This window comes from Gymnogyps californianus, chromosome 5 (assembly GCF_018139145.2).
Source record: "Gymnogyps californianus isolate 813 chromosome 5, ASM1813914v2, whole genome shotgun sequence".
NCBI classification, from domain to species: domain Eukaryota; kingdom Metazoa; phylum Chordata; class Aves; order Accipitriformes; family Cathartidae; genus Gymnogyps; species Gymnogyps californianus.
In genome coordinates this window covers 34,913,706-35,034,018 of record NC_059475.1, presented here as the reverse complement: position 1 = coordinate 35,034,018, position 120,313 = coordinate 34,913,706, and the positions used below count along the sequence as shown (strand labels likewise).

General features: G+C 40.4%; 3 protein-coding genes across 3 annotated transcripts; 1 reads left to right on the top strand and 2 right to left on the bottom strand.

The window, feature by feature from the left end:
• Window positions 1-5,474: 5,474 nt before the first annotated feature.
• On the bottom strand, window positions 5,475-51,132 carry GPR176 (G protein-coupled receptor 176). The gene is given in 4 exon segments (XM_050897779.1): window positions 5,475-7,047; window positions 8,701-8,953; window positions 50,347-50,511; window positions 50,514-51,132. Coding segments are annotated over 4 exon segments (1,587 nt in total). The 5' UTR covers window positions 50,575-51,132; the 3' UTR covers window positions 5,475-5,939.
• A 4,703-nt stretch (window positions 51,133-55,835) lies between these two features.
• On the top strand, window positions 55,836-99,882 carry EIF2AK4 (eukaryotic translation initiation factor 2 alpha kinase 4). Its single transcript, XM_050898347.1, has 39 exons — window positions 55,836-55,988; window positions 57,871-57,986; window positions 59,133-59,235; window positions 62,963-63,136; window positions 63,943-64,023; window positions 64,456-64,604; window positions 67,486-67,605; window positions 68,617-68,773; window positions 69,211-69,746; window positions 70,126-70,235; window positions 71,754-71,911; window positions 72,258-72,670; window positions 73,432-73,501; window positions 74,625-74,708; window positions 75,932-76,054; window positions 76,528-76,632; window positions 76,868-76,925; window positions 77,629-77,708; window positions 78,387-78,488; window positions 79,120-79,170; window positions 80,152-80,388; window positions 81,042-81,117; window positions 82,781-82,902; window positions 84,484-84,533; window positions 84,627-84,795; window positions 85,270-85,386; window positions 86,092-86,157; window positions 86,703-86,873; window positions 87,517-87,651; window positions 87,773-87,880; window positions 88,640-88,768; window positions 90,366-90,452; window positions 91,822-91,934; window positions 93,517-93,575; window positions 94,750-94,847; window positions 96,164-96,232; window positions 96,849-96,893; window positions 98,011-98,135; window positions 99,364-99,882. Exons 1-39 carry the CDS (start codon window positions 55,836-55,838, stop codon window positions 99,416-99,418), a joined length of 4,974 nt encoding a protein of 1,657 aa, XP_050754304.1. The 3' UTR covers window positions 99,419-99,882.
• A 783-nt stretch (window positions 99,883-100,665) lies between these two features.
• On the bottom strand, window positions 100,666-104,489 carry SRP14 (signal recognition particle 14). The gene is made up of 5 exons (XM_050898348.1): window positions 104,437-104,489; window positions 103,807-103,879; window positions 103,074-103,186; window positions 101,904-101,936; window positions 100,666-101,550 (listed from the first exon to the last, which is right to left on the bottom strand). Exons 1-5 carry the CDS (start codon window positions 104,458-104,460, stop codon window positions 101,461-101,463), a joined length of 333 nt encoding a protein of 110 aa, XP_050754305.1. The 5' UTR covers window positions 104,461-104,489; the 3' UTR covers window positions 100,666-101,460.
• Between the last annotated feature and the right edge of the window lie 15,824 nt (window positions 104,490-120,313).

Here is a 120,313-nt window from a genome sequence, read left to right as displayed (position 1 = left end):
AACTAGAAAAGCAGAACAAAGGGTGTGATTTCCTTTTTTGCCTTTCTGGGAATAGGTCAGTTTTGTTCCATGATAAACTAGATACTTCTCTGAAGTATGATGATTAAAAAAAAAAGGGTTGAATTGGAGAAAACTCTTGTGTCTAGGACAGGCACAGCAAGAAAAGCACTCCAAGATGTGCTTTTCATCCTAAAAGATAGCTTACAACATGATGAAGACACATTTAGACAAGCTGTCTCGATACTCAGAACACAGTCACCATAGTAACATAATTCATTCATGCTTTTCTCCCTAATCCAATCAAGAAGAAACACAAATGAGGGGGGGAAATGTAGCGAACTTGTTCCCATTACTACAGCGTTATCTTCATACTCCTCTGCTGAACAGTATTTTAATACACAAATAGGTAGCCAAAACACTTTCATTGTCTCATGCAGGTTGGAGTGCAAATTATCAAGACTTTGTTTAATGCTTATTCGTTGTCTTTGATATTTTTAATATTCCTTTGTGTACTCACCTGAAGTAGCTTTTCTTCACCACAGGCAATATTTTTAACGTAGACTGTTAACAGTTCTAGTACTCAGATCAGGACAAGCACAGCTAATTTTCATTATATTAATTCCCCTAAATGTTAGGGGAATAAACAGACCCTTTTCTTGCAAAGGACAAATAGATTATGTATTAATATCTTTTGACTGGCATGTGCCAAGTCAAGGGCAAAAACCCAGGAATTTTGGGCCATATTCCAACTTTTCCAGAAACCCTTGGTGAGGATGAGTAGAGTTCTGCAGTGTGCTCCATCAGCAATAGTGATACCGCAGAGTAACCTGTCAGCTGAGGAGGAAAGGCTAAACTAAAGTGCTAAGTCCAGAGTCAATGGTAAAACTTCCATTGTGTTTAATAAAGCCAGGTTTTCATTCTTTGACTTGCATTGGGAAAGGTCCTGCCTTGGCAAGACTGTCTTCCATGCTGCCACACCTTCTTCTGCTGGAAAACAGCAGAGTTTAGGAAGCAGGAGCTCAAAACGGATTGTGTTGTGCTGAAACATCTCAGCGCTGTGGGGTGCAGTGTGTTGGAGTTTGCTACTGGACAGGTGCAAGGGGACCAGAAGAATGAGATCCTACAAGTGTCTAAGGACCTTCTTCCATGGCTTAGGATATGATCCAGGGAAAAAGTAGAGGGTTTAGTTTTACAGAAAATGGAGGCAAAGAAGACAGAATACTGCTTACCTAAGTACTGTGCACAAAGGAGGTTTTGGAGTAAATCACCATCTCCATGCATTATGTTTAGCCATAGGAAACCTCAGGATGCAGAACAGCTGTGTAGAGAAAACCTGGTTTGTGTTGCCAAAGGTGTATTCAGGAATTGGATTTGATTTGATACTTCTTATGCTTTCTTAAAAAAATAGTCCACTTTCTCCTCACAGAGAAGAAACAAGAGAACTGCTCCTATGCACACGCAGAGGGGCTTTCACTGAGATGAAGAATGCTTCTGCATCCCACTCTTGTATTGTTGTCCCTGAAGAAAGCAATCAGAAACATCAGCCTCTACGTACTCTTCACCACCTTTGGCTGGTTTAGCAGCTAAAACCAGACCTGGAACAAAGATCACTCTGGGCTGGTTCCTGCTGTTCCCGCTCTGTGTCCTCCAGGGGAGGGGAGGAAACAACTTGCTCATGAGTGCAAGTATCTGGAGTCCTGCAATTTTCTACAAGATGTGTTTTGGTTTGTTCTCCTAAACTGTCCTTGAATTACAAATCACTGCAGATTGCAGTGACTAACCTTGTGGTCCAAGTTTGATGATAGAGACATCATTATAAGTCATTTAGAAATCCTGCTAATATCCCTACTTTGGCACAGAGTAAGTCACTTCAACTAAAATAAGCAGTCTTTTGAAGAGGTAAGAATGTTTTAAGTTTGAAAGCAATTACTTCATATCTTTTGCGGGGGGGAGTCCTTTATCGTCAAAAAAAAGACAAAAACCCTAAAACTGTTAATTATCTCATACTGACTCCTATGTAGGTTAAAGCACAATCACACAGTAACTTATATCAAACAAGATTAGAAGGCAGGGATTTTGCTGTTTTTTATGTTTACATTCTTTATCAAATTAGGCAGTGCAAGGTAAGGTGACATGAATGAGAGGAACTACCTGAGTTCCGTGGGACATGTAATCACCTCCAGAGCTGGTCACCTTCACAGCAGCCTATGGGACAACTCCTGTTTAGCAGGAACCAGCTGCTAAGTCCCAGTCCTACTGATCTGGAACCACAGCCTGACTTTCCTCTCCGTTCTTCAAGATACAGCCCACCGATACAGGAATATTTTCCCAGGAAACAGGGAGCAGAATAGAAGAAAACTCACTACAGAAAGCCAGCCAGCCTCTTCTGCAAAACATTATCTATAGGTGTATTTTTAAAACCAGAACAAATGCATTCATTAAATTACTGCAGCTTAATAACAATTAGATCTGTTATAGAGTAGAATACTTGGGGAGTTTCCAGAAAACAACTGCTTTTCTGTGGAAGTTTATCCCATTGTGCAAAATACATTGTTGCCAAGTAGCCAACCAATATAGCATTATTTGGTGCTGAAGGACTGTGTGGGTTTTTTCTTTTTTTAAATTTTTACATGATGTTTGTTTGAATTTAACAATATTTCTTGAGGATATCTAGGAACAGTAAATTGACATTGTCCCCACAGTCTTTTCATCCTTTTTAAAGGATTTCTTCCTTTGTTTAATATGAGCTCCATTTTCTGTTTTTCTCCCCTTAGTGCTAGAATAATGAGTTTTAACTTTCCTTCCTCCAAGTTTATTCTCCAGGAGTAAGATTTAGCCTTTAAATCTATTTGCACAGGCCAAATTACCCCAGGCTTTCACTTCTTCAATTCCCACAGCTTTGCTTTGTACTTCACTTTCTTTCATCAATAATCTGGAGAGAAAAATTTATCTTACCAACACCTGTAGTGGTTAAAAACAACTATCATAACAAAAAAACCACCACTTTTGCTTATCTTTAATGTGATGATAAAGAAGAAAACAAGTCTTGATTTTTTTTTTCATATTGGATGCTGGAGATCATTTTGCCCAGTTGAAATCATTTGAACAACAAGCTAACAACAGACAGCAGTAATGAATCAAACTTACCACTGCCTTAGATGAAGTTAAAAATCGAACTATAAGTCAAATATTCCATCTTGCATACAGAGTCTCCTGAATTACTGTTTTCTGATGACAATTCTAGCACAGAGGCTGTATTATGAATTTTACAGATTATTTTTTCTATGCAAAGATGTGCTTTTGTGTATTTTTTCCACTTCCCTTAAACATTCACGTGGATAAACTGTTGAAAGAGGGACTAAAATAAAACATTCCCAAATAATTCTTCAGGTATGGAAAACCACCTTAGTTAATTTCTTGGTGAAAGGTTTCAATGTCTTCAGATACAATCTGCTAAAAAAAAATACAAGCAAGTTTTTACATGTGTCCTCTTCGAAAGAAAAAGATATTTTTGTCTCAACAGTCAAAAACCACCACGAACCCCTTGCTTTCCAGATACGATAAAACTAAATTCTATGCAATTTGGCTCTTTGAATTTATCATTGGCATTTCATTCAACATGAGAGTTGAAAAGGACAAAACTAAGACTAAGTTTGCTTTCCTCAAAGGAGTTCAGATCTGAGTAACCATTTATCCACATTCATTAATCACAGAGACTTTGACCAGTATCTATATGTAAGTGGGCCATAAATATTAAATTTAACCAAAATTCATAAGGAAACTGTAACTCTTGCTTTTGAGGTTTTCATGATTTTTTGAATGGCATCCGTTCTTTCACTAACTTTGGAAAAACAAACACTCCATTTTTATCAACACTTAGAAAAACCGTCTGCTATGCTTCTCTACCTCTGCCACAGAAGGAACACCTTTTCCTGGAATATTTCTTCTGTCTGATTTCAGGCAAGCTATGTCTGCCTTCTCATCTCTGTATCTAAGAAGCAGGGCAGCTGGGGTTCCCACTACCCATCTGGACCCATTGAAGACTGCTCCTCACTCCCAAGCTGAGAAGTTCTTGAACTAGCAAGAAGTGAAGAGCACTGAAACCAAAGAGGAAATGGAGAAAAACATCATTTACACAGTAATTCATAAACTTTTTTTAAATACATTTTTATTAAAACATTTGCTTTTAATGCTTTGTAGAAATCCACCACCTTGCAGCCATCGGAAGTCACTGACTTTCTTCAAACACGTCAAAGGAAGAACAGGTACATCTCCAAATTCTGCTTCAAGAGAATTTTTTCTCACTTTTAACATTAAGCGGTTGGATTTAGTAAGTTACTGTGAACTTGGCAAGATTCTTCACCTTGTCCTTTAAAGTAAGCTTTAAAGAAAACTACTTTCGTAAACAGGCAGTAACTACAGATAAAGGTTCAGCATGCACCGAAGGGCTAAAGTACAGGAGAACCACAAGGAGCACACAGATGTTACTAGATTGTGCTTTTAAGAAACTACCCACAGAGACAACAGTGAATGCAGATAAGGAAGAAGGAAAGACTACTTGCAACTGAACAAGGATTAAAATGCCAGGGTTACAATAGTTTCAGGTCATCTAACAGACTGATATAGTTTAAAATTCACACTCAGTATAAACGAGACAATATGCCTGTGATGATGCAGGGGAGCAAGCTGCAGTACAATGCCTGAACTCTCATAGAAAGGCTGGTGTGCAGATACCAGTGATAGCATGACTCTGATTCACTCAGGAATTAGGCACCAGATTTGAAAGTCTCATGTTCATACACTGGGTGGTGTACTCTGTGAGACGAGTGGAGTAGGATGGTTGGTATTTATATCTGTGAAGGTAGAAGGAAAACCTCCCTACCTCTGACGGTAGGGTGAGAGCAACGGCATTAATAAACCTTGCCTTTTGTGGTCTGTTACCAGCTTCCTCACTCAGCAGTTCAGTACAAGGCTACTAGCATTTCTGACCCATTTCTTTCATTTGCTAGCTTTCCCATAAGAAAACAGCAGAGTGCACCAGCAGATGAGTCTATTTTAAGGTTGACCCCTTGGCTACTTACACAATACATACATTACACTGTTGGGACATTTGTATATGCCCTTTATCACAAAATCAAAGTGTTCTATTTATGCCCTTGGCACATACATACTTGTTTACTGGAGTCAGGATTTGTCCTGCACCGTCTCCAATCCAGTTTTTACGTAAAACTACAAGAATGTATGCTTTTTAAAAAAAAGGTCTTTCTCAGTTTTGACACACATGACGATTTGGGTATCCTTGGCTTTGCTGAAGTTTTAAGCCAAAAAATAGTGGTTTAGTTTTTAAAAAAGTTTATATGTTTGGCAGATACTTGGTAACTAATCTGTGCAAAAAGTGCAGCAAGTTTTATTTTTAACACTGATTTAAGAAATGGGCTTAACAGAAAATAGATGTACTTAATAGTCCAACTTACTTCATTAATGAAACGTGCAGAACCTTGCTGTGTCTATTTACAGGAGGTTAGGACTTACCCATTTTGCATCTGTCTTCTGCTCCCTACAGCCCTTCCTATTAAGTTGATACCCAGTCCATTTTAAGACAACATGAGGTTTCCGAGCAAACTGACTGCCGTATTTCCATACTTCAGCCATACAAAGTGTTCCCAAAGCCATATGTACTTTTTGAAAGTTAATCAGGCAGGCATCATTGTAGGGATTTCACAGATAAAACTAAGAACCACCATCTTTTGATATATTATTTTCATGAAAACATATTAATAAGGAACACTTGTATATACATTTCCCTTTTTTTTGTTCATTTAAATTATATTTGGCACAAAAAAATCAGCCTGTAACAAATTTCAGCATAACAAAGATCCATGGGATCACACATATAATAGAAGGTGACCTTCCTCTGTCACTTAAAGCTCCTGCTCTTACTAAGAATCCACCTTCGGGAAGATACTGACTTTATTGTTTCTGCTGATTTTTCTTTCTGCTTTACACTTAGGCTGTTTCGTCTGGATTAGCTCTTCAGGGGTATTCCCCAAAGGAGGCAGGAGTCGCTTCTTACTGTTTCGGTTTTCTGAGAGCCACTGTGGAGGCAGCTCAAAGGGTCCAAAACCAAACTGCATGGAATACTTGTCATTTACCATATCAGCTTCTGTGGGCACAGCTGGTGCCACCTGAACTGCAGAGTCTGCAATCGTCTGTGGTATAAATTTGTGAACCAAAGTCTCTCCTACCTCTAAACTGGTGGTAGGAATTTCTTTCTGTTGAAAGTCACCAGAGCCAATGGATTTGGTCTCATTCTCCTCATCTTCTGTTGGCTTGAAGATTTGTTGTTGCCCAATATGAAACATCTCCAGAAGCTGACTCCCCGAACGGACATTGGGCTCCAGATTAGCATCTGCAACACCACCTGAGCTGACAATGTTTCTCCTGCTATACCTTCGGTGCAGCTGTACTATTGTTCCCACTAAGCACTTCCGTACTGATTTGTTAACAGTTAAAAATAACAAAGGATTGGCCAGCAAAGAGACCTTGGGCAACCAAATGGCAGTGAGGAGCAAGAAGACTGAAATATCTGAAATATTGAGTATGGTGCGGTAAATCACCAAAGTCACATAGGGAACACTGCAGAAAATAAATATCATAACCATGGAAAGCAGCATGGCATGAAGCTCAGCTTCTCGCTGGGAGGCATAAGGGATAGAAATTGTATTCTGAGGGGTCCTTAAGGCAGCTATGATGACTTTTTTCTTCTGGCTGGCACTCAGTGCCCTGCGAATAAGAATCATAAAGAGAAATACCACAGCCACTGGTACAATCACAGTGGTGATGTTATAGATGATGACGTATATCAGGTGGCCAAGGGAGTAACTCCAAGATTCAGAACAGGTGGACATGGCATAAATATCAGACACATTGGTCACAGCAAATACTGGAATGCTGGCCACTATTGCATGGGCCCAGATATAGATAACCAGGTCTCGGGATTTTGCATCAGATATTTTTCTTTCCAGAGGGTATAAAACAGAGTAGTACCTGTCAAAAAAAAAATATTAAAAAATTACAACTGATACAATGCAAAGGGTGAAGTCTATAATGAGCATAGTGCTTATGAGAAGCCTCTCAGGAGCTGTCTGAGCATAGTGCCCCAAATCCCTAACTGGGTTGCCAACTGACTACCTGCTTATGAGAGAAAAAAATAACCCAAGGGTCTGCCTTTGCAGATCTGTCTGTAGAACAAAATTGAATATGCAAACTTCAGGATCACATTATTGGTGAACAATTCTTTCAATAATTGGGACTGTATCACTTTGGCTAATGTATATGAACATTATTTTGAAGATTTCATCATTTACTTACTTGTAAACTGGACAGTATATTGCACACAGCACAACATTTCAGAAAACACAATGGAGGCATAGATATGTCGCATTGAAAGGCCAGACTCATAGTTAATTTGAAAAGCTGCTTTATGAGAGATTTTTTCTCTGGATATTTGGAAAAAGCTGTTGGTCACAAATTACATGTACCCATCTACTGGAAGTACAATGGCGTTTTGTTTTGCACGAGCTCTGGTTGGCAAGGCCCTGAGCAAAAGAGTAGTCAAACACTGAACATTCTGTGTGCATTAAAAAAAAAAGTGCATCTCTGACATGCACTTCACATTTCAGCACTGATTCATTGCTTGCTTGCTACTGTGGACTTTTAAGCTCACAGAATTTTCATGAGAGACCTATCCTTTTACACTTATCATTGTAAGCAGTAGCAGTTTGCTTTTTGTGAGGAAGATCACAAGTTTGACTGGTGAAGGGCAAATGATATGCTGTTCCACTGGCAACACTGGTGTGCATTACAGATAGTGATACTGCATTTATCAAGACATTAACATTAGAGACATATCACTTTATTAGGTATACAGTTTGGTTTTGCAGAGCTAACGTATTCTGTGGTGAGACACGATAACAGACTAACAATAATTTTACCTAACATGTATAAATCCAGTTTTAGTAATGTAAACTGTATTAAACCAGCATCTACCCTTCCTTAAAAATATCTAATTTACAGTCACTGTCAAGATGATACAGTTGTGCATTTAGGTGGGATCAGTGACTGCTAATAATAATAAGCAAAATGAATGGAATCCAAAAACTTAGACAGTCCAAAGGGCCACTTTTGTTTTAGACTGATCTTCTACATACAAAACCTCTCTGAATTAATTCTAGTTGCATTAATATTGTTTGGGATTTTTTAAAACAAATCTGCATTTGAAATTTGAAATTGATGGACAATCTACCTCAGGGATTGGTAAATTCTTCTAACAGGCAATGGCTTTCATCTTCCACAGTTAAAAATGTGCACCTTGTCTATAGTCTGAAGTTGTCTGCTTTCAAGTTCCATTACTGAACAAGGATTATTAGCAGGAAGAAAGAAAGGATAAAAACTTCTCTAAAGACAAATCTATAGACTCAATGTCCTTTATAAATGTCCAGAGATATCAGAGTAAGCTGAAAAATAAAGGTTTTCAATGTTACAGAGAAGAATATTTATCCCAATACATTCTAGAAAGAAGCTGTACACTGTGAGCAAAGCACTGGAACAAGAGCAAGACCAATATGAAAGGGAGAAAAGGGTTTCAAAGGGAGAAAGACGACAGAAAAATCAAGGATCCTGGCAAATTTGCTCTCTTACCTGTCAAGAGCAATGGCTGGAAAACTAAGGATGGTCACTGAGCAGAAGACTTTGTGCAGAAACTTGGCAATTCTGCAGAAGAGCATCGTATAGATCCACCAGCAGCAGTGTGGACTGGCACTAAGAGCAATGTCAAAAGGCACACAGACTAGGCTGGCACAGATCCCCGAGCAGGCCAAATTCTTAATGAATCGGTTTGTTACAGATTTAAGTACTGATGTTCTGCAAGTTGACCACAGCACCATGATGTTACCTGTGAGTAAAGACAGGAAGGATAAACAAAGCAAAAAAACACAAACAAACAAACACCCCCAAAACCCCACAACAATAATTTTAACAGATTTGAATGTTCCCTAGTACTGCAAATAAAAATACTTGTTTAGAGGTTGCCAGGAGTCACTGATTGATCACACTGCTCAAACTAAAAAGTCTGTAATGGCTAGTGGCTTTATAAATCAGATGACTGAAAACAATTACTCCCCAGCTATCTCCTCCCAGCTTCTAGTAATGAATGAATCAGGGAATTTCAGAGGCAAATGCCTAAGTAGGATATCCGAACCATGTTTTTAGATGCTTATATTGACTCCTGCATTAAATGAGCCATCCTGAGTATTCAAATATAGCAATTTGCTAAAGTGCTCATATTTTAATAACTAGTGCATAATTCTTTTTTAAAGATAAAAATACAGTGTAAGTAAATATAAATATAATATAAATATAAATATAAATATAAATATAAATATAAATGTATGGTTTTAATCCATTTGTGTCTCTGTGTAAGTGGATCACAGCAGCTTGCTTTTCTTTCCACTGGCCACTTCAATTGTACACAGGCCTGTGTGAAGCCACATCCAGAAGAAATTTGTCTTTTCTTTTTGCAAGAGATTCTATGTATACATAGTAACATGTAATTAAACAAATGGGACAGGCAAAAAAAAAAAAAGACTTGATGCACATAACTTCACAAAAGTACACACAGAATGCAACCCACTGTTTTGGATATTCAAGACCTATACATTTGTTTCAAATAGAGTGAATGGATGGCAGTGAAGCAGACGTACAGAGAGAAACCAGCATTAGCTAAGACAGTATTTTTCCCTTATCATTGTATCTTATTCTATCCAGATCTCAGAAAGAAATACCATATCATAGAAACAAATTTTCCATCACAAATTTCCCTATGATTCTAACTCACACAGCAACAGCACAAGAGTAAATGAAGCAATCTGTTCTTACTGCATGCAGCTCTGGGCCCCTTCTAATGCATACCAAGGTGCCAGAAAACTCACACTCATAATATAGGATTTTCTCTCTCCTTTAAAAACCTGTATTTAGCAAGATGTTTGCTTTTTTTTAAATTAAAAAAAGAGTGCTACCAGGGAAAAAAAGGCTTAACAGAACTATGCAAAAATGAAGACGAATTTAATATTAAAGTCTTATCTTGAATGTCATAAAATACCCACAATTCTCAAAGGTTTTGCCACTTCCAATTAATACAAGTTAAAGACAATACTATAGGTGAAGGAAATGCAGACACCCACTATATGACCACAGAAATGCTTGCTTACCCAAAGTGTATTTTATGCACACAGGACTCCCAAAGACAGGTCAGCCCATGATAGCTGGCAGTGAAAATCACACATCTGTACTTAACCACTTGCTGCAAACTGCCTGGAGTGCACTCAGCTCCACGGACCCGACGTAAATGGAACTACACCACACATTGTCTCAGCAATAGCTCTTTCTTGTTCTGCCTTGGTCTGCTCAGACTGAGAAGTCCCTTTCCCCTGTGTCTACATGGGCAGAGGGGAGTGATCTTAAGGAGGGAGAGGGCACTGAGAAGCAGACAGCCCATTCAGGCTTCCCCGCTCCCTGTCTTCTTGGCTCTGCCTTTACCCTCCCAGGGCAGGTGACACACAAGAGGCAGCAAACTCTTACACTGATCAAACACTGTGGCAGACACTTTCTGTGGTACCCAAGCAGATGGAGTTGTACTAGTGCAGAGCTAAGGAGGCAGGAGAATCTCTGCTAGCACAGCTGAGCAGGGCACACACATTCTACATCATGTAACCTGGTCCCGGCTTTCCACCCATCCCTCCACAGACACTGTTTTGGCTCAGGCTCCAGCACCTAACACTTGAACATTTTAGTGCCATCTTCACACAGAGCATTTGAAGATTCACTGACAGCAATAGGAAATACAAACTTTGAAAGTGTGTTAAAACTGGAAGGCAGCAGATGAATGTGCAAGGTGACCAGAGCAAGTTAGAAGCACACATTTTTAAAGATACATGCAGATCATATATTTGTAAGCAAATTGTGCAACTGAAACTAAAAGATGCCTAATGTTTCAGCTAAATGTTTGTCACATAAACATCATAAAACCAGCACAAAACCATGCAGTTTTCTCAAGGGTTTCACAAGCATTCTTTGTAAACTTACAAGGCATCAGAGTTTTTTTCAGAAAACATTCACCCTTTTATGAAATGATCTGACAAAGAAATGAAAGCAAACATACTTTATACAACTCCCTCTAGTAATTCTTCACAGCGGTTGTAATGGAGAAAAATTTCTAGTGGAGCACATAGCTCTTGATGATACTATCTGCTAGCTAATGAATTCTAATGTAGTTTATTAAATACCTCTCTTTCTGTAAGACAGTAAGCAATAGACAGTCATTAAATCATCTTACTAGACAGCAAATCCAAGACAAAAATAAAATGTAATAGCTCAGACTAATTAAACTGTATTCAAATTTTCATACTGAAGAAATACTGCAATCAGTCTTTGTTACCCAGTTCACTGTGCATCAGGCAAAAATTGTCCTGAATGACAGGTATTAGTGAATTAGTAAAATTCTCAGCATTGGCCAAATTACGCAGCTGTGCTCAGTGCATAGCTCGTGTGTGAGCTAGTTGCACTGCTAGTTTGCACTAGCAGTAACTACATGGTAAAGGCCAGTATCATCTTAATAAAATGTGATTCTCCTTTATTTTATTCCTCCTGGAGACATACTGTGCAGTACCACCAGATTAATCAAAGCATAGCTACCAACATAAAAATACTGCTTGACAAGACAACTCCATTTACTCTGCTGCAGCTGGACAGCATGCAAAGTAGAGTTTAGCTTCCTACCTCCAAGAAAAGTTAAGTTGTTCTTACTGCAGACTATATCAACAACTGCATGTTGTTGATACTATATATCGTTGACACTTACTAGAAGCTCTTTTGAGTTGAAGTGTAATTGATTTATGAGGCAGTCGTATTTGTTAGTGTTTTTGTAGGGTACCTACAAATACACACAATGAGAGAAAACAGCATCTTAAGCTGCTGATTGAGATCTGAAAAAGCAGCTGCAGTCCCCCACACTTCTCTCCGTTGACACTACCATTCTTTGGCTTGATTTTTCCTCTAACCAATAAAAAAACCCCAAGCTTTTATTTGCCAAGTAGAGTTTTCCTATGGTTGCCCATATAAAATGCCAGCAACATCACATTCTTGTTCACATGGCCAATGTGTATACCAAGTGGCAAGTACCAAGAAATACCAGAAAGTCAAGTTTAGCTTCTTGATAAAACAGTGTACCGTTTCAATAGAAGCTTGCAGTATTAACTTTAAAATCTACCTCACAGACATACTATTTAGGTCTGCAGTACTTGAATGTAATTTGGAATTCAATTTTCTATATATTGTGTCATGTGTCTTATGCAAATTTCTTTTTGGTAGCTGACAAAATATTCAGTTACATATTTACTATCTGATGTGTTTTAAAGAATGGAATCATCATCTGGTTTTGGCAGGTGCTTTGGGCTTGACAATATATTCCACAGGCAGTATTCAATCAGTTTTATTTAAAGCTTCCTAAGTTGCTAGGAGATATTCAGTCAATCAAACCACTTCCTTTCAAAAACATCTCTAACTCTCCAGTTATTAAAGAAGTACTTCTCACATAGTAATAATATATTATTACAATGCTCTGGAGTAGCGGAGAAGCTTGGGGGTTTGCTGGTTTTTTTTTTTTTAATTTAAATCTTCCATCTAGTTTGAATTGCATTGATTTTATAACCTTACTTCCAAAGCAAGTTTGACCTCCATTAGAATGAATATAAATGAAGAATGGAAAAATAAAAGAAACCAGAGGATTTTTCATTAATACTTCAGAAGCTGCCAGAGAACTCCTGAGCTATTCTTCAGGGTCCTACAGAGGAGCTTTATTCAAGACTCCAGATTCTCAGCTGTTGCATTACTTCTACAAATTATGTCATATTGTCATTTATACATCAGAGAGTCACAAGGAAATGAAATTAGCTCTGGCGCTGACTGATCCTAAATGGAAGTGGAAAGAATAAAGCATAAAAAAAAATATTGGTTCTAAGATGAGGAAGAGCTCTTTAGACAGACAAAATAAAGTCAGAGCCTGAAAGTGGATAAAAGGATGAGCAGACAGAAGTGTCCATTTGGGACACTGGAAAATTAGTGAGTGAATAGCCCTCAGGGAAACATTCTTTTTCCACTTGCAACTATGAGTAACTTGTATATTAATAAGCTGCTCTGATGAACCAGATCAGCTTTAGTATAGACCGGTAAATCTTTCTGCTGATGCCTTCAAATCAAGTATTTCCCTTCATGCATCTCAAAGCCACCCACTCAGACAAAAAATTACACCAGAAACTTTGCACGGCATTAAATATTAGAAGCTTCAGAACAAAACTGCATGCATTTCGCATTTCATTGCTCCTCACCTTTCCCCAGTAACTCCTTCCCATGGAAGAGGATAACAACATTCCAGGCAACAAGGTAATTCAACAAGCATTATAGCAATTGCGCTCTGGATCTTTTCACAATGTCTAGAGGCACTTTTCTGTTCTGTATGTATTAGTCATTCACTGTTGAACCCATGAAAGACACTAGTCTAACACCAGTATGCTCCTTGGCTTACAACTGTACTAGGCTGTTGCACATCCTCACACTGGACAAAGCTGTCATTTTCTACCATGGGTTAGTTTCTGAGGCGTTTCTGCTGGATAACTGGTCTAGGGCTACATAACCTTGGATTCAAACTTCGTAACGGGATTGTATTGGTTAGCTGGAAGGCATCCAGGGAAAGTTGGAGTGAACAAGCAGCTGGAAAACATAGCATCTTGCTCTTTCCTGTAAGTCAATATTGCCTGGGACATGAGTGTCACTTATAAACAACTACATGTGACAAAGCATATCCCATACTCGTTGCACAGAATTCCACCACTAAAGAAAAAGATGAAGTGTTTTTCATTTAAAAAGGAAAAGTGTATCTTTGGTCTTCTCAGAGAATGAGCTATGTCTACATAAAACCCCTACTACACCTGACGTTAGTTGACAACCTTGTCAGTACACAGACTGAATGAGCAGGAGGTAAGTATCCAGCTTGTCTGTGCCTTTGAAAATTTCTCCAAGTAAAAAAGAGGAATAGGAAATATTGAAAGTAACCACTGCATGAGAAGCAGCTCTTTTCACATTAGAAACAAACACATGTTTAAAGCCTGCCAAACAAGGTCAAACAGAGTTCGTTTTATCCTCGTTATATTATCATAACTATCAACATTCAATAAAATCTCCATGTACTATATACCAATTCCACTGTATTCAGATTGAAAGGATGGTTTTTTCCAGTCATCCCCTACATTTTTTTAAATTGAGAAATATCACAGATAAGCAGCCACACAGTACATGAAGTTGCACAGAAGTACACTGAGAAAGTAAATACAACGGTCCAACACAGCACGCTGCCCAGACATCCTTCTAGCCTTTATAGTGTTTCAAGTTCACTGTATCTGCAAGGAGTAACATTCTCTGAGCATGAAATGTTATCACAGTGCATTAATCTGATTCAAAGCAGCAAAAAATATTTTTGCTCCTCTTCCAAGTTGTACCGTCCTCGGATTTCACTGACAGACACAAAGTGTTGATGCAGGCATCAACAGCTGAGATAGTTTTGAAATACTAGCTCTTAGCAATAATTCAAATAATGTGAAAGATTCTTAATAATACCTTTAACAAGCAGAAGGACGATCCCCATAGAAACCAGAGATTGTTATCTAAAACAAATGCACTTGCCATGCAGTCACCCCAAAAAAAAGAAGAAATATCGCTCTTTGTTGATTAACTCATGGAACCCAATCCATTAGCTGGGTATAACATTCATCTTACATTTTTGTTAACATTAATCAGCGCATAATTGAATCAAAACAAAGTCCACACTCTAGCAAAATCCTCCTCCTCACAGCTCGCCTTCCTCTGCTTGCTGATTTCCCTCCCATCCAGAGCAGGGTTCTTGGGATCCAGCCGTCCTATCCAGCAGAGAGCCTCTGCATACCCCACCCATGCTCCGTGCAGTGTTACAGTGAAGGAGCTGGCAGCTCTCTTTATAAAAAAACAAAGCAGGAAGCAATGAAATAGGTTAGAAACTGGGCTTTAGCCATTAAAACCTTCCATTAAAAACAATTAACTGAAAAAGTCGCAGGTTCTGTCAACATGATGAACGGGAAAAACTTCTCCTGTTGAAACACCAGGATTATTACATTCCCAACCCTCAACCTCTCTTTTTTATTATTTTCTGAGGTATTTTGAGGAAGGTGTTTTCCGCAGAACTTAATCTGTTAAAAGACAAACCTCGCTCAAAAAGCAGTTCACTGGAAACGTTTTTGGCAATCCATGATAGATAGCTATCAAATGCCCTTCTTATGTTAAAAAGTATGTTGTTTACTTATTCATCTCCAGAAGGAACAGGGATGTATCAGGATACATGTTGGCTTACATAGCTTGAAGAAATGCGTAACTTTATCACAGAATCACAGAATGGCTGATGCTGGAAGGGACCTCTGAAGATCATCTGGACCAAACTCCTGCTCAAGCAGGGCCAAATTCTTGTAATTCTTTATAATTCTTGTATATTTTAGTTTAAAAAAGTAGTAATCAGACTGACAGAATTGCCTTTATAGATTAAAAAAACCCATAAAACAAAAAGTAAGCTTCCTGAAACCAAACCCAACCTTTTTAACATTCTAGCTACCAACTTCAAAATTCAGTGATAAAGTAACAATTGCACTCCAGTTAAAAAGAGTGGGAAATAACTTAATTTGTTGTTTTAATGTATTTTCTTCATTTTCAGTTTGTGCACATGTACAACCAAATGTTTTCCAAACGTATGCAAGATGAAGTGTCTGCTGCAAGAGAACTACCTTGGAACAAGGTTTGCTATATACTAAACCTTTTTTTTCCTTCATAAAACAAGTGATCTCCTTAATTTTAAGATAATGTTTCTCACACCTATCCTTAGAATTCTCATTCACATGTCCCTACTTACATCATAAGTATTGATTTAGAAGTATAATTATGTAACAGATTTATCAGTGTGGAGTTCTGGTCATCAAACTCAGCTCAGCTGAACTACATCAAGCACGAATTTGCCCAGTACAGAGTAGTTACCTGCAGAGCGTTTCAGCATAGATGTAAATTATATTGGAAGACCTTTCATTTAGAGTGTGATATTTTTCTACATGGTTTCTGTCCCCAAGAAAGTGTATAGTTACAAGGTAGAAAAGATTCTAGGGAAGGAGGTAGATCATAGCAGCTTAGTCCCAGAAAGTGAATGTAAGATTTCCTTGCAGGAACAGGTAAGTCATTGACTTTTGGTGTGGTATTGTCTAGGACTAGTCCAAGACCAACACCTGCCTACACAATCCACTGGCAGCAGCTATGGTGACTTGTTGTGAAGTAAAGATGGAGTAAAGTTATAAAACATATATGAAGAAATTTAAAATTGTTCTTACAGCAAGGATAACTTGTGTGATATGATGGTATTTGTAATGCCAAAATCGCTACGGGAAATGATCATTACTGTAATTCCATTTGTGACTTTTTTTACTGTTGTCCTGAGTATTTTATAAATTTATTGTCTGTAGGCCGATTCTAAAGTAACTGCATCATGCTAAAAGTCTTGGATATCCACTTGTATTTCTTTCAGATATACCTATCTGAAGGGAGATAAGAAAGTGTTGCACTGATAATTCTCCAGTTCTTCATACCCACTGCCACTTCTTCCCACCTCACTCTTTGTACTTACTGTCCCGTTAAATGGACATAATTTCTGGGCAGACACAATCATTTTCTCCCTTTCAATAAACTAGTTTTTCAACAGCTGCCACGATCATTTCAGCCAATCAAGGAAATAACCAAACCTGCTTATTTTGCTGAAGTACACTTGACTTGTCTGAATTCTTTGCCTCTATTTTAAAACCAATCTCCTCAAAGAATCTGAAACTCTTCAAGCTCCTTGGAAGGAAAAAAGTTTAAAGAATATTGTGTCTGCAACTTCAGGACCTTGGATTGTTCCCACATCAGGAAAATATGACAAATGTATAGCATTGCCTTTGAAACCTAAGCTAGGAAATTAAAAACCTGAAAAAAGAATGTCCAGATTTACTGCCTTAACCATAACAGGAATATAAATCTTTTCAAAGTTATTAACTCTTTGAATCACAGTGCCTAAGGGACCACCTTGTTTTACTCACTGCAAAAATACAACCAAGAATTTTTAAACCCAAGGACTTTACATGACCCCCATGAGAGTCTTCCATGACATAGGGACCAATGTTTTTATCTCTTCTATAGAGGAGGGAAATAAAGGAAATAGATATAGAAGAGGTAAAAATATTGGATGTCCACGTCATCAACGTACAAGAAATCATTAGCAGAAGTACTGGATCCTACATCTCCTTTGCCAACCAAGTATCATATCTAGCGAACCATCTGTAGGAGACCAACTGGAAGAACAAACAATCTAACACCAAGGTTAACTTGTAACCCCCTGGAACAGAGAGATGTTTGCTCAGAAGGATATGGACAATGGCAGGAGACGAAACTCGACAAGGGAAGAGGGGGTGGAGACCCCCTGAGCCTGACCGAGGAATGTCTCGAACACTCGCGAATGCAAACGAGCCTTGAAGAGGAGCTAAAGACGGGTAAGAGGGATTAGCCTGACAAAGGCTGGATGATTGCCCAAGAAGCGGCGAAGCCAGAACTAGGGGAAAGGTAAATGCGGCAGGGGGAGATCACCCACCGACCCAATTCGAGACCAAAAAGACTTGCCCCCCGCCCCACGGCTGCAAGGAGCATGCGTGCTCATTTACATAGCAAGGGAGGCTAATTCAAATAAGAGGCGGTCCACATTGAAGGGGAAGAATATAAGGAGAAGGCAAGTGCCAAAAAAGAGAGAGAAAGAAGAGGGAAAGAAGAAAAGAAAGGAGGAACTTCTGGACGAGTGCTCCTACAGACCAGATACCCCCGTTGGCTGGACCAACGCTGGAACCCGGACCAGTGATCATTCTTTCTCCTTCTCTCTCCCTCCCCCCCCCCCCTTTTATTCTTCCACTTTTCTCCTCTAATAAGTAACGCAAAGTACAAACCCCACACGCGTGACGAGCAATAAGGAATTTGCTATCTGATTATTTGCCAACTGTCTTGAACTATTGAATAAAAGTCTTTGATTGGTTACAGACCTAGTGTTTCGTACACTCTATTCCACACCAAGGGGATCGGCGAATCTGAGTCACCTCTCCCTCCCTTTTGGCGGGACGTGACACCATCTGGCCTTTCTTACACCAGGCTTTGTGCCAGTCGCCCTTAGAGAGCAAATCTGATGTTGTTACTGAAACACTACAAGGCCTGGGATGCAAGTGAAGCAGGTAATTTTTCTGAACAGCCAATCTGTCTGTTCTTCATCATCCTTGGTACAAGAGGAATAGCTTTTGTCCCTTTGTTTTACAAAAAACTCAGAGAAGGGCCATTTTGAACCTGTATGTCATGAAACAACTGAGGGGATGCAATAGTAGCACTTCTTATGCAAGGTGACGTCAAGCAACACAGCGATTTACTTGAGCTCCCTGACCGCTATGCTGAATCTAATTGTAAATAGCAGTCTTAATACAGGGAGCAAGTATGTTTAAGATTTGTTTTTAAATACCAATGCTATCTGCCAGTACCTCTCTGTAGAGAGCCTGCAGCCACTTCTGTTGGTAGCCTTGCTAGGTACATCCTGACATGTCTCTTCTGGTGCTCCTTTTTTGTCTGACTTCACCCACATGCACCTGCAATTCATATGCAGGCATGTTGGTGCTGTTAAGGAGATGTGGTCATCAAGATGTGACTTTTCACATCGCAGATGTGGCTCAACTTTGCTTCATTTACAGAGCCAGCCCCAGTCCCTACTAGGTTATTCCAGGAGAAACCTGCAGGACCCCTGTCCTCTCTGCACAACATGCCAAGGTCAGATCCAGGAGGAGACTGACAGTTTTGCACTTGTGAAGCTGTGGAAAAACTTATGTCTCTTAAAGCAACTCCAGCATTTGGCCTGGGCTGTAAGCTGCTCCAGCATCCACAGCAGACAGGAACAACCTTCCACCTTCCACTCTGGACCTGACGACCTCCTGTGCTGTTCAGAGTCTTACTCCCTCCTGCCTTCACCCTCATATCTGTACAGAACGCAACGCGGACATGATCCAACAACATCGTGCTTATGCAAAATTATTTTTTCTGTATCTAATACTTTTCCAGTTGTTCACTCAACATATTAAGACAAAACTTATAAAAGAAATTAGTTGCTGTGCCATATTGTAGTATAGTGGATATGTGAGATCTATACTGTCTAGTAGTATACAACCAGCTGGACAATTTGACTAAATTACTGGTTAGCTGATTTTCTCTGACTTATTTACTGACGAAAAAAGCAGAAATACACACAATTTAAAATGAATGATACTTAACAGAGGAGCACAATTTAAAAAGCCTGTGGTAATTACTAGTAGTTGGAAGACAGACTTTATATTTTCCTTGCTAATTGAGGCTATCTTGCACTCTTGATTAGAAAAAATAATTCCTACCCATTAGCATCAATTTTCATCCTCCATTGCAGCTGAAATTAGGAGTTTGTAGCTGAAAGACACCATAGTAACAGCTACTTCATAGAGCAGAAATTATTTTCTGGCCTACCCCACAGTCTTGTGAGTCTTTTTTTTTTTGCTTTATACAACTAAGAAAGAACTGATGTCATTTCTGCATCAGTTTGACTGTGCTTACCTTTCTCCAAAGTGCCAGGTTATGAGAAACAAAATTTTACTCTTTATATAGTTTTGCCATGCAGCCATTCACCAGGTCACCAGCTGGGCACATTTGTTCTTGATTCTTTATACATAGATGTCTTCAGACAGAAATTACATATGCTTAATACATCCTGTGCAGTGGGATTAATTTACGTTATATTTAGAAACAAGCTTTTTTTCCTCCCTCCACAGCTGACTCTGTAATGAATGGTTCTCTCCGCTCCTCCCAGCCTTGTGAATGGACTCAAACAATACTCGCTAGGAAGGCAGAGCTGGGGACTCTGACACACGTCTGAAACACCATGAGTTACAAACTGAAAAAATCAGTATGACCCTAAATCAAATACGATTAAAAAAAAAAAAATCACATGGAAAAATATTCTGTCTAGTTACCAGAGTAAGGCATTTCACTGAAGAAATATGAATTTACAGAGCCAAATCAGATTTATTCCAACTTGCCAAAGGGAAGAGATGTGTTCCCATGGGATACCTCGGGGCAGGCAAGGTGCTTCCCTGTCAAGATCACAGTGACATTTCTCACCTGACTGAACGCAAGAGGTGGGGTTTTGGTTTGGGTTTTTCTTCCTTAAAACATATAGAGCCCTGAAGTAAAATTTGAGATTTTGTTGACCAAGCATTACCCTTACAAAAACTATTCTTGATTGAGACTCTCCCCAAATTTCCTCTCTCATTTTTCTGCAGTCCCCCATCTATAACAGAACTCCACTATAGGACTTCCATGCCCACTCTCCAGTCTGCTTTCTTTTACTCTTTTAATAACTGAGTTCCCTTTTCTTTGCTGAAAATCCTCCAGCAAGAGACACTGCTGTTCCCAGGTCCACTCTCTGCAAGACAGCACTGTTAAACCCAGAATAGCATTGGTCTTAGTGAAATGGGCCACAATCATTCAAACTTCAAATGCCTTCACAGAAAACACTATGAAAAATTCACATTATTCCTTACCGCTTCCCTTTTATTTAAAAAAGCCAGAAATTCAGCTTGATCCACATTTTTTATCTCAGCAAGGCCAATGGGTAGTAGATCATCTAATCAGGACTGATGACTCAAAATCCAGAGACATGCAAATGCCCAGGATTGACTGAAGTAAAGGGAACCAGATTCAGTTACACAAACTGAAGAAATACCGAAATTTTTCTTGACCTTAAGAATAAGAAAATTTTAAAAAATTCTAGGTCTGGACACCCTCTAGCAACAAAATAGTTCTGAGGTTAAGACAAGCTGTAAAACTGCGTAACATTCACCCCAAATACACCCCTGATGCGTGGAAAGAATTTTTAAGTTTTCTTTTAACCTTCCAAGAATCCAGATGACTGCCCGACTGGAAAAGGAAGGTAACATGGTAATTTTTACCGTAAGTCTCCTTTTCTTCCCTAGTGTTAGAAATACAATTAGCCATCCATATTCGGACTTCATAAGTTGCTGGGCACAGCAGAAGATACTCTACACTGAAACCTGCCATAACACTGCCAAAACTTTGCCATATGTTTCCTTGCACTAGCGTGGGCTTATGACGTAGCATGGGCTGATGACACAAACTCCCACATCAATCATCCATATGCAGTATAAAATTTTAAACTTGTGTTTTGCTCATAGATGCAGCTGAAGAGAAACTTTTTGCTGATATATGGAATTTTTAGGTCTATTAGTGTACTAAAATCAAACTGATTTCAAGATGGATTTTCAATATGAAAAAAACTGATACAAAGCTGGAACAACATAACCTAAAATTAGTTTCTAGTTTTATTCTCTGAAACTAAAAAATTATTTCATTCTCTTGCTACATATATATAACATGATAAGGTCTACCATGTATTAGCCATATGCATGTAAAAATTAAATGAATGTAAGACACATGTAGCATACAACTATCCCTATGAAAGACAGCAGCCGCCATCAGAAACGAGAGAGAAGAACCACATATGTATATCCTACCTCTTCCACCAAAGAGGTCTGCACACAGGCAGTGACTTGTTTGATTGGGGCGAATCAGCAAGTCGATGTATCAAATCACTTACAGCTTGCTGTGTTTTCCTATACACATATACAAATACATATTCATTAGCAAAGCTTTCCAGGGTTCTTGCATCTGTTCTCTGCAGTCATCTGTAAAACAACATTTCCTGTTGTGATGCAGGCAGTAAATCCACAAATAACCAAGATGTTAATTGCTGTATTGTTGACCTCTGCTTATTAAACATTCAACCCACCTATCGCTACAAACCAAGGCATGTATTATTTATATTTCAGCAGTTGTCTTTCGTTTTTCTACATTTCTCACCCACTTCTTCCCTTTTGCTTTCCTACAAAAATTACCATGTCACAATGGTTGGGAATGCTTGCATGATACATTTGTGTAATTGCTCCTCTCTCATACTGAATCATCCACTGTCAGCAGGTGAAAATGTTTCAGATCTCTCTACACTATATGGAAACAAACAAACAGAAAATAAAAACAATCCAGCAATTTCTCTTGGCTTCCACAGACAAAGTAGCAACAAAAATGTATGCCAAAAATCTATAGCGATTTCAGCTCTTCCATGAACGAACTAAAAGGTGTCCATTTACAGATGAAACCTCTTCAGCTTTGTAACTCCTTTGCCTGGATGCAAAATTTTCAATTTTAAGTATCAGCTATATAATTAGTATTGTTACTGTAAGAAGAGACAGACACATTTTGCACTTTTCAGGGTGAATACGAAGAGCAAGATTAAGTTTGCATATTTTACTAGTCCCTGGAAAATTGCTATTGCAAATCCAAAAGGTCTTCCAAGATAGCAGAACCAAAGAAAAAGCTCTTGTTAATTTATCTACAGGTGTTTGGCATACTTCAACCAGCAACCTAAATACATGAAAAATGTGTGGATCCTTTCCTGAGGCATTTAGAGATTTGCCTGTAGAGATTTGCAACAGAAATACTAAGATCAGCCTGAATGAAACATGAATGGAACCGAATGTGTGTGAAAGCATCAGAAGAAACAAGAAAGCAAGGGTTAAAAGAATGCCATGTATTGATAAAACAAGGACACCACTGACAGCAATAAAACCGGTAAACAGGGAGGAACATGCTGTTTACATCAAGACCTGCTGTAATACAGGAGGATGGCAAGGAGGCTGTAGTACAGCAGTAGAGTCACTACTCTCCTCCCTGTTCCAGTAGGAAGACAGACTGCAACTATGATTCCCAAAACAACAGAACAAAGACAAGGGGCAGCAACCTTGCCAAGGAATTACAGAGGGTAATTAAGAATCACAGTTAGCGGGATTCTGAGGCAGAAGATCCTCCCATAGTAACTGTTGACTCCTAACAAGTTTAAAAGACGTGTTCAAAAACCATTTCATTGTCATCCTCCGCATTCCACACAAGTAATCCAGACTGCTTGAACATACACGTTGGTGCTTGTGAGCATGTGCAAGAGAATAAGGGCTGAAATCAGTGTTGTTTAAAAAATAAAATCATATTTCCCTTTCATAAGGTTTCACATTGATTTTTGTTACACTAAGTTCTTGTAGAGTTTAAGATACCAGTTTAAATTTAGTTTTGCTTTTTTATTTTCTTAAACAGGAACCTCCTTCTAAGTAATACTGGTATTATCCAACACCAATCCCAAAACATGTCAATGCCTTGCAATTTGGACATAATTCCCACTGATGGAGTCTGAATGAAGAAAAAAGGCTTAAATGATATTGAACTTCTACTCACAAGGTCTCAGTTACATAGTCTCAGCAATTGTTTGCAGCTACACATGCCCAGAGCCCAGCACAGCCAGCAGGCATTAATCAGGGAGCAGAATCCAGGTTACAATTGAAGCATTCTAAAAGAAAAACTGGTCTTCACTCCAAGGGCACCACACGATTATGTTACTAGGGTTTTTAAATTTCACAGTAGCCGATTTTACAATTCTTTTGTCTGCTTCTCACCTCATGTAGCTGCTCTTTTCCAGCTACACCACTCAGTAGGATAAAATATATTATTCCTCCAGAAACCTTACCTTGCTTATATCCTCAGACCATAGTAACAATACTGCATCAGATAGAGGCAGTCCAAACCAGTTCTGCATCTTTTCCTGGTCTTAGTCAGTTTGAGCTCTTGCACATGCAAAATGAAATTGTTCCTTACTGAAGTGTTTTTGCTAACTTTCAGAAGAAACCTTTAAGAAGCTATCAGAAGATTTAGCTTTTTTTAACCACACATTATTATTTTGATAAGGACAAAATTTTAATTGCTTCAAAACATATCTTCTTGATTCATTTATGAGGAAGATTATTTGAATTTTTAGATAGCTTTTATTTCACTGATTATACTCATTTGTATCAGCAATGACTGCAAAAACAACTTAATACATACATTCACAAATACAAACATAAAATCAGTCCACAACTAAAGAACCCACAGTTGTCTTGTTTGGATTTGGAACGTATTTGGGTTGTTTTATTAAAATAAGTAACTAGACATAAAACTAGTGTTGGAAACAAGCAAATCTCATCAAAAATATATGATAAATGAATTGCAGAAGAAAAAAAACACAGGATTGTTTAAAAAAAAAACCCAAACAACAGTATTGTACATGGTGCACAATGTCATGTAACAGAAAAACTACTCAGAAGTATGTTACCAAACTGTCATTAAAGTTCCAAAAGCAAACCATCAGTGTGCTTACACTATGAATAACCTATAAAAGAATGTCAAATACAAACTGATTAATATGTATATGACTTGTTTTTCTCATGTCAATTCAATCTGGGTAGGGCATTTCATTAAAAAACAAATTAAGAAAAAGGCGTTACAGAAATTCTCTTTTTCTAAGAGACATTGTAATAAGCCGTTCAGGTGTTAAAGTGCCAATGCAAGCATAAGTAATGCTTAATGAGAAGGCACTCAAATAACAGCACAATCTACTGTCAGAGGTTACCTCAACTCTTTCTGATTTTCCAGTGGGAGACAACTCATCAGCAGTGAAGTAAAAAGCATAGCAGAGGAAGAATTCATCAGTAAACTAACAAACTTGGAATTAAAACAGTAGATGTTCTAGATTGAAAGTAAAGAAAAAAACCAAAAAGCCCACAGCATTTTACTAAAAGTCTACAATCGCCTCTGGAGCCTACACAATAAAAACTTAACTTCAAAAATTAGCACTATAATGGTGCAAAAAAAAAAAATCATTACATAGGAACTCAAAGACATGTTGTTAAACCCTGACTCATTCTACCATCGCTTGTGTGAGTAGCTCAACAGACCACAGCAGAACCTGCACACTGAAGAGAGCGTGTCCCACCTGTATCCTAAAGCAGAATTTACATGACATAGCACTTCCCTGATTCCTATAAAATTATTTTTAGTGGAGATTATTAATTTTTTTGTTCATGCCTCAGTGTTCCAACAGCCAATAAACCAAAACCTGGTATTTCAAGGATGGAAAAGTTAATTTACCATTTCAAGCTTTATTGGTAAAATATGCTCACAGAGAGATGTAACTGACAACTACGATGGTTAGATAAATATTTCATAAAGCATCTAGTGTATACATAAATGCAAAAAACATTAATGCAATATTAATGTTTGAGTTGTATATACATTCATAATACTGTTATTGAATTGCCGTTTAATAACCTACTTCTAAGTCTTAATCTGGCAGTACAGAGCAGCAAATACTGCCAGTATGTCACTAGCCTTTTCCGAGTTTAAATGGTTAACCTAAACAATGCATGAATGATTTTGTATCTAATTTTCAACATGTCTGGGTTTGGTTTTTTTTAAAAAGAAAAGCAACTCTCTTCCAGGCCAAATACTTGGCCAGTGATTTCTGCCACATGGCTCATTACAATATTAATAGCAGTCACGTAGCTTTATCTTCTGCCATGTTTTGAAACCATATACCACAGATGTGCCTGCTAGTGTACAGAGAGCTCCCTTATAGAGGTCAGTGGAAGGCACTACTCTCTCTGGGCTGTATGTTTTTAATGTGACCTGATAATGATACTCTGCAAAGAAAATGGAAATTAAAAATAAATTTTATAATGCCATCCACTAAGAGAATTGTGGAATGACCCAAAGGACTATTTCCATTCCTTGGAAATGAGCAGACTTAACTGGGAAACATTTTTATATATCTTTTTTTTTTTTGTCATTCCACTGATCCCAGGCTGCCTGATCTATGCATTAGTTGTAAAATATTTCATAACTAGCTTTCCTTTGCTGAGATGATAGATTCTCTGTAGGACACGCAAGGAGATTTACATTATAAATAAACCTACTTAGAAAAGCTAAAACCAAAACAAAATGCAAAACTGAGACCTGAAGCCACTTTTCATCCATCAAGCAGGCCACTGTCAATGAATTTGGCTGTCCCAATACTTATTTAGATGAACAGGATCATAAAGCTACCTTACTGCCTTCTCAACCCTGCTAAGAATGTGACACAAGCAGTGATGGGAAAGCAGGACTTGAAGGTCATCTCTAATTCTCCCTGCTATGGACAACTGAATGAAGAGGAGAAGATGGACAGTTTTCCTCTACTCTTTCAACCCTTTCATCAGGTTAATAAGTAAGAGTAATGCCACCCATAAAAGAGGGCAGCAGGTTTTTTTCTCTGAAATACAAAGAGAGAGAAAAAGGAAGAGAGGAAGAGACTACCCCCCATATGCATATCACACATGCCAAGTTCATAGAATCATAGAATTGTTTGGGTTGGAAGGGACCTTAAAGGTCATCTAGTTCCAACCCCCCTGCCATGGGCAGGGACACCTTCCACTAGACCAGGTTGCTCAAAGCCCCATCCAGCCTGGCCTTGAACAGTTCCAGGGAGGGGACATCCACAACTTCTCTGGGCAACCTGTTCCAGTGTCTCACCACCTCACAGTGAAGAACTTCTTCCTAATATCTAATCTACATCTACCGTCTTTCAGCTTAAAGCCATTAGCCCTCATCCTATCACTACACTCCCGGATAAAGAGTCCCTCCTCATCTTTCCTATAGGCCGCCTTTAAGTACTGGAAGGCTGCTATAAGGTCTCCCCGGAGCCTTCTCTTCTCCAGGCTAAACCACCCCAACTCTCTCAGCCTGTCCTCATAGGAGAGGTGCTCCAGCCCCCGATCATCTTCGTGGCCCTCCTCTGGACTCGATCCAACAGGTCCATGTCCTTCTTATGTTGGGGACCCCAGAGCTGGACGCAGTACTCCAGGTGGGGCCTCACGAGAGCGGAGTAGAGGGGGAGAATCACCTGCCTCGACCTGCTAGCCACACTTCTTTTGATGTAGCCCAGGATGCGATTGGCTTTCTGGGCTGCAAGCGCACATTGCTGGCTCATGTTCAGTTGTACATCCACTAATACCCCCCAGTCCTTCTCTGCAGGGCTGCTCTCAATCCACTCATCGCCCAGCCTGTATTTGTGCTTGGGATTGCCCTGACCCATGTGCAGGACCTTGCACTTGGCCTTGTTGAAATTCATGAGGTTGGCACGGGCCCACCTCTCAAGCCTGTCAAGGTCCCTCTGGATGGCATCCCTTCCCTCCAGCGTGTCGACCGCACCACACAGCTTGGTGTCGTCAGCAAACTTGCTGAGGGTTCACTCAATCCCACTGTCCATGTCACCAACAAAGATGTGAAACAACACGTCGCTGACAAAGATGTTTTGTTGAACAAAAGTTCAAATTCTACTGGGAGTATAAAAGTATAGCTTTAGCCTCCCCGAGGCATAAACTCAGAGACTGATCTGTATTGATGTGATCACCATTTTTAATTCTCTCTGCAACAAAGGACCTAGCCCAAGCTGCCAGCAGACCCTTCTTGTGTCGACAGTTCATTCCCACATCACCTAACGTCACCTTGGTGTGATCAGCGTAACATACCCCAGTGTTCCTCTCCACAGCCTACCAGAGAAACCAGAAGGCATTATCTGGTTAAACTCCTATTTCCTTCAAACATCACATTTAGATGAACACTGATAACACAATTACTGGATTCACACTGCTCTGAAAATACATAAAAACTATAATTCAATGCAACTGGCACTAAAATTATTCCCTTTTCTCCATTCTAACTTTTGTTTTGTTAACTTATTAATTCTTTTACCAATTTCATGTTGCTGGGAAACAGAACAAATGTTGAAGAAGAAATGCATACCTCCTCCTCTTTGTCCACATATATACTATTAGGGTAATTTTTTGTTTCTAAGAATTCTTTATCACATTTAAGAAGATGAAGATTTACAAAGACTGTTTTCATGCTGTGTTTGTTGGCTACAATAGATATTAGTGGGTAATTTTTTTTCTCTGAATGTATCCTCTTTCTGCCAAGTGTTATGTTTGTGAACATTATTAATTCAATTTACTTATTAATTTTCCATTTTTACCCTATTTTAATTGTTCACGGTTGGGGTTTTTTTTAAAATACATTTTCAATACCTATTACTAAAGCTATGTTGGAGTAGTCATGTACATTTCATGGAATTGCTCTGCAGGTGAGAACTTTGCATCTTTTCAGAGGATGAAGCAGAAAAAAAGTCTAGTCTCAAGTTACCATTTCAGTACAAGAAACACCCACAAGAACCACAGCTCTGCAACGTAATGAGAGGCAAACATGGTAAGGGAGGCAACAGCTTTTATTAAACCAGCTACAAAAGTTGGGGGGGAAGAGAAAGAGAAGCTTTCAGGCTAAAGACAGACCTCTCTTGGACATGAGAGTTGTTCAGTACTCTTTGATCTGTATTATTATAAGAGCTCTTTTTTATCTGGTTTAGCACAAACCTGGTAGGATATTTCTTACGTTTACTGAAATGGAAGTAAACAAAATGCAAAATAAAGCGGAGTTTATGACAAATGTGAATACTAAGTAATCTTCAAAGCTAAGTTTTGTGACTCTAATGATGGTGTCATTGAGACAAATACTGCATTCACACTATAGTGTGTACACAGCTCACCTGTTCATTTGGATGGAATAATAGTACTTAGCTATTTTCATAGGCACTTTCTAGCGTATTTACCTAAAAACCTTTACTCATGTGCCTTTAAACTTAATTTTACCTATTTGGATTATCATTGCACTTGCTCCACACAGTATTACACAGCCTGCAATCAGAGCAGGTGGAGGTAAAACTCCAGCGTAATTGCATTTTTGTTGTTGTTGTTTGGTACCAGTGGCAGGATCATCTGGAGTCCTCTATTTTGCTTTTTGTGGACAAAACTGATTTACACTTGTGATCTTTAGCAAAAAATACATTTAAAAAACACAGGGGAACATATAACAATCAAATATATTAGGGAAATCTCTCATATTCTTCACTCTGCACCTTTCAAAATAAAATCTTGCCATATTTACTGGGCCAAGAGAGGCTTAGTTCTAATCATGCTAACTCAACTGAATTAAGTATAAGACACTGAAAATAAACTAACTTGATTAAAGACAACCTCTTTTTTACCCTGGGAAGTTGAAAATTTACAAATTTACAGCTTTAACAATGTTTTCTAAAGAACAAAATTTCCTTTATCATGAAAAACCTATATAAATGCAGAAAAATGTTTTAACAACACTAGAAAGGCAGGCCAACATTTCTTTTTTTAGAAACTTTAGGCCATCCCAAACTTCATTAATCTGCTGGAACAAAAGAACCTTACAAAATGAGCCCTCTCAGTACTGCAACATGCCACAAAGATTTTATTGAGCAAGAAACAGCCATGAGGAGTCTGAATGCTTGCTTCTTAAGCACAAATCACATCCGTGACTTCATGCCTTTGGATGCAAAGGATGATAAACACTTCAGCATACTTCCACTCTACCTTGAGTCCACACAGATGGGACAGAGCAGTCCCATTGCTCCAGGCATGACACTGAGTTTCCTGACACTTACTCATCTGTGGAAGGAAAACCAAAGCAAACTCCCATACTTTGCTTGTTACAGTTCTGAGGTCCAAGTTGGACACATAAAGGAAAACTCAGATCTGCCAACCGTTCCTGAACTCACGTTACAAAAAATATAGGCTGCTGTCCTTGTCAGCAGCAGTAGACAAAAGGTTAGCCAGTTATAAAGTCACATTTATAACCTTTGAGCACCTTTTCTATTCTATTTTGAAAATACTTTCCTCTGGTGACTGACTTCCCTATAAATTTTCCTATGAAAACATTAATGAAAAGTAACCAAGGCCTTTAGCATGAACTAGATCAACCTATGCAAGAGCATACGACCTAGTATAACATCCCATAAAATAGGGAGGCCAGCAGCTTTATTTACCTAAGACAGTGATTCGTGGTAATAGGTGAGAGTAAAATTAGCAAGATGTTTCTTTTCCAGACAGAACAAAGTACAGGAATCTCCCTCTTTCCTGCTGAAACATCACCAGTACATCGGGGCTCTGAGTAAGAACCCCATCTGCTTTTCTCGTACACATACTTCTATGCAGAAGGAGCCTCTTCCACTCCAACACCCTTTCTCTCTGCACCTCGCTGTAACACCGCTCTTTCTGTGTCACTTGTTACCTGGTGTAAGACTTTGCTTCTTACGTAACAGAGCACAGAAATCTCTCTCAGCCCTCACCATGATAAATACTGAGAAAGCAAGCCAGGCGGCAGGCACTGGTTTCCTCACCCAGGCACAGGGGATTCAGCGCGCACATCACCTCTCCAGCCATGCCAGCCCCGGGCCCAGTGGCGCAGCTTGCGCTAACAGCCACACCGAGATTTCAGTCGCTTTCTCTTACCAGCTACCAGAGGGTGAGAGATGCTGCAGAGAGCAGAGTGTACATTTTTCCCTTATTGTGCCTCAGTGAGCAGAGCAGGGAGAGGGAAGCATACTACAGATCTGGTTGCACTGCCTGACAGGTTTTCAGCAAGCTACCGCACCTATCACTTTTCTTAGCTTTTTAAGTGGGGACGTAGATTGGGCAAGATGGGGCAGGAAAGGCAGAAAGCAGGCCATCCTCTATCTGCCAGAAAGGTGTTCAGAGAAGCACTAGCCACTGCCACTAACACTCAAAGTAAGGTTACAGACATACCTTCACACAGACATAATGTCATGTATTAACATTAATCTTGCATGTGTGCTTTTTACAATTATGTGCAAAACCAAATTTCACACAGGCTGACTATGAGGGCCTGAGTGGCCCCAACTGGCCTCACCTGGGACCCCCTGCCCCTGCCCATGACTCTGGCAGCTGCATTCAAGCTCTGACCTGGGCACAGTCCTGGCATCAGCTACGCTACAGGTGTGCCTGCCTCCTGTCTCTTGCGTGGATCTCAGACCTATGTCACTTTATTTTCCAGTTAAAGAGATTAAACATTGTGTGCTGCCACTTTCCTCCTCCTTGAGAGAGAGAATGTTAAAAAGATGGCAAATATCTCACACAGGATCTACTCTTAACCTGTACATAGCTTCTTTTTTTATTTTGACCAGAGAAGCTCCCTCTCTATTCCAGCTGTGGTAGCTATCTCTATGGCTGGTTTCCTAACATGAAAGAAAGTTAGATACAACAAATCAAAAGCTCTCATTTATACTTAAGATCAAACCAAGGTTCCCCACTGCTTCACTGAAATATATGGCACTTTCTAGCGTCTGTTTCTTGGGTAAGTATTGCTGCAGTACAGGTCTATAATTTAATACTCCCTGCTGACTACTAACACACTACTAGTATCTGTGACTGCTATTACATGCTGCTGTTGCAGTAGTTACCATGTCAAAAAGACAATTCTCAAAAAAATCTCTGATTGCACTCAGGAGGTTTAGCAACAAAACAGAGTCAAAAGGTTACAGGAAAAAGGAGATGTGACGAAACTCTTCAGTCTGACTGCTGTCTTCTCCATAGACCAAAGTAATTTTCTGTAACTCACCTCCATATCTACAGTCAGATCTCAGTCTTTATTCCAGTTCTTTACAGGCTTTGCAACTGTCAGAGCTAAAAAAGCACAGAATGATTTTTTTTATTGCATGCTCCTGTGATGGTCTTAGTTTATAATCAATCTTTTGGGAACCCCTGAGCAGCAGCAAATTGTTCAAAAGACTCCCCAAGTTGTGGCAGAATTATTCCACCCAGTGGTAGTATCTGATTAATCAGAATAACTGAAAGCACTCAACAGCCAGCAGGGATTTTCTAATTAAGACTCTTCCAATGTAGTGAATCATTTTGCAAATCAAAATTTATTTTAAAAATAACTTAGCTGAAGCAAAATAGAAGGGGGGGGGGGGTTGTGCATGGTTTGTTTTTTTTAAATAAAAAATATATGAAAATTTGATTTCTAGAGCTTCCAAAGGTACAGCCTGGCCACTGCCTAGAATGAGAGACCAGAAATAGGAGTATTGAGATAAGATCACAGGGTTCCCTAAGTAGCCACGTTACCTTTGGAAGTTGCTTATGGCCCAATTCTGCAAGAGCAGATAAAAATTCTGCTGGGTGATACCCTAAGCCTGATATTCAGGAAATGGTGAACATCCATCTGTACAGCTTCTCAGGACAGACAGCCAAAACTCACTCATAATTTCTGGCAACTTCAGCTGTATGGACATATATGCACATCACAACCATTGCTCCTTCTGCTATTACCTTCACAAACTCTAGCTTCTTTTACTGTTTCCTTTGCTCTTTGGACTTTAGAAATCTAAATTATAAGCTCTTCAGACAACTTCAGGCAAAATGAAGAGTAACTTATACAGACATATTGAAGGCTTCCAAATGCTCAGGAAGCACAATTCCAAATATTGATCCATAATGCACAAGACAAGATCATCTCGACTTTAAATCTTAACTAAAATTATTAAGTCAGGGAAGAAGAAAAGAACAGTAAATGAGTTCAAGACATAGCTAAGGAAACCACTCTAGAAAGTAGAAGCATTATAGACATGAAGTAAATTGTTATGGCAAAACCCAAAGTTACATAATCCTGACTAGTCTGAGCCTGGCCGCTGTCTAGAATGAGAGACCAGAAATAGGTTCAGAAACTTTGTGGTGTCTGAGCACTTTCCATTCATTGCCCAAAGGATGTTGATACTGGCTTAAATGCACAAATATTTATTCATGGGGTCCATAGCTGATGGCATACATGGACTTCAAAGTTAATTTAGAGATTAAAAAAACAAAGGAGAGAAAGTGAGAGAGAAGGGAAATAGGAAAAACTCTGCCCCATGGTGACAGGGAGGGGAAGGAATGGGGTCTCAAGACAAATGTCCTCCCTTTGGTGTCCTTGCCAATGCAGCAGGTGGTGACGGTGAAGATGATGAGGCTGATGATGACTTTCACTATGCTTTTCCTTAGTAAGAACAGTACTTTTCATCTGGACCCACTCAAATGCCCCAATTCCCACAGACGCTTAGGACACTCAGCACTATCCGGAGCACACCTCATCAAGTGTAAGAGCTGCACATCAGTCACTGCTAAGCTTTGGGAGATGCTTATCAGATACTTAAATACCTATTACCTACTTTGATATTCACGAAGTCTTGTTCTTCCCCCAGTGTTAAACTAAAGGTTACAAAACAAGAGGTTGAAGAAGGCAGGGGAAAGAAGCGGAGACTTTTTCCGCTGGTGGCAATCACTTGTGTGTGTGAAATTAAAGATGTTAGACAAGTTTAATGATAAAAGTATCAAAGGTCAAGAGAAATTATTGTGCTATCAGATTAAACTAAGTGGTTAAAGCACCTGTCACATAATAAGGCCAGGCACCAAAAAACCTCAGCACACTATGCCAATATGCTTGTCGCCAGGGTGTGGGAGTTCAAGTGTCACCCCGGCACAGTATGGCTGGTACTCCGTTACTAGGTGCAGAAGACCATTTGAACATTAATTTCATTTTAATCTGAATAGAGGTGCTGACACTGAATAAGAGTGATCATTTAAAGCAGGTTTATGTAAATGAATGCAAGTTTGTGTGTAAACACAGCTTACAAATGATAACATATAAATTTGCTAGTATATTGCCTGAATAAGAAGAGACACCAGATAAAAGCTTTGCTCTTAGATATGAGATATAATGTATTAGGTAAATAATCTCAACTATTACTTAGCAAAGCAAAAATGTGTACAAAGATGGATGCTACTTTTTTTTTTTTTTTTAAACAGGAAGGCTGGCCTGTTGGGATAATTTGCTCTCTCTCCCAGAAAAGCCATCTTTAAAAGATGACTAGATAAACGGATTTCATTTGTTGCACAGCAAAAGTAGGTTCTTCTTTAGCGTGCCTGGATAAGTCAGTGGTAAAGCCAAACACATCAAGTCCATGTCTAAAATAAAATAAAGATATTTGAGAAATTCTATTCCTTAAAAGCAATCAATTAAAGAAAAAATACTTTATTTAAAGAGCTGCTGCTACCTTATATTGATCATGCTGTACTTTATGCTAGCAACTGAGAATATATGGAAATGCAATAGCGTTTTTGCCACCTGAGGCTCCAACACAGACTGCACAGAGCCATTTACTTGCAGTATGATATGTGTAGAATCAGTTTACTTTCAGTCTATACTTATTGCTTAAGTTTACACATTCTTTCTACCTTGCAGCAACATAAGACAGCCATCTCACCCCAAGCTGCCACACCAGTCTCCGAGATAATCTGCTTTTGCACTAGAGCTGGATATATAGCACAGAAAGCCTATAGAGTCAGTTTTCAACAATTTAAAAAAGGAGTGGTCTCATTCTTCCAGACTAGTATTATTGGATAGATATGACCATACAATATATGAAGATGGCCTTGACCAAAGACTGAAGCAGACTCAAAGCCTGCCTGTCTCCCAGTCCACAGGGAAGCCTTGCAGACAGCCTGCAAGCAGCCTAACTCACCCCAATTCACCTAGGGACAGACCTGAACCAGGTCTCCCTCCACCCCTCCAAACAAAAATCAACGACATTCTTTTTCAGATATCAGATTCTCAGGACGGCGAAGTTACCTGCTCTCTGAAAACAGCAGAATGTATGGACAGAGATTGTTAACAACACTTCATCAATGATGCTAAGATACGTGTAATTGTAACATTATTAACAGACTACTATGCGAATAGCTACCACCTTTGTTAGCTCTCTACATGATATTATATGAAGAAAAGACCACTTACTAGCAGTGTATATAAGATACCAGAGGCTCTAGGGCTCTGTTTGCCCCTCTGTCCTGGTATCTATTTGCCCAGTATATAAACAGGGGGGAGTTGGCCAGGAGGCGCGGATCGCAGCTCTGGCATGGGTCAGCGGGTGGTAAGCAACTGCATTGTGCATCACTGGGTTTTTTCCTTTCCCCCCTCCCTCCTTTTTTTGTTATATTCCTTTTCATTACTATTATTATTATTATATTTCATTATTACTATTGTTAGTATTATATTTTACTTTAGTTATTAAACTGTTCTTAACTCAACCTATGGGTTTTACTTTTTTTCCCTTTCCTCCTCCTCACCCCACTGGGAGGAGGGAGGGGGAAGTGGCTGCGTGGTGCTTAGTTGCTGACTGGGCTTAAACCACGACACCCTCCTAGACATTTCCACATATAATTTCTTTGTTTTAGACCCTATCACATAGAAATGTCTTTGACCATGTAACCTGCGTTTTCGGCCACAAAGCAATCACCTCTGACCATTGGATTAGCCCCAGCAAACATAAGCTATTCTGAGACAGCTACTTATTCGGATCTGTCCACATTATGCTCTAAGAAATTACTGGAGAAAAAGAATCCAAAGAGTAGTTCAGTGCTTTTCAGCTCCTTTGGAACCTGAAGTGCAATATTACTTTCTTAAATGCTCAAAATAATCAAAATAAGTCTCCAGAGGCTGGTACCACATCATGCAGTATCAGCCTTTGCCAACTGCATGGGTGTTTTAGTATTTCCTTTAACCAGATTCTTTTCTTCTGCTGACCGTGTTTTAAAAACTGAATAAAACAAAAGGATGTCTTTGCTGTCCTATTACAGAGGCTTGTTACAGTCAGAAAATTTTTTAGTGTGGTGACAATTTATTTCTTTTTTCAAATGAAATTGCAGACATAGAATACTGAACTTAGCCAAATCTAGCATGAACACTAGAGAACTGTACTGGATGAAAATAAGGATAATAGATAAAAATTTTTATAAGTGAAGTAAAAGAACATTCTGTAATACACTACTGAGCTCTGCAGCTTTTTCTGTATGTATTATAGTAATTCTGCTGACCTGTACATGATGTTCCTTGCAATGTTCCCTTTTTCTATTAATGCATCAATGTTTGGGTGAAGACGGCAAAATAAGAACTGTTTCTTTTAGAACATATGCTCCAAAAAAATATGGACATTAAAGAGCAGTGTACGTGGCAACATCCCACTATAATTTCCTGATGAGTTGTAGTCATATACACTGTGTTACTATACACACATCTGTAGTTTCCCAGACTTAACCCACACAAAATGGAGACACAATGTATCTGCAAAAAACAGATGGATGCTACATCCAGCCATCACAGCGTATTTGTGCACTGCAAACAAAATAGGATGAATGCTTATCTCTCTGTGGTGGGAGTACATGTAGCAAACAAAGGGCAATCAAACAGGGCAGGTGGCACAGCTGTTTTGCCCAGGAAAGACAGGAACAGTGGGAAGCCAAGCAAGATTGGCGAGTTTGGGGCTGGCCTGCTTCCTTTGGTGGCCACGTGCTTTCGGTAAGCGGGAGTTTGCTGAGGCTGCTCTGAGTGTTTGCCAAGCAATTGCTGTGGAGGATGTGAGAGGGTAGTATGCGAAGAGGTCTGCAAGGTGGTCCCTTGATCCTGACAAGGGGGCTGAGCGTACCCGGGGTGGAGGCGACAACAGGACAAAAGGCAGAAGCTAAATAACCAGAGGAGCATAGTGAACAGGGGCAGCCAAGATGGAAGAGCGCACTGGGAGCCTGCACTGGCAAAGGTACAGATGAGCTTGCTTCTCCATACATGCTCCCTCAATGTGCATGCACTCACTCCTCAGTTTATCTCATATAGGCTACATCTTGCTTTACTGCTAAGCATCTTACAATGGGTACAGTACAGTGGGAGAACAGCAATCTTAATCACTGAAGCAAGAGACAAGCTAAACTAGTAAAAAACTTTTAAAAAACTGACATGTTAAGCTCAATGTGCCAGTCAAAGTCCAGGAACAGATAGTGCTACTGGCCAGAGTGCAGCATGTGTGATTACCTACTCAGGGGCAGGTTTTTCTTTTTTTTTTTTTTTTTGGAGGGGGGGGGGGTACAGGGAGTTCCTGGCCCTCATCCTCTTCAGGTGGGAATGGCTAAACTGGAACAGCTAGGAGAAATAAAAAGGTCCCAGATGAGGCCTACAGGGACACTGCTGCATAGTCTCACCTCCACTACAGCAGCTCTTGTGCTGGGGACGCAAGACTCAGGGAAGGACAGTACCCATCTGGTCAAGAGTGTCCTCTTGCGTACTGGAAGCGCCTGCAGTAGAAAGGACTCCAAGGACAGGAAGCAGCAGTGGCAGGAGGTTGCTTTACTAGGCACAGAGCTAGCTGGCTTTGAGACACCGGAGAGGAAGAACAGCACGGTAACTTACCTGTCAGGTGCCAAAGGAGCGGAGCTCCTGGGATCTCCCAATAGCTCACAAGAAAGAACCGGGTCAATGGTCAGTCTGTATCAGTAACGACGACACAGGGAAGTGTCGGAGGTATGTTTTGGAGACTCAATTCAGGTGATCAAGCAGGATACTGAAGCCCAGGACCTTCACAACCACTGTCATTAAGAGACTTATTAAGAGCTCTATATGCTAAGGGTAGGCAGAGATCTGGACTTTCAATGCATGAATGAGATGGTGATGCTGAGAAGGGGGTTTTAGATACGTTAAGAAATGGGGTACCTTTCGGACCAGACAGACCTGTAAAAGAAGGACAGGCTGGCTGTACCTTAACCAAACTGGAGTCAGGCTGAAAATTGCAGGGAAACATTTAAAGTAAAAGCTGGGGAAAGCCAAAAGGCACAAAGGAGCACCTGATTCAGACTGACACAGTCCCAAAGAGGTTGTAGCTAGTGCTCCTCTGAAAAGGCTAAGGGAAATAAACAGCCTAATACAACAAACAGAAAAGGCGAATCAGACTACCCTCTCTGTTCTAGATACTCCTTAAAACTACAGATATTAAATTGAAACAACAACAAAAACCACCCTACCTCAATATTTTCCACTTTTTCCAATTAATTCAGGCAATAGCAGTAGAAAATGTATTTTAGCCCCTTGTATGACTGACTTTGTTGTTTGTTTTACAGTATCAGAGAAATGATCCAGTTATGCCATAAGAAATACAGATACACAACAGAAGTAAGGCCTGCTGGACTCTGAACACAAGCCAAGTGACACAAGGTATGTAGAGAAAGATACAAGAGGTTACACGAGAAGCAAGATCACTTCGTATTTTATCAGTCTTCTGGAAGAAATTGTTGAGTTCTTGCATGGAATTGCTTTGACATACAAGACAGTAAGTCAAAGGTGGTAGAAAAAAGCAGACTGAAACAGAGTCTCTGTCCCCCAAAAAATTACAGGCTTTTTTTTCCCCAAGAGAACTGGCAGAACAGAAGGAAGGACCACATTTGTCAGGAAGTAAGCCAGACTATTCATGATGGAGAAGAATGTAAATTACAGTGCTGAATATCATAACTAATAAAGCATTTAAAAAGGCAGCAGTCCACAGCAATCTCCCAGCAATCCCCAACGACAGCAAAAGACCATGAGCAGAGAATAAGACAACTAGAGCTTTCCCTGCCATCACCATTTCATCTTCACTACTGCTTTGTTACTACAATAATTGCCATTCGCATTGTCTGGCTGATCTAATGCCTTACCATGAGAGGTTATGCGATTTCTTATCCAGCCAGCCTTCCAATCCAGGATATCCTCCTTACTGCAATGTTTCTATGGAAGCTGACTGACTACAAGGCACCAGTTCTTGTCCCTGCTTCCAGCTGCTAAATCTAATTTAAAGATGCTAAAAATAAAAAAGGCTTACATGTAACAGTACTGTTCAGGAAGCAAGAGGCTGTACTTCCTACAGGGATAGCATTTAATCAACAGTGAAATGAAGAGAGGTACAATACAATAATTGTTTCACTGTTATTTCTGCCATTTGCAAACTTGCTAGCAGTACCTAGCCCACTCTCAGAATGTTTTGAGAACTCCTTTCTTCTTAGATATTGAGACAGCAAGTATAGGAAACACAACCCAGAGAAGTCCCAAGTCTTTGGACTTGCAGTTCAGCTGTTGCCCCAGTGACTGCCTTTACTGGACACCCAAGAATGCAGAGTCATTGACAAATTCTGTGATGGGCTAGGGGGAGCAGGGCAGGGATCAAAAGAAGTACAGTGGGAAAACAAAACATTATCTTGATCATTTGGAAATTTTTCCTTAAATACATACAAGATATATATAAAATCCACTTTTGTTTTGCTCTGCAAAACACTTCACATCATTGATATTCCCACTAGTACACACACAATCTACTGTATGATCTCAAAGCCTCATCATACCCAAATAATCAAAAAGTGCAGTTTGTAGCTTATATTAGCAAATGTGATTGCAGGCTCGCCTCCATGAAGGCAAAGGAGCAGAGAGACGCAACAGCAGGCGCGGGAACCCCAATAACCTACTCAGAGAAAGGAGCCCCTGCCCCAACCCCTCCCCAGGCTGTTGCAGGGGACCCTATGCCCCATGGGCCAGGGGCGGCCCCCATCCATGAGTCTCTGGGAGAAGCTCTCCAGATCTCCTTTCAGGCTGAGGGGGTTTAGCCCAGGGGTAGGGGGGGTCATTGTGGGACGAAGGGAATGAGCATTTTGGGATTGTACAAAACTTATTATGGCATGTTTATGGTAGGGGGAAAAAGGTGGGTAAAGGGAGAGTTCAGGGTGGTTTGGGGAGGAACAAGTGTGGGAGACTAGAGGGAAAAGGGGATAAAAGCCATCTATAAACTGGCATTTGGTAAGTAGGCTTGTCTGGCCATGCCCTGCACCTGATCAGCACAGTCTATCCCATCTTCTCATTAAACTCCATTTCCAACTCTTCTCTTGGGTGAGGGGCTCTCTGCTCCATGGGTCTGTGTGCATACAGAGGTCCAAGTGCGGTAACAGGAGTCAGACCATGGGACATCAGGGCCCACACATCAGGGTGGCAACAACTGGAGAGACTGGAGAGTGTTCATTTGTGTGGGTGTGTATGTCAGTGTGTAATCACTACTGAACGTCAAGCCAGACTAGCCAGCAAGTAGGATAAGATGCTTAGGAGGCAAGTATTGGTGTGGCCGTAACTCTAGGCCAGATAACCGGGGGTACAAGAGGGCTCTGAAAGTTGGCTAGTGGAGGACCAGAAGGTCCAAGCCAGCTACTGGAGAGACCTTGAGATTTGGAGGTCAGCTACTGGTAAGGTCATAGTTCCAGGCCAGCAACTGGAGAGACCCATCTACATCTGTGTATCTGTGTGTGAGGCAACCGGGAGACCAGAGGATCCTGGGCCAGGTACTGGGTAGACTGAGTGTCTAAGACCACCTACTACAGAGTGATCCATACTGATGTGTGTATATGTGTATGCTTATGTATTTTATACTAATGGGCTTTCATCCTGAGCAGCCAGAGAGGGGAAGAGGACGAGGCCATTGGTGCTCTTTGTGTTTGCATGAGTGCTGCATTTTCTTTCTGTGTCAGTCTGTGTGGCTGCTCATGCATATATGTACATATGTATTGTGTGCATGTGTGCCTCTTGGGAATGTGTGCTCAGCCTTGCTATGGCTGGACCTGAGGACACGGAGCTGCAGCAGGCTCACCTCCTATGGGATTCAGAAGCACCTAAACACTTACCAACATCTTTTCTGGGGATGAGTGGGAGAAAATTATACAATTTCCTAGATCTTGAAAAATGTTTCCAATAAGTGGCAAACTTACTTTTTCCAACACCACACAAATAAGAAATTAATTATTAAAGATGAACAGAAAAGAATAAAAACTTCATTTAAGTGCTCATGGCGCCTGCGCGATAGCAAGCCAATAAACGAGATCTGTAACAAAACACCATTTAAAATTCTTCCTAAGTGCTTGGGTTCATTCATGCCTGAAATACTAACTTACTGCCCATAATATCTAATACAAAATCTTGATGTATCTAACCCTTCACTGAAGTGCAAAACAGTCAGTGATATATACACCAGCTGGCATTTGAGCAAATGTAACTCACAATGAAAAGCAAAACATGACATCCAGTCACTTAGTTAAACAGCTCTGGTTCATATCTGTCATTAAAGTGTTCACACAGGTACTACAGACAGTAAAATGACTGGTATCAATCAGTTTCATCCTAAATAGGGATCAGTTTAACATCCTTGACACACACGATGTTTAAAGACATCGGCTAACACCCCAGCACGTGTCTGAGGAACACTCAAGCATACAGTATCCCCAGAGTATCAAGCATTTGTATTTCAGGTATAAATCACTGCATCTCACACATTTCCAGACTGGGTAAATCGTTATTTTCCCAATGCCTCTCTTTTAAAGCGCAGCGGTGCTATCTGAGCAGCTCCTCAGCCAAAGCCAGACAAGGCACCTCTGCTGAAGCACAGGAAGAAGAGAGGTCTCCATAGCAACGGGGACCGCAGAGGCTCTCACAACCCCTCTTCTCCACCCACTCCCCAAACTCAATTTTTCTTCCGAAGAGAATTGCTTAGTGGTTCACCTGAAAATACATAAAAAGCAAAAGCATAATACCTATTCCAGACAGACTTTATCAAGGGTGCAACCTGAACTGGGATTACTGCTGCAGGGTCCATTATTCCTGAGGCTTGGAACCACCCATACAAAAATGCAGGGGAAAATTATTACCGTAATGTTATGATACTGTAAAATGTTATTACTATGCAATTATTATTACATTTAAATATTACCACTCATATCATTACATTCGCCTGATGCTTCTTATTAGACTTGATTTTCAGTCACTTTTTGCTTTGCCAAACTTTAACTATTCCAGCTAATCAGCAATGAAGTTGATCTACGCAAAGTGCCCGGTTTAGAAGATTTCATCTAAAACAATTCCATTTTTTCTAAGTGTGACACCAGTAGAAACAAAACATCATCCTGCCCATCTGCAGACCTTTTTTTTTTTCCCCTCTCAGATGGTTCTGCCCTTTTTAGGGGCAGGGCTACAAATTTTTGCTGGAGCTATTGCAGATGTGCCCCTCGTTCTTAAAAAACTCTCTGTCTAGCCTTTAATCATGTACCTGCAGTATTTTTTACTGCAAGATTCCCTGCTTCACTCTTTATAGAAGGTGCCCGAGGCAAACTTCACTGGTAGCTATTCCAAGATACAAATATTTATTCCTTATGCTAGTATACATTTGCGTTTACAAACACATTACCTAGACTGCCAGTTACTTTAGGATTGTATCCCAGAAGAGATCTATCCCTTTACAAATTAGGTGCTGTAACAATTCCATTTTACATCTCTGTGCATAGATGTTAAGACAGGGAGATGAAAATCAGTTTCAAGGGCAGGGAGAGGCTGGAGCCAACCAGCTCACGGGAAATCCTCAGGAAAAGGGGTGAGCCTGAAGCCTCGCCTCTTCTTGTCCTGCAGGACACTGGGAAGGCAGCAGGAGTTCACTTTTCACTTGGAAATCTGGTATCTGTTTCAAAGCGCACTGTTTTCTTTCAAAGAAAGACACCTCCCTTGGATATCATCAGTGTGGTTAGAAACCAGGAGGTAACCAATCTAACCCACAGCTTCCAAAAGTGCTATAGCCACTAGATCAGAGTGCAAACTGTATCAGAGCATCCTCAACCTTTCCAGTGAAATTTCCTTCTGTACAAGACAGATGTGGGAAGACAAAAGAGCAAGTAACAAAGAGCCTCATTCCCCAAGCCCTAATTAAGGCACTGATTTACAAGGTTTGGGAAAGTTTCCTTGACTTGGGATTATTTGGGATACTTTCTGTGCATTTTTTACTAACTGTAAGATGCATATTCAGTCTGAGGTGTAGACACTGGCACTGAGGATATCTCTTTCTCATTATAATTTTCATCAATTGTTTAGTGTGGGGTTTTTTTCCCTAAATGTCTGAAAAGAATGATTTTTTAAAAGAAGAAATTCATGCAGTTTTATTTACATGGCTAACATGAAAATTGCGAACAGACTCAAATAACCTCAAGAGCACATGCAGACTCTCAGACCTGGGAAATATGAAAAGAATAGAAACTACAAACCATGATAATGGGATATAATCTCACCTAACATGACACAAACATTCAGCTACACCCATGCTACAATCAGTAAAAGCACAACTCGTATAAGCTCCTCCATTTAACTGCAGTTATAACAGTATGTAAATTTGTATGTAAATAAGTGAGCTGTGGAAACATCCATGTTAAGAGGGACAGAGCCCATATCCAGATCTCCCTCAAAACTGTTATTCATGGTCTTCCTTTCCCTTCTCCTGAGAATAATAGAAGGTGCTATTGTCCACTGCATTTCATCCATCAATTCCATCTCCCTTTCAAGCTGAGCTCACTGTGCATGTTGGCTACAAGTGCTCTTTGGAGATCCTCCTCTGCATTTCCAAGATCCCCTCCCACTGCTTGCACTCAAGTGAAAGCAGCTGCAGCCACCTCCAGCGACCTCTCCCCACCAAAGCTTGGAAGTAATACTCCCTTCTGTCAAAGGTTTGGTTGCTGTGCTAAAGTAATAATTAGTCTCTGCAGATTGGCTACCTCTAATGGCAAGAGAAAAATACCCTTTGTAGAGCAATATTGCTCTCTTCCTATATTCACTACAAATCTGATCTCAAGAATCTTCTTTGATAAAAAGGAAGCCATTACAAATTTACTCGCTTTGAAAAGGAGCCCTGTCATCCCAAGCCTTAAAAAAAAAAAAGCATCCTTAATTTGCCATTCATCAGTTAAGTTGTCACCTATTTAAAAGTTATTGTCCACATGTATCCTTTTTCAACTAGTGACAGCCACAAGAGTAAAAGCAGTAACTCCATATTCTTCTGAATCAAATAGCTAGTATTTTTTCACAGTTACCATGTTCAAATACTCTATTTTCATAAACTGTTAATTTATTTTTGAATAGCAGCCAAGAATACACTAGAGCTTTTTGCTGTCTTCTTTTCATGCTGGAGGAGGAGGTGGAGGGAAGAAATTACCTGAATTAAAAAAATACTATAAATTTCAGGTTACAAATTTAAATTCTTAACTCCAATGAAAAACAACCTATAAACTTTGCTCTACCCCCTTGACCTCAGATTGAAAGATCTGAAGCCTCTATTTCTTCTGACTGCGAGTGTGCGATGAGTAACACCAACAGCATTGGTGATCCCCCTTTGCAGCCTGGCTGCTCTGCTGTGCAGTACTGAAACATATTGCAGTGCTAGTTGCAGTCCTACCATGCTGTAGTTAATCCTCACAGCATGCTCTGTATATTAGAAGCCCAAACAGCCTGAGATATGCCCCAAAAAATGGAAGAGTGAGATCACTGCATCAGCTCCATCTTGCTATGTGGTCTTCATGATGAGAGAACAAACAAGAGAAAATCTAGAATGCACCCAGTTTACACAGATCTCAGAAGAGGGAGAATGGAAAACAAAAACCAAGAAACACTCTCCTAGGGTAATATAACAGAATTATGTCTCCTATAAAGACAGGCTGAGAGAGTTGGGGTTGTTCAGCCTGGAGGAGAGAAGGCTCCAGGGAGACCTTATAGCAGCCTTCCAGTACCTAAAGGGGGCCTACAGGAAAGCCGGAGAGGGACTTTTTACAAGGGCATGTAGTGATAGGACAAGGGCTAATGGCTTTAAACTGAAAGAGGATAGATTTAGATTAGATGTAAGGAAGAAGTTCTTTACTGTGAGGGTGGTGAGGCACTGGAACAGGTTGCCCAGAGAGGTTGTGGATGCCCCTTCCCTGGAAGTGTTCAAGGCCAGGTTGGATGGGGCTTTGAGAGCAACCTGGTCTAGTGGAAGCTGTCCCTGCCCATGGCAGGGGGGTTGGAACTAGATGATCTTTAAGGTCCCTTCCAACCCAAACCTTTCTATGATTCTAAGAATTGCTGTGCAGCATGCTTCTCAAATGGCAGAAATTTCTTTACCTTAGGGTCCTCTTATATGTAAAGCCAATGCAGATACATCTGCACAGCCAGATGTAGCTCCCAGTCTATTAGTCACTATGGGAGAAGCCAGCAGAGTCTCACTTTCCTGGCCCATTGACCTCAGTCAGTCAAATCATAGTCTTCTCTTCACTGCAGTAGCAGGCAACAAAACCTGGTCTTCCTGGTTCCTCAACCTGCCCTGTGTGAACAAGCCCTATCCATATGTGGCAAAGGTACAGACAAGCTAGCACAATGAGAGTCATGGGCACAACCACCAGTGCCCTGCATTGCTCTGGGACATGCCAACCATTACGATCACAATAAATCATACAAAAGCTGAAGCCTAACTTCTCCAGCAAGAGGAACCAACTTCCTATGGACATGGGAACACTACAAATTTTCCTTCTCTACCATTCAAATGGTACTTGTCAGTCCTCTTCTAAATAAATCCCTACACAATCAGTAAAACTCATCAAATCTCTTTTTTTGATTTAAAGAAGGAAAAAAAAAAATCCCAAGCAGAACTTTACTCCTGCTCAAAGAGGAGCAACTTTAGAAACTGCATGAATAACTGTGCTTTTGTAATGAATTTGTATCACTGATGACACTCTTCTACTATGGCAATAGGTGGCAGAACAACATTGTGAAGTGGACAGACTCAGAAGACAGACTGAAACAAGAACCCAGAGACAGACAAACAGGGTAACATGCCAAAAAAAATCATGGGGATGGAGAATATGGTTTCCATCTTCAAAACCTTAGTAATTTGACAAGGCAATAGTTCTAAACCTAAATGTTATTTTATCCTTCCTTTTATCAACTTCACATGAACACCACCATTCCTTCGATAGCAGCCATTTGAATTTGCCAGCTAAGGACCCTAGCCAGTATTACCATGACTGCAAATCATCATTCACTTCCACAAGTAATCCTGACTTCGTCATCTTAGCCACATCCATTTGGTGGCAGGTGGAGGGAACTGGCCTGAAACACAGGTTAGACAAAACAAAACAGTTCCTACAGTCCTTACAAGGCAGTAAAAAATTATCTAACCTGAGTCAGGCAGAATACACAGGGAACCACAGAGCAGATAGATCTGTGCAGGATTAGTGGAAGTGAAGCAATCAATCTCAAAGCAAATCTCTACCATTCTTGTTCTTCCATTTACAACTTCTACCTCCTTTCAAAACAAGTTAGGACATGCAAAGCTCAAATCTCGACACCTTTTACCACACAGGATTAAGTCAACCAAAGGGAATCAGTACTGACAGCATGTGTTGCTTCTCATGTCACACTGCTCCCGTCTGCATCATTCCAGTGGCCAGTAAAATCAGCTAGTTCTTCCCACTGATGCCTTTCACTTTCCCTCGTATTTAAGGTAATGAAAGTTGCTGCATTACACACAGAAATTCAACACATTAGCTTTCCTTTTGCTAAGCCAATAAGGAGCAATTGAGGGGTCCAAAAAACAGGCATTCATATGAGAGAGCTGACAGAAGCAGCATAATTATTTTGGCTTCTATTCTCCTGTAGTAACTTTTCTTAGAAGCAACAGATTTAATCATACTGTAGCTGCACAGCTATGGCCTAAGCAGACTACTGAGTACAACTCGCCTGATCCCACACCAGAAACACATCTCTACACATGCACTTGTCATTCCAGAGTTCCTGAGGCACCGACTGTCTTGATTTCAGGGAGTACCAAGTACACGTGTGGATCAGAAAAGGAAAGTGGTAATGAGAGGCATGGGTCTTTTCCTAGTTCTTCTGCTGATGCTCAGCACGTTTGTATTTTTTTCTGTTACATGTTCCACATTCCCTGATCCAAGCACAATTCAAACAGTGGAAAGAGAAACACCGGTAGCAAGTGTTTTCACTGTTTTATTCTAGCCCTGCCCCAAGTTGATAGCTTACGGGCTAGGAAATGCCATTACTATGAGAACTGCCATTACTAGCCATGGAGCCGCACAGGAAGACAGCGTTAACAAGGCCTTCTAGTCTCATACATACTTCTTACCTCACCTTGTGCATTTGGTAAATGAGTTCATCAACACGTGCGAAGCATTTAAAGCTCCCCAGATGAATTCCCCAGTTCATGCACTCAGCTAGGCATCGCAGACAGAAACAGCCTGTAAGTCTTGAATATACTGCAAATCTTTCCTTCACAGAGGCAAACTGAGCTGCTGATCAGGATAACTAAATTGACCAAATTCCTCCCTCCAATGCCTCCTGTCTTGTGCAGAAACCTTGTGGTAGGCTACAGCCAAAGGAGTGCATAACGGGTAGTACTAGTTGGGTTCAAAGTAGAGAGATGTAGATTTACCCCATCTTATTCCTCAGTTCTTGAATATTAAAATCAAAGGTAGTCTGCTAAGCGAGAACTTCCACACAACCAGTGGAAGAGCAACAGTAGGAAGTTTGTGCAGACTCAAAGTCACACAAACAGCTATTTAAAACCGTAGCATTTAAGCACATTATAGCTTCATTAACTCAGCAACTCATGACCAAGTTATCTGAAGAACTCTCATCTCTAACTGCCCTAAATTATAAGTGATTTTTAGACTAATAATTATGTTTTGTCTATTCCAAACACTGAATAATCTGATTCTTTACAAAATCAGAAATTTTTAACAATGAAAACTTTCTACAAATAAGGACAAAAACCAATAGGGAAAAAATCTGCCAATTAGCAAGCCTCTGCTTGATACTTCTGGTTGGTTCTACCAGTTAGATTCTCTGACGTACATGTTAAAGTCACATCCAAGCTCAAGCTTTGGCAAGCTTTAAAGACAACAAAAATTCTAGAATCTAGTATCATTTTTATTGCTACCTAAAATAAATAAATAAATTGAGGATGTGCTTTCAATGTATTGTAAAGTAACTATAAAGAAGAACAGTTTGACTCTTTCTTGCCCTCAGCAGGTATCATGAAACACTCACCATAGTACTATCCTTTCACAACACAGCGAAAACTAACACAAGAATTTCTCCTACTGTTACAAGTCTCCCCACAGGTCTCAAGCAAGTGTCTTAAACAGGAGAAAAAAACATAGTGTGCATCTCTCTCACAGCTGACTATCGGTATCACATTCTTCTGCGCAGCAGGAACCCAAATTAAATTCACAACCCTGACTGTGATTCTTCCCTCTTGTAGGACCTAGAGCGATGTGCTGTAGACTGCTGCTTATGTCAGACCCCAGTATTCATTATCAAGACCGAGGCATATACGTTTGTTCCCTTTCAAGCTGGAAGTAGAAATCATTTCTTCCTTTTAAAAGGGTAGTGCTATTTTATCCAATAGCAAAGTGGCTTGGGCACACACTGACATTGTGGGATGTACAAGTTGCACATCCACCCAAACCAGAAAAGATTCAAACCTCTGAGGAGAGTGCGCCCCATCTCATGCTTTAGGGGGAAGGATAGTCCTAATTCCCCTTGAAGGGTTTCCCCTTGAAGGGTTTCCCCTCTGCAAAGAGGAACCTGAGACTCACTGGACCAAAGAACTGCTATTCTGAAGCTCAACTGAGGGGCTCACCTGATGGAGAAAAGAGCTGGTTGCCACCCACACTCTAAGGACCATGGCAGAGAACAAACAAAGAGAAAAACTTAATTAACAGTGTTTGTGCAAGCATAAGTGTGAGGTAAATATCAAGTTGTTCCGCCCTGCTGATGGAGAGAGAGCGTGCAGCACGTGCACAAGCAAAACTCCTGGCACGTATGAGGGTTGAGCATGCAGGCACTGAAACCCTGAGACCTTCTGGAGATGGAGGCTCCAGCTTCTTTGTGGTTTTGTTTCCATTCAGTAAAGAGGAAATAGCAGTACCTTCATAGGGATGATATGGGAAGACATTTTTAAAGAGTCTCAAGTTTTCAGCTGTTACGATAGCGTGTGTCATAAATGTTCTTAAAAATAGTGTTTCAGGGCAGCAGGGAGACTGGAAAAGAAGGCAGTTTCAAAAAAATAATTAAAATTGGTTTCCATCACTGTAAATTCATGAGGCCTGGTGCTAACATTTGTCATTGAACTACTGCATTTTCGTGTTTTAAAAAAACATGATTTCCTCTCCCGCTTTGCTCTTTCATAGGCCTGGAGAAGTTACTGATCTGGAAGCTTCATCAGCCTCCCAGCCATCCAATATGCAGATAAACTCCTTATAACAGGTCCAAATCTTTTCACAGAGTCCACCTCTTGAAAGCAAATTGCAGGAGTGCCAAACCATGACTTACAATAGTCTTGCGAAATTTATAGCTATGGTATTTTTTGGTTGGTTGGTTGGTTGGTTTTTAAAAACTCCTAGCTGCTGAAGGCATGATTACATGAGAGTGTCTGTTTTCTTCTTCAAATAAAATTGGAGGATCCATGCTCATGAAAGTAGGTCTGGACATATGACCCAAATGCATGCTCTTAAGGCTCAAAACCCAAAATACAGAGAACTAAAATTCTGACTTTTCTCATCCAATCTTGTTATTTTTAGGACAATATTTGCGGGCTATCATTTTGTGCCAGGCACTATCCTACATACGGAACAAGAGGGTCCTTTCCCCACACTACCTATGCGCTAAACAGAAAAAAAGCAAGAACCATGAGGATTACCCCCACTGGACAGAGCAATAATTGACGCCAAAAGATTTACATGACCATCAGCAAAGTCCTACTGAACTCTCCTAAGAGAGCTGGAGACTTTCTCAGTCAAGCCTTGTATGAAAAGACTCATGATTTCCAGTAACCAGCTCTGAATGATTTAGATGATAGTGGCATTTTACTGAAATCCGCTTACTGATCTCCCAAACAGTGCTAATTTGACTCACCATAAGGCTTATTTTGCTTTTTTTTTGTAAGAAACACACATGTATTCCTCACAAAACAACATACTATAAACACCTAGAAAGCAAATGTACACACGTTTGTAAAGTTATATGGCAATATAATAGTAGTTTACTACCACATATCTAAAGTGTATGATTCCTACTTTAAGGATAACAAGTAGGCAAGACTGCACATGGTTATACATATTTACAGCATAAAGTACTTTCAAAGGATTAATTTAAAATCTGCAGAACACAAATACAGAATTACTGCAGTGTGAAACAGAAATTCAATAAAACTTGTTTAAAACACTCCACACCCTTTTCTATGGTAAAGAGAACAGATCCCATTACAGTTGAAAATAAGGGTGTAATCAACCCATTTAATTTTTGCCCATTTAAATTCTGATATAAAAGTTTACTAAGTAATACATGCATATAATGTACCAGTTCTCATCTGCGATGAATAGCATTTTATAGTAATAGCTTTTACACATCTAACACCCACAAGGAACTTGAAACCGTACATCTGAGGACCTAAAACGCAAAAAGAAGAGTCACTAAGGCAGCAAATGATGCTAGTTACCATTTGGTCTGCAGTCCCTGACCGTAAGGATAAACAAACCACATCAACAAAAAACTCCAGCAACACCCACTTACCCAGCAAAGAGCCTACAAAGATGACAATTTGCACCGTGGTAGTGAAATGCCGGTAGGTCTGCTCCTCGCCAGGCTCCTCGCTCTCCGTGGCGCCAGCCTCGCTGCCGTTCCCACCCTGCCACACCATCTGCCCAGCCGAGGCGTTCCTCATCTCCAGAGTCCGGTGACAGCCTGGTACGGGGCATGCTCGCTTCCGTTCCTCGAGATCCAGCTTCTGTCGTACCCCATGGCGAAGTTCCTGCCTTCCTCGCTGCCACCTAATAACCACAGGTTATTGAGCCCTTGCCTTTAACGACTGAATGGAGCCCACAGGCAAAAGGCGCTTCTGAGGATAAAGCCCCGTCTCTGACACTCGGAGGCAGCTTCACCACATTTCTGTGTCCCAGAAAGCAGGGCTGGCTTTTCATGTTTCTACCCTGTAAATCATGACAGCCAGCAAAGAAAAGCAGAAAATAAAGCAGGCTCCTCCTTGTGATTAGCTGTCCCATATTTCTTGCTTCACAATACCACAGCGTTTCCTCAGCATGTTTTACTGCAATAAACGTGAATGAGGAAATTACAGTCCACACCACAGCTCATCTTCCTAACCCCACCAGAAGGTCATCTCGCGCCCGCTGTGTACACGCTCGCACGCACACGGACTTACTATACATTAAAACCGGTTTGGAAAAGTTGATGGACCACAAGCTCTGTCCCCCCGCTCTGCTCCCAGCCTTGGCGTCAGCTTTGCTCACAACCCTGAGAGAGGAAAGACACCTCTCTCCCTGTGGCACATCTCCTAGCGCTCTCTTCTCTCCTTCTGCCCACTCCTCCTGCGGCGAGACATGGCTCCGTCCCGCGTCCCTCCTTGCTCTGCGCAACACTGGACGCCAAGAAGACCCTTACACAGCGCCCAGAGAAGGAAATGACTGCTCAATGGCTTCCAATGCACTCCAGCTATTTCTCGGGGGAAATTAATTTGGTTTTGACTCCCAAGGCGGCGGGCACTCGAGCCTCCAAGGAACCAAAAAGCCTCCGTATGATCCTCCGTGACCCGCTCGGAGCGCGCCCCGCACCAAGCGCGGCTGGCGGTGACAGCCCTGCTCCTACGTGCGCCAACATCCCGGGCCGGCCGCCGAGCTGCGCTGCGCTCCGCTGCCGCTACCCACAGCCCCGCCGACCCACATTGCGGACAGCCGCCAAGCCCCGCCGCCCGCGGGAGGCGGGCGGGAGGCGGGCGCCCGGCGGGGCGGGGCGGGGCGGGCCGCGGCGGGCCGCCGAGCTCCCCCCTCCGCCCAGCGCCCGAGGGGCGTGGGGCGCCGCCATCACGTGGCCGCGGCACTCAGCCGGGCCTACAGCGCCGCCATTTTGCGCGGGAGCGCTGTGGCGGGCGTTGCTGGGGCAGGCGAGAAGCGCCTGTGGCGGCAGCTGCGCAGCCACAGCCGGGCAGGGCGGCACTGCGCCCGCAGCTCGTCATCGGTAGGCAAGCGCCGCCTGGAAGGCAGAATTTCTAAACCGGTATTTTAAAACAGGTCCGTAATTCTGAGGACAGAATTTCAAAAGACAGTGCTAACTTCTAGAAATACATATTATTTGTTAAAATAGATTTTTTTTAAATACGTAATTTGCCAGGAAAGCTGCTCCGTAGGCATAATAAGTTTGGATTTCAATTGTGGAAAAAGTGTGCATCCATACAGCAGGTGCACATTTGCTTTTAATTTGAAGACTTTAGGAGGATGGCTAGTTAAAAATGAAGCCAAAAGAGGTTTTTCAGCCATTGGCCAGCAAATCTGGAAGTGCGCCCTGGAAGAACAGCTACCCATGAATACAACCCCTGCACAGCAAGGCTTTTTCAGGGACCCCAAACCGACAAAACATATTACTGTGATCTGTCCTGTCTGATACAGGAAAGAGCAGAGTGCTCTGCCATGGGTTCAAAGACATTTGCTGACCACAGGGAAACAGGGACTGCCACCACCCCATCACACCACAGACCCTGGAGCCTGTTGGCCAAACCTCCGCTTGCACCTCCGTGCGTTTGGGCCCTGCCCTTTGCAGCCTCCCTCACTCCTCTGGGAGCGTGAGTCTCCCAGCTCATTGCTCCAGGTTCTTTTCTAGTAATTCATGTCTCTTCCCCACTCCCAGCCTGGCCCCAGGCTCACTCACCCTCCTACCCTTGCCTCTCACCCCTACTCCCAACCCACTCACCTTGTCCAGCCAGTCCCAGTTTTTTCCCACCCTCCCCCAGGCAACAGCGGCTTCCACTGTGCTTTTCCCTCATCTTTGTTTCCTGGGGCTCCCGAATTGGCTGCTTCCTCCTTTTGGTTCCCCCAACATTCCTGTGGCCATTTTGGCCAATCTCTCTGACCAGACTCTGACCTCCTCCCCTTCACCTCCCAGCTGCCTGCAAGGCGCTTTTCTTCACACAGCAGCCCCTTTCTTCAGCTCCTCCCTCCGGGACCCTTCCCCTCTCTCCTGCACTTCACCTAGGGAGACTCACCTCCCCTCACCACGCACAGGGGGAAGCAAAAGCGCGCTCTGACATCTCACCTCATTAAATTTTAATGGCTAGAATTAAATTTTAATGTTGTGGGATATGAGAGTTTTAAATGTTATCTTAAATTTTGGAAGGGAAGCTTCCGTCCAGATGTAGTCCGGCACATGTTCGGGGCAGGGGGACTCTTCAGTGATGTTCATTGTATTCCAGTAAATCTGTGCGGAGCATGTGAATACTTCCCCCCCCCCCCCAATCATATAATTTGGTTTACTTTATGCAGGTTTTCACAAGGCTAGCTAGCCAAGCCATAGCACTGTAAAAGGTTGTCTCTTCCCCCTCACCCATCAAATTTTCACACTTCTGCTGGGGTACAAGACTTCTTGAAAGAAATTCTCAGAATGTTTTGATGATGATGTTATTTTTGTCTGGCTTTCTTCTTGGAAACAATGAATCATTGTAAAAGAAATTAAGAGAAAAAAATAAAATAGCCTGAGGTAGACATCTGGTCTAGAACATTTCATCCCAACTGGTTAAAATTTTGCCAAGTCACGAAGAACGGGAACAGTCGGGTAGCTTTAACAATGCATAATGTTACCTGACCCACCCATTGTTACGCAATGTAACACAGGAGAAGTTTCCCATGTGCTGGGCTGCGTGCCCCACACAAAGTGCTTGGGAAGTGTAAACCCATAATTTCTGTTAAAGTTTTACTGAAGTTTCTTAATTACTTACTGCATCGTATCTTCAAATTGGCCATTATTGCTGTGTCTTTGTGTGGGAGTGAAGATGAATCTGTGGCCTAGAAACTTTTATTTCTAGTCTTTAACACAGAGAGACTGTACAAATTGATAGACGAGCATACCCAACTGCAGCAGTGGGTCAAATATAGCAGTTACTTCTAACAAGGTGCAAGCAACTCTAGTGGATAATTACAGTGCCCCAGGTCACGTTTGACTGTGCAAAAGGAGATCTCTGTTGTTGTTAGATAAACACCACACAGCTTTGGTCATGCATTTCCCACAAAAAAAAAGATGAGACAGAAAAACACTACCACTAAAGGCACATTCCAGGCATTCCCAGACATGGTAAGGAACAGAAAACAGCATCAGAACAGTGATACAGTTTAAGATTTGATTTTGGTTAGATACTAATGACATTATGAAACTGACATTATGAAACTACCAGTTATTAAATAATTTATAATCCCAGCTGGGACCAGAAGAATTTAGTTTTAAGTGAAACAGAAAGATAAACAAAAATATGCATGTAACAAGCTTTCAATTTCAGAAGGACAAATTGAGGGCTGTAGAAACTATTCATTAGAATAAGTCCCTCTCTAAGTGGTCTGTTTATAACAGAAAGTCTGTACTCGAAGGTCAGGGAGTAAAGTGAATATCACCAAAACTCCATTGATATAAACCTTCTAAGTAAAATAAAGAGAAGCATCAGAAGATTTTTCATGCAATTACGAAAGTAAAGAAAAATTGAGTCCATTATACTGCAACAATAGAGTTTTAAAATAATGCAAGTATGGCTCTGAAACTTATTTTATTTGTTTTCAATTAAGATGATGGAATTTGATCTTTAGGGGAAAGATGATATAACTAATGGGGATCCTGGTATGAACATGACTAGGTCTAAGGCAGAAGGAGGACTCCAAGATTCAGTTCATTCAGTTTCAGTGGACCACACCTGTTGCCTACATTTCCTATCAAATGAAATCGCCTAAGTATAGCATATGGGTGCACAGCAGCAAGCTACAGACTACTGTAGCATTTTTCTTTGCCTGAGGATTACACACCTAATAGATAAGCTTGTATGTATGAATTTACTTGGGCATTTTTTGTTAAGGTCCCAAAACTTTAAAGGCTACATCATCTTGTGGCAATCCTGTTCAGTAGTTACCACATGAAGTAACTGAAGAAAAAGCACATTTTCTTCTCTGCTTACCACCACTCCCCTGACAACCCCCAGCTGCCTCTCTCTGGCAAGTCCCACCAAGGAGACCCAGAGGCTGAGGGGGTGCTCACAGGGTCTGCCCTCACTTTGTGTTTGCAATTCAACCAGCCAAAAACTAAGGCTTCTTGCGCCCTGCCTCCTAGTAGTCATTAAAGCAATCATCGGTGGAAACGTTTTTTACTTTCCACATGAACTTGTATCCTGCCCCAGCTCTACATGAAATCCATTCTGAATTTTGTGGTTCTTTTTCCCCTTTGCAAATCTTTCTCAAGGTCTATAAAAAAAAAGCTGCGCAGTAACTACTTGTATTTGGTGTGTATCTCTGTATTTGCAGATACACCTGGAGGCCTATCTTGGAGAAGTTCAGACTGGACATCAGGAAAAGGTTCTTCACTGAGAGGTGGGTGGTTGGTCACTGGAACAGGCTCCCCAGGGAAGCGGTCACGGCACCAAGCCTGTCAGAGTTGGAGGAGCATCTGGACAACGCTCTTAGTCATATGGTTTAGTTTTAGGTAGTCCTGCAAGGAGCAGGGAGTTGGACTCGATGATCCTTATGGGTCCCTTCCAACAGCTACTCTGGGCCTACACAGCTGTGAGGATGGGGCGTTTGGGACGAGGCAGGAGGGACCACGAGTGGCCATAGGGGTTGAGCAGGGCACGAGGGCAGCTGCGGGCAATACGCTGCAGTCTCTCACGGGGTGGCAGAGCCCCAGAAAGGCCGCCGAGAGCCGTCTGGTTCACGTCCCTGCACGGCCCGGGGCTAATGCGGAGCCGAGGCCGCCGCCAGCTCACCGCACCCCGGCACACAGCTCCTGCGAGGGCTGCGGGACCGGGACGGCCCCGGCCTTTCCCGCAGCCGCCGCCACCAGTCCTACCACCAGGCCCCAAGCGGGGCCGAGCGGCCCCGGCCCCCCGGCTCCTCCTCCCGCCGCCGCGGAGGCGGTGCTGGGGCGCGGCGGAGCGCGGCAGCCGCTGGGCCGGCGCCACTTCCACGGTGGCAGCGCCGCGGGGCCGTCCGCGATGGCTGCCGCCCGCCCCCGCCCGGGGAGCTGACATGGCCCGGGCGAGCGGCGCGCAGCAGCTGCCGGCGGAGGCAGCCACGGAGCCGCCGGAGAGCTACCAGCTGCGGCAGGAGAACGAGCTCCAGGTGCTGGAGTCCATTTACGGGCAGGACTTCCAGGATCTGCGGCAGAGCCAGGCCTGGAAGGTAGCGAGCGGGGCTCCTGCTGTCTGCGCGGAGCCAGCCGGGCGCGGCGGCGCGGGGCGCCCTGCCCGCAGGCGCGGGGATGCCCGTGGCCTGGCCCCTCCGAGCGCGGCGGCGCGGGGGGCTCGTTGCTGCTCTCTCTTGGCGCTTCCTGCGCCCATTAATCGCTAGAGAGGCAGAGGTGCTCGTTCTCCTTCCTCCCAGGGGAAGCAGCAGCAGGAGGCAGAGCGGGTCCTTGTTGTTTGCGGGTCTGGGTGGTGGCGCTCGCGTTGGCTGCGGGCGGTGGGAGCGTTGTTAGTGTTGTCTCGCTGGTGTCAAGTCCTTGTATTTCTTGCCTGGCGCATCTTGCCTCTTGCTATTTGCCCGTTGTCCTCCCCCACTTCGGTAGGCAGCTGTGTAACTGCCTGCCTTTGCAATTAATCCTCTAGATCAATGCCTTCGCACTATAATTAATGCTGTGCATATGACTTGCATTTTAATTAATTGTCAGATTTTTAAAAAATTGCCTCTTAATTCATCCCTTAACCGACTAATTACATACCTGCTTAATTAATTAATCTAATCGGTATACCTGTTGCTGATCTTTGCATATTTGTTATATGCTGTGGTTTACTCAAACTGTGGCTGTTTCCGTGATAAATTAATACTTTTACTTTCATTTTAATAGTTTTTTTTTAATTACAACTAATTAATGCTCAGGGCTAGTACTCGCTGTTCTTTTCCATTTCTCTTTGGTGTCCACAATGTCTAATTGAATTTTTTTTTCCAGCTGCATCTGTGGCACTGTTTTCCTGTACCTGGAGGTACTGGTCACTCTTAGTTCCCCAAGTTCACTGCTACTGTCGTTTCTTTTTACATTCTTTTGTCTTTAGTTTCTACAAAATACATCATAGCCCCTGCTGTCTTTTTTCTGCCATACACCTGAACTTAAAATTCTTGCAGCAACCTATAACTTTTTTTTCCCCATGGAGTTTGATGCAAACACTGTTAGTAATTTGCTGGGTTTTCAGAAGTGTTGCAGACCTCACTCCCTATTAAATGCATACCTGACATCCTCTTGACTTAACCTGTTCTTTTCCCTGCTGGAAATGCAAAGGGAAAATAGAGGGGATAGTGACAATCTTATAACCTGTTTCTGTATTTGTTATTCCATGTGGTCTTATTTTCCTGCCTGTCATGTTACTAACGTCTGGGTTGGTTTTTTTCCCCAAAAAATAAATTTTCTAATTGAAAAGAAAAAGTTTAGAATGTTTATAAGGGCATGTTTTACTTTATTCTGACTCTGAGTAGGCAGTTTGAACAGGATGGGGGGGAAGGGCAGTACTTGTTAAAATTCTGTTTTATGCCAAAACCAAAAAAAATAGAAATACAAAAAAATTACTACCCATTTGTTTGGCCACACAAGGTGTATATAGATGTGATGTTATAGTCTGTTGCCATGTCAGAAAATAGAACATTGACTGGTCTTTGTTAGTGATCTAAAACACAAGAGAAACAATATTGTTCTTATAATGAATGCCTTAATTTGTGATATTCCATAAATAACCTGTGTTACATTTATTTATTTTTTTCCTACTGCTAGCCTACAGTAGGCAGAATACAAGGGTTTTATTATAAAACCTCCTTTTTGCTCAGTCTGAATCATCTTTCTAATAACTGTAACTACACTTATCTGAAGAAGTTCTAAAAATATACTGGATAAACTGTGATAATCAGTGAACCAGTTCACTCTCATTGAGCAATGTCAATACATTAATACATTTTTTTCACAGTTTGGATGGTCTAACCTGAATTCTGCCATAATATAGGTTGTGAGAGTTGTGTGCTTTCATTAAAGCAAAACCAAAAAACCCTTTTAAATCAAAAGTTTTGTTTTCCATTTTAGGTACGACAACCTCCTGAAATTAATTTAGTTCTGCGTCCTCAGGGATTGACTGGTGATAATGAAGTATATGTCAAAGTTGATCTGTGGGTCAAGTGTCCACATACTTACCCTGATACGTGAGTGAACGTTAAAATACAACCTTTTTTCTCTGAACGTTTTTCTCTGTTTTCCATAGTAAAGTGTAAGTTGAAAAAACGTGTAGTTTTATTCATCACTTTTATTCTTGCTTTCTGCATGTCAGTATTTGTTAAGCCTGTGGTATTTTATAATAAGCAACTACAGAATTTGGCACCTAAATTGGATGTGGTCTTTTGTGTAATGGAGAATAATAGGGATGCATTTGTCAGTGCAAGACTGCAGCCCCGATTTGTAGCTTGGAGAGATGTAAACACAGGTGTACCTGCTAGCATCTTAGTGCCCTTTTTAAACTTTTTCAGCTCATGCCCTGCTGAGAGAGGGACTGAATCTTCATTGTTAAAGCAATCTGCTGTCTTAGTTGTATCTGCTGTTCCTGTTTTCTGCTGAATTAGCCTTTTGGAAGAGTTCTCCGTAGTGAATGTAAAAAGAATTGCAAATGATCAGCCCCCCAGCATTTTGGGTTGGCAAGTAATTTCTGAGTTAAGTGTTGCTCTGTGCCCCATTTCATTCAGTCCTTATGCCACTGGTTGTGTCCAAAGCATGATTCCCTTTAGCCCATCCATTTGTGCTGTGGCATGAGCAGTGTACAAGGGAAGTGCTATTCCTTACCAAGTGATAGCTCAATTATACCCGTAACACAGGACATAACAGCCACTCTGGCATAGCTACAGACATTTTACTTGTTTATTTTAAACATTTTTTAAATTTAGCTGTTATTTATTTATTGCATATGTTTCTTTAGGTTTGTGTAACCTGTATAGTGGTGATAAATAAATTTTACGCACCTAAATGTTATGCTAATGATCTTTTTAAAGAATTGGTATGTAAATTACTGGTTAAGAGCTGAGTTCCAAGAGTCTGCAGGGTTTCTTTGGTAGTTCTTCTGTTAAGTATAACTGACAGCCAGAAAATTTGGTGGTAGGGAATATAAAACAGTATTTCTGGCTTTATTCTATATTGTATATGTAATATTTATGTACTGCTTATTTGAGCATTGACTAATTGCCAAGTGACTATGAACTCCATTCCTTTTCCCTTACCCACCTTTTTTATCAACATTCTGTTGCTTTTTACACTCAATTTTTCTAATGAGGACTTTTTTATGTTTTGTTGCTGTCCCCCAGTGTCCCTGAAATACAACTAAAAAATTCAAAAGGCTTGTCAAATGAGAAAATAAATGAATTAAAATCCGGGCTAGTGGAACTGGCAAAACAGCGCTGTGGAGAGGTAAGAGCTTTTCACATCCTTGAGAAATACGGGTTGACCCTGGCTGGATGCCAGGTGCCCACCAACGCCGTTCTATCACTCTCCTCCTCAGCTGGACAGGGGGGAGAAAATATAACGAAAGGCTCGTGAGTCGAGATAAGGACAGGGAGATCACTCAGCAATTACCGTCACAGGCAAAACAGACTTGACTTGGGGGGAAAAAAATTAGTTTATTACCAGTCAAATCAGAGTAGGCTAATGAGAAATAGAACCAAATCTTAAAAATACCTTCCCCCCACCCCACCCTTCTTCCCAGGCTTAACTTACTCCCAATTTTCTCTACCTCCTCCCCCTGAGCGGCACAGCAGGACAGGGAATGGGGGGTTGTGGTCAGTTCATCACACGTCGTTTCTGCCACTCCTTCCTCCTCAGGGGGAGGACTCCTCACACTCTTCCCCTGCTCCAGCGTGGGGTCCCTCCCAGGGGAGACAGTCCTCCACAAACTTCTCCAACATGACTCCTTCCCATGGGCTGCAGTTCTTCACGAACTGCTCCAGCGTGGATCCCTTCCACGGGGTGCAGTCCTTCAGGAACAGGCTGCTCCAGCATGGGTCCCCTGTGGGGTCACAAGTCCTGCCAGCAAACCTGCTCCAGCGTGGGCTCCTCTCTCCATGGGTCCACAGGTCCTGCCAGGAGCCTGCTCCAGCGTGGGCTTCCCACAGGGTCACAGCCTCCTTCGGGCATCCACCTGCTCCAGCGTGGGGTCCTCCACGGGCTGCAGGTGGATATCTGCTCCACCGTGGACCTCCATGGGCTGCAGGGGGACAGCCTGCCTCACCAGGGTCTTCACCACAGGCTGCAGGGGAATCTCTGCTCCAGCGCCTGGAGCACCTCCTCCCCCTCCTTCCTCACTGACCTTGGTGTCTGCGGAGTTGTTTCTCTCACATATTCTCACTCCTCCCCAGCTGCAATCGCTGTTGCACAGTAACTCTTCCCCTTCTTAAATATGTTACCACAGCGGTGCTACCACCATCACTGGTGGGCTCGGCCTTGGCCAGCAGCGGGTCTGTCTTGGAGCCGGCTGCATTGGCTCTATTGGACATAGGGGAAGCTTCTAGCAGCTTCTCACAGAAGCCACCCCTGTAGCCCCCCTGCTACCAAAACCTTGCCACGCAAACCCAGTACAGCACTGGACCTAAATAGTTCTAAAAACACGTGTGTTATAATATAGTGGAATACATCCACATTGGAAGTATAAGTTGCATTGCTCCTAAGGAAGGAGAGACTTACTTAGGAATGTTTCTAATTAATGAAAGTTTGGAATATGCACGCTCTTAAAATACAGTGCATGTGTAAACAGTGCAAACTTTATCCCTCTTTAAAGGCAGATTTAAAGGTTCATGTTATTCTTGGAGTTATTTCACAGTATGAAAAGCAGTACTAACTCTAAAATTGAGAGCTTTCTGCACTTTTCAGATTAATTTGAATATTGTCAGTGGTTATACCTGTTAAGCAAACAGCAATTACATGGGGAGTTTTTCAGTGTGATCTTGTTCATCTGATGCTGAACTGAAGGGCAAGAGACTTTAAACTCCAGCTCAACAGTTGACTTCTGTGGCTGTAGCACAGTTGCTCCATGCCATAGTGCCTTTTTTTCCTATTGTGTTTAGGAATAGTGATACTTCACTTTCCCCTGAATAGGATAAAAAGAGAAAGATGGAGAAACATGTAAAGCTTAGAACTTGTATATTTTATAAGTCCCCAGGTATGTTTGGTGTTAACAATACCTTTCCATTGTTGCTGAGGACTGAAATGATTCAAAGAATTACTAGCAAACATTGAATTCTTGGTGAAAGCAGGGTTTATGGTATGTTTCTTATCACTATTTGGAAATGTTACAGGTGAACACATTTGATTCACTCAATTTGCCTTTTTAAAAATGAGAAATACACAGCTGTGGAAGTTATATGCTGAAATGGGATAATATTCTGCTTTCAGTTTCCTAAGCCTGCCAACTTTATAGATTTGGCAGGGGTTGCTTGTCATTCAGTCTTGCCACATCAAGCCTTTTTGCCATTTGCATGCTATACTTCTATTTTGATTGCCAATTTTTCTGCAGATACTTTCAAAAGAACTGTTTTAGCCAGATACTGTTTTGTTCATTCTGTTCAATAACAAAGAATTTCCTCAATTTTTTCAGTATCTTTGGAAATTACCAGTTTAACAGTGTATTCTGGATTTTTTTTTTTTTTCTGCAATGACTGTGCTATGGACAATTGATAGGAAACACAAGGTTCAATTTCTCTAAGTAACCACTAAACCATGCAAAATATACTCAGTCTGCTCACAACTGACCCCAGGAGAGCTATTGGCCTGTAGGGCTTTAAATCCCGGTTTGATTTCTGATCTCACTGAAAGGACCTACAAATGTTATAGGTTTTCCTAATGTTAATTTTCCAAAGCAAGAATCATGCTTGCTCCAGCAATGTGTAGATACAGTTGTGAGTTGAATGTATGATACACATTTTTGACGAATGACATACGCTATGCAGTCCTGAATTACTTTCTCTGCAGGGAAAGGGAGATAACTGTTCTCTCTGCCTTGACAGATACTCTTTATTAAAGTGTGTTCAGCATATGGAAAACTTGAAAGTACCTCAGTTATCTGTCAAACTGAACAGCAGATTGTAGTTTGTAATTATTGAGATTCCTCCTTTTTTTATACATGTGTGTGAATGCATGATTGCCTTGCCTTCTGAATAGTAACCTGGGAAAAATGTTTTAGTTTGCACATGTCAGATATATGCATATTGTGCTATTCTTTCTATTCTGAATTGCCTCCTGGCTTCATTCCTACTTTCAAGCAAGGGATTCAGTGTTTGAGAATCTTCTAAATGTCAGCCTGTGACAGGCAGATGGTACAATTTAGCTTGGCTGTTCTTTCACCTATACATGCAAATCCTGCTCAGTGCTGCTGCTGACTGCTAGGATGCATCTTTCTGATGTACTGTTCTTCAGTTTTGGAGATATGATGGTCTATTAGCACTGTGGATTACTTGACTTAATAAAGGTATGCTATTAGACTGAGGAAAGCTCAAGCCCTGACAGGTCAATAGATGATCACTACATACCCAGTTCAAGTAAACAGTAGCTGAAAATTGATTCCAACCTTGCAAACCATGTAGCAGAATTCAGCTGAGTTTTTGGTGCAGTTCTTATTTTAGTAGTTGTGGTTGTATGAATGTGGAATGCCGTAAGTGGCTTTACAGTTCTAACTGGGTGGGCTAGTTTGCAGAGGAAAGATTGGATTTCGTGTTACGAGTGAAATAAGTAACTTTCATAGCAGTAGATACAGTAACAGACAATTGCAAAGGATTTATTCTGTTGTAGCTCATATGTCATAAACACATATCTTGGTGAATAGAAAAATATCCCTAAAAGAAGATGAGAAAAGGAATTTTTTTCTTTTTTTTTTTTTTTTTTTTTTTTTTAGAAAAAGATGATGTTTGAAGTTGGCTGTCTCTAATTTTTGCTATCTTTGCTGCTGTGGTCAGGGATTTTTCATGTTACAGTTTATTAATAAATAGTTCTGACAAAAAATACTGAAATATGGTAAACTCTCCCTGATAAGTAACAAAATCAGCAGTCATGCTGCTGCTAAAAGGCTTTTTCGAGTTGGGTATCGTTTTACTATGTGATCTACTTGTTCTTTGAACTCTGCATGTCATTCATATTTATTTTCTTTCAGGTGATGATATTTGAACTTGCCGACCATGTACAGTCGTTTCTCAGTGAGTATAATAAACCACCTTCCAAGTCTTTTCATGAAGAAATGCTAAAAAATCATCAAAAAGAACAAGAAAGACTGGCTCAGGAGGAATTGCGTAGGGCACAAGAAGTTAAGAGAAGAGAGGAGCAGGAGGTAAGAGAAATTAAAGTGTGAATAACCCTGTATTCTTAAAATAGCATAAACAATCATGATTTTGTAAATCATCCTGCATAGTGGTGGGGTTTAGTGAATTATTAACTTGTCAGACATGTCCATATGAGTTGATCAGTATGTACTATATGAACTGTCTGCTGCTGCAGTTGTAATATTTTAATGATGTGTTTTTAACCCTGGGAAATATTTGTGCTGAAACAAACCTAAATGTTAATTCCTGATCCTATGAAAATCACTTATATGGAAGACCTTATACAAAAGTGTAAGCCAATGTATATATAGAGTGCATTCCATCTTGAACTAGGAGGTATTAGCCAGACAGATAGGTAATCATACCTTCCTTCACCCATAGGGTGAGTGGAATGTTTACTATGACAGACTTCTCTAGAGCGCAATAAATTTAATCTAAAGAGACCTTGGACCTGCACACATTCTTCACTAGAAATGAGGGGGGGGGTTTTGGTTTTTTTTTTTTAAATTTTAAAGAATGTGTTAGCTTATTCCTCTATCTTTTCTGTGTATGAAGCTTTATTGTTTTGGGTCTGTCAGTAGAAGTAATTTTCTTTTGTTTGCAACTCCGTTCTCCTATAGCATACAATTGATGCTGTTAACTTCCTCAGGAGAGCTAATTTGACTTCTATTTTTTTATTCTTGTGAGCTACACAAGTCCTCTTTAACACTTTTGAAAAATCAGCATCATAGCCTTTTTTTTTTTAACCAGGGTAAGATTAGCAGTTGCATTGCATGTACTGTTGCATCTCTAACAACACTGTAATTCACTTCAGCAACGTGAAATCCTTAACGAGATTCAGAGAAGGGAGGAAGAGAAAAGAGAAGAAAGAAAAAAGAAAGAGATTGCCAAACAGGTATTCTTTCTAAGCAGGCATGCAAAAACCATTGCAATAACTTCTTCCCAGTACTGTAGCATAGGCTTATAAAAACTTGAGAGTTTTACATGACTGAATTGTCCTGGACATCTTTTGTCATCCAGTGCTTCTAATAATCAAGAACCTATTTTAACGTAGATCTATGTGGGGTTTATTTCTGTAATAAAATCAACTGTAAGAAAAAATAGTTTAATATATTAGCATCTTAAGTATACTGAGATGGATATTTTCAGACAGACATAGAAAAAAGCTAGTATGTTGATGTTTCCAGTTTTGTTGTAAAGAATCTGTACATTCTTGCCCATGGATAGTGCTGAAATGGGTGACTTTATAGAATAATAGTCAAATACTCACATATTTTGAGGATAGGAGCAGTTTCTGTACTTATTTGGTGGTTTTCCTGCTTTATAGGAACGCTTGGAAATAGTTGCTCTGACAAGTCAAGAAAATTCTCACAGGAGAGATACTGCAGGATATAGAGTTGCTTCCAGTTTAAATGGGAGCTGTTTGGAACATGGAGTGAATAATAAACACCGACCAAATTCAGCTGGACGTTCAAAGTAAGTATGTCAGTTTGCATGTGGAATTTTTTTTTTTTTTTTTTTTTTGCAAACTTTGGATTTCAAAGTGAAATTTGAAGGCAAGAGAGTAATGTGCCATGTTGCTCAGCTGTTTGTTTTGGTCTCCCCCCCCATTCCTCTGCCTCTTCATTTGGTGTGGTTTAACTAATTCATGTGCTATGAATATGTTAACTTGGGAACTTTCCAATTAAGAGTGTCACCTTGGCCCTTAGTTTAACTTAAAAAGTATTTGGCAATCATTGGAAGGTATATTCAGGGCTTAGTTTCTTAAAAGTATGCAATATGTTGGCAATTGCAGGAAAAAAAAAAGATTTTAAATCAGTTAATGAAGGTTTTAGAATAGCACAAGTAATTAAAGCTTATATTCATCTCAAAACATTTGCTGTAAAGATAGACCGGTGTAAAGTTCCCTGTTGGAGAATCAGATAATGCTGATTGCATTTGCAGAGCAACTTATTAGAGGGAAGATTAGAGTTATTGGAGGTTTTTTGCTGGTACGTAACTCATCTAGGTTAGGATTGGTGGTGATATAGGTAGGTTGGGGTTTTTGTTTTTATTTTCCTCCCCCGCCCCCATTGTGTCCGTAGCTGATATAACTGTCAAGGACAGTGGAGATATCCTGGTATTAATTTTCCTAGTTTTGATTCAGATTGTGCCAATGACTTGTTATTCGGACTGTTGTTTTAATGGAAATAGTGTATTCCTGGTTTTCTCTTGTCTATAGACTTCAAAATTGTTTTCACATTATTTATCAGCAACACTAGATACCTGAAGCAGTTCTTCTTTGATCTACCCTACTTTGACTCTTGCTGCCATCTCTTGACTTTGCCTATCTCAAGTCATATTTTGGCAGTTGTTCCTGTATAGTGTTTGATAGTCCATAAATCTTTCCTGTCTTCTTCCTAATCTTAGTATAACAAAACGAGACAGTGTCTGTACTTGTGGAACAAGACAAGTGTCTCAGAAGTTTGTTACTATGCTTTAACACAGAACACATACGATGGACTTACATTAACTTTCCACGCTGTCCTGGTTTCAGCTGGGACAGAGTTAACTCTCTTCTTAGTAGTTGGTACAGTGCTGTGTTTTGGATTTAGTGTGAGAATAATGCTGATAACACTCTGATGTTTTAGTTGTTGTTAAGTAGCACTTACCTTAAGTCAAGGACTTTTCAGTTTCCCATGCTCTGCCAGCAAGCAGGTGTGCAAGAAGCTGGGAGGGAGCATAGCCGGGGCAGCTGACCTGACCTAGCCAAAGGGGTATTCCATACCATGGAACGTCATGCCCAGTATATAAACAGGGGGGAGTTGGCCGGGAGGCATGGATTGCGGCTCTGGCGTTGGTCAGCGGGTGGTGAGCAATTGCATTGTGCATCACTGGGGTTTTTTTTTTTAGCTTTCCCCCCCCCTTTTTTTTTTGTTATATTCCTTTTCATTACTATTATTAGCAGTAGTGTTAGTACTATTATTTTTCATTATTATTATTGTTAATTTTATATTTTACTTTAGTTATTAAACTGTTCTTATCTCAACCCACAAGTTCTGCCTTCTTTCCCGATTCTCCTCCCCATTCCACCGGGAGCAGGGGGAGGGGGATGGGGGGCGGGGGGCAAGGGAGCAGCTCTGTGGTGTTTGGCTTCTGACTGGGGTTAAACCACGACACACACAAATTCTTATATTCTATGTTCTTATTTTAAAAAAAAAAACCAAAAAAAACCAAACAACCAACACCACAAAGGTAGAGTTACTTATTTTAACAATGGTGAAAATAATCAGAAAGGATTTTGAAACATTGAAACTTCTCATGATGCCATGTTTGTAGAGTTAAACAAAAGCTAGACATGTTTAGTTTTCTGAGGTCTCTCTTCACAAGAAGAGTGGTGCCGTATTTTTGTCTGTTTATGAAGCCTGAAACTTTGGCTATTGGGACACAAACTTTTAGAAGATTATTAAAATATAAAATAATTTCATTTATAAAATATATTTGAATTCAGAAAGCCAGATGCTTTCTTTGTATATTTTTCTTTATACAGCACTTGTAAGAAGTTCCCTGTGGCATCTCCTTTCTATGTAGCACTTTTTACCTTTTTTTTTTTTTTAATAAATTAAATGTCTTGAAAGAGCTTGTACATTACCCTTCATATATTCCTGTGATCTCCATGCGTGATTGTATTTATTTGGAGGATGCTCTTGCAGTGGTGATATTTCTATTACTTTTGAAATAGATTGTATCAAGAAGTAATGGAGGTTGATTTGGGTTAGTGGTCTTGAGTTCTTTATGATCTCACGTGCAGCTCCATACGTGCATGTGAGAAGAAACACCCTAATCGTACTTGCTTTGAAAGTTTTTGCAAAACTTCCATTTTCTTGAAGGAGGAGGTTAGAGTGGTAAAGGAGGCAAATAGGAAACCCATTTTAAGTTAGGAAAAATAATTAAGCTAAAGCTGGAATGAACTTCCAAAATTGCATGTATTTGCTTTTTGTAATGTTTTGAAAGAGAATGCAAATCAAGTCAAACTTACGTATTTTTCAGAGCTGTAGTATGTTTGCTTTTTTTTTTTTTTAATCCCTCCTTCCCCCGCCCCCGGGAGTGTCATCCTAAGATGCAGAAGTTTTAAGGTTTGGATTCAACTCCTGGCTTTGAATATAGAGACCCAGGGCAGCATGATGTTGCTGGTAGAATGCTGGATTTCTAGTCAGACATACACCTTTGCACTAACTGAGTATCTTTGAAGCTAATGGATACTATCCTTGGATGCAGAAGTCTCTGAAAGCTAATCCTCTTGCAGAATTGATACCTTTAGGGACTGCAACAATACTGTCTTTTTGAGTTGGAGAAAAATGTTCTGTTCACATTGCAGACGAGAACGCCAGCTTTCCGTTAGTAATAACGAAGAGTCCCCTGGAAATCACGAAGTTTTGAACTTCAGCACAAGTGGTGCTGGACAACTTATTGTCCATAAAGGAAAATGTCTAGGTAAGCAAAATTACAATTGCAGCTTGAAATACTGGGTTTTGGGCTGGTTTGGTTTTTTTGAGAGGGAGAACTTAAGCAATATTAACAGGTACAAGCAGCAAGGGTGGAGAGAATATTGTTGTGGATCATGAAATGTCACAGTCAAGAGTGGGAGAGAGTAATAGGAAAAGTTACTTTGTGGTAAATATTTCCTATTTTCTTAGGACTATTTTAAGTAAAAATTTGCTTCTCCAGATACAATTATGTAACTGAGTAGCCATACCAAAAAAATCCCCCACCCCAACATTTTATATTCTCTACGTAACTAAAATAATACTGAGAACTATTTGCTTTTAAATTTAAATAGCTAGCTTGTCAGATATACATGGCTACCAAGGAAGAAGTCATTTAGCTTTCAGTAATATGTGAAACCAGTGATAAGCACAGGGTTAGAAATGCATACTTACTCTCCTTCCATTGCTGCTGATAGCAATGGCGTATAAGCAGTGGTTTTAGCAAAAACATAAATACAGGCAACGATAGGAGACTTTTAGAGCTGAAAGGCCTCCATGAAGTGGCGATGTGAATGGACCATCAAATGTTTTCATTGTTCGTTTTCAACATAGCACTTCCTCAGTGGCGGGTTGAACGGCCTGAAAGTCTCTGGAGCAAAGGAATTTTATTATTTTGCAGTCTGAGGATGAACAGTTATGTTACTGTGTGTAGAGGTCAGCATTTGCTCAGCAGGAAGAGTGTTCATTTATTAAAACCTGAAATTCTTTAAAATGTGCAGCAATTTTTTGCCACTGTGCTATTGCTTTCATTTGACTACTGCTACATAGCATTCAGTCTCATCAGACCTGGTATTTTCTATACCTACCATGTAGGTATGGATCTTGTTTAGTTCTAAGTAGGTTTGTGTTTCTGAAATTGTAGAAAGCAGGCTTACTGGTGTTTATTTAGCATTTGCAGGAGCTCTTGTCAAGTCCTTAGAAACAAAAGAAGCCCTGTTCCTCTTCTCTCTTTTTATGTATAGGCAAGATGAACAGCTTGGTAAATCAGTCTACAATGCCTTGGAAATTCGCAGTGGAGACTTTGTTTTAATATATGAGTGGGTTCTGCACTGGCAAAAAAAGATGGGAAAGTTTCTTACAACGCATGAAATAGAAAAGATTGAGAAGTGTAAGAAACAGGTAATGCCCATATTTTGCATTTGTCTCAATAAAGGTTAGGTGGGGCTCAGTGCTTGCCTTGAGGCTGCTAGTTTATATTAAACTTGAGAGGGTGGTGATGAGCTTAAAAATGCTAATGTTTAGAGTATCTACACAACAGAAGATGATGGGTGTATTGGGGTATTCAGGAGTTCATTTACAATAATATAAATGCAAGAAAGTGTATTTGCAAGTATGCATACATAAAATAATAAAATATTAAAATTCTGAAGAAAGAGGGAATCAAGCTTTACCTGGCAGAAACCAAAGTTGTTCTTGCCTCTTGTGTACAATACTTCCCTTTCAGAAAAGGACAAGAATGTCATATATTTTATATGTATTTTGTATATGTTACATATTTTCGTAGTGGTGTGTTCATGAGATGACACAATGCATGTTATGTTGTGTTTCTCTAACAGCTTCAGGGTGCAGAAACAGAGTTCAGCTCACTGACGAAGCTAAGTCACCCAAACATAGTACATTATAAATGTATGAACCTTAAAGAACGGGACGATTCCATTGTGGTGGACATTTTAGTGGAGCACATAAGTGGTTGCAGCCTTTCTACATACTTACACAAAGAGACTCCAGTTCCAATTGAGCAGTTGCGCCATTATGTGACCCAGATCTTGTCAGCTCTCAACTACTTGCACAATAATTCGGTAGTGCACAAAGTTCTTTGTGCTTCCAGTATCCTGGTAGATGCTGAAGGAAACATCAAGGTGACAGACTACAGCATCTCCAAGCGCTTAGCTGATATCTGCAAAGCAGATGTTTTTGAGCAAACCAAAGTTCATTTTAGTGAGGATGGTCTTCCCAGCAAACCTGGAAAAAAAGGAGATGTATGGAGTCTGGGCTTGCTTCTGCTTTCACTGAGCCAGGGCCAAGTAACCAAGGAATATCCAGTTGCTGTTCCTACCAGTTTGCCTGCTGACTTCCAAGACTTTCTGGAAAAGTATGTTTGTTGTGTTCCTGTATCTTTTTGTCTTTTTTTTTTTTTTTTTAAAGACTGAACAGCTTTTTGAAAGAACAGCTAAATCCCCCTGTGTTGCTAGTTACAGTTGTTAGAGAAGAGGTGATTGCTCCCTCATGGCTCAGGCTGCTAATCTGGGATTTGGGAGAATAGGTCTGGTGCTCTCTTCTTCTCTGCCACCGAGTTGGTCTGCCACCAACTTTGTGTGTCACTGTGGATAAGTCATTTAGTCTGTCTTTGCTTCTGATTCCCATCTGAATGATAAAGGTGATAATTTCTTAAATATAAGGAGACCTCTTTGAACATTTAGGCCTGATAGGGAATAGATCTTTGAACAGTTCTCTTCTTGGTTTGCCAACAGATGCGTTTGCTTGGTAGATAAGGAAAGATGGACTCCTCAGCAGTTGTTACAACATAGTTTTATAAACATTCCACGAATGAAAATACCTGTAGCTGAAGAAAATCTAGATGGTAAGAAACTTGGTTCTTTCCATATTTTGCTAAGAAGTGGACTACATGCCTGTAGTAACAGAAAAGTTGAGCTGTGCTAGAGCTTCACAAGACTGCACAAGTGTTTTACATTAGCTAACATAAAAGCTAGTATGGTCTTTAACTTCTATATCCATGGCTAGCTGGGGTGGACTGACTGCTGTTGTCTCATCAGTAGAAGCAGCTGATTGTCGTGGTTTAGGCCCAGCTGGCAACAAAGCACCACGCAGCTGCTCGCTCACTCCTCCCCCCCGGCGGGATGGGGAGGAGAAAATATCATGAAAGGCTCCTGAGTTGAGGCAAGGACAGGGAGGGATCACTCACTAATTATGGTCACAGGCAAAACAGACTCCACTTGGGGAAAAATAAACCAATTTAATTTGTTGCCAATCACATCAGAGTAGGATAATGAGAAGTAGAACATATCATAAACACACACCTTCCCCCCTCCCCTTCCTTCTTCCCAGGCTCAGCTTTGCGCCTGATTTCTCTACCTCCTGCCCCTGCAGCGGCACAGGGGGACGGGGAATGAGGGTTGCAGTCAGTTCATCACACGCTGTTTCTGCCGCTCCTTCCTCCTTGGGGGGAGGACTCCTCACACTCTTCCCCTGCTCCAGCGTGGGGTCCCTCGCACGGGAGACAGTCCTCCACGAGCTTCTCCAACGTGAGGCCTTTCCATGGGCTGCAGTCTTCCATGAACCGCTCCAGCGTGGGCTTTTCCGTGGAGTCACGGTCTTTTTTGGGCCCGGCCACCTGCTCCGGCGTGGGCTCCTCCGCGGGCTGCAGAGGAATCTCTGCTCCACTGTTAACCTCCACAGGCTGCAGGGGGACAGCCTGCCATCTCACCACGGGCTGCAGGGGAATCTGTGCTCAAGCGCGCCTCCTCCCTCTCCTTCTTCACTGACCTTGGTGTCTTCAGAGTTGTTTCTCTCACATCCCACTCTTCTCTCGGCTGCAGGTTTTCTTTTCAGCAGTCTTTTCCCCCTTCTTAAATATGCTATCACAGAGGCGCTACAACTGTTGCTGAGGGGCTTGGCCTTGGCCAGAGGCGGGTCCAAGTTGGAGCTGGGGAAGCTTCTAGCAGCTTCTCACAGGAGCCGCCCCTCTGGCATCTCCCCCACTACCAAAACCCCACCACACAAACCCAACACACTGATGCTTTAACTAAACCTGTAAATTCATCCACCTCCTGCATGCTGTAAATGTCACACTTAACTTTGTCCTTGGAAGATGCTGTTCCAATGAGACTTCTTCCCTCGTTATGTTCTTGTTAGAATCAGTTCCTTTTTCCAGCCTAATTAATGTTAATAATTAAAAACTGTTTTAAGGTTTATACTTGTACCAGAGCTTAACTCTACACAGCAGAGCACTTCTGTATTTTAGGTTTTAGTTGCACTTGAAGTTATCTAGGTTTTATCTTCTTTCTGATGCTTATTTGACAGTCCCTTGTGCCTTATCCCCATACTGCCAGTGGTGGTAACTTTGGTATCCTTGTTACAGATTCGGCGGGTATAGATTGCATCGAGACAGTTGTACCCAGCAGTCAGATGTCCAGCGCTTCATTCTTCACAGAAACACAAAGACAATTTTCGCGCTACTACAATGAGTTTGAAGAGCTAAAATTACTTGGCAAAGGGGCTTTTGGAGCAGTCATCAAGGTATGGTACAAAAATTATTTCCCTCTAGGGAATCCTTTTTGGGGATGTGTTTGTTTTCTCTGATGCAAAACAATATATTCAATGTTTGCATGGTTTTATTTATTATCTTCTAGTGTGCTGTGCCTGTGTTGTGGTTTTTATCTGGACTTGAATAGGCTGATAAGTTTTGCAAGAGGTTGCTTGGAGTCTGGGGAGAAGCCTGTCCGTATGGGGAAGCTTGCATTTGAATTGTAGTCACTTCCCAGGTGGAAGGAAAACGTCCTCTTCCGTGAAATTATTCTACTTCTGGCTCTACTTGGGAAGGCATTTATAAGCATTTGACTTTAGATTTATTTGAATTTTGCAGGTGAGAAATAAGCTTGATGGTTGCTATTATGCTGTGAAACGTATCTGCGTAAACCCTGCCAGCAAGCAATTTCGGAGGATTAAGGGGGAAGTAACATTACTTTCCCGCTTGAACCACGAGAATATTGTGAGGTATTACAATGCTTGGATAGAAAAACATGAAAGTCCTGTTCCCACTGTGTCATCATCTGAAACAACCGAAGAGAAAAGAATGCCCACCAAAGCTGATCTCTTCATCCTTACCACTGAGGAGACAAATGATGTGGAAGCTAATGCTCCTCCTCCAGTTTTGACAAGTTCAGTTGAGTGGAGTACTTCGTGTGAAAGATCCTCCAGCAACAAATTCAGTGGAGCTGATCAGGAGTCCAGTGATGACGACGATGACGGTGATGGGGTGTTCTCACATTCATTTTTGTAAGTAGGCTTCAGTAGTGGCACTATAGGGAACATGAGCAGAGTTGGTTTTTCCAAGTTTGTGTATTTTATCATTCTCACCTCTTTTGTTAGAGGTAGTTCGCTGCATTTTCGTTCTGTCCCTTGGTTCAAAAACAGTGTATTTGCCAGCAGTCAGGTAGCAAGGGAGAAGAAAATTTGAAGCTAAAAACTGTCAGTGTGTGAGGAAAATTTTGGTTTAGGCTTCTAGAAGTTTCTTATCATTTGCATCAGAATGCATGACTGTTTACTTTATGTTGGACTGTCTTTTCCAACTTTGAGAGTAAAGTTTTTAATACACAATAACAGAGAAGTATTACAAATCCTGAAAAATACCTTACTTGTCCTTTCTTTTCTGTTTTGATTTTTATTAACATATTCCATACCTGCCTCTATATATGGAGTGGTTCTTTCACTCATGGTGGTTTTTTTTGTTTAAGTGAGCAAGTAAACTTGTCTCAGTTTTGCTTATTGAATATAGAAATTAAATTTTACTGATGCAAATATATACCTTCCCTTTAAGAGATTGGGCTGTCAAAGGAAGCGTTGCTTTGCAAGCAGGATACTTTTTGGGGTTTGGTTTTGTTTTGCTTTTTCGTTTAAGGCATATGGAAGGTCTTCAACAGAAGCTTAGATTTTCTTTTTTTCTGCAAATAGTTTCCAGATTTCTTAGTAAATATTTCTTGGTACCCAAAACTTTTGGGTTTCTTTTCTTTCTCCTTTTTTTTTTTTTTTTTAAACAGGCCAACCACAGATTCTGAAAGCGAAATAATTTTTGACAACGAGGATGAAAACAGTAAAGGTCATCTTCCAGTAAGTATAAAGATAAAGCTAGTGAAAATATAAAGGTCATAAAATAGTCTTTGACAAGCAAACAGGTCAGTTGGGAAGATTTGTTTCACTTCTGGTGTAAGTACAGAACCACATAAGGTTATGTTCCATCAGAGTAAATGTTGTGCCATCATGAGTTGCATTCCATAGAAATCAGTCTGATGCAGCTAATATGGATTCTGTTTCCCATAGTGTTCATTGAGCTATATGTGAGTTGCACTTTATAGCCATGAGCCTGGTTATTGCAAGTTCAACACTTCAGTTTGTACATGATTTATCAGTTAACCATATGGATTGCCTTACATCATCTGAAAGTTGAAATTCTGTTCTATTTTTAGATTATATTAACCAATATATTTGCTCATACTAACCACTTTTTGAAAGTGGTGACAATACATATTGCTAGCAGTCAAAAATAGACAAGAAGTGAGAATAATGTGTAAGGTTTTAGTTGATTTTAAGATTTTGTATTACAGCACTTGCTGTGAACAGTCAGTGCACTGTATCACTAGAAAGATAATGCACCGTTTTCTACAGCATCTAGAATCTGTCATTGCCAATCCTGATGATCTGTAAAATGCTCTTATTAAAGCTTCATCTCCTTCCTCTTTCTGTTGTAATGTACATTGGCATGAAAAAGCTTTCAATATATAATTTAATAATATGGCAGTGCATTTTTGTCACTGTATCTATATATACACTGCATCAAAATTCTTGGTTGGGGCAGGGGTTGCATTAATTCTATTAAGTAAGCTTTGTATATTTTAGTTTCAAATTTTTAAATTTTTTTTAAACATGACACACGTTGAGATTTAGGTTTCATCCAAATCTTCTGGAATGTTTTTCCTCCAGTGTCTAATGATGGCAAAATGTTACTCATTCTCACTTTGAAAATGAGAGTTGGGTCACACCTGCTTTTCTAGTTTATTTAGAAGCAGTGGCATTACAAAAACATCAATATATTATTTTGCTGTTATTCAAACCTAGCCATAGAAGATGAGTTCTCATCAATGTGTTCCAGCCATTTAAAAAATAGTAGTATGCATAAAAAAACTCTGGACGGCTTCCTGTAGCTAACTGTTCTGTTACTTTTATTGTGATAAAGGATGAAGAAGGCAATGAAAAGAATAGCCATGGAGGAGAAGACAGGACAGCAGTCATTCAGACAGTCCATTACCTGTACATTCAGGTACAAACGTGCTTGCATTTTCAGATAAAAGGATACTGTTTATTCCAACCTGCAGAGATTAATTGCTGGTTTTCATTAGAAAAGTAATAACCTTTAAAAAATGCAAATGAGACTAAGTTCAATGTTGGTTTTGCAGTAGATTGGTTTTCTGAAAGGCTTGGCTGGTGGAAGGCACTGTGCAGCACACATGGCTTGTTACGCCTTCCGAGGCTGTATAGTTGTGCCTGGAGAGAGCCAAGTTTTGTAGTGCCATAGTGTGAATGGGATCACTGTTGTTGCTTGTGTACAAGTAAAAGTTGGCAACTCCTGACCTAACCTTAGAACAACCCGACCAACCACCTTTTTTGAGTCTGTGGCTTCCAAAGCATTGTTTTGCCTTGTGCTTGTTATTTGTTTAGGATATCCATCCCAACCCCCTAACGCTGTAGCTGGTGTTCTTGAGTGTGGTTATGGTGTTAAGTCCCAATGTGGAGTTGAAGTGTACTATGTTAACTTTCAGAGGGGAAGCTGTATTTCACAGATGTGAAAACTTCCTCATTCTCTTCAAAGGCACTGTATTGTGTACGCGCTTTCTTTTAATAGAAAACAGTAACCTGCAAAGCCATTGCATGGCCCTAACAGTAGGCACAAAACAAAATTCCTGCAGGTTTGCAACTTCAGGCTTTACTACTGACATCTCCTTTGTGTTAGGAGTTAGACTGTTTCTGGGAGAAGTCGACTCATAGCTAACTCTTCTGTGGTGATGTGCAATTTTTTGTAACACACTTAATGCTAGAGCTTGTCTGGAAGGAAGATACAATTAGATGGAATTAGATTTTAATAAGTTTGTTTGCATGTGTTATGTATATTCATAATATAAGCAGTTAAGACGCCAAGTAAAATAAAGGAAGAGATTCTTTAAAGTTTGGCTTAAACATACATTATGGCTTGGCTGGTTTCACCTTGTTTTTAACACTTGTGTTGGAGAGTATACTACTTTACAAGCACGTACCGTTGTCCCAGAAAATGGGCTAGGACCCATAAGTGAATGCATGTTTTCTAGCTAAAAGACAGCTCTCAGGAAAATTCCAAACAGCTGAATGTTTTGGTGATACTATTTGCTCCTGAACTGTGTATTACAGAACCAGGCGTTAATATGCACACAGATACAAGTTTCTGATGGTCTCTTTTCATGACAAAACTGCTCTTTCTTCCCTCTGTCCTCTACATATGCACAACTGAAGATGGAGTATTGTGAAAAGAGCACGTTAAGGGATACTATTGACCAAGGATTATATGAAGACACCAGTCGGCTTTGGAGGCTTTTCCGAGAAATTTTAGATGGGTTAGCTTACATCCATGAAAAGGTTAGTAAATATGACACTTACGACCTGTCCATAATATCTATGTTATGCCTCTTTCTGCATGGGTTTCTTCAAACTCTGTTCATTTTTGGGCATTTATTAGCAAGGTTCGTTCTTTGCCCTTTCCATTATTAATCTGTTCTAGGGGTTTAAAGTATTTTATCATAAACTTGAATTTTATAATGAACCACTTCAGATTTTTCCCTTTGTCACAAAAATTTGACCACCTTTTAAAAACATTTTGTTAGGTATCTGATAGCACTGAAAATTGTTTCTAGCTTCTGGGCTACAGACTATGGTCTTACTTCAAAATTAATCATCAGTAACTTAATGCAGTAGATTTCCCACTGTAATGAAAGTATGTAATACGATTTTCCAGTCTATTATAAAGAGAGTTTTATTTTGGATTGTGTTTATTGTTTAATATTCTGTGGGTTGTTTTTTTTTTTTTTTTTTTTGTTCTCCTGCTGTAACAGGGAATGATCCACAGAGACTTGAAACCTGTGAACATTTTTTTAGATTCAGATGATCATGTCAAAATCGGTGATTTTGGTTTAGCTACAGATCATCCAGCAAACGCGGTAAGTACAGCTGAAAGTGAATGAAGAAAACTTGAATTTGGTGTTGTAATAATGTGAAAGATGAAAATAAAACGTATAAACATAGTGCTCATTGGACTTTATATTGTGAAGGCCATAAACTTTTTTATTTCTAAGGTTCTAGCATTAAACCATGTACTGCCAACCAAAGTGGAAAGAAAAGCCAACAGAAGCATTTCAAGTGCCATTTACAGTATGTCTGTTTTCCTGATTTCAGGTGGTCTCTAAACAAGAAGAAAATCACTCGGATAGTTCTGCTATGTCTGACCCATCAGGTTAGTTTACACTGTAGCTTGTTCTAAATGATTTTAAGCAAACGCTTATATTCTGCAGTCTTGTATAATCTGTTAGAACTTCCATTCACTCTTTGAAAATAAAACCTTTTTTATTGGGGGAAAAAAAACAACCAACAACTTTTGGGTAGATATGTTACATATAATCTGGCAGTTTTGACTGTTACCTAAAAATTAATTTGCTTCCACTGCTAGCCTTCTGCCATAGATCAGTGCTCTTCTCATGATGAGGTATATAGAGATCCTGTATATCTGTTCCATCTGCACTTCTGTTCTCTTGCCTGTACAGGACAATTTCAAGACCTCAGGGATTTTTGTTTGGTCAGGGTTTTTTTGACACCTTCCCTAACAGGGTGAATTCTGTGTTTTGAGAAAACTTTAGTACATTGTGTGTCTTAAGACCAGTGTAATGGAAGTGAAATTTACTTGTATCATTTGTGTGCTGACCTACTACAATTCTGTAAAGCAATAGGTAGGTTTAGCTATAGACAGACACAGATGCTTGGCGTGTGAAGATAAGAACTGGCTGTCTTGCAAACTGTTCTCAACTGGGTCTCTCTCAGTAAGGACTGCATTCCAACCTAGAAGAAATGAGGACAGAAGATGAGTGCGTTTTTTGTTGACTTTGATGCTGCATTTCTCTCCCACTTTCTTGGAACTAGTACTTTCATCTTTTGTCACATAGGTAATTTGACAGGCATGGTTGGCACCGCGCTGTATGTCAGCCCAGAGGTCCAAGGAAGCACTAAGTCTACATACAATCAGGTATGATTAGAGTAGACTTAATAAAAAGGTAGCATGGAATCTAAGGTACCAGGTACAATTTAGGTCATTCCTGCTCAACAAAGATGAATTCAAGGTGGAACAGGGTGTGGTGGGACTGCTGCGATAAGCAAGGGAATGAGAAATATTCCTTTGAGAGGAGACCGAGGGTAGAAGGATGTGGGCAAGTCAGTTTTTCTGCCTATGCTATGACCATGACTAGGTGCAAGTGACTTGAAGTTGAAAGCAGGTAATCGTGGTAAAACGTCGTCATCAGAAGTATATATTGCTCTCCTGGATTCCTAGACTGTGATTTTGGGAGGTGGAAGTGCGTTTTTTTTTTATCAAAGAGGATCCTGTTTGTATGCAGAGACGAGCTGAATTTCAACGCAAGAATATTTTCAAAGTGGGAGTCCTTTACATCATGGTAGTGCTGTGATGATAGAGGGCATTGAAGTCTAACAAATCTTAATGGATTGCGTCATTTAACAAAAAATAAAATTTGAAAAAATTTTAAAAAATTAAAAGAGCCAAAACAGAAACCACAAAAAAACCCACTCCTTTCTTTAGCTGTAACATACTGTGAAATTTAACCAAAACATTCTTTTTTTTCTCTGCTGTCATCTTCTGCAGAGAATTCACAGGTATTACATTTAAGTTTCCATTTTTTTTCTTCCTTAGAAAGTGGATCTGTTCAGTCTGGGTATAATATTCTTTGAAATGTCTTACCATCCCATGAGTACTGCATCAGAAAGGGTCTTTGTTCTTGGTCAGCTAAGACTGGTAAGTACACAGGTATAAAAGATATTAATTCTGTGCATCAAATAGTTTGTTAAGAGAAGTAGAAGGATGCAAAACATAGCAAAAATGTTTCCATAGGGAGTGCTTAAAAAAAAAGTTTATAAAATATATAATGAAAAATGAAATTGGAGCTAGTACTGACATTCCCTTAATACACTCTGGATTTCCTAATGGTATTAACATCAGTCAGTGTTCTATCTGTGAAGTTAATTTTTATAGTGCAAAATATTAGAGGCGTAAGCGTCAGATAAAGACATCATGACTTTAGTACACCTAGGTTTAGAACTGGTGGGTGTCTCTCAGGAGCCAGTTGGTATTTGTAGTTGGTAAATGTTTGTGATTATGGGTTGTATCTTCATTGTACAAAACAACGTAAAAGCATTTCAGTGACATTCTTTTTTCCTTTTAGCTCTTCAAACTAAATTTGCTATGTGGTTTTTTGGGTTTTTTTTTTTTTTCTGTTTGGTGTGTCGTGTCCCCCCCCGGGCAATAAAAATGCTTAGTTTCTCTGTTTAAATATGTAGAACTTAAAAATGAGACTAGTCTGAGCAAGCTGGACTACCTGTTAAAATTCAAATGTGGTTTCTGGTTTTGTTTTTGTTTTTTTTTATAGCCCGCTATTGTATTTCCTAAAGACTTTGATGAAGTCAAGCATGCAAAGCAGGTAATTTTGAAGACATTTTAGCTATTAGGTATTCCTTGTCAAGAAACGTTAATTATAATTTTTCCCACTTAACTTGGCAGAGATTACTAATTTAAAATTCTTATTACATGACATTAGAACAAAGTAAGGAAAAAAAATCTCAAATATACGAAGTTGACATGGAAATATACTTACCTGCAAAATTCCCTGAGCCACAGTCATAAAGAAATGCAGAGTTCACTGGCCTACCTTTTAAGCTCTGAGAGACAATTTTGACTTTTTAGGCTCAGACAAACAGCAGCTATATTGTTTAACTCTTAACTTAAACTTTTGAAAGAAATCTGTGTCACAGAACAGAAAGAGGTGTGCAAACTAAAATGACTGCTCTGAGTTTGAAAAGAGCTGCCAACAGCTCTTCTGGATGCCTCTGTGGCAGAGAAATGAAGTGATAAGGAGCAGTCTGATCTTGTCTGGACCATCTAGATGACTTTTTCCTTGTGCTAGTGGACTCTTTTGTTGACAAAAAGCTAATGCTAATCGTCTGTTACGCCTGTGAAAAAGCAATCTGCCTGTTAGTAGTACCATAAAAATGTTTCCATCTTGTACAGTTTACTGAAATATGCCAGGAAGATTCCCCTTAATATCTGTAACTCTCAAATCTTTGTTGTTATGCATATGATTCTGCTTTCTCTTTATCAACAAAGAGATGCCAGAGCTAGCGTAACATAGAACAACAAAAGATACTACATATTTTGTCATCCCAGGAGGTACATTTCTAATTTTTGTGTTTTAGTAAATTTTATTCAGATAATAACACAATAAAAGATATTTAGAATTTAATAAGCAAAGAATATCCACCCCAAAGATTCAGTTCCTACTTTTTTTGTCCCCTGTAGAGTCTCATAATTTTTTTTATTAATGGGACGTGACTAAGAAGTTTGTTGTAAATACTGCTAATAAATAAAATCTTTCTAAACTACAAGATTTTGATTTAATTTGTAGAGATCAGTTATTACATGGCTGCTGAACCATGATCCTGCAGCACGACCAACAGCTGTGGAGCTGTTAAAAAGTGAACATCTTCCACCACCACAAATGGAAGAGTCTGAACTCCATGAAGTACTCCACCATACCTTAGCAAACGTGGATGGAAAGGCCTACCGGACTATGATGAGTCAGATATTTTCACAGCGTATATCTCCAGCTATAGACTATACCTATGACAGTGATATGCTGAAGGTTTGTAGGTCTTTAGGGGATGCGTGGTTGGGGGTTTTTTGGGGGTTTGTTTTTTTTTTTTTCCTGTGTGGATTTAAAAAAAAAAAAAATGTTTATATGGGTAAACTCTTAACATGTTTGAGAGAATTGCATTATCTTTTTAAGATTAACCTTCACATTAGTTCCCATTTAAAGCTACAATCTGTACTATGCGGGCTTGAATAACAACTTACCATTTGAACCTTACTTTCATTCCTCACTGAAGAAACAAGCAGTGTTTGATTGTTGCATCTAAAGCTTTAAACTTATGTCCAGATGATTGCTTTCTTTACTCTGAATTTCTGTCAAACTAAGGCTACTTGCATCTGATTGCCAACAGAATGTGTTGCCTCTGACTGTTTTCTTCCCTTTCTAATCATGGCAATCAAAGTAATCTTTCTCAATTTCTCAACTCTTAAATCTTTCTAAATCTAAAGAAATACAAGGTAACACAGTACAATAATGCTTTGTATACCTGTAGTTATTTTTTTATTATGTAAGCATTACAATTTGTTATAGTGGGACAAGATAGCAGAATGCTTATTGCCTATATTACATGGAATGATTGCCTATATTACATGGAGTGTTCATGGCATATGAATTATATATGTAATTTTTATTTGTGATGGTTTCAGGGTAGTTTTTCTATTTGGGCAGCCAAGATACAGCAGCATGTATGTGAGATTGTCAGCCGGATATTTAAAAGACACGGTGGGTGTGTTTACAAAAGTCATTCATTTCCTTTTTCATGATTGAATGGATTTAAGAGAATGGAATGGTTTTGCTGCTATCACGAGTCAGAAAGTATGTTCAGTAGTTGCATATCATTTGAAGTTTTACATTGGTTTTTGCTGTTATTTTGGCATCCCAGTAATAGCTGTTAACTTCAAATCCGAATGATTTAAATTTTCTACAGAAAGAACAGTGAAAATCTTAATTATATCTTCGAATGTATTTGGTTGTTCTGATAAGTCTGTATGAGCTTTTAGAGGTAGGGAGTGTTACGTAAAGTCTAGATCTGAATTTAAGGATAGCTCTGTAGTGAAAGACCAAGCATCCATGTAGCACAGTGACCTCTCTCTGAACATAGCCAGAATGAGAAAGGCCTAAGAAAGAGCGTGGAAACAGAGCAAGTGCATAGTGGTACTTTCAGTGATACTGCTCTTAGCAATGAATTGCTGTTCAGGAACTTCCTGAGCCAGAGCTGTTGTCATGGTGCTTAATAGTCTTTGATGGTTTTTCTTTCCAGGACTCTATCCAGTCATTAGTAATAGTATTTGCTTAAAATTAGTTTTTAAGAGAGGAAGAAAATTTATGCACACACTGTCACATTTGAAATGTTACAAATTGTATTGTTTTATAGGTGCTCATGATACTCTTTTATATAAAAATAGAGAATTTTAAAATAGAAACCGGGAGATTTCCTAATATATCATAATCTGATTAAGCATGATCAGGGTTTGGCAACACAAAAGAATGAGAAACTGAGAAATGCAAAGTCAAGTAAGGAGAAGTTACTTCCCCACCACCACCGAGCTTGACAGACTTTGGAAAGTGTTTGTCAGCATTTTAGAGATTGAAATGTTTTCATTATTTTGGAAAAAAACTGGTGGGTTTTGGATATATATTTTTTCCATTAGATTGTACCTGCTGTCTGTAGTGGTTAGAAGCATTTCCTTGCATTTGGGGCTTTTTTTCCCCCTGATTTAAATGTTTATGTTGAAATCTTGAAGACATGAGTAAAGCTTCTATAATAAAATAGCTGTTTGAGAATCAGTAGAGGATTTAAAACAGGAAAGTATTTTTCAGTGATTAGTGATAGTATTGTTAATATAAGGTTTCAATGAAGATTGGATTCATACAGATAGATCATTGCAAAATATAGCCAGAAAAAAAGGTCTTTATGAGGTTTTAAAGTGAACCATAAACACTTCTAGTACATTTTTGAGACACAGGATGCAACATGTCTGAACAATATTTGTTCTCTATGGAATTGCCTCTAGACCAAAACAGTACTACTGGTATCTGTAGAGTTTCTCATCTGTTTCATATGCATGCTTTTGTGAAAGATGGTGTTTAAAGAGGGAGAGCAAGGTGAGGATTCTGCTGGGGCAGTGGAATTAACAGTTCTCCTCTGTTTCTCTCTGGGCTGCCCGCTGAGCCCAAGAAGTGTGCAAGATAGAACATCAAAGTTTGTTTGATGGCTTTCTTTAAACAGTGGAAGAGGAAAGTCTATTAAGGACACTTAAAATAATGTAACTTTTAAAACTTATTGGTTGAGATTATCATGCCCTGCAAGGTTGTTCGTGAGCTTGTTAAAAGCAGATGTTACTTCTGAAATGGGAGATAATAATATTTTACTGGTTTTGTGCAGGTGCCATCAAGCTGCATACTCCACTGCTAATGCCCAGAAATAAAAAACTATATGAACATAATGAAGCTTCGTATTTCATGGATCACAGTGGGATGCTGGTAATGCTTCCTTATGACCTCAGAGTAAGTAGTATCATCTCTGCAGGCAAAGCTGGGTTCGAAGAGTGCTGTGGTGTTAGTAGATACCTTTGATTCAGTAGTCACAAATTTGGTTTAGGCTTATACTTCTTCTGACTGCTGAAGTAGTGTATCTTTCAGTGTCTGTTCCTGTATTCCTTAGTCCTGTACGCCTGGTCTTGACAGCTGGAGCCCTGACCACATAGGGAAGAAATAGACTTTCTCTCTTTTCTTTTTCTTTTTTCTCTTTTCTTTTTCTTTTTTCTCTTTTCTTTTTCTTTTTTCTCTTTTCTTTTTCTTTTTTCTCTTTTCTTTTTTTTTCTTTTTCTTTTTTTTTTTCTTTTTTTTTTTCTCTTTTCTTTTTCTTTTTTCTCTTTTCTTTTTCTTTTTTCTCTTTTCTTTTTCTTTTTTCTCTTTTCTTTTTTTTTTTTTTTTTTTTTTTTTTTTTTTTTTTCTCTTTTCTTTTTCTTTTTTCTCTTTTCTTTTTCTTTTTTCTCTTTTCTTTTTCTTTTTTCTCTTTTCTTTTTCTTTTTTTCTCTTTTCTTTTTCTTTTTTCTCTTTTCTTTTTCTTTTTTCTCTTTTCTTTTTCTTTTTTCTCTTTTCTTTTTCTTTTTTCTCTTTTCTTTTTCTTTTTTCTCTTTTCTTTTTCTTTTTTCTCTCCCCTCCCCCCTGCCCCCCATAGGTGAAAATAATGCCATATTATAAACGTGATAGATGTCACTGCTGTTTTTTTTTTTTTCTTGCACATATAAGAGACTTTTCCAATGACCAGTGAAAATTCTAATATTCCCATCCCTTTCTTATTTATATGTCTTTATAGAGAATGTGGGTAACAGTTTGTCGAGTTTTATGTTCCTCAAACAGTTGTTGTCAAGGATCATTCTACTCTTGAGAGGAATTGCTGTTTGCACAGTTGAAATTTTACTGTCTCGGGTTCCTCTATCAGTAATACCCAATTATATGCAATTTTGGCATAATTAATTACCTTGCACTTAATTTAACACCTAAATGCTTTGAGTTTATATTTTTTGTTTATTATTGACGGTTAAAGAACCTAACTTTTTATATTCCATTTCATTAATTTAAGGCCAGTTTGACTCACCCTTCCTTTGCATTTATAACATCAAGCTATACAACATGATTCACAGTTAAGGATTTGTGCAGGATCTACAAAATTGATCTTTCTGTTGGAATTGCTTGTTTTGGGAAATGTGTTGACCAAAGATTTAATTAAAAAAAAAAAATACTCCTTTATATCTTTTTGTAAACAGCAAAATACCTGCTTGTACATTTTAATATGCTCATAGTCAATTTATGATGCATTTTGCATGCATTAGGTTAATTAAGAAATGTCCTTGTGTCCCTCTGCAAGCTCTTCTAGGAACTTGGTGGCGGGGGGATGGTTTTATTTAAAACTTGCAGCAAGGATGATTAGGTTAATATTACTTGGCTATGGCAAATATTTAAGGCATTATTACACATGTGAGAGTACAAGTGTTACTGCACGGTAGTAATTCATCTCCAGTTTCAGAGCCTAGTCAGACTGAATGTTTTGTTTCAACAATTTTCATGTTTTTTTTTTTTCAGATTCCTTTTGCAAGATTTGTAGCTAGAAATAACATATCAAACTTGAAAAGGTAAGGGACATAGAGATGACGTCTTGCACAGATGCCATGCCGTATGACAGTGACCACTGAAGATGCTGATTCGTTCTTCAATGTTTCCTTTAGATACTGTATAGAGCGAGTTTTCAGACCTCGGAAGTTAGACCGCTGTCATCCCAAAGAACTTCTAGAATGTGCATTTGACATCATTACATCTACTGGAAATAGCTTTTTGCCTATAGCAGAAACAATTTATGCCATTTCAGAAATCATTCAAGAGTTTTCAGTGCTACAGGTAGATTCCCTAATCAATCCCCTTTGCTCGCTTTTCCATCCTAAATATTTAGTCTAATGTGTTTAAAAAGGATAGTTCCTTTAACCTGAACAAGTACAGAACTGTTTTCATGTTTTATTGATAGTCAGTTATAGAACACTGTCATTTAAATCAAAAATATGTTTTGTAGGTAAACTTAAAATGAAGCATAGGTTTGTGTGCAAAGGAAATATTAATTGAATCCTTACAGTGCCATTGAAATAACGTCTCTCTTCTGTCAGGCAAGTGATTATTGTAGAATGGGACAAGCCTTGCCATTCTTTAGTTATAGATGGAAGGTAAGAAGGTAGGAGAGGTCTGAAATTATTTTTGAACTATTATTAAATGTTTAGGAAATATCTTTCTCCCCACCTCCCCCCCCCCGGAATGCAAGTAAAACTTCTTTTGTCCTCCCCTCGTTCTTTCTTCCTTTCTTTTTTCTTTACCCTTCATTAGGAAAGAAATTACAGTATTTACTTGAACCACACTGCCTTACTGAAAGCTATACTCTTGCACTGTGGGATACCAGAGGATAAACTGAATCAAGTCTACATCATTCTGTATGATGCTGTGGTAAGATATTAGTCATTAATCTAATCTCTGTAATCATCGCTGTGGAGTATCTTACTTTGTGGAGCTATCTCTAAAAATGAGTAACAGCCCATTGCCAGCATAACAAGGAATATACTGTTGATATATAAAAAGGCTGGCTATCTTTGAGCTGTAAACTTAGATTAATTACTCTTCTGTTAGTTCTGGATTGGGATGTTTTAAGGTGATTTTTAAACGTGTATTTATGAGAGAATTATTCACACGTATAATTAAGAACTGGTAGGCTATTCAATAAAAACTTTAAAATGTATCTTAATATTATGTTGGTCTTTTCTACCTTAGAAGCAGAGAAAATAGATGAAATTCATTTGAATAATTAAGGTAGTGTTTAAGTCCCAACAAAATGTCTTTTTTATTTCCTTTTTTTTTTGTTTATTAATTTACATAAGCATTTCAGTACTTATGCAGAAGTGCTTTTCAACAAAGTTGGTATTTTTATACTTTTTGTTGCTTCTTGAAACCAAGCTGAATATGGCCTCACTACAAGATTGGTGGAAAATGTGTTATTTATTGTTTTTGTTCTTTTACAGTATTATTGCAGTTTGTAAATGCAACCTTTAATTAAAGGTATTGGCAAGTTGTGTTTTAATTCTTCTCAGCAATAGTAATTTTTTTTTTTTTTGGTAACTCAGTTGTTGCATACATTTGAATCTGTTTCTCTTGTAGACTGAAAAGCTAACTAAAAGAGAAGTAGAAGCCAAATTCTGTAATCTTTCTCTCCCATCCAATAGTGTAAGTAATTTTAATTCAGTGTTAATTTCCCTGTAACTTGCCATAAGTCAGTAATATTTTATTTACTTTGCAATTTAATCAGCCAGAGTAAGAAAAATAAACTGTTACATCTGCTGTTCAAAATAGATCAGTCTCTTTGGAAGTGGTCTCTGTTCTCTCTGGAAGTCAGTATTGCAACTGTCCAAGTTTCTTTTTTCTTTTAAACATATTTTTCAGACTGTGGAAACAATTAAAGGGTAAATGAAATACTGTACAGTGGTATTTAGTAAAAGAAACTGAGAGAACCTTTAAAAAAAAATTGTCTGCAAATGTTGATGAATGAGCATAAAGAGTTGAGGTTACCTTCTGGACACCCTGATGAAACTTCTACCTGTCCATTCCTTTTCTCAGCTCACTAGGTAAAAACAGGCTGCTGCACAAAACAAGCAAAAAAGGCAGATATTTTACTCACACCAAGTCAAATATTTTTCATTTTTTTAGATGTGACCTATTATGAGCACTGTCAGTGGTGCTACCTATGTTTTTTATTTGATTTTTGTTTTTAGCTTTCTCGACTCTACAGATTCATTGAGCAGAAGGGAGAAGCAAGTAATGTATTTCCATTTTTAAACACAATGATAAAACAAAAGCCAGGTGTCACTCAGCTGTTGAAGCATGGCATGAAGGATTTAGAGGAAATCATTGGTCTGTTAAAGCAACTTGGAATAAAACTTCAGGTTTGTAAAATACTCTGCTAATAAATTAATGTATTTATAGGCTGCTGGCCCTTGTAATTTGCAGGGAAACTAAGTAATGATATTTTAGAATAGAAAAAGCACATCAAAGTGTCTTTTGATGGCAAGTAATAATACTGGCATTGATTTTCTTTTCTTTTCTTCTTCTTTTTTTTTTTTTTTTTTTTTTTTAAAGACGCATTTTAAAAATAAGACCTCTTCCAGTCAGAAGTCTCTGGCTTAATTTCTATCTAATGACACACAGACTCTTCCCCCCCCCCCCCCCCCCCCCCCCCCCCAAGATTGAAGGCATTACCTAGAGCATAAAGGAATTTTTTAAATTTTGAAACAAACTATAAATATTTTAAAAATACAGAAAGCTGATGACTACTAAAGGCCTCCCCTCCTCCACCTTCCTTGAGGCTTGCTGTTTGGGTTTTGTGCTATAGGTCTCTTGAGATGCTTTAAGATTAAACCATCATTTCCTTTTTAATTGTATTTTAAATTTTTGGAGATAAGGAGTGTTTCCATATGTCTGTCTTATGTGAAAACAGTGTTTTCAATCCATACTGCTTATAGGAAATTAATTATATTAACCAGTAATATTGGTAAAGATCTTGTACACATATTCATCTTTATTTTACAGGTTTCTATAAATCTGGGACTAGTTTACAAAATACAGCAGCACAATGGTATTATCTTTCAGTTTATAGCATACATCAAAAGAAGACAAAGAACTGTGCCTGAAATTCTTGCTGCAGGGGGCAGATATGATCATCTGGTATGTGCTCATCTCTTTTAATGAATTTAGATTTTTTTTTTTTTTTTTTTTAAATGAAAAACCTTTTTGACACTTTGCAAAGATAACTGAGTCTTCCATTTTGTTTTTGTCTTGTTTTGAGATTCCACAATTTAGAGGGCCACAGACGGTAGGACCAGTTCCTTCAGCTGTTGGAGTCAGCATAGCTATAGATAAAATAACTGCTGCGGTTTCCAGTGTGGAGGATTCTGTAAGTCTAGTTTTTTGGGAGGTGGGAGTTTTTGTTTGTTTACTCCTGACAGTTCAGTAACCTAACTGTAGCCACAGATGGGCAAAAAATAAGATGTTCCGATGTGTTCTGAAATAATACCATACTGAAATAGACAGCAAATATCAAGATGACCTGTTTTCTTCTGTGTTTCTCTACATAGAATTATTTAGTAAAATAAGAATTAGGGGAAGAGAGGATCTTCAGGCTTATACCCTTTTATTTTTAATTTAAATGGAAGCTTTTTCTCAGCCTGTGGATTGTTTCAGATGGAAGAGTACAACTGTAGATATTTAGCTAATAAGTGTTACTTTGCCCCTACCACTTCTCCCTTTATAAAAGTATAGAAGGTGGAGATGGAAGGAAACTTAAGAAAATGGACTACTTTGTACAGTGTCACACAATTTCACTTGGTTGTGGAATGTGTATTTTATTAACTTTATAAGAATAAATTAACATTGCTAAGCAGAGTGGGAAGGAAAGAACAGAATAGGCTAGGATACTTTGCAAGCTGAGGCTGTGAAGATGCTTTTTGTCAGAGATTGAGCTTCAGTGACTTTCAAACATGCTTAGGTAGATTGTGGCTTTAAAAAGAGGTGGATCTAACCCCTTTTTTTCAGCCTGATGCATTTTGAAAAACACTAGTATATTTATCCTTCTTTGTTACTTTAACTGCCTTATGAAGGGGAAAAGGTGGTCTTGTGACTAATATTGTCCCCCTTGTTTCTGCTTTCCCTTCAGGTTTCTATCAGCTCGTGTGACCTGCTGGTTGTAAGTGTTGGTCAGATGTCAATGGGTAGAGCTATCAATATTGTTCAGAAACTCTGGACTGCAGGAATTCCAGCTGAAATAATGTACGACTGGTCCCAGGTAGAATTTCTATCTCCGTGTGTTAACTATATTGTTGTTCTCTAAGATTAGTGCGGCTTGAGACCATCCTTTTTCAATTTTTTCTAGTTTTTATTGAGTTACAGACTCATAAAACTGAGCACGTAAGGTGCTATTCAGATACAATAATGTTAAGAAAGTCTCACTGGCCTTGCAGCATTCTTCCTCTCTACCTTCCAGAGTATTTAAAAGCGCGATAGAGGATCTTTATGTGCTTCTCAGAGCACAAAGGATTTAAGTGACCTTCCCCAATTATACACCGAGTGTGGAGTCCAAGGCCTATTGAAATGGAGGGGGAAAGTCACACAATGAATTTAAAATGAGGCCAGTTAGTTCCAATTAAGTGAAGTGAGGATGCTTCAAAGCAGAAGCATATTTTGTACCAGTGAACGCAATAAATTTTCCTTTCAATGAGGGCTGCAAGTAGGATCCCTGAATTAATGAGTTAATCTTTAATAAAGGGCATGTCTGGAACAGAACAGTAGCATCAACTTTTAAATATATCCAGATGGCTGAAGACTCAGGTACAGAGGGAATATTGACATCATTCTACTGTTAGAAAAACAGTTTAGTAAAGTGAGCTACTAGATAGGCTGTGGGGTCCCCATGTAGTCCCTGGAGAGATGTGTGGTAGGAGGGGGAGAAAGTGGCAAGCTGAGTTATACCCTTTTTTCACCAGTTGAAACGAAGCAGACCTTTAGCCACTACTACCTCACTGGATTAGTGAGCTACATGGCAATGCTGAAGTCCCTTTTAATAGTGGTGGCAGTTATGTGAGGATTATGAGTCTGGTTCACCTTTAAGTATGCTGGTTGGTGACTAACAAAAGAAACACTGTGCAGTTGCCCATTCTGAGTCATGTGCTGCAGAGCAGACTCACTTAATTGCCTGACTTGTTTGGTAATCTTTTGCCATAACATTTCCGATGGTTTCAATCCCTCATAATTAGAAAAAATCCAGATCATTATGCTTTTCCTATGATCACCCTGGGTTCTCTTCTTCTTGTCATTCTTAAGGAATGAAGATTTGTGTAGTTCTTGCTTCTGTCTAATGCTGCCCTGCAACCCACTGCTAAGTCAGCATAGCAAGCCCTTCAATAAGCTCAGCACCGAGAATGATGTAAGTCAGCCTGAGGCTTACATGAAACCCAGCTGGAGTCAGCTTTCATGACAGAGTACCAGTCATGCAGGACTGAGCTATTACTGAAAGTTGCAGACAGTGGAGTGGTAACTGTTTGATTGACGTTACATTGCACGTTTTTACAGTTATCTAGACCCTGCACTTCTAGATCCAGCTAGCCCTTCCATGTGGGAACTAGGACTGCAGGGCATCCTCTCTGTCTAGTGTAGACTTAGACAGATTCAATTTTTAAGGAGCATTAGGTGGATAAATATATGCATAATGAATTTCACCTCCTGGACTTGTTAATAAAGCTTTCCTCTCTCAAGCTTATATAACCAGTGTAACTGCTGCATATCAAGTTATTTTAATTAAGGATGGGAGACTTTGATTACTTAAGGGATCATTTTATAATCTGTCGAATTTCTGTCCCATTCCTCTTCCCCTGTTCCCATTTTAGTCCCAGGAAGAACTGCAGGAATATTGCAGATGCTCTGGGATTACATATGTGGCTCTTGTGTCAGATAAAGAAGGAAGTCACGTGAAGGTAAGTGTGTGACCAGAGGATGCTTGATGGTGTTTCAGATTTATAATCTGTTGTTCCACATTTCTTTAAGATCATTATTATTTTCAATGAAGTATTTAAGTAGATGTAATTCAGGTAAATACAGTTTCAGTTGCTAAGTAGTAGAAAGTTCTTCTGAAGAAGCCTGCTTTTTATCCCTCCATAATGCTGTTATTCATGGACCTCCTTTCCTCTAGGAAAGTCCAAAAATTAGTGCAAACATTGCTTGACTTAGAGTCATCGGTGTCTTTACGTGGAAAAAGGTTTCTGTTGTCTCTGATTTCTTTGAATCTACAAAATGAATTAGTTGACTCAGTGATCTTTCCAGTTGGCAGCTTTCCATGTTACAAAACAAATACAACTAAAACGTAAATCTAATAAAAATCCATGTAGTTCAAACAGGCAGAGTCTGAACCACACTCCTCATCTCTGTAAGCTAAGGTTAAGATGGAAAGACTGGACTGTGTCACAACGTGAATTACCACCTTCTGTGCTCTGCAGCCTGTGTTTGTGGTACCTTTTTAGAAGTTAAAAGTTTTAAAATACTCTTGAGTCCGGATCATTAGGAAAAAGATCATTCTTTTGATTCATGATCAAAAGATCATTTGAATAAAGATTCATTCTTTGACTGAAAAAAGTAACCATTTGACAGCATCTGGCGTGGCCATGTTACCTAGCCAACGTGTGTTACTAAAATATTTTTCACTTGTTATTCACTCTCCTTGTCATTGTAACAGCGATAGCAAATAACTGCATTAACTGTATGAACAAGTAGATTTTGATGATGAGAATGCGATATATCAATGTCTTCCACAAGAATATTACAGAGCGTTCTTTTAAATATGGCTTTATTGAAGCAAAACCAACAAAGAACATGCTAATGAGGTGAATGGTGGTGTTACTGATTAATTTCTTCCCAGTAAAGATGGAGCAGATATTGTTTTGAATGTTTGAGTCTAACTCTTGCAAACTGAAAGGCAAGCCTTATTCTAACATAATTCCTTAACTAAAAAAAAAAAAGGCCCCAAACCTAAAATGCTATTATTAATATGGTATTTGCATCTATAAATCATTCTGTTAAAAAATTAATTATCACATATTCAATACAAGTAGCCAAGCTAGTTTAAGCTTTGGGAATGCAGAGGAAATTAGCTGGTTGAAACAAAAAATAAAAAGCTTATCAAAGATTTAATTGGCAGTGATTGATTGGTAATGATGATAGCTTCTTACCTTTGACGGCTTCACCTCTAATGGGTGAATAATCCAGTTTGGTTTTGATTAAATTTTATAAGTTTATTCATATGCCATTTTAAGAATCAACGATCTTAAGAACCACTGAACTACATCATAGGTGAAATCCTTTGAGAAAGACAGACAGACGGAGAAAAGGATTTTAGAATCTGACTTGGTAGATCACCTGATCCAGAAACTGAAAACTAAAATCTGTGACGAAAGATGTAGTAGGTAAGTAGCATAACATGTCAATGTGAATAGTCAAAATCGGAAGTGAATGTATGTTTGTTTTAATTAAATAATTTTAAGATATGCTCAGTTAAACCTTGATTTTATTTGATAAAGAATAAGAGCTTTGCTGAATCCTTTTTGAGGGGAAAAGAAAGCAAAAAGGCTTGGTTATAGAATTTTATTGAGATTAAGAAAGAGACTGATTTCCCTAGCTGCTGTTAAATTCAAACATCCATAGTGCTTCCTACATTAAAAGGCCATGCAGCTATCCAGCTCAAATGCTACTAGAACACCAGTATTGTTTCTTTGGCAGGACTGCCTGCAAGTCCCTGTTACTGACCGGAAGTCCATTACATTGATGTGCTGTGTAATCAAAGAATTAAAGCAGCAAATCCCTTTCATTCTGAGGCAGTGTTGATATGGTAAAAAGGAAGGTGTAATTGTAGCACACCTGTACACTTTGGCTGGCACAAGTGAAAGTAACACCTGGGAAAGACTCAGGGTACACAGCAACACCCCATCATCCTATCTTTGTTGAAATTACTATTTATTGTCACCAATAGAAGTTAGTACAGAAATCACAGGAGAGGCTACAGTAACACCTGTGTGCATAAGCAGTATAGCTGTTATTCACACATATCCCTTTGTAAATATGTAATTATAAACACATCTATATATGTTTATATGTGTGTACATATATATGTATGGACTGGCAGCAGGAACAGACAAGATTTAGTCACGCAAACTAGAATTCAGAAACTAACAGATTTGACATCCATAGTGTGTCTGAATAGACTTAACAATAAGGGAAATCATTAAGCTGGGAAATGCTTAACTTGAGCTGTAGTTTGTGCAAGTGGTTGACGTCTCCTGCTATCCACCTCTTCATTCTCCTTTTTCTGACCTCAGCCAGTCTTGGCATTTAACTTTGCAACTAACCTGATTCTCATGTGTTTTCTGACGGATCTACAGGATCTATTAGAAGCTGTGAAAGAAAATCATTCTTCCTAGAAGTTACCTTATTTCGAGATCCTGAGAACAGAATGTAGAAAAACCCATATTTGGCAATACTAAACGGGAAATGCAATAACTATGATTGTAGTAACACTGGCAAATTTCTTTGTTAATGAATCCTGAATGTGGAAAGGGATCCAAACTAATTATTGAAAGCTTCTTTGAATATGTGTGATCTTAAGAATAAAGATTACTTTGATACTTCACTATTATCTCACAGAAACCTGTAAGAAGTTGTAGATTAAATTAATAATTTAGAGAGAATATTCTCATAATATATTCTAGTATTAGGATCTAAATCACTCTTGCATGATGGGGAGCCCATTTTTTTGTATCCATAGGAAGCATAACGATTGCTTCTAGATCTGATTTTGTAATGTAATTTTGTATGATTTCCTGTCTGTTCCAGAACAGAATTTAATCTGCAGATATGTGCTGGGAAGTATCCATAAATTTCTTTATCTGTCGAAATGAAATAAGTATGTTTGTAATAAGACACGGTTTCAGATTATCATACAGTATTTCTTCATTATTGTAAATTTGTTTCCCTGTCTTTGTTTATTTTTAGAGAAACCTCAGATAATCTTTCAGTACCAAATCAAAAGGGATCGTTTACTAATATTTCAGGTATTCAGTCTCTAGTTATAGAACATGCAAACTGTTTCTCTTTCTGCTTAAAAACTGTTTTATAAGAAAATACTGCTGAAACATAAATTTTAAAAGTATTACCAAAGTCAGAGCAAGAAAATGTTTTCTAGCAGTGCCTCTGGTTAGAGACGCTTCCTCCTAATCTCAAATGTTGTTCCAAGTGATCTAAAACTGAAATTTTCTCCAAACTAACAAAATAGCGCTCAGACCAACAGACAGAATATTCCCCATACAAGCATTCATTGATGCAGTGATTCAGGAGGGGGGAAAAGCTGAAAACCATGAACAATTTCCTAGCTGAGGAGAAATTAAACGTAGTCTGGATGAAAAGTGACATGACCTGTGATTGTTACAGTGTTGAGACCTGTGTATATTGACCTACTGTTCTACTAAGATTTTCTTCTTCTTCAAATGAAAACGCCTTCATGTTTCTAGCTACAGATTTGCATTCCTTAGTCTGATAATAGAAGTTTGTATACAAAGAATAATATTAAGTACTTGCTGTGTGGATAAAGTTTGGCATTTTTTATAATTATTTTATTAAGTACTGATATAGTGTGTGGTGGTTGTTTTTAAAGAAACACTTTTTTCCCCCCCTTGCATAACAGTGAGGGAGAGAGGTGGCCATGCTTAACTTGGTGGGGTTTTTTTGTGTGTGTGTGCGTGTGTGTGACTACCAGAAGTGGCAATTTGGATTTCAAAATAAGCCATTTCAAATTTTAATTATTGTTATTTGGAGGAGCTGGGGGCTGGGGTTTTATTTTTTTGTCATTGACTCTGCTATGGGACTGAGCATTAAAAAGTTCTCATTCTTGTAATAGCTTTTCTTTTTTTGATATTAGGTATGCTACATTCATCTGTAAAATTCTGCAAGCCATTTGGAACCTTTTATTAGTTTCAGGGAACATTGATGTAAAATACCAAATTTCTCAGTCTTACCAACCATTCCTTCAAAGTCATAAGTGAGCACTTGAGAATTTACATGCACATGTTTCACTGTCCTGTCTATTTGACTAACTTTGGGGGTTTTTAGCAGCTTTTCGAACCCTATACTATATAGAGCTTAGCTTATTAATATTTGTGAATTTTCTGTTTCTTGCTGCTACTTGTATAAAAAAAGAATATAATCTAAAACTATGTGTTTGCATTTTAGGTGTATTTGAATCACATGGAACTCTTGTAGTGCCTAATGTTAGTGTTATAGCACCTGAAAAATTATCTGCCAGTGCCAGGCGTCGTCAAGAAATTCAGGTACACACACATCAAATAAGTATTAAGAAGTGATCCTTGAAAGCTAAGGAATGGTAGAATTCATATTTTCACTATCACCTAACTTACACAAATACATCCTGTTTGTTCTTTATTCATATAATAGACTATTAACAACACAAAAGGTTGAAGGCAAAGACCACCTTTTTTTAACATTTTGGATCTTGGCAATTATCTGTGACATTGTGGCTCGACCATCATTGTACATACATATTAGAAATCTTATTTTAGTAGGAACCATGGTTCTGGAATTTTCCTTTTTTTTAAATAAATGCTGAAGTGTGTTAAAGGTGCAAGTTCAGCACACTTTTAATTTGTGATATGTTTGTAACATACTTTGTATTTCATTACATTGTCTCAAACTAAAGGCCTAAGAAAAAATTGCAGATTTAAAAAAAAAAAAAACAAAAAAAACCCAACCCTGCCTAAAATGTGATATTATAATAATGTAGAAAAGATTAAATGATGCTAGAAACAGATGTCGGAGTTTGCTCATCTAGGATTATTAGCTTCAAGAGATTTAGAGTACATGGTAAAACAGAACTGTAACCTTATCCCCTTTTCAGTCCAAATTTGGGTCTGCAACAAAAAAAATCCCCCCCATAAATAGTTCTTGGAACTGTTGTTCCAAGATGTTATCCTTGGATGTTATCCTCTGAGCTTTGAGCTAAACTGACTTGCTGTTTTCAGGTTTTTAATATACAGAAGCATCTTTCCAAGGTACAAAAGACAACATAGTGCAAGGCTGTAACTACATTTGTAAAGTGCTACCTTTGCAGGATTACTACCTTGCTCAAAAAAAAAAAAAAAAAAAAAAAAAGTGTTACAAGGTATGACCCGTACTTTGGTTTGGCTTTCAAATCAGTTGTCCTTCTTTAGCTAGAGATGATTCACTGTATCCAGTCACATTCACTGTATCCAGTCACACGTTCTCACATTCCTCTGAAAAGTTAGATAACACCCAGAAACAGAAAGGCAGTTTTTACTACATATGTGAGAATTCACATTGTAACATGCAGTTCTATCTGCTTTAGTACAGTAGCAGTATTATCAAGTCTTTACCATTGCTGCAAGAGTGGCTCAGCCCCAGTCTCCTTCCTGCCTACTCATCAAGGATTATTGTGGAATTGTTACTGAAAATTATATTAAATGTGAATTGTAGTTTAAATATGATGTAGTTCTACATCTTGTGTTAGAAGCAGCCTCTTCTGTTCTCATCGTCTATGAAAGAAAATCAGTGTTCCCAACCTGTGTCACAGAAGCAGTGTATTTTACTTTTGCCCATCTTTTGTTGCCAGGTGCAAACAAGACTTCAGACATTCATTTCTAGCCTGCAACAGAAAACAAGTGAGATTGAGATTTTAGCAGTAAGTATTTGGCAGAAGCCTGAATTAATTTCAAATTCTTAATTGAATTGGATGATGCAGTTGCTATGTGGAACAAACTACTGCCAATAGCCTCACTTTAGACATACCAAATGAACCAAACCTCTGGTTAAGACCCATGGCATGTTTCTTTAATACTTGAGAAGTATCTCAAATTGTGTGTATGGACAGTTGCACAGGACAAAATTTAACAAGTATTTAGTTGTAAATCCTTTAGCTGTACTTATGCTGACTACTGTGGTAGATTTAATAACTTGTTCCTGCTAGATTTGCTCCTACATTTAAACCAACATAACTTTTGTTTGTATATAGCTTTTAGACTTTGCTGACCATGTCACAAAGGACTTAAAATGGTATATGCTTTTCAGGAAACATACTGCCTATTTGCCTATGCCTATTTGGAACTTTCCATAATGGAATCTGTCATGAACAGTTTGTTTAAAATGCTTAAAACCTTGGTCAATTCCCAGTTCTATCAGCATGAGTGCTTCTTTGGAAATCAAAGAGTCTTGGCTCCCTTCAGTATAGCTAATCTCTAGTTGGCAAACTGATAACAGAAGAACTGTTAAGTATTGATTTCTTGATGATATTTTTACAGGTAGATCTGCCAAAAGCAACTCTGATACACTTCTTATCATTGGAGGTAAGCAATTAAGTAACGTTGTTAAAACTCTAATTGAACAATAGATGATAAATTCTGTTCCTAATCAAGTGGAATGTAAAATTCACCCATTGTAGTTTTTCTTCTTCAAGGAGTTTGAATTAGGTTTTAAAACTTGAAAAGATTTTTTTACCCAAGGAGCTTGACTGAGGCTAGAAAAATCTTTTTGTCAAATGCCCGAGTTATGCAAGACACCATTAGGAAGGCCTAATCCAAAACTCTGGGTTTTTTTCCCCCAAGAATAGTTAACTGAAATTAGGTCTTACAGCTTATTTTCAGAAACCAATAAGCATTAATATTAGTTTCAACAAAGGTGTTTCTTGAAGCTGTTAATGAAGGACCCAAAATACAGAGGCAATTGTTTCGAGTACAGTAGCTGAAACATCTCTTAGTGAAGCCAAGATAAAAAGGGGATGTATTATATTGACAACTTTAACAACTCAGAAACTGCTCAATGAGGGGGGGGGGGGAAAACCACCAAAGACAAAGCGCTTTTCTTTCCTCCCATGACAGCAGTAGCTTTAAAGTCAGAAGTTCTTCCTAGAGAGATGGGTGCTTCCCCACCCCCCAAAAAAACAAACTCAAGAACAGCATCCTGCATGGAAGTGGATTTATTACTTTCATACCTTTCCTCTGCTGCTCTGAAGCAGTGCTTGTCTGGTAGTCAGACCCCAGTGAAACATTTGAAAATATTTTCAAAATACTTAGTTCATCCAGTCTATCCAAATCATGGAGATTAGTTTATCACCTTTTACTTAAAAATTAAAGCACGTGATCAGCTTGCATCATTCACTTTTGACCACCTTTACACCACAGTTCTCATATTCTATCCAGCATTGCAAAACTGATAGAGCTCTTTTCATTGCTTATGCCTTTTTATCGCTAAACTGTGTTAAACTGATTGCTAAATTCTTAATACATTTTCATTTAAAAAAATTTAAAAATCAAGTTGCACTTGTTTATATGAATTTTTTTTGAAACCTGTTTAAGGAGTATTGACGTTACGTGGTGTTCAGAAGACTGAATCCTATGGGGAGTAGTATTTCTTTCATGAGAGAATGTAAGACTGTATCATAGTTTTGTCAATTTTTTTTCTTAGTTTGATGGAGATAGACAAGCCTTTGATGCTACTGTGAGACAACTGATGTCACGATGGCCAAAACAGAGATGTTCATACTTACAAGCAATTTGTGATGAAATTTACAGTATCAAAATGGAAAAGAGGTAAATTTGTTAAGCTCTTACAGATATATAAAACATCTCAATTATTTCTGCATTCAAACTTTACTAAATAAGCTGCTCTTAATTTGTCCTCCCCTTTCTCTCTCCCTGAGGAAAAAAGAAATATTCAGAAAATGTGTATAGTTCCTTGAGTACTATGGGAAGAGTTTACTGGTCATCTAATCCTCACTTGTGGTAAAATGTAAATTCTTGGCCATGCAAATTCTTCATTTTTATCAGCCTTTTCAAGAAATTCTAAAATGTATTCCCGCTGTTATCTCATGTGCTGCTTTGTTCATAAAACTGAATAGCAAACAACTATATACATTCAGGTATACTGCTATTCTACCACATAGTAACCCTCTTTTCTCATGGGAGAGACTCAGCTTGCCTTCTAAAACTCATGAGAACATTTAATTCCTCCTGCTTTGAAGGAATACAGTGGGAATCTGGCACAGCTGATGACGACTGCCCAGCTTTAAGCAAACACAATGCATGTTCTCCCAACCTGTACAGTAAAGCCCGTTTCTGTTTTTTAAGCATAAAAACATTTATGTTCAACTCGTAGTCTCCTTGTTGGATTCTGGCAAGGCTGAAACAGATAGTCTTGGCACATCCAGTTTTAAGCCTCAAATTTTCAACTCTTGCATGTACTGGTACAGTTCAGCAAGACCTGGGTATTTATGTCCTATTGTGGGTTTCATTTATAATACATTTTCTTAAACCTATGTTCAGCTTGAAGATACTACTAAACTTTTAAATGAGACTAAAAATTGACTTTGATTCCTTTTTCTTAGAGATGCACCAAAATTGCTTCAGGTTTGCTAATGTTTACTAAAGCAACTAAATATCAAGTGAAACTTTTTTTTTCTTCCTGTGGCTTGCAAGGCTATAAGCAACAGAACCCCATTACTACGTACAAATAATATTCCATACAGTGTTGGGTGTGAATGTAATGCAGTCCCTGATGAAGCCTTCCTTTCCCATTTGATGCCTGCACACAGAACACTGCTTAGCCATAAGCCTTCAGGTCACTGAATGAAAACTGAACAGGCTAGATGATAAATAGAGAATGAAGGGGAAAATTGCAGTCACAGCCAAAGGAACTAAAACTTACTGCTTTCCTACTGAATCTTTGCTGTTAGCTTATTGCTAAGATTTGCCACAGATATTGTAGCTTTTGAACCTGCAGTTTCAAAGTTTAAAAATTCTCTCTTCCTTCCCTCTGCAGGGTTCCTGCGCTTATCCTGTACAGTTATCGGGACGAATACAAGGTTTTGTTCTAGTGCTTGAAGCATCTTTTACAGGATGCTTTTAGTAAAACAACAGTGTTTTGTCAAAGGGATTTCAAAAAGATGTAATAATGCAGAACAGGCAACTAATGCTTTTTTATGTGTCCAGATTGAATTTCATGTGTAATATAAAACTGTAAATTTATGTCAAAAAGTGGAAATAAATGTTTTATAGGCAATTAAGGCAATACAGCCACAGATATGTATTATCATGTAATTCTTGCCCCTTACACCACAAAAGAGATTATCAGCTGTGCAGCTGTAAAACTTTTTTTTTTTTTTACATAGTTTCAGAATGCCTTTTGTGTCAATATGCAACAGTAGTACTGAAATGAGAAACTCAGTTCAAGGATTAGAGAGGATGAATTATCTTCAACTCTAACAAACTGTTGTAAACTTTTTTGAAGAAGAGTTTTTATGTAATAAAAGGTTTGGCTACTGAGCCTTCTTGAAATATATATTACAAGCTTTTGGGGTTGTTTTTTTTTTTTTTAAACCTACTGTTTTAATTTCTATATAAAAGATGGTGGATTTCATGGACTTCTGCATTCAAATCAAGCAGCAGCTTTCTGGGAGATGAAATAAGACCTGATACAGGAAAAACTTGTTTCAGAACTAAGGCTTTTAAGAGAAAGAGTAACCTGCATGTGCTAGAGGCATAACCAAAATTTTGAACTAGCTTTCTTCACATGAGTTGTCAGATTAGGTTTGAAGTTAAAAGTCATAGTAATGATGGGAATCTTATAATTATCTTCTTGAAGCTAAACTGTAACACAATCCCATCAGGAAAAGTGAAGCTGAGCAAATCTGAAGATTAGTTACAGCAGCCATAGTTAACTATGCATTATACTTCACCTCAAACTACTTATAATACTGGAGTGAATATGCAGAAAAGTTAAGAGCTTTCTGGAAATATACTGGTGTGTACCCTCCCTCCCCACCTGGTACCTTCTGTTTAAACAGCTTACTCCTGTTTTTCTCTAACTCAAATGGTTGCCTTTAGCACTGCAGGCTCATTGCATTAAGAAATACCTACTTTTTCTACCCTTTTCTTGTAGTAAAGAGGAGGGCAAAGTTAGAATAGGTAAAGAGGTAACTTTAAAGACAAACCCAAGAACTTTTGAGAACTGTGAAAGTTGTAACAGCAACACACAAAGTAGCATCAGGGGAGTCAGTCCTGAAGGCACAGATAACTACCATTCCTAGCAATTCACCAAGTCACATCAGTCATTACAACCAAATCCATTTCTCAGTGTATTTAATAGGAACAATTTATTCACCTTTTACATCTGCTCATATGAAGGAGCTACTTTAAGATGTGAAGTATGGGGAAATTCAGATCCCTGAATATACTGAAGGATGAAGCTTTAAAAAAAAAGTTTAGGTGACATGAGCATTTTTAAGCCATGTCTGAAGGGAAAATGATGCAGAGTCCTGCCCTCCCCCCCACTGTGAGCCAGGGTCAGCACAGCTGGGTCAGCACGGAGCAAAGGCACAGCCACCTGGCTCTGCAAGAGCTCAGGCACTGTGCTGGCTGCCTTAGGGATGTCTGCACTGCATCATGTAGACATGTCCCTCAAAATAAGACAGAAACAGAAAAGCTTCTGTTCCTGATAATATGTTGGCACCCACATTCCCTAGTACTACTGAGGCTCACCTATAAAACTGGGCATCTGTCACTGAGACTCCTGCTCCAGTCTTACTTTTTGCTCCTGCTGCAGTGCATTTCTCTCCACCCTGTTACCCCCCAAACAGATTTTACACTGCCCACTTGTATAATACAAAACTAACAGCAGTATAAGTACAAAACTAGTTGGCAGCTGAGTGTAAAGCTATTTCAGTATAACCCTGTAAATACTCCTGCCATAGAACAATCCACAAAAAGCACCTTCTGCTCTCAGTTTAAACAAAAGTACTGATCGCATCCCAGTATCCTGCTGGAAGGAAAGCCAAAGACAAGTGGTAACTCAAAAAGAAATGGACTTTGCTTTGAGCAAGGGTCAAGTCTGTTATAGTGATGGTAGGACACTGTTCCATCACTGTGTTGCTTTGCTCTTCTTGTTTTTGCTTTTCTTGTCTTTTTTCTTCAAGCCATCCATGTTAGCTCTCAGCAAATTTGAATATGCCTGAAACAACAATTGGAACCATTAAAAGAACAAATACTCAAGTGACAATATACTAGAGATAACATATTGCATATTGCTAATGGATAGGGATCTGCATTTGCTCAGTTAGAGAATCATGCTCTTACACCCTGCACTGGAAAACTATTGTTTCTAAACCAACGCAGAAAGTTAGATAAAATACACCGTGTTTGTTTGGGGTTTTTTTTAAAACAAATGCAGATAGGTGGGTAGTCTAAAGTTAATCTGTATGGCAGCTCAGCACTGAATCAACCCATTCACAGCTGTCTAGTGCTTCCTACTGACCACTCCCCAATACCTACAGAAAAGGAAGATAAAAGGCATACAAAACTTACCATCTGGAATTTATTTACTTCCTTTGAGCTCACCTACAAAAGTAATACTGGAGGTTAACCAAGAAAACACTGGCTTCTATTACAAACCAAGTATCAGTACGTGTTTACCCACCAGCGATCATCTAGTCTTTTTAGCAGCAGTTGGATCAACTCACCACATTCAGTGGTAGGTAGGCTGTACTGACATGTCATAGGACTTCACTGATTTAGAAAACTGCAAACACTCCTTACTCGATTAACAAAATCCTCTGGAGGCCGTTTGTCCCAAATCCGTGTGTTTTCAAATGGGAAGAATGTGAAGAAACATTCTAAGGAAGGTTTTAGTTATTGTAGGGCTGTAAAAGTATGTTGCAGCCCAGATTCTCTCAACTGTTTCTCAAAGTAACATTTTTCCTCTGGTTACATCACAGAGGAGCACTAAAGCCTTTCCCAGTCATTCAAAGTGAACATCAGGTTGTCAACTTCTAGTTAACATTTCCCGAAATACAAATAGCTCTGTAAATGAGAAAAAAAATAGGTATGCTAAGCAAGATTAAGGCTTAGAAGAGTCTACCCATGCCCACATGTTCTTGCCAGGAAACAACAATCCCTTCCTACTGTTCCACGGTCTGAGAACATTCAGTTCTTTCCTGGGTTGTAAGAACCTTCAGTAATTCCATCAAGGTCTAAAGGAAGCTACCCTTTTGTCACCTGAGGCTTGACTGTAGGCATGCAGGACCTTTCTTCTCCTTGGAGCCACACCATTTGTCCTCATACTGCAGGTTCCGTATCTGCCCTGTGTCCTTCTGCCCATGTCTCTAGAAGCAGTTTCCCCCTTCCCTCCAAACAATTTCACCTGACTCAAAACACAACAGCCAAGGTTGCTGAAAACAGGCAGAGTCCCTTTCTGCTGTCCTGCAATACCATTCTGAAGCAAAATCCAGCATACAGAGCACAACTATAAACTACTGTCCCATCTGTAATGCTGAGTGTAAACATTGAGACTTCAGATACGTGTGACAATTCAGCATCCCAACTTCAGCTGTGTGTTTAGCTACCATACGGCTTCTCTGGAATGAAGAGGGTAGTTCTCATGAAATTCATGTAAAGACAAATTTCACTTAAGATATGGGGCATTAAATAGAAGACAAGTAGAGCCACTGATCTTTCTAACCCAGAGTTGTCACTTACCACTGTGCTAATTTTCTTCTTTCCATCAGTTGCTCTTAGGAGACACTTATTGTCTGCTGGTTCAAAACTTTCTACGTGGCCTTTGCGTGGGACTGGTTTTGTTCGGCCATCATCTGTATTGAAAGACAGAGAATGTTTACTCATATTTCACTAAAATCACCAGATGCCTCCTGACATGAGATGTTAAAAATTGCTCATGAGGAGATCTGTAAAACACCTTGGAATTTAAGGCCATCTGAACTGACATTGCTGCCAAATTGTTCACAGACCCCTTCCTCTGTAACCCCAGAAGGATCTGTTCCATAAACTACATCTGCCAGGAAAAAAATGTAAATCCTTGCCCCGACACGCTGTATGAACTGCCTGCTTCAGCAGCAGTATGTTTTAAATGCATGTTAAACTGCAGCCTGGGACACTTGACTTCTCAAGTAGTGCCAGGCAGCCAGAAACCAGAGAAACAAACATACAAAAGCAACAGGATAATTCTCCTTTTATAGAAAACTAAGGATTTCCAATTATTGTTTAATAATTAGAAAGTCCCAATATTCCCTGCAGTTTGAAATACAGTCTTACTTCAAGGTTATTAGTACTGCAGCTAAAATGATTGATTTGTCCATATGACTACTCTTCAGATAGGCTGAATTACAACTGCATCTTTTAAAATACATTCTAACGACACCAAGTTTGATTTAGAGGAGCACGTCTTTAATCCAGTAACAGACTTAAAACTTACATTTCTTCAGCGTTATGAAAACACTCCCCGAAGTTCTGCACTTTTGAAAGAGTCTGGTAAGCTCTGTCAGGAACTGCAAGAGAGAGAGACTCCATCCTTGCTGGCAGGCCACCCCACAGGCGTTTATTTCTTCCCCCTGTGCAGCCCAGCGACTCGCTGCCCGGGGAGCAGCCCCCGCCTCGCTCCGGCGGCGCCGTTACCACAGGCCAGGCTCTCCCAGTTCCGCGGGAATAAGCGCCGAGGAAAGGAGAACTCCCGGGTTTCCCCACGCTGAAGCTGTAGGACACGAGGTCCCAGCCCGGCACGGCCCAGCCCGAGGTTCCGACTCCGGAAAACGAGGTCTCAGCCCCCCAGACCTACCGCGGCCCCAGCGTTGCTGCCCTCCCTCCTTCCCTCGCCCAAGCCACCGGGTACAACGATGCTCGCTCCCCTCCCCCGCCGTCGCCTCCACGCCGCCGGGGCAGGCGAGGGGACGGCCCTGCGCGGGCCCGGCGCACCCCGCGGCTTCGCGGGGCCTCCCTCCCACCGCAGCCGGCACAGAGCACACCCCAGGCGGCCGGTGACCAGCCGACTCCCCGGGGGCCGGCCACGTCCACGGCTCCCGCCCGGGGACCGGCCGGGCAGCCCCACCTGCTCGCTCTCCAGCAGCACCATCCTGCACCGCTGCCCGGAAACGCCGCGCGCAGGCGCGCACCCACGGGCGCACGCGCACCACGGCACGAGGCGGGCCCGCGCACGCGGCAACGCCCCTAAGCCGCTCGCGCCGCTGGAAGAACGGAGCGGGCGGAGAGCGCCTCGCGCTGAGGGGGCGGGGGGCGGCGGCGAGGCCCCGCCCCGCCCCGCCCGCGGAGGGGAGCGCCACGTCAGCCGCGCGATGGCACCGCCCGCTGCGGCCCCGGCCCCGGCCCGGCGCCCCGTGGCCGAAGGCGGGTGGCGGAGGGGGCCTCCGGGCCCGGCCTGTCGTGTCCTGCGGCGCCCCTCCGTGCTCCCCCGCGGGAGGAGCAGCCGGTGCCTGATCCGAGACGCGGATCAGGCCGGCGGGAACGGCCAGCCCTGTGGGGCTCCGCTCCCGCCGGCGCTGCAGCCACCGCCGTTATACGCCCCCCCTCCCCCGTCATACCCCCCCCCGCGGCTGTCCCGTAACGGCCGCAGTGCGGGGTTTTCCCCAGGCGGACAACTCGTGTGCACGCAGCCTGGAGGAGCGGCACCATGATTTCAGCTCCGCCTCAAACGCTGCGTGACGGCGGCAGGCCCGCCGCCTCACCCAGGCGGCCGTGTCCCTGCGGCCTCACGTCACCCGCCCGCCGGGACTCGGGGGTCTGAAAGATGGCCTGCGGGTAGGCCTCGGTGCGCCCGTGGGTGGCTGCGCTCGGCCTGTCGAGAAGCAGGACGCTTGCCTGGGCGCCGCACAAATCGCAGGGGTGGGAAGTCATAAGCCAGCTCTGACTCCCTACTTCCCGTTCCTCGGAGTGGGTGTTTCAAGCTAGACGTGCCTCAGCGTCCCCAGGCACCAGGAACAGCTCGCAAGCCGCCACGTTAGCTTCACGTGAAAACACAGAACTGCAACTGGCCGTCATTTCCAGTGAGGTGCTGAAATGGGTGGTGCGAAGGGTCCTGGCGAGTGTGACTGGCTGAAGGCTTGGAAGGTGAAGGGTGTGATTTGAGCCTAAGGGAACAAGACCCCTAGATTTGTACAAGAAACAGCTAAGAGGAAACCAGCATCTGGGTGAGGCGAGAAGGCATTTCACACCCATAATACTGCTCCTGAGGGGCAGATCCTGGAAAGGGGAGTTTTATGTCAGGCCCAGGTTAGTTGATCTGGGAACACACAGAAGTAGCATTTGATCTAGTGCCTTTTCGTGTTTCTCACTAGGGAAATTTTTTTTTTTTTTTCTTCATGGACCTAACGAAAGTGGAAGATAATGCCTTACATACAGATAAAAGGGAAAAACTGCTCTCAGGCTGATAGGTGCTTGAGCCCCTGAGGAATTCATACTGTTCATTTAGGAGCTCAGGACTGCATTCTAGACAGCACTGAAATACCTTCTTGCGTTATCATTCTCATGGTGGGGGTGTTGTTTCATACATATGAAACAACACTTCATAATTAGAGAGTCTAGTCACTCCAAAAGTCCTTTTTAGAAGTTTGCTGTCCTTCTGCAGGTTAAGCAAGAGGCAGTAGAGGGTGCTGTGATTGCACACACAGAAGTGAAACTGCCTAAAGAACAAGGAAACAAATACCCAAGGAGCAGGTCATCACAACATGGCCATGGTTTATCCAAATCTATCAGTTTATTAAATTAACTCCATTATGTTGGAGTCCAAGGAAGTGTAGAGATCCAACACTGCCTTTCCCTGACTGCGGATGGTATTATCCTCCTGATGTTTTTGCACTTGTATTATTTGTAGTTGAGGAGGAAATACTTCAGAAAAATAAATTTCATTGCTTCTCATAGCATTAAAAATCTCATAGAAACTGAAGTGAGGAGTATGTTATTTAAGTCTTCTGAAAACGGGCATTCTAAGGGGACATCATCAGTGCTGTGGTCGGAAGTACTGACAGGCCAAAGCCTTGTACAGTTGTAGAAAGTGGTGGTCCCTGCCCCTAAAAGCTTACAGTTGGTGTCCACAACAAGTGAAGACAGGTGGATGCAAGGAGTCATTGCTGACACGTACTTCCTCGAGCCCTGCCCGGTTGCAAGGGCAGTCATAACAAACTCCTAATTACAAGAGGTTGTTTTGTCAGAAATCAGAGTAGGGTTGTGTTTTCAAGAGAGCTCTGAACGAGGACGATGCAATGGCGTTGCAGGTTTTTACAGGCAACTTGTGAAAGAAGAGCAGAAAGGGAAAAACTAAAACAATTGCAACATACTCCCCCTTGGAAACTACCATGGTCACAGACACTGGAAGGCAGAAGAAGTGCATTTCCACTCATGCTTGCCAAAAGAGAAGATGGGCGGTCTTGTAGCTGAAACATGGGGACTACAACTCTCACCTGAATTCTGACTCTTGAATTCACCAGAGGAGTCTTGCTTTGCTTTGAACCGGTCTCCTAACTTCCCTGTACCACACCTCTTCTTTCATAAAGGTGGAGAAAGTTCCGTAGTTATTCTCTATACCTTTTACGCAACAAAAAGCATCAATGCCTGTGGGATGAGCACCATGGAGTTTTTTTCCCCTTTTGCACAAAAATCTCAAGCCAGTATTAGGAGCTACTTCTGTTGCTGAGGTGTGCCTTCAGTACACTGTGGACATAGTCGTGCCCACATTAATGTAGCTGAGGTATCAGCAGTGTAGCTACGGCATCAGAGACTGTACAAAGATATTGGGCATCTACCTATCTGGGTAGATTCCTTGCAGGAACCTGTAACACCAGAGCTTCTGGTTCCGCTGTATGCTGGAAGAAGGGACAAAGGGGAAACCACTGTGAAGAACTCCGGAGAGTTGCATAAAGTTTACATTTTTCAAATCTGTTGTTTTATCAGCAATTTTTCTGAAAATATATTTGTCTCACTGCTAATAGAAGGGGGGGGGGGGTGCACGCGCGTTAGCTTGTCTTCCTGATCTTTAAGTTGTTTTTCAAGCCAGAATGTCACAATTTAATTGGGGGAGAAGCCTTCATCACAACTTGCAAACAAGGTGAAAATGGAATATTTTTAACGATTCTTTTCCAAAAAATAGATGGAACAGGGGAATGCTGACATTGCTTTACTTTTGCCAAAGGCTGCCAACACTCAGAGGGAATAAGCTGTTCAGCTGGCGAAAAAGTGCTGAACAAACACTGAAGGAGCTAAAGGGATACTCCCAATCATGATATACTTGCTTTTCACTCTATCTCCTGCCCCAGTCTAATGCCTTGCCCCTCACCCCCTGCCCTCAGGAAAAAAAAGGAAAAAAAAAAAAAAAAGAAAAAAGAAAAAAAAAGAAAGAAAAGACAGGTTGGATTAAAACAGTAGCAAAAGGAATTGGTGGATCCTGAGAGTTGGCAGGGGTATTAGTATTTTGTAACCTGATCTGTCATGTGACTAGAGCCAGGCAATAAAAATAAGTCTCCTACCAGCCCTCCTGTTTGCTCAACTTTATTATATGGTGTCAGTAGAGAACTACTTTTTTTTGGCAAAAATTTAGCAAATGAAGCCACCTGAATCATTAAATGCTGAAGGAAATCTGGCAGAGAACTGGAGGAGGTTGTTGCTGCGCTTCCAAGTTTTCCTGGAAGCAAGCATGTACTGAAGAGAAACAGAGAAGGTGAAACCTTCTCCTCTCCTAAATGTGGTGGGAGGGGCAGGAAGCAGAAAACCAAAATTATTAGACAATTAAATAGTAAATTAAATTCTTGATCAACCTTAGTAGAGGTTGGCAAAGATCTATTTGAATTCGCTAGAAAAGATTACTTGTTGTTGTGGACTACCACACACACACATTCAGCTGCTGCACACCACAGTGAGCAGAAATGTAATAACATACTGTAAATTACAGTTTGCTCACCACAGTGCTCAAGATGAGTTAATAACAGATAATGGCCCACAATTCACAAGTGGATCATTCTGGTAATTGTCTTTGATCTGTAAGTTCAAGCATACCACGTCAAAGTATAGCTATGCACAAGAAAAAGAGTCAGTGTTACAGCAAAACCCCAGTAACAGCCTCCCCCCCCCTTTACAAGTCTATCATTAGCAGTGTGAAAATAGAGATGCACACCTCACTGCCTTACTGGCCTCACCAGATCTGAGATTAATGGGCAAAGGAAAAGCCTTCCAGAGCCAACATTTAACAGCGGCTGCTTGGGCAGAAAGACTGTTAACCCTGGAATAGCTACCAAAACATCCCCAAGCTCTGTGCCAGGGAAGTAAAGAAGAAAAGTTTTAACAAGAGCAATGAACAGTTACTCTTTTTTCTAGTGCTAGGTGGATTTCCAACAAAGCAATTAGCAGGTTACATGGGTTGGGTACAGGTGAATGTCAGTCCCAAGATCAGGTCTTAACCTTCTTTATAAGTGGCCCCTGTGAAAAGAAATAAAGGACATGCAAGGGGACGATGATCAGAGAGCTGTTGAACAAGAGGGATACAGAGGCACAAAGCGGTGTTATTTGCCTGATCAGCCAGTAACCATGAAAAAGAGAGAGATTCTGAATAGGTTATAGATTCAGACAGAGAACTAAACAAGGCATTTTAGAAAGATCTTTCTGAGACCAGGAAATGGCACCAGAAAGCTGCTGAGCCCTGGTGAGAAGGCCAACTTCCAAAGAGAAGCTCTCCACAAGAAACAGGAGGTGTTCTCTCATGTCTTAGGAACCAGTTCATGTACCCTACGCTCTTCTCTAAACATTTCTGTTCATCTTAGTAAATTCCTCCTATTTTATTTAGTACTATGTTTTATTTACACAAAATGAGTTTCAAAGGTACATTAAGGGTAAGTTCAACAGGCACTGACTTTCGTTGTGTAATAGCAATGTTAACAGTGATTTATATTTTGTGAGGGAGACCAGGAAATAGATATAGATACGTTTCTTAAAACTCTAATGTACCACATTACTATTGTAGTGCAAACCAAAGCCTATCTGGAGTGAGACACAAAAAAATTGTTTGTTGGAAAAGGGCTTCATGGTTTTGAAGTACCGTCTAGATTTTAGAAAGCTTCTCTGTCAGGGAAGATAAGGGATGTATATTTACGGTATTGTTAAGTGTCTCACACATGCTCAAAATGGTTTTGTGACAAGCCCCCATCTCACAAAAAAATGGGAAAAAAAGGGCCAAAAGAAAGGCAGCCCAGATGCGGAATTGGTCATCTGTACAACTGATGGTATCATCTGTGCTCTCTAGGGAAACCCTGTGGCACAGCTCACCCTGGGGACGATGCAGCAGAGAGAGTGCATCCCTGCAATGACATGTATGTAATAAATCCATGAATAATGCTGTAGTGCACAACACACTTCTGGGAACAGTGAAATTAAAGAGGCAATTCAGTTAACTCCCAGAGTATGAGGAAGGGCCTAGGGAGAAGCAGCAACATGTCACCATATGTGTTTCCTTTTGAAGGACAGGGCAAACAAAACACAGTCTCACAGACCTCCAAAACCAATGCAAAACACTGCAGTAAAACAGTCAGATATAAAAAAAGAGAGATATGCAATAGGCGCATCCACACTGTGTTTTGAAGGTACATTTGTCCCGATAACTTTCAGTTGCGAGCAGAGCTGAGGGAAGTGTAAGAACAGCCTGTTCTGAAGGAGCGCACCTGCGAGGTGACACAGCTGAGCTGTCCTGTCCCGTCCCCGCTGCCGCTTTCCTCCAGCAGCCTCTCTGGTTCTCGGCAGCCGCCGCTGGCAAGAGACACCACACTGTACACACATACATGAACTAGAGACTGCGTGGCCGAGAGCGCTGTACCGCATGGAAGAATGAGTCTTCAGAAGTGACTTGGCAATAGCATCGGTTTTGATTCCAGATAAATGAGACACTCATATAGAAACAAACAAAATGTATCAGAATGTGCCCATATCCTTACAACCTAGAGATGTGGTTGAACTCCCAGTTTATCTTCTCCATGGCCAAAATTATGATATCTTGGTAGTTATACCTCATATTATTTGTTACTCTTAAAACTAATGTATTTTAAATTTTTAGGGATGTGAAATTAATTTTCAGTGTACATCTCACATATTTTTTGAGGGTTACAGGGCTACTCAAATGGTGGACCTTGGTCTGTGTTTGAACCAGTTTGCAAGGCGTTCAGGCATGTTCAGGCACTTTGGGGTATGAACTTTCACACAAGGGACTCAAAGACTTTCTGAAAATAAACCATCAAATTCTTCTTCCTTGCAATCCCACTGCCATCAATACAGCCACAGTGGTACAGGAGGTCAGAATCTGGGAGCTGTTAACGTAACTCTGTCTTTGGAGCTGTAAACTATAAACCACAAATTCATTGGGGTTAAAACTTTGCTGTTATCTTTAAACCAATTTTGTGATATGAGCTTTCAGCGTGGTTTCAGTGTGTCTTTGTAAGTCATCTGTGAACTCCAGTGGTGCAGGATCAGGCCTGTACAATACGATGCACCTTCTGGGTGCTCTAGAAATGATATTTACCAAACCTCACAGCTCATCTCTCCAGCAGGAAGAGGGTATATAGTCATCACTTCATTTTGTATGGCAGATTTCTAAGCAGACACAGAATGTCTGGTTAAGAGCTGTGCAAAGCATCAGGGAGGTAATTAAGTTGGAGCTCAAGAGTAATGAGGTGACAGAGATTGGGTTGAGCATCATTGCTTTCACGTCGATGTGTCCTACTTTCAGAAACACAGAAATGCAGTTGTGAAAAATTTCCATGAGACATTCCCAGTGAGGTTACAGAACTTTTTTTTTCTATGTAAGTATTTAAGAGACAGAATGAATAATATCATACCATGTTAAAAAAAAAACAAACCCAAACAAAAAACAAGTCAATGGGAATTCTAGGTCAGCAGAATGTCACCAGGGAGGACAACATTGTCCTTGATATCAGAGAACACTAGGTGATGTTTAATTAGAAAAGGAGCCACAAGGTCTTTGCTATCCTCCATTTGCAGTCTCCTCAGAAGGACAGACACCCAAGCAGCGTATATTCTCTTGATACTATGGGGTGTTGCTGTCTCAGGAAGAAAAGGGTTGCCTACCACCTTACCAGCACTGTTTCCTGCCTCTGCTGAGGCCGCCCAGTGAAGCGAGACCTGGCTGGACTTCTGAGCTTTAAGGATCACAACACAAGCTGCAGTGCCTGTAAAACAATAGTTTCTTCACAGTTTGAGTGAGGATGTCTGATACAAGAACCGCACGGCACAACAAAGAGACAATTAAGTTAGTTACCAGATGAGTGAGGTGACAGAGATTGGCTTGGACATTATTGCTCTCACTTCCATAAGCCCTAATTTTGGAAAAACAGAGACAGTTTTAACTGTTACCACCAGATATTTCCAGTACGACTCCTTTCTTGTAAGAGCTGCCAAGTGTACCTGCTTATTCAAGCTTTACTGGGATTTCTTGCTCTTCCCTAACGCTCCTCCAAATGTCCAGACACTTTCTAGGAACAGGGTGGTGTGGGGAGGCCGCTCTGCGCAGCCAGCAGCTGCCTGGGTTCGCTGGGTCAGCGGCTGGAGGAAGCGGTTTCCTGTTTTGCTGGTGCTCAATGCCACTTAACAATAGGGGGAAAGAAAAAACTGCAGGATCTAAGCATAGCAAAACTGTTTTCTACATGAGCTGTCTGCCTGCCTCCCCGCTCTGCCCCAGCCACCCCCCACCTTGCGCACCCACCCCAGCTGGTGGACGGCAGCAGAGGAGAGGAGGCAGAGGCACTCGAGGCTGAGGTAACGAGGCTTCGAAGGCACCTCTGCCGTATAAATGGCCTGGACCCCTTGGCAGCGGGTCTGAAACACCAGGCTGTTTGTATCTTTCCTCCTGCCTCCCGTGAGAGAGAAAATGAGATCCACATGCAGCGCTTCTGGAGCATCAGCGCCAGCAAGAGTCACTCATGCCTTCTTACAACACCTAAAACATCTCGTCCATCCTAGTAGATGTTTTTCAGCACCATCCTGAGATAACCATTTCCAGCAGTGGTCAGTTCATTAGGGCAGGAACAGCATTGGCAGAGATTCCTCACTCTGCCTTTCTGAGCAACGTCCTTCACCTCTAATGGTTTGCTCAGTGCCAAATCCTTAATCCACTCTTATCAGCTCACAGTGTGCTCTTACTCTCCTATTCTCCTCCTACTGCCTACACACTCAGGCAGCATCCCTTGCTACCATGCCAGAGTTTGGCTCTTGTGATCCCCGTCCATATCCAAATCCTACCTCACTTACTGGCCTTGTTTTTCAAAAGTATCTTCTGAGATTAAGGGTTGCAGGGGGTAGCTCTGTAAAGCAGATTAAACTAAGCATTGTAACTGCGACTGGAGTCACTCAGAAACAGGAAACACAGGTACCCAAACTGTAATCTGAGTTTGTTGCTATCCCTGTCCCTTTATTTCTGCCTCCCCCTCTCTGTTTCTGAATACATGTTGTCTTCAAAGGCACAGCGAGCAGCAGACAGGAGCCCCAGGCAGATTGGAAGTCACAGGCTCTTTGTTAGTGCTCAGGCTATAGAAATCCCAGGTGAGTCACCCCTGCTTGCAGTAGCAGGTAACCCAGCCATTGCCAATCAAGCTCACGGAGCCTTAAATGCAACCCTGCCAAGGAAATTCTCAGAAGCAATGCAGGTATTATAAATGCAATTCCTTTGTTATTGCCTGTAGCCTTAAAAACCTGTGACAATTGAGTCCTACAGCTTTTAAAGTTCAGGAGTGGCATTGCTTGAAGATATGGCATGCAAGTATTGCACTAGGTTTACAGAATAGTGTGCCAGAAACCTCCACATCAAAGGATTTCTTTTGTTAAGGTTTTTTTTTCTTTTTTTTTTTTTTAGGCAAAATTCACCTAAGAATCCCACCTGTTGGTTTTGGTTTCATTTTTTTTTTCAGTCAAGTTGTGATTGGGTTATAGTGCCAGTAAAAAGCAGGCTTTTTATGACGTAAACTGCCAAGCACATAGTGAAGTTTTGCATAGAGCTCAGTCAGTAAGACATAGTAATGTAGGGCATCTATCATGCTTAAACCTTATAATGACCCAATGGTGTTTTATCATCATCTGAACACAGCAGGAGAGCTAGAACTCTGTTGAACTCCATTGGAGGAAGAGTGCTCTAGGTCTTTATGAAGAACATCACAAAAAGGATATGTTCAAAACCAAAAAACCCCTCCCACAAATCCTAGGATGAAACTAGCTTCATCTACACTAAAGGTTTACCTAACATTATTTTGCAATCAAGGTATGATGTTCCCTCACCTTCATCTTTTCTTTCTTTGTTTTCCCAGACAAGATCGAAGAGTATCATTAACGCAAGTTTCTCAGAAGGCATCTGTCATCTGTCATATGTGTTTATATATCCATGCCTACTGTGTGCCATCTGGGAAAATCCCACAGTGCTCTTGAGGGAGGCTAAAGAGCACAGGGATGAGCAGTGGCATGACACCAGCTACACATGGAGCAGCAGTGTCTTGAATGTTGTGTTGCAGTCAGTGCTGTTAGGACAAGTTAATTACCAGGTTAGAGGAAGATAATCAACATAGGAAACAACATCATAATTCAGCAAGACATCAAATGCTATCTCAGGTGCCTGTTACTCTTGCTCGACCAGTTCAGTTGTTACCAGTGTATTAGTCATCTGACCCCACTGAACATCAATCTTTCACTCCTCATTACGCACTCAACTACAAGCTACAGTATAGGCTTGCTCTATCCTGTAATTACAATATATAGCGTGCTATAAAATCTATTATGTCTAGAGGTCAGACTCAGAAACAAATTAATTAATTGCACTTTCTCCACTTCTAGGCTAAGATAAGATTTTTTTGCTACTTTTCAGTAAAAGGCTCTGCTTTTTCCATAACACAAATGGTTTGCCATAATAAGCAGCTTGTCAGCAAGAAACTCTTCATACAGAGGCAAGCAGCAGGCATTTTATCATCACAGGGCACCTGATTATCAGTATTATAAACTTATCTTTTGGCAGAGAAGTCTTGGCAGCAAACAGCCTCTTCAATCTGAAAGAGATTAGCAGTTCTGCATCAGGCCAGTGCCGAAGTGACAAGTCAGCCTCTCGGTGTGTGCCGTGGCAGAGCGCTGCACGGGGGACGCACCCCTCTCCACGAGTCGAGTGCTTTTCCATTCGGCTTGGTGACAAGGGTAGCACTTCATGCCTTTCAAAGGCATACAAATTGAAATGCTGGATTTAAATTGGATGACATATTTTGTCGGATGGCAAATGTCAGGGTGGCCTTTGGACTGTTTGAACACAAGAGTCTGGAGAAAGCTAGTATTTCGGTGGCTCTGTAAATAAGGATTTCCCTGCTCTGTGGAGGACAGGACCCCAAAACTGGTTCCCCAAATTCACACTGCTTGGGGATCAATAGTGTGATCCTCCTAGGGACCGGGACTGCAGTGTGGCAGGAGAATGCATCCTGGGACAGGTCGTGCGCTCATGGATGCTCTGGTTAGACAGTGCAGGTTCAGAGAGGCACCAGAGGGACAACCCTGCCTGGCTGAGGAAGGTGTCGTTCTCCCAAGAATGATTTTGCCTTGTCTTTTTCTGTTTTCCCACGTACACTTTTTGGGGGGGTGTTTCAATTCCTTTTTTCCTTCAGTTTTTTCCCTCTTGTTCCCCTCTCTCTCATCTCTCTCCTCCCCATCAGTCACTTCTCTGTCACCAGTTGCCATTCTTTGCAATCCCCTGTTGCGTACCTGGCTGTCACCTGGGATGGTTTTCACTAAGCAGGGCAGTGACTTCACTAACATGGGGGCTTGCCTGCCCCTGCCCCCGGTGCAAGCTGTGGCACTAATACCAGAGCTGGGGTAGCCATGGGACAATCGAGCTTGGAAGGTGAATCTTTTTGCTATTCAAGACAGGACAGAAACAGCCATTGCCGAAGGGAGAGCTGTTGTGCTGCTTATGGTGCAGTGTGGTGTTTTGGTGCGGTGGGTCCGGGTTACAGTAGGAGTTAGGCAAGCCTGTATAAAACAATGGTTCCCTTCCCGAAGCACTCACAGTTTAAGTGACTTTCATAAGCTAAGCATGCTCAAAATCTCTAGTGAAAGCTGCCATGCATTCAAAGAGCAAGTTGGGGAAGTCCCGCTCTCTGCAGAATGAAAGTCCCATCTCCCCGGGTGAGGAAGAAGACATGTATCACTTTCTCTCCTTTTCTCCACTGTTTTGCTGCTGGTCGTAAGCTACAAAACAAACCCAGGATTTCAGGGAACATTCAATCTGCAGCTTGTTCTCAGCTGATCCTGTTGCAGGGAGCAAGTTCCTGGCTGATTCACGAGCAGTAAAAATAAACACAGTCTGGGGAAGGCAGGGAGGAGGGAGGGAGACTGGTGGGTACGGAGGAAAAAGTAGGAGCTACAGCAGCTGGTGTTTTCTTTGCTGGTTCTTTTCAGAGGATTTAGGCAGGTTGGAGATGTAAGTGATTAATGGAGAATGATAACACCTCACCCCCCTCCTCCTCCTGGAAGGAACATGAGTCTTTATGCATATCGCTGGTGTCTCAGCTTTAACCTTTCCAAGATTTACACACTCCATCCACTCTGATGCAGTGCTGTGGGGCTGACAGCACATCTGGGTGTATTAACTGTACGCTCTGCGGTTTTTACAAATGCTTAGGGTTTGTTTTCGATGTTTGGAAACGCTGCACTCAAAGCCCTGAGACTTCCCCCATGGAGCTGACCAGACTGAAGACAATGAACTGCCACACAAACTCAAGACTGGGGTTTTTTTCCTAGCCTCTTCTGTGCTTGGAGTAAAGGGCACAGCTAGATATTGCTGAACCCCAGTAAAACGTGCCTCCACAATGGCTCGCAAAGCACATTTGGGAAGAATGTACAAGTAGCAGAAATCCTTTTCTGTCCCCCTCCATAGGTGTGTCAACTGCTTCACCAAGTACACCTAGGGATCCTGCCCTCGGCTCTGCTCAAGCATGATCATATCACGGCATGCTTCTGTTCTCTGCTGCGTGGTTAAGAAGTCTGCTTTCCTCTTGCCTTTCTTGCACTGAAGAAAAGCGTCTGGCAGAAATAGATGGGCAAAGGTGCATGCATAGCTTCTGCCATTGATGAATTGCAAGGAGTTGCAACAGAAATTTCGTGTTATAACTTAAGGAATGAGGTTCCCACCAGGAACAGCATTAAGACAGAAATTAAGGAGCTTTTATTATCATTCATCTTAAGCAGGGCTGATGGAGGCATAAAAGTAATAATAATAATGTGCTAATGAAATTTACTGAAGATGAGATGTCTCATCAACAGAGGATGAGTAGAATATCAGGAAAAAATTGGACGACTTCAGAAATTCACAGCACAAAAGGCCATACACCTAGGCAGCAGGAATTCCTGCTGTAAAGACAGGGACACAGCATTTGGAAGAAACAGTGGTGAAGAAAGACCAAAATGTAGTCATCCATTACAGGGTAACTGAGCCACCAGCGTGACACAGCCATGGAAGAGGTAAATGCAGTCACAGGGTGTATCAGACAAGATACTTTAGCTGATTAGAAAAGCATTACCGCCATTGTGTAAGGCAGTATCAAAATGTCATCCAGAACAACATATACAGCATTTGTCACCCATATTTACAAAAAAGATAGACCAGAACAACTGATGATCAGGTAAATGAAGAGTCTGTCTTAGAAGACTGTAAAAGAAACTGATTTATATAGCAACAAAACAACAAGAATGGATGAGCAGGGACCAGAGCCTTTAAATATGTCAGAGGAGAAAACAACAGGGAGAGAAAAGTAATTATTTAAACTGAAGCATGACCTTAACACAAGAACAAGATGGTATAAAATAACGACTAGGGGAACAAGCTTATATAAAAAATTTCCATTAAATTTAACAAGGGGAAAATAGAGAGCAAGCTTAGGATGGAACTTCACAAATTATTAACAACGTTTTATGATGTGGAAGGCCCAGTCAGACTCTTTCCATCTGAAGTCCTGGCGTGGACTTTATAGACGTGTATGTATTAAGAACAGCATGGGTGTTTGCTCACGGGGTGATTTAATTTTTAATGATCAGGACAAGACACTGAGGTAGTGGGGATGAGAACTGAAACTTGTCATATCTCAGTCCGCAGTTGAAATCCAGACTGGGCTGAGTGTGGCTGAAGGAGAATTAGTGCTTTATCACCCAACTGTTGGTTGGTAGCTTCTCTGGAAAATGAGCTGCTGTGCAACTCCTAACGGGCAGTTTTCTGTGTCATGAAATCACCACCGCCAAGAGTGGTAATGGTGGTAAGTTTTGCAGGCTGTCTTTAGCTGCATATCATATTTCCAGGGGTCAAATGTTTATGCATTTTGTCTACAAGAGTAAAAAATGTGTGTTTTTAATAGGGAGTGACTGATCACGAGTGAGCTAGAGTACAATACATTAAAACAAAAGCAAGACGCTTCACTTCTGCTGTGATGTTAGCTAAATGGTGTAGACTTTGTGCCCCATCTTGACCAGAACTGGTTTATCAGTCAGGCCGTAACACCTTGACTGCATTGCATTCTTACTTCCGAACAAAACCAAACCACCTTGAACAACACCTGATGAGACTTGTTTATTAGGTTTATACCAGTTTTGAGAATTCTTCCATCTTTTGATATGTAAACGCTTTCCCCGACTCAATCTGCCCACATCACTTGTTTAACCCACAAGACGCTGCAGTTGCAAGCAGCACACCACGCATCCATAAAACATACGTGTAAATGATGCTGTAGTCATACTGGTGAACTCTGTCCGGAAGGGCACTCTGCAGGTCTCAAACACAACTGAACTTACTGGCTATCTATAAAAAGCAATGTAGCTTTTCTAAATAAGTTTTGAAGGAGTAATGTAGTCAGATCTTTAATGTTGAGAGGAAGAGGGGAAATTAGAAGAAGGTTACTGCATAGAGAGGTCTTTACTTACTTTTAGAAAATGAGAAATCCCAAGCGCTGTTTGGATGCACACCACTATGAGACTATCACTACAGGCCACTGAACACAGGGTATTATCCAAACAGGCTTTTATCCAGTTCCTTTTCATGAGTCACCCCACCATTCCTACATAGGGTGAAGGAAGGATCGCTGCTTCAAAACACAGACGTTGCTTATGACTCATCTTTATTGAGCAAGTTTTAGGGAACAAGGTGGGATTTCTTCTGCTAAAGCCAGAAGTCCTATTAACAGCCTGTGGGGAAAATGAATAAACATTTTTCACAGAGCAAACTAACTGCTTCTCGATGGTCCTGCTTTAGTCGCTGCCTCTGAGGTATACAAAGACAATTTTGTTATTGTTTATTAACAGCCTCTCAGAGTTGATGGGGAGATGCTTCCCATGGGACGGCGAGCCCTGCAGCCCTTCAGGCTGCTCAGTCGTCCTGCATGGATCAAGCATGTAGCAAATCCAACAAGCCTTGTAGCATTGCCCATGCTGGCTCAGCTCTGTCTCCTCCTGACCCCTGAGTTGCCTAGTGCTAGGTGCTTGTTTTCCATGCCTAGCCAGTTCAAGCTCTCTCCACTCAGAACTGCAACACGTGGGGTCTTTTTGTAGCTGCCCTTAAAATAGACTCACGTGGTCTGTCCCAGCTTGGCCTCAAGTATCCTTCTGGGTAACCTACTGCATGCTACACAAACACGAGAACTTGCCAAATAACCAATTCAGCAAAGAGCAGGCTGAGGTGTGGGCTGTTAGATACGGAGGATTTGCAAGAGCTGACAACATGCTTGGCACAGCACAAGGCACTAACAAAGACAAAGCCCAACTTCAGTGTGAAAGCGTACTCGACCCCCATGTGTGTTTGTATAAGGCAGGCAGCTCTTGAGGACAGTGTCATGCTTTCATGTGTGTTTATACAGTGCCTAGCACAACAGAGTCCTAATCCAAACCGGAGCTCTTAAGTATCACAGTAATGCAAATTAAATAACACTAATAATACGCTTTCCCTCTGTGCTCACCAGGTCAGGCACGAGGGAAGGACCCTTGTTGTCCTTGTTCGGAAGGAGTAGGGCCTCACACCAAGCTGAGATGCATCTTCAGGCTAACCTCAGTTAGTGACTTACTGCCCATCAGCCAAGCTGCACTGCCTGCCCTGCAATCACGTCTCCTCCTGAGAGGTGAAACGTGTTAGTTTATACCCGAGAGAAAAGTTAATGTCATTTATCTTGTGTTTGCCCCAGCTAAAAGCACGTGTTTGTACAATTACCAGGGTTCAGCTAACACTGCTATTTTAGCAAGCCACAGCAACTTGGCTGTGTCAGAGTCTACAGGGCCTTTTTTTAGAAAACAGATAAAATGGAGTTGGTAGAGAAAAGCTTTCTGCAGACATTTGCTGAAAGTGTTTTCCCCTAGTACTTTATAAAATAGTCAGCATGAGTTGCTGTCACAAAAGTTAATGAAAATTTTAGAACTTCTAGCAAAATACTTCTGACTCCAAAAGAAAGTATTTTTCAGTCAGTTCCATCTATTCTTTAATCCAGCATTATTAGTTGGCCCATTTCCCACAAGCAGAGTGCTGTACAGCAGGTAATCCTACAGACGTAGAGCTTGTAACAGAGTTCACCTCCTGCCATGAAACTGCGTTCTAGTGAATGAACGGTGAGGATCTGTACGTGAGTGTACATTTCACCTCTTCTAGTTACAGGAGACAGGGAAGAATTATTAAAATAATTAAACATGCACATCTGCATCATTAATCGATAACAAAATTTTACTAGAAATTTCACAAACTATATTTGACCACTCACTGAACTTGGTTGACAGTAGAAAACCACCTTCACAAATAATATCACTGTCAGAAAAACATAATTAGATACATTATCCCCAAGTAATATAGAAAATAATATGTATAAAACAAATGTGGAGCCTTCAGATAATTGCATCCAACAGATGTCTTCAGTTAGCTGTTCATATAAGGGGGA

What these genes read in the sequence shown, in the direction of transcription:
- EIF2AK4 (XM_050898347.1), top strand. Translation starts at nt 55,836, where the DNA reads ATGGCCCGGGCGAGCGGCGCGCAGCAGCTGCCGGCGGAGGCAGCCACG. An exon ending in AGCTGAAGAAAATCTAGATG is followed by an intron (nt 70,236 to 71,753) that starts GTAAGAAACTTG and finishes TCCTTGTTACAG; the next exon opens with ATTCGGCGGGTATAGATTGC. An exon ending in TACACTTCTTATCATTGGAG is followed by an intron (nt 96,894 to 98,010) that starts GTAAGCAATTAA and finishes TTTTTTTCTTAG; the next exon opens with TTTGATGGAGATAGACAAGC.
- SRP14 (XM_050898348.1), bottom strand. Translation starts at nt 104,460, where the DNA reads ATGGTGCTGCTGGAGAGCGAGCAG. An exon ending in TGCTGCTGGAGAGCGAGCAG is followed by an intron (nt 103,880 to 104,436) that starts GTGGGGCTGCCC and finishes TCTCTCTTGCAG; the next exon opens with TTCCTGACAGAGCTTACCAG. An exon ending in TTTCATAACGCTGAAGAAAT is followed by an intron (nt 103,187 to 103,806) that starts GTAAGTTTTAAG and finishes CTTTCAATACAG; the next exon opens with ATGATGGCCGAACAAAACCA.